This window comes from Ammospiza nelsoni, chromosome 5 (genome assembly GCF_027579445.1).
Source record: "Ammospiza nelsoni isolate bAmmNel1 chromosome 5, bAmmNel1.pri, whole genome shotgun sequence".
Classification (NCBI taxonomy): Eukaryota; Metazoa; Chordata; class Aves; order Passeriformes; family Passerellidae; genus Ammospiza; species Ammospiza nelsoni.
The window spans coordinates 35,634,805-35,762,806 of record NC_080637.1 but is presented as its reverse complement, the minus strand read 5'-3'; the positions used below and the strand labels follow the sequence as shown (position 1 = coordinate 35,762,806).

Genomic DNA, 128,002 nt, shown 5'->3' with positions numbered 1-128,002 from the left:
TCGCCAGCCTTTTGTCCATCCCCACCACCACCAAGGCTGAAGAGGCTGGAAACGTGCCTTCTGCCAGAATTCCTCAAATTTGCACAGGGAGTTTTCTCAAACTGTCCCTCTGAGCCTTTCAGAAAAGGGAGGACTCTGACCAGAAACTGTAGAGTGTTTCCCAGTGGCAGTGAGGCGCACTTGGGCACATGGTGGCACTAAAGCCTGGCAAAAAAGGGCTGATGTTCTCCATCCACCCTGACTGCCCACGGCCTCAGAGCTGCTGATGCAAGAGGCAAAAAGCTGAGTATTGCAGAGCAACACAAAGTGAGAAATCTAAGCTTCCAGTAGGATGTCTGGGAACACTCTCTTAGCAAGTGTCTTCCTCTGTCTGTCATCTGTCCTGCGAATTCTGCTTCTGGTCATATTACACCCTCAAATCCCCCGGGAAGCTTTTCCTGGAGTGTTTTCTCATGTCTCCCTTGCAAACAAAGCCAGGGCACATTTCTGCTACCTTAATAAAACATCTATGACATTTATTGAAAATCTCACTCACATTTTAAAAATACATTATTTTTAGAATGTGATGGCTTACTTTTTAGTCTGGATCTTTCTTCTGAATCTTTTAATGGCTGGTTAACATCACATTGGCAACCTAAACTTCTGAGCCATAAAAAGTTAAAGTTTAAAATTTTTTCCTTATGACAGAGGTATTTGGGGTAGAAGAACTGAATGACACAAAAGGAGAAATTTGCCAGGGAGCTCTAAGGGGGAAATAGAGCTGAACAATCTTTTTCTAATTATTGTAATAAGAGTGCCATTATCAGAAATGCTCTGTGCTCTATTGGGAAAAAGAGCTGTGCTAATAGGAAACAAAGATATTTGATCCTTCATAGATCAAAGCACTTATAAGGTGCTGCTGTCATTATGAAAGGCTCTTGGTGTAAGAATGGTACTTAGTGAACAATAGCTCTATTGTTTGTCATTTAAGAAAAAATAATAAAAATCAGACCTAATGTTTTACTTATGAGGGCCCAGATTTGAAGAGAAGTGCTTCACTCTACCATAAAGCAACAGTTTTTAGGACTATGCTGTAATTCACTGCCTACAAACATGAGAAATTCCACTGTGCAAATAGGAATATTTGGTATGGGAATAAACACTTGCTGAAATCCACTGAAGTGAAGAAATCCCTTGGAAAGCTTCTGAATTCTATGCTGCAAAGGTCTGTGGGCTTTTTTATCCAATTTTCTTCTCTCTGTTTTTGCTCACTTGTGTTCAGGATATAGCTCTGAGAGCTTCCAACTAGGCTTTTGCTTTTTGTGTTTTTGCAGTGCTTAGAGCAGTCAGATTCTGGTCCGAAACCAAAACTCCAAAGGGCTCTCCTAACACACAGAATAATAAAAGAAGAGAGAAACTGATACTGAGAACTGATACTGAGTTCATCTATGGCTCACAAAATGGATTTCTCACTGTTAAATCCTCTGGGGGTTGAGGGGAAATTACTTAAAGACCTGGAAAGTCCTACATTCACCCATAGTCAACATACACCCACAGTCTTGCATGAAGAATGGGAAAAATGAAGAATGAAGAATGTCAAGAGAATGGGAAAAAGAGAGATTTTTTTTGAAGGGAAAGCAAATCAGTTTTAGTAGGTAGAAAAGCAGTATTCAGGGATAGAAACAAAATGATAAATACTGATATTTTACTTTGACCTGCATTTAATTTCTGTCCAAACTGGTATTACCTATTCCTATTTAAGTGGAGTGAATAGAAGTGTAAAGCTATTTGAATTTTGAATAGTCTGTCAGTTCACCAAACTTAACACTTGATGAACCCAATAAAACACAATTATTTATTGTTTTGTTTGTTTTGTACTGTTTCTGTAATACAAATAAAATGTGTAGTACAACCCCCCCCTGTGTCCAGCACATGGGGCCATACACAGTCTGCCCACTGTCATTTTGGTTTCTCTTTGCTGCTTTTTTGAATGAGAAATTTGATGATTATGAGATTTTCTTAAGTGCTTTTGCTCCAGCATCTTCAAAGCTCTTTTCTTGTGTTTTTTTTTCCCCACAGAAAGAAACTCAATCTCTATACAACCTCTCTATGTTTGCTCACCTAGAGATGGGCAAACTTATGTTAAATGCTTTGCTTGTGGTACTTTTAAGCCCAGAGCAAGGAGGGCTCATGACTTTCAGTTGCAGAGCAGCTTGTTTTGTTTCAGGAAGCCACATAGGCTGCTTTCAGTTCCAGAGGTGGCATTTCCTGAGGCAGATATTTTGGCACCACTCACTGCACAGACAGAAACCTCTACTGGAGAGCTTGGGCTGCAGAGCTGGGGCACTTTCTCTGAAGAAAACTCCGAAAGAATATTTTTCTGATATGAAGTCTCTATTTTTGTAAGGTAATTGCACGAGCTTTCTGACCCATGGTGATCCTCCAGAGTTTCCAGTCTGCTCTGACTTTACCTCCTGCCAAGTGAAAGTGTATTTTTCTCTGAGAGAGCACATTGACTCCTTGTCTTTGTGGCAATGAACACATGCCAAACCCTGCTGTCAGTGTTCCTAGCTTCCATCCTGTGTGCTTTATTGCCTTATTTCAGCTCAGCAAGAATGTCACTGTCTCCTAGAGACATATGTCTCAGGTCTTGGTGTCTTTAGCTCTCCAAGTCCTGCAGAACAGGATGGAGAAGGTCTCCTGGGTGGCCAGGTTGAGCAGGACTGTGTGTCCAGGGGAGTACAGGCTTTTCCATAATATGTCCTGTTGTCCAAACCTACCAAAAAACACAGAAAGAACACAAACTCCAGCAAAACTCCTCTAACAAAAAACCCATGGGAAATTCCAACAATTTGAAAAATTTGGAGGATTATCTGCACACTGGGACAAATATATATCAAATAAAGCAAATTTCCTCATACTTTGCATTCACAGTAAGGCATTCTGTTATGTCAGGAAACTGTTTTCCCACTTTATGCATTAAAATGTTGTTCTACAATCCATTCCATGGGTTTAGGGGAATGTTGTTGGATTCACTCTGGATGGTGCACAGAAGAAGCAACAAAATTCTCAGGAGGCTGAATAATAAGCATTTGCTTGAAAACTTTAGAACATTAAGGCAGACTAAGGTACTTGACACATTTTAAAACCAGATCCAGACAAAGTAATGAATTTCACAAGATTTAGCTTCGAAAACTTAAGTGTAGCCACCTTTAACTTACCTGGACATAATAAGACACTTACTGAGGCACTGACTACAAGTTTTTAGTCCGGCTTACAATATATTTTGAGAAGAAGAAGTTGGGAGAAGAAAGGGAGAAAAAGAGAAAGAAGAGAAGAAGAAAAGGGAAGGAGAAAGGTATACAGTCACCATCCTTGGATGCAGTGATGAGGTTTGATTCTTGCAATTTAGATGCCTGCTGGTCGAGGTGATGGTGGCAGCCTTGATCTGCCTGGGGGAAGCCCATGAAGCACAAAGTCCAGAGTGTTAATATATGCTCAGGCTCAGTGGGAACGCCCAGGCACCTCCTCTGACAGGGCAGTTTTACACTGTCTGATGCAACACTGTGGATCATGTGGCACTTCAGGGGTCTGTGATGGTTTATGGCACCTTCTAAGATATGACACCTGCCTCTCACATCAGCACAGTTGAGCCAATTATACCCCATCACAAGGGATGAACCCTCAGACCTACCTGTAAATGTCCCAGTGTCTCCCTTAGAGGAAAGTTTTACACCTGAGCCAGTTATGTAATGTAGGATTCTAGGATGATAAAAAACACTATCCCATCTCCCAAGATCTGCTTCTTCTCTTCCCTTATCTGGTTCAAGCCCCTGTTTGTAGCCTCTGGCAGAGAGTGTGCACCCCCTCTGCACCTGGGCTCTCCTCTTGCATGTCTTTGTCAGGAAAGCACCTGCTGCTGTTGCAAATGGCCAATTGTTTGAGCCATTCACCACCAGCATTTCAGTGTCTCACTCTGAAGCACTGATTTCATATTCCAGAATTCATTCTTTGGCCACATAAAGCTCTCTGGAGTTCATTTCCATAGCCAACCAGTAAAGAGGCTTAGAAGGATGCCCCAGAGGGCTGTGGTACTTCCTATGAGAGATGAAACACCTGTTTTGAGTAGAACAGTCTCCCCTATTACTTTTTACTTAGAAGGCTGGGAGAGCTCCTTCCTCCAGGAATAGGTTAGTTCATGAATGGGAAATGCTGAGCATAACTGCAGTGACCTCTGTAGATAGTCCTGAGAAGCTGTTGCTATGTATGGAACTGAATTAATAACTGCAGACACCTGTCTAAACAGTGATTGCATATGACACCAGATGCAGAAGGAGATGTTTGAAACTTCCTTCAAGAATTAGTTTTGGAGTCCTGAGACTTTCAAGGCTGCCTGCAGAAGACTCTGGTATGTGCATGCATAAAACATAGTGGAAGTATTTAGATTCACAGATGAACAGTTTTCCTCTTGTAAACAAAGCATATTTTTTACTTGACAAGTGGAAGTAAAGGTGACAAGTTGCCACCTGTGAAAAAATTAAATAGGGATTTTAAGTGGACTCTTTGTCTGTGGCTAAGTTTTTCAGAAATCCTGGCTATGGGCCAGCTCTCAAGAGGAATATTCGTAATGTTTGTTTTCTCTTATGACTGAGATTGGATCTTTAGATAATTTTGAAAATGCCACAAAAATTTTTTTTATGAAGAGAACATAATCATGTTTCCTTTATCTCCAGAGTCACTGGAGCACAAGTCTGTGATTCTCATTATATGAACAAGATGTTCCTCATGTTGATACTGCCTTTTCTTTCCAGTATATTTGCCAGGGTTAGGTATAACACATGGAATCTCTTCTGCTTTATATATTAGCACGGGTAAATTTGCATTTTCCTTTAAAATTTCTAATCACATGTAGCTGGGATTCTGTTCAAGCAAAGACATATAAAGTGTTCAATCAGTTTTCTAGGCTTAGCTTCACATTATTTTTCACAATAACATTGTTGCAGAAGGACAGACTTATCCCTTGTTTGGCACATGTTAATGAAAGAGAACATGAGGTATTTATTATGGCTGGTGGAGGTCCTGGTCCCTCCCTTGCTGGTGGAAGCAGTACAGCTCTCCTGGATTGTGAGAGTTGTCCTCTGCAGCACCTGAGCATCTGCACAATTACTCTGCTCCATGGATCTGACACACTTGCTGCTGCTGTTGTGATCCTATTTCTGTTTTTATATTGTCAGCTTTTTGTATCCATGTTCTTTCTCTTCTGTCTCCAATACCTTGTCTTCCAGTGCCTTCCTAAGGAAAACATTACTTTTACTACATTTCAAATTATTTGAGCCCTTCTTAAGTGTTTGATCAATGAAATTTTCAATGGCTTACCTTTCATATAGCACCCTAAACTACTACAGAGAAATGTCTGATTATGATATTTTTATTACAGTTTTACACAACAATCAGAGGAAGACAGTGGTGCCCCCAATAAGCCAAAATTCCTGTTAGAGGTGATTTGGATAGGAGATAGTTTGGTACCTGACATGGTAGCAGCTTTCTCACTGCCTAGTATACATAGGTCACTACTACTGTCTAGTACATGAAGGTCACAGAGGGATGAAGCAAATATGGAGCAGCAGCAGCAGCAGCAAGGACTGCACAAGTGGCTGGTCTCCATTTGAGATCAGTTATGATCACCAGATTAGTCAGGGATATTCTCCCCTCCTTTGGGGGCAGAGACTGAAGCTGCATGCCCACCTGGTACAGCACTGCTTATGTGGGGTCACTCTCTGTGCTTCTCTGCTGGTGTCTGCTGAGGCTTGGCCTTTATCCCCAAACATTATTTTACAGGTGATCCCATCTTCTTTATGGCTTTCCCTGTATCTCTGACTGGCTCTTTTTTCTTGGCCATCTGCAACTTCTCTGGGGACTGAGTTCCCAAATAGAACCCGGTGATGTATCTAGTGAGCCTGAGTGGAGGCATGCTCTGCCTGGCCTCCCTAAATAACCCATTGCACAAGCCTGCAATACACTCTCCTTCAGCTGTTACTGCAGAGAACACTGCAGGGCTGTGGCTGAGTGCCTCCAGAGAGAAGTCCCCTGTGCATGTGTGCTAGCACATTGCTCAGAACACTGAAGCTGTGACCTCAGGCACTACTGCTCATTATTTGGTACATAGTTAATAAGTCCTTCTTCCACATATCAAGATGTATAACCACAGTTCCTGTTTTTCCCTTCTGCATCGAGGCTTTCACCAACCAGCTCATTCTTCCTTTGTGGGTATTCTCTTTCTCTTCATTACTCAAGCTGTACTATCTTCCTCCTAAAATAATGCAATTTCATTCTTCTTCCTTATGGTTCCTGTAGTGTTTATACTGCCTAGTGCACACTTGCATGTGAAATTGTCTTTACTTGCTTGTTTTCTCACCATTTCTATGTCCTTAGCCATCACAACACTTCCATCTTTTTGTACCCACTCTGAGCTCCTCATTCTTCACAAAAGTCCATCATGCTTCTTAATATCTCATAAATATTCATTAATATCTCATAAAATTCCACCCATTTGCATCCTGTCTCCTGAAGGCCTCTGTCCTCCCTGAGTTATGCATTCCCCTATGCTCTTTGTCATATTTCTGGTTTTTGCTCCTAAAGATAATTAATGACTTATTCCCATTCTCTGTTGGTCCTATCCTATCCCAATAAGACTATTGTAAAACTGACCCAACAAACTTCTTGTGCACAGGCCCTTCTGGCTGAAATGACCTTCCCCAATGTAGCCTCATCTATCCTGAAAACCTTCATGCTAATCTAAAATCCATTTAAATGTAGGAGAATTCTACTTTTTTTTTTTTTTTTTTTTTTAAATCTTTATAATTCATTACTTGCCATGTGAATTCCTGACTAAACAATTGCTTTCTGAGAGTTTTTGCTTCATTGGCATTTTACTTCCTTCTTCCAAGTACTTCACAGGAATGACCTACAATCACCATTTCCAAAAACCAAGCAGGTGTAACTGTTGCATGCTGCAGTCTCTCTTAACAAGAATGCATGCACTGTTCCACCTGTTCTTGTTGCCTACCAGGTGACAACAAGCTGTGCTCAGCTGCTGCCTGCCTTTAATTCAGCTGAGCGGGAAGTTCTGGTGCAGCCTGAGCAATCTCTCTTAAGCCCCACTTTTCATTTTCCCTCAGCACCTGCAGCCATTTCACACCTGATGGAGCTGCTGTCCCCTGTCACACATCAGATGAGCCCTGCAGCTCTTTGGTTATCCCCTCACTGGCTTCACCTGCCAGACTGGGAGCTGGAGAGAAAACAAGGAATGATGTGGGAGAATTCTCGTTAGAAGCAGCAGGATCAGAAGTGCAGCTGAATTGCACCTCTCTTGTGCAGGGTGTGCAGGTTGTGGGTCACTGGTGCCTGACCTGCTGCACACCCTTGTCACACAGCTGGAGGTGCTGGTGTCACCTGTGGCAATTGTGAGAGGTCCCAGCGAGGCACAGCAGCGTGCACAGGGAGTGGGATCTGCTCATAAGGGTCTGTGAGGGAAGTTTTGGTAAAAGATTTAGTCTGTGTTGAAATGAAACACTACTATTCTTTTTTACTTTTTTCTACACTATTCTTCTTTTTTTCTTTTTTTTTTTTAATGGCACACAACCTGTAACTTATATTTTGTCAAGAATTTCAGACACCTAGTGAGGTTAATGTAAGTATTGCAATAAATTGGAAAGGATTAATTGAGAAAGCACACCATTTTGTGAGGTGTTAGGTCACGATTAAATGCTCTTTACTGTGTAGTCACATTTTATTACAACTGACATATGTTCAGAACACTGATAGAAAAGAAAGCATGTCACCTATTTACAATCACTACACATTTACATTATATTATTTACAGATAATGAATCTAGTAACATATATGAGCAGAAAATATAGCAAATATCAATATGAAACTGTACAGGGTTTAATCTCATGTCCTTTACTGTACTTGCATTTCACTGTAATAATAAATACAGTTCTATATTTACACATTTTACTTTAAAAATCTGTTAAATGAATTTTAACAATTTCAAGTTAAAAATATCTGATCAAAATATTTCAAACATGCTTATAAAAATAAGTCACAAAGCCTTTAGGACCTTCTGCAAGCTAGAAAAGTTCTGATAAAAGAAGCTTTTTTTAACTAGCCTTCAGAATTACAACATTATTTTGCTTCTCAAATTTCTTTACAAACTTCTTAAATACAGCAAGCTGAAAGGAACCTTACTGACATTAAGCAGAGCAGCACAGATGGACCCCAGTTAAATTAAAGCTAAGTAAACATGGTAATAGGTACTGTGCAATGGTTGACTTATCCTCTGTTTAATCCAAAGTGGTTTCAGGCATCGTTTCTGCAGCTGTGTGCTGCACTGCTTCAAAAGCCACAACAGATAAAGGATTAAGATAAGTACCCAGCTGACTTTATCATACATAATTTCAGAATTGGTTCATTTTCTTTCCCTGAAGGATGAACATGTCAGCCAAAGTCAACTGATGCCATCTGTAACTGCAAAACTAAAAATATGCCAGTGTGAATGGACAAGAAAATTAAGGCATTTGCACTGTTGGCAGCAAATTCTTCATTGTGAAAATCCATCCTTGGAGTCACAGGAAGTTTTATATACAGGAACAGATGAACAACAGAGATCATCTGTAACAGATTACCTTAATTGCTGGGCCTAGCCTAACCTTCCTAATGTTAAAAAATCAGTCTCATTCACCTGGAGGCTGAGTGGCCATTAACTGAACAGTGAATACTGGGCTATTAAATGTTACTCCTCAGGGAGCTCTTTTTAACAACAACAAAAATAGGTAAATTTGTGCATTTTTCTGTCTCAAATGATCAGTTTACTTAAGCAAAAACTGCCAGCTCTGAGAAAACAATACTGGGATATCCCCTGCTGGCTTGGATGAGGTCAAAGAATTACATTCTAGGTGGCTCTGTTGTCTGAGATATTTTAACAGTAGACTTGGCAAGGACTGAAGTCTCTTCTTTCTAACTAGGATGCTTCTGATGTGTAAACATGCATGCCTTGATTCAGCAAAGTATTAACAGATTTGGAGTCAGAGAATTCTGTTAATCTAATCAAGCGTTTTCCTAAACTAAAGCCATCAGAAGTCCTTGGATTTCAACAGCTGCTCCAGTATCTTTTTTGGCAATACATCCACTATGAATTTAGAAATTTTTGGTGACAGTAATTTCACTAGCTAATGACCATCTCTATCAACAATTTTCACCTTTATTTCTATGCTGCATGTCCCTAATGTCAATTTCCAGTTAAGCATACCAGATTCTCCTCTCAGATGAGTAGTCCTCTGCCTTCAAACTTCTGTATCCCAGAAGCAGGTACTTATAAACGGTGATAAAATCACCTATTAAGTTCTTTTAAATTTATAATATTCATATCCTTTCCAATTTCACAATGTTCTTTACAACATGTGAATGCAATAAGTGTTTGAAATATCCCAGGAGTGCTTGCATCAGTGCTAAGAACACAGATCACACAACCTCATCACTCCTACTTGATATTGCCTTGGCTAAGGATATTGGCTATCCTTATCCAAAAGGACATGGTGGCCTCTAAACCTTCAACTGACTAGTGACTAAGAATTAGCAGCTTTCTAGAATCACTGTTTCATGAGACAGAGGTCATGCCATGAGCAGGATTACAGTTTTTGTTCCTAGACAAATTACCTTAAATTAACATTTCTGTCTGAGTGCCTTTGGTGTCCTTTAAAAATTCTCAGCATGCCAATTTTTTATATTGATGACTTTCTATGTAGTATTTTCCACCTTCTGATAAAACAAATAATCTGTCAATTTTATCATCAGTAATTCTGGGAGTAATTCTACTGGCATGAAGGCAATTTAGGACCGAACTGTGTAGAACCTCATTAGAAAAATACCCATGTGACAATGCGTTGCCATTTACAATTACATTTTAAATGCTTGACAGGATTTTGATTAACTTCTTTCACATCATGTTAATTTTTTAGCTTTTGCTGACAATTAAAAATGTTTTGTCAAGTTAGATGACTTCCAAAATCCAAACCCAGTGCCAGTTAAACCATTTAATCAACTTTATCAAACATGGAACTTCATTAAAGGGTATTCTGCAGAAACATCTATGACTTGAACAGGACTACTCTTCCATTTAGATACCTTGCTGAACAAATGCCATACACAAATGCTTAGAAAAAATCATGGTACTGAAAAGCTATTATTAAAACCAAATTGTAACAAACAGGAAAAAAATAACCTAACCCCTGAAAACATGAGGTGATGCTTTGAAAAAATATTACAACTTTAATATGCTATTTTTGTCCTTGACCAACTGATGCCCTTTCTGAGTAGTGCTACTTTAAAAGAGAGCAGCTGACATAACTGCACAAACTTTACCAGCTTTCATTTCCTTTCTTCATCCCAGCATTTCAGGAGCAGGCTGAGCAGGCTCAAGTATTGCATTTTCAGCCGGCCGCAAGTTTTGTCATTGTCTGTTTTCTGAGGTGTGTTGTAATAATTTAGAGGCACTCTACACTCGTATGCATACATTCACACTTACTTTTGGGATTAAAAATTTTGTCAACAGAGGTATTTTCTGTACTCTTTCTGCAACTAGCGACAGGGAACAAACGCGACTGACGAAAGACTGCAGCCTTCTGTCATTTGATAAGAGGGTGGCATTAGGGAACTGCTGGTGGGCATATCATATGATATGCTGGCACTTGTGAAGGTTACCAATGCCTGTGTTGAGTCACAAGATTGTTTTTCTATGTCTTCTGAATTCACAGAGATCAGACTGGCATGTTTTGATCTCCTCCATATCAAAGTTTGCTTTCGCAGACTTCCCAAATCCTCCTTAAAATGTGGATTGAAAAGTATATAAAGCAGTGGATTTAGGCATGCTGGCAGTGGGACAATCACTAGAAGTATTGACTTAATCACTTCTGGGCTGATAAAAGTGAGGTTCAGTAAGGAGGAAAAAGATAAGAAGGCCACAGGGCAATAAAGAATGCAATTAGTAAAAAGTAGCAGGGCTATATGTTTGACCATAGAGCAATCCCAAATGTTGTCTAGTTCCCCCTTTTCTAAACTACAGTAGAGCTTTGTATAAGCAACAGTCATTACCAGAAAGCAAAGGGAGTTCAGCAATACCAGTGCCACCATGAAGCCCATAGCAGTGGACTCTCCAAAGGGGAGTGGCAAACAAAGTGGAGAAACCCCATAATCACTTCCAGTGAGAAGGGGTATCACTGCAATGATTAGTGCCAACATGAAGCAGAAGGAAATGGCGATTTTTATGCTAGCAGTGGAGGATTTTGTTTCAAACTTTGTAGCATGCTTTGCAGAGAATGCACGTTCAAGGGCAGCTAGGGTAAGGAGGAATATGGAAGCCTCTGAAGCAAAAATGGAGAGAAGGCCAGTTATTTGGCAACCAATTCCACTTTCCCATTGTGCTCCATACTGAGCAAAGCTACCAAAAGTGGATGCATCCACGCCAGCCAGCACCCCGCTGGCCAGGCCCATCAGGGCATTCACAATGGCCATTAAACCAATCAAAAGTTTTATGGAGGACATATACAATGGAGACCTGAAAACTGTAGCAGACACCAGTGCATTGCAAATAAAGGTCAAACCCACGATGGTCCACACTCCAATTCTGATCAGCCAGCTACCAAACAGATGGTCACATGGTTTGAAGGGACCTGAAATGCCAAAATAAAAAGGGTAAGGGAAGCCCATGTAAACAAAAATACTCTTGTGCTTTCTAAGACCCTAAAGCTCATGCTTCTTGCAGATTCTCAGCCCAGCCAAAGAGTGAATTTTAGTATAAAAAGGGAGCTGGAAATTTGCTCCTTCTCTGGAGAAATCTGAGACCTTGATAACTTGCTGCTAAATGTGTGATGCATATTGCATTAGCGGTGCCCATGAGTCTTTGTCCTTCATCACAGTAGCTTTTGTGCCTGGCAGCGAATACTACATTACTACTGCAATGTGAATGTCAACTCTTGCAGTTTCAAGAAATGCTGTGATATTTGTCAGTGTGTGAAAAAAGCTGAAAATGTTACCTCTAACTAAATTAAAACAAGTTCCTGATGAGTCTTGGTGATGTAATGGATATGGACAGATGTACTTTGGCTACCTTATAACATGTCATTACACAGTCCAAGAAAATTGTGTCTCTCTTTGCATTTGGGAGTGCTGCCTTTTTGGATCTCCTGTGTCTGAAGTCAGGTCATTATGACTGAAGCTTGCTGAACACTTGAAGTATTCTCTATATACTGAGGTGCATGTGCTGTGCAGTTGAAGCTGAATGCTCTGCAGCCAGAGAAACATTACATGCCTTGGGATGAGCCAGCTAGGCAAACCCCTCACAGTGGCCTGTGCTTTTCCATGAAGACATAAACCCTGCAGCTGAAATGACCTCCCTATAACTACAGCTGTGGCCATTAAGTAAGCATAAGTATCTATTGCATCAGTTTGCAAATTTTTCTAAGATACTATTTGAAAAATCCGAACTAAAATTTCTCTCAGGTCTGGCCATAACTTACCTTGAAGACAGAAATGTTTTAATGAACTCAGAACTTATCTTAAGGCCATTGGAGAATATGTGACAGTCAAATAACTCTATTCTTTGACTTCCCACCTTTTCTATTCCTCCTTATATAACTTAAAAAAATTTACTATTAGTTGCTGTTGCAAACAAGAATCATGGCTTAAAATGAATGCTGAAGTACAAGTTGTCACTTGGGGTTTTTTGTTCATGTTTCACAGTGAAAGAATGGCTAGTGATATGGCTCAGTGTTTGCTGAATCAAACAATCAAAACTTATGACCATGGCTGGCTACATTCTACAAAGAACAATAACAGTGCTGGGTGTCCTTTGTGAGGGACTGTGCACACCAGTGCAGTAGTGATTGGTATTTCCTAGACATGGACCTAAACTGTGTGTTGTTCAAGTTGCTCATGTGTAAAATAACTCTGTGACGTTCAGAAGAATTACTTCAGCTTTGCAAAAGACTGAGAGAGCAAAGATTCTGCTGCCTTTATCATCTGTATCTTAGTAGAAGAGTCTTTCTCATTTTCTTGATTGGGTATCAAGTCTGGTGAAAAGGGGCCCACAGCTTGGTGACTGTGCAAAGCTTGCTACATTCATAGTGGCTGAATAGTTTTGTAGAATTCAATGCAAAACTGTATATTATAGTGCTATGTATTTGTATTACACTCATCAAATTACTGCACATCATGTGGCTGTCCTAGTATCTGATTCACAGTTTGTTCTGCATCTCAAACATCTACTAACACTGTCCTTGAATTCCTATCTGTCTGGCAGTTTCATACCTGGAGAAGGTGAGCATTGCACTGAATGATGAGATTTCAAATCTTCTTCAAAGTCAAGAAAAAAGTCCTCAAAATCACGTTCATCTATTGGGGAGAGAAAAACCCAGAATTGTTACTGCACTTTTCAGGAAAAGTTTTTTTAGTAAAAGTTGCAAAAATGCCTGTGGTATTTAAGGTCTGGTCTTCTCTCTTTCCCTACTGAACCATGAGCAGAAGCAGACATACGTCTACTTGGTTTTGAATTAATGTGCTCAGGATGGTTTTCTGTAAACATAATCATGTATAGGTACATTCTCTATTGCCTAATTTCAGTGTGATGACTGCTTAGGAAGGAGTTTAAAATATGAATTCTGCTGTTGCGCCACACTACTAAGAATTATCAAGCATTCTGTGTTTCTTTTGTCATCACTAGCACATATTCTTGGCTCTATCCCTGCTGAACTCTGACACTTACTGCTTTGCAGGGGCAGAGACAGCACAGAAAGCAACAGGGTGGTGTCAATGGATGTGTGCCCCTACATAACAGATCAAGTAACAGACCTGGTGCTGAAGGGGAAAAAAAATGCAGTAGTCTCGTGTTCTGCAGAACAAATGCCTTCTCTGGCAGTCCTGGTTACGTGCATAGACTGGGGAACAAGAGGCTTGAGAGCAGCCCTGCAGAAAGGGACCAGGGGCTAATGGACCATGGCAAGTTGAACATGAGCCAGCAGTGCCCTGGCAGCCAGGAGAGCCAGCCCTGTCCTGGGGTGCATCAGGCCCAGCATCACAGCCGGGCAAGGGAGGGGACTGTCCTGCTCTGCTCTGCACTGGGGTGGCCTCACCTCGAGTGCTGGGGGCAGGTTTGGGTGCCACAATATAAGAAAGATATAAAGCTGAAATTAGAGAGCTTCCAAAGGAGGGCCACGAGGATGGTGAAGGGCCTTGAGGGGAAGGTGTATGAGGAGCTGAGGTCACTTGGTCTGTTCAGCCTCAAGAAGAGAAGACTGAGGGGAGACCTCATTGAGTCTCATAAGGGGAGGCAGAGATGCAGGTACCAAACTCTTCTTCTCATGACCAGGGACAGGACTCAAGGAAATGACATGAAGCTGAGCCACGTGTAGGTTGGATATAAAGAAAAGGTTTTTCACTCAGAGGGTGATTGGGCACTGGAAGAGGCTCCAAAGGAAAGTAGTCACAGCGCCAAGCTTGCCAGAGATGAAGAAGTGTTTGAAGAATGCTCCCAGACAGATGGAGTGGTTACTGGGGCTGTCCTGCACATGGTCAGGAGCTGAACTGGGTGGTTTTTGTGGGTCCCTTCTAATTCAGCATATTCTAGGATTCTATAAGACAATATGCCAAAGTAGCCACATATTTTGGCTATTACTCATCCTGAAGTCTGTGGGTAAGCCTAGGATGTGTTCCATTTTGAGGCTTGCAAGAAACTACATCTTAGCTGGCCTGCTCTTGTATGGAGTTACATACCAGCTGAACTACCTTGTCTCTCATATAAAGGGAAGATTTAATTTACCACATCATTATAATAGCTATTATTTCGATGAAAAGATGAGTGCATAAGTAAGTGAGATTTTTGAATGGCAGACATAAATAATGAGTTTGCTAAGCACAGGAATACTTAAATAACATATTATTAAGCAAGAGACAGGGAGAGGCCACGCCTCTGACTGTAAAGACTTTTGGATTTATTTAAAAGCACAGGTTGCTCACAGGTAGACTTAAAAGCCTAAGATGATGGTTACCTTGAATTTGTAACAATCCAGAATCCTTTCTATGAAAGTCCTCAAGGCTGCTATTATCATCTTTATTCCACTGGCTGGAGATTCTGTAGTGGTTCTCACAAGCTCCAAAGGCACAGCACTGATAGGCATAAGGCATTTCCATGACCCTGCAGAGGAATTAGGCAGCATACCATGAGAGTGGTTAAGCACCAGAGTTACTGGATTGTACTGATCCTCCACAGTTAACACAAAGGAAATAGTTTAAATATCCACAACTGAAAGCAAAACCATCTCTGAGTAAAAATTAGTCACGATAATGCAAAATGAGAATTCACAAATAAAATTCCTCATTGGAAATGCAGATGGTTTCTAGGCTAATTTTAGAAAAAGCATACTGAAGTTTTCTCATGTGTTTTCATAGAAGATATGAAAGTGGGAGATCTGTGTCTTGCTGTTGAGTGAATGTTACTCAGAACTGTATTTCTGCTTTTATGAATTTCAATGATTTTACTGTGCACATCAACAATTCCTCCAACAGTTACTTTCTTAATGGTTTCTTTAAAAAAAACACATCCAAAGATCACAACCTGCCTACCAGGCAAAACCAAAACACTTCCAAAATTGAATTTCTCCACTTCAGGAAGAATGAGATCTTTTGGAAATCAAGCTTTATTCACCTCTCTCCACCTTCAACTCATTTCACAGTGAGATGGCAAAAAGGAGATTGTTTCTTGATCTTTGCACAAGAAACAGTGTTCTAAACCAAAAGGTGAGTGAATCAGGCACTGTGTGTGAAATGTCACTGAGAGCAAGGTTTTACTTTATTAATTATCTTAAAAATGAGAACAGTCATTGCAGGACACAGGATACTCATTCTTAATTATTTTAAGACCGTTTTTATTTCTAACACTAATACATGTCAGTGAATTCCAATGTTTATGAAGGCTCCTGTTGTCAGAAAAGTGCACATTTCTGCTATGCTGTGAATTTAATTCCTTTGCAGATGTGCAAATTCTGGGGAGCGTGGAAGAACTACTTTCTGAGTTCTTTAGACTACTTCTATTCCATAGATATACTTTATGCTTTGGAAGCAAAACTATTTAATTTGCACAGTTCACCAACAGCACATAGCAAAACCAAATAACTCACCTTAATTCCCAAAGCCCAATATAGCAAAAAGTTCAAAGATAAAGAGGTGATTAGATGTTATTCTGAAATAACGTAAAAGGAATAAAGTAGAACTAGATCCTCCTATCAGATTACTTTCAACAGGTTAATCATGTAAATTAACATAATGAGTGTAATAAGCAGCCTCTAACCCCCTGGGAAATCTGCAGAGAAATCAAGCTGAATCAGGCCCAGTGCCAACAGGACTTAGACTTGTGCACTGGCCAAAAGCTCGGTACAAAGGGGAACAAACGGAATCTTAAGTTCTAAAGGGATTTTTTAAATTAGTGCATTTGGGAACATTTAGGTTATATAACCTTACATTTCTGTTGGAAATTAACCACAATAATCTGTACTCTTGTACCCAATACAAAATTTTTAGGGTACTCAATAAAAGTTCAAGATAACCAAGATCCAACTGTCAAGCAACCACAGGCCAGCAGATTTAAATATTTAATTTCTAATGCATTCATCTGCATGCCATCCTTTAACATAAGGAGATTATCTTGATTAAACATTTTTGAACACATTTCCCACAAGCCCTTCTTAAATAAACTAGTATTGAACCCATTGATTACTAGACTAACCCATAGCTAATCATCTGGGATAAAAACAATCCCAATCCCCAAATAGAAATTCCTTTCTTTTGGAACAACCAAAACAATTATCAAAAGTAACGCTAATAGTTCTGCAAGGTGATCCCTGCAACTTGTGGCTTCAGACCTTTGGAAGGACATTGATAAAGCTGGGGGAATGAACAGTTAGTGGATATTTTAGGCACAAGAGACTGACAGAAATGTATTCTATTCTCAGATTATTCAAACAGCTCTATGACAGATTTCCAGATCTTGTGCTCCTCCCAGCCTGCTGGCCTGTCATACACTGGAAATGTGGACTTCCCACATTGTATTGGTCCACTACTTTGATCATGTAGCCAAAAATATCCATGGCTTTTAAATGATATTTAAAGACCAAGACTCCCATTTCTTATCCTCTCCAGGTATTTCTAACATCATTCTTAAATCTGGACAGTTTATGTTTGTTTTTCCCCCAACCTGTATTATTAGGATATACACATAATCCTTAAATTAGCAAATGCTGCTTAATCTGTGTGCAAAGCCCAACTGCACACAATGGCTGCAACCCAGAACACAGAGGACAAAACATAATTTACAAAGCAGGGAAACAAGTATGAGATCTTCTTGGTGACAGAGGAGTTGTTTTTCTCCTCACAAAAGCTACATTTAACACAAAAAAAAAAAAAAAAGAAAAAGAAAAAAGAAGGAACTTTCAGGTGTATAGTGCTGGAGGCAGTGCTTTTTATGGCTGGTGCTTATTTGATGTGGGTGATTAGATTTGGACTTTGTCAAATTAAACTCTTAGAAACACTGCCTAACTTTATTTTTATATACTCCTTATCTTACTAATGATATCTGTATCCTTGATAATTTTTTTCCTCTAGCGAGGAATGCCTCTTTTTTCTGTTTTTAGATTAAGCAGCAGAGAACACAAGGTCATTTTCTCCCTCACAAAGGTGTGGAGTTAATGGTGAACAGGAAGGCACAGTTGTGATGAATGGAGCAAAGCACTGGGTTCTTTTCAGCACTGAATCAAAGCATCAGATAAAGAAGGAAGGAGTGGCTGGCAGCTAGCTCTGCAAAACCTCTCTCCTTATTCTTTTTAGTATAACTATAATGTATAATATCATATATTAATAAATCAAGCCTTCTGATTCAAGAAACAAGATTCACCGTCTCTCTCTCACCAGCTGTGCCCCCTCAGGCGCGGTAATACTTTGATGTGTCTGTTTTGATGAATTTAGATGAGTAGGAAGTTTTTATACAGGAATTTGTCTTTAACGTAACCACTGGTTAGTTACAACAATTGCAAATGGTGAAATTCCATTTTGTTTTAGATCTCTGTTTAGGTTTGATGCTTGGTGCATTTTCTGTGCAGTGATCCTGTGTGAAATCTTGACCTCATTTTGATTTATGGTAAAAGTCACGCAGATTTTACCATAATTTTACCCTATTCTCTCCTGACTGGGTATAATTTGTTCTTATGGATGTTAATTAACTCTAGATATCATACTTTAAATACATTTAAAAAAAGAATTAAGTTAGTTGGACACATCCTTGTTAACAGTTTGCCCAGATGAAATACACTGTACTTTCATTGAGTAATGTACACAATTTTGCTGAAGGGAAATTCATATAGAGTATAATTTTGAGAAAAGAATTTTAAAGAATCTTGGATTATTCTAGGACTACTTATGCCTCTAGGTAAAGGTATATGCATCACTATATATTTGCCAGGTTGGAGTAATCACTTTTCTTGTGTTTACATTCTTTTAAAGAAATTTCAATTATTTTAGAATTGTCACCTGCCTCAGCATTTGGGCAAAGCCAATGAGAGAAGAAAAAGCATGACATAAGCTCAGTCATGATTTTTATGGTCCTTGCTCCTTGGCCTCTGAGACCTGTCTCAAGATCTGTAATGTAAAAGAGGTTTAAGGCCTCTAGTACTTTGAATGCTAATGTTATAGTTTCATGCTCATGATGAAGTGACTGCCTGATTTCCCCTGTGACAAACTACCATTTTTGGGTTTACTAAGACCTTTAAGGCATTGTTTCCTGACTTTGGAATAATTTTTTGCAGCTCTTATCTCAGTTTGTGTTAACATATCATCACAGAAATGTTCTAGGGTGGATCCCTCCAGTGCTGCACACAGAGCCTTAATCAGCTCCACACTTCTATTCATCATTCCCTTCCTGAGAAGTCCAAACACTTCAGCCCCTTTCATTAATGCTCACATCTTGAGCTGTCTGCCTGCTCAGACTCTTGGGCCTTTTCCAGTGCAAAAGGCAAATCTAGTGAAAACCTAAGGATGAGCTCTCCATCTTCAGAGATACTCCAAAGCTCTCTGGGTGTGGTCTTGGGCAACAGGCTCCAGGTGCTCCTGCCTGAGCAGATGGCTAGACAAGACAGCCTCAAAGGTCCCTTGCAACCTCAACCACTCTGTGATTTTCTAACTATGTGCATACTGTTTAGCTGCTTCTTATTTTCTGATACCAAACTTTTTGCAGGAAAACACGATAAAGTATAAGCTGCACTTGGCATCTTTTAATTAAAATATAAAAATGAAAGGAGAGTTAGGGGAAACTCCCAAATACTCTGAAGTCAGAGACAAAATGCCCTTTGCTGTGACCCTGAAATTAGTTTAGCTGGTTCTAGCATTGTGCTAATAATGCCAAGGTCACGGGTTCAAGCTCCATACAGGCCATGGTCATCCAGTGAGTGGAAGAGCTGCAAATGATCTTTAGAGGACACTTCCTTCCTGTAGCACAGAGGATCCACAGAAATTATTAGTATCAAAGGGTGTTAGTAATACTGGGAAAACATTATCTGAATCTTAATCAAAAGATACATTATCTGAATCATAATCAAAAATAATGTTCAAACATAAGAGGTGAAATCTTTTGGTCTTTCAGCAGTATATTCTTCCCTTGTATTTGCTGTGTTCTCATGATGTTTAATGGGGGTTCTGTGAGCACAGTCCCATAGAAGAAGGACATATCACTAAGCTGCCAGCGAATTTGTTTTAACAGCTTTTGAAACATATCACCAGGAAGCAGATGTGGCTCGTACTAAGCAAGTACTGGGGTTAATATTTCAAAACCTTCATAGTTTCTTCAGTTGAAAGTGAGCATAATAAAAGAAGTCTATCATTTTTATCATATTTGCTTTAGTTTTAATGGCATAGATCAAAGACTGACAATACGAAGTAACATGCGTTACACACTGACACACCTTCCATTGCACATGAACACAAATGTGGCTTATTAGTTTTAATGATATACTCACTTGAGTTCTGGAAAATTTTCAGATGTTATCAAACTTTGTAGGGCATGATTTCCTGTTAATTTTAAATGAGTTAAACCATGTAGCCCCGTCACAGGAAAAGAGGACAAAAGGTTGGATGACACATCCCTGCGTAACAGCAAATAAAAATCAGCTTATGGTTTTCATTTTTTTTTTCAACACTAGAAGTGTCACATTGAAAAAATAGGTTAAAGTTTTCTAACTCAATAAAAAATGACTGTATTAAACAGAGGCCCCCAGTGAATGCAGCAAAACTGCAGCGCTGCTCAGGAGTACTCACCTTTATGTCTAGCAGAAACCTAACAGTAACATCTAGCAGTCAGTTGGGTCTCTGTTCCCAAATTTTGACTCAAAGCATTCATAGTGACAGTTTTGAGACTAGCAAATGAATTTAAAACCTTCTCCCTAGACTGTTTGAATTCAAAGGAGCTGAAGAGCTTCCCACATTTGAAAAGATTCAGTGGGATGCTACAGGGCATTTTCAGGCATAGCTGCCCTGAAAGCTGCCCAAGGAGCAGGTCAGGTGTGTGGGGAAGATGTGCATTTCAGGAAGGGACAGGTCTGGGCTGGAGCAGAGGGAGATGACATTTCCAAGATGGTTTGTCTGAGTGGCTGAGGAAAGACAGAACAGTGCAGATGAACACAGACAGGTAACTTGGGGAAGACAAAACAGGTGAATAAAAAAGTGGTAAGTGATCAAGGCAATACAGCAAAGTAGTGAAAGAGGGGGAGTCCAGAGGTACTGTTTTCTATTTTGCTCTCTCTGTCTCCCATTTATTCAATGAGTTTCAGTCCTTCTCACAATTATCTACTCTCTATACTTCAGATGGGCAACAGCCAAAGAGGAAGAAGCAAAGTCTGACACAGTTGAAATGCTTTTATGTATAGGAAAGTCTGGATTATACACTGAAATCTAAGGCCTAGGCATAAAATAAGGTATGTTGATGGACTGGGCTTCTACCTTTCTGGTTTAGTGTGTGTCTTCTTGCACACAGCACCCTTACAGACCAAAGGTGAAATTCAGGTCCTACTGCAATGCTAAAAGTGACCACTGACTTGAGGGGGACCAAGTTTCCATTTCAGGAAACACTGGTACACTGTGTTACTGTTTGTGTTCAAGGGCTTTTTTCTTTAACCCCCTCTGACTGCTGTATGTCATTGTCCAAAGGTGCAATTTACTGCTCACCTCACAGAGTAGGTAAGTTCTGAGAAGGGCCCCAAAAGGGATATTACAGACAAAATTGTCCGTGTGGGCATTTGTCAGTGCACCATGCAGAGGACTTTGCACATCAACAGAAATGAATACCTCTCCAAATTTAGGTTTAGTAGCTACTGGATTATCTGTGAGCAAATGCCCAGCATCGTATTTTTGTGTCAACCATGTAGCAAGACGACTCCAGAGGAATTTTTTATCATATCTTCCCCATACAGCCAACGCCTCAGTGATTCGTATCAAAAGAGCATTACTGTGACAGTTGGAAGTAGGAAAAAAAAATTAGTAGGCACTGAGAAGTGCTTGTGAACAAGGCCTGCAAAACTGACTGCTGATGTTTTGACCACTAACTGCTCTGGCTGAACTTACTAAAGAGGAAAAACTATTTCATCAAATGAGGAACAATGAAATAGAGATAAATTCTTGAAAAAAGTTTCTTATTTAATTTGTAATCCAATTCCTGAGGCCTGAAGCACAAAGAACAGAAAATCTTTACCACTGCTACAACAAATTAACTGCTAATAAATTGAATGATAAGAGACGGATGCACTGATAATCTTCATGGACCTCATTTGATTACACAGTGTTGTATGCAGCTTTGCTGTAATACCTATGTCAATTGGAGAAGTACAAGAAAGCAGGCATTTAGAAAAGGATTCAACAGACCAGATGATTAGAATAGAGAAACCCTCAATTTCTGCTGGGGCACCAAGTTATTAAACTTTTGCATGTTCTTGGAAGAAAAATTGAATGTATAAGATATTCAAATACTTACAGTTTGATCAGAGATGGTAAAGAGGAGAAGGCATTGGGGTGAATAGTTTTAATTTTGTTCCAAGCTAAATCCCTACAAGAAAAGTGAGTAGAAAATTACATACCCACTGAGTGGATATGGAAGCTTTCAAACACTTGATTAGAAGGCCTAAATATAAAAAATGTATCAATTACATGCCAATATTTTCAATAAGCTCCTGTATATCTCATAGTGCAAAGTATTTTTAAACTTTTTATTAGTCAGTTGTGGTGTTATTAAACTGGCAGCTTAAAATGTCTCAATTCCTGCCACAGCCCAAGGCATTTTAGTCTGCTTCACAGCCTCCTAATGCAGCAGAAAAAAAGGTGGGTTATATGGACTAAGTCTTCTAAAACATTCTCATGTGACTAAGAGCAGCAACCCATGGTCAATAGGCTTAACTTCATAATCTCAATTTTCACCACCCCTAAAAAGTCAAAGAGATTGAAAGCAACTCTTAAAGAAATTCTGCAAAAAATTCCAACCATGAGTAATTTCTTGACAAAATCACTTCTCTAGCACATAGTCTGTGTGAAAACTGGAAACCTGCACATGACTGGACTCCACATCTTAAGATGCTGCTCTCTGTAAAAAGACTTCCCACTCCCTAGAGCTGATTATAACGTGAACCTGCCAGCAGATACCAGCTCTGGCCCAGTCAGTCTCTCTAATTCCACCAGAAACATTTAGAAATGACAGTTTCTATGGCCATAAGCTTAAATATTTTAATTCATTGCTGCAGGTGCTAAACCTCCCAAAGTTTGCTCTCCTTTCCCAGTTATGAACTCACGGTGAAAGACCATAGTGAGGAAAAACTGAAATAAGGATCTTTTGGGGTACATCATGAGCAGACATGATGCAGCCCATGTTTTTGAGAACCTGTGTGAATGTCTGTCAGGGGGTACTCACAGAGAGCGAAGAGCAGCCAGCTGCTGAAACGTGTCTGCTTTGATTTCAGCAATTTCGTTGTGATGCAAGTCACTGAAATAGCAATAAGGATCTCCTCAGTTTCAAAGACACTTGGAAGGCACTTTGGGGTGTTTTGGATTGTGCTTATGATCCACTTCAATAAAGTGTATCTGGGGTATGTCAAATCAGCCAGCAATAACCAAGTTAATTATAATCAAACACACATAGATGATTCTTTTTAAGCTTTTCACGGTGGTTTAGCACTTACATTTTTTGGAGTTTTTTACATGCAGTAAAACAGGGTAAATCTTCCAGTAGGTTATAAGACAGATCCCTGAATTATAAAGAAACAAATAGATTAACATCAAAAGAATGTTAAAAGAAAAAATAGCTTTCATTGTATACCTTCATGCTCAATTAAAAATAATTCCTTTCTATCCACAGTCACAGAAGTGTACAAACTCACTTATTTCTCATCTGTCACATTTCGATTTCTAACTGAAGAGGAGAGAGGAGGAGAAAAGGCAAGATTTATTAACTTCATATTCACATTTGCAAATTCCTTTCATTGTCTGAAGATTTCCTGCTTGAAGTGTAGACTTCTGTTGAGTGTTTTAAAGCAATGATATTGTTGACTTCTGTTTGAGTTTTACAGCAATGATATTGGCCATCTGGATTTATACCACAGATTTCATATTTATCATGTTTAAATTCTGATAAATACTTAAAAAAATTTAAATAATCTACTAAGCATATATACTCATATTTTTTTTAGAGAAGGTCCTGTATTTTTCTGATGAGAGTCACAATCATCTTCCCGTTCTACACTTTTAATTAAGCAGTATTGCCTCTGATCCTTAGACTGCTACATCTTATAACTGAAGGAAATGGTCAAAAAATATTGGAACTAACTTTGAAGTCAATCACTACATGGGAAGAAAAAAAAATCTTAAAAAGACTTGAGCCAAAACTCAACAAATTACAGAATAACTGAAACATCTGGACTGATTTACAGTATAATATAACTAATCAAAACCAAGCCCAGGCAATTTGCAGAAACTGAAGGGGAAAAAAAAGCAACCAGACACCAGCCCCCACCACCCAAGAGTCACATCCAATATATATATATGTGTGTGTGTGTGTGTGTGTGTGTGTGCGTGTGTGTGTCGTTCAGGGAAAACAAAATGGGAAATTTGCATGTGAAATTTGAATAGAGAAAAAAGCTTATGCCTAGAATTAGAAAAAATGTCCTTTTTCACAGTTATCCAGTATTATCACATTAAAGAGATTCACTTTCCACTATCTGAAATTCTTCTCACTTCTCAAATTTCCTAAAACTGGTTCACCTCCACCTATTTAATCCCTTGGTAAAACTGTAGTTTCACTGTTATTTTTCCAAGAGGGGCACTTGGACTATTTTATATTTGATTAGAGGAAGTAGTGCAAGTAATGACTGTGTGTGTCTTTAAGGTATTCTACTCTGATTTTACTCTGTAGAAAGGCAAATATCAGTATGTTTGGGGTGTGGGGTTTTTTGTTTGGTTGGTTGGTTGGTTGGTTTTTGTTTGTTTTGGTTTGATGTGTGTACAAATCAGACAATACAGAGTAGGGTTCAAGTGAGCTAGAGACTTTTAGGCCAAGGTAAAGGATGTTTTGTATGTCTGGCAGACACTGGCTATTCTGTCATCCACAGGTTTATCACTTAGGTCTTCTTAAAAATATGTTACCAGCTTGAATTTTGTACATACTGACATCCCCTCCTCACACATGGAAAAAAACCCTGAACTTGACACCCTTCAGTTTCTGTCAGAACTCCAGGAAATATTTTACTTGTTTATTTTTAAGGTCTTTTTTCCCACTTTCTTAATACATGAAGCTCTTGGCAGCAGGAGAGGGCAAGTGGCTTTGTTCCCTATGCCCAGCTGTGCTGAGGGAGCCTTTCCAGGCTGCTGGGATTGTGCTCTCACAGACACCTTTCCTGCAGGTGAGCACACATCCAGGGAACCTCGAGCACATTCACCTCAGCAGGATGCACAAACTGCCTTCCAAAGCCCTTGGATGTGAGTTGAGTGGATTTGTTTGTGTGTGTGAGCCAGGGAGCCCCTGCAAGGTCGCACACAAGGCATGGGTGGTGGGTTCAGTGCACCAATGTCCTCCATGGCACAGCCAGAACTGATGTGCAAGGCAAAATGGGAACTCAGCAGGCTCATTCCAGTCTGGCAGCAATGGGGAAAGAGCAGCTCTTGAGTACCTGAAATGCTGATAAATCAGTTCCCTCCTCTTTTAAGTATCAGCTTGAATTATATATGGTAATACTCAAAAATAAAAAATGGGCATTTCCAATGGACAGTCCTACTCTACTATGAACTCTGTAAGCTATTGATTGCTGTATTATTTGTTTGCACTCTGTTCTGGGATTGTTTATTGTTTTTGAATGTTGCAGGACATATTTAAACTTCATTCTGTGTGTAGACTTTTTTTCTGGCAGGAGACTGTCTTTTTTCATTCTGGAAATGGTTATATTGAGTCCATTAACTAAAACTTAATTTTTTCTGGAAATGCTCTTGACATTCACTCTGGTATTCAAATAATGCATTATAATTAGTGCTATTTCAATGTTGGCCAGAGAATTAATATCAAATAGATTCTTAGTGATGTAATACATAGAGGAAAGTGCTTTTGGCTCATTCTCAAAGAAGTGGACACAATGATTACTTTCATTAGTGATTAAGCAAACTCCAAGGAAATTTCCAAGCTAAAATAATATTGTGTATTTAGTATACCAATATGGCCAGCTATGTCAAAGAATAGTCTATTAAAACTTCAGTCAGCTACTTATGTCTGGTTGGGAAAGAAACTAAAAGAGGAACATAGCAAGTACTCAAAACTGCTCTCCTTACTTATATTTTCTATTTACTTGAATGAATTATTTGCCTTAGTGAGAAAAAAATCCCAAACTACTGTAAGAGAGACAGAATGAATGAAAATAAGGTAGGTGTGTCTTTTTTTAAACAAAATCAAGAATCTTTTTATCTTTTCCTAAAAATATACCAAGTAAATATCTTTCTCAGCAATGTGTGAGCAATCCTAATTGGTAAGTAGGTTATAAACTTTTTAAATAACACAGGGGCCAACTCCCTGAGCTGAATTCCTAAGAAGTAATGTGATACACAGAAATAGTAGTAATTGGAAATTTTGAAATCATAATAGTTTCATTTGTCTATTAATCTCTTGCATTAATGTCATGTTAATAATCTTACTGAAACGTACAGCACTTGGAGATTAGGTAACTGGTCACAAGCTGATTTGGGGAGAGAGGTGATCTGTGCTCCTGTGAGTGTCCTGTAGAAAGAATTTATGAAAAACAATTATTTTTTGAAGACTGAAAACCAAAATTTTTTTAGCACATGCTTTACAATAGGTCAGTATACAAGAAAATAAAACAAAGCAGAAATACTTCTCTAGCACTTACAAACTCTCCAGACTTGTAGTCCCTGTCAGATCAGGAAACTCTGTTAACTGTGAAGCACCATTTAAAGTCCTAAAATTAAAAAAAACAATTTTAATAAAATTAGAGTGATGGAAATGTGGGACAACTCTAGTATTACAGCACAAACAGAAAACTAAAATAAAAAGTAAACACATACAGAGTTCTTAGTTCTGGTAAGTGTTGAAAAGCAGATTTTCCAACAAGCTGGATAGGGTTATCATAAAAATGTCTGAAAAAAAGGATAAAAAGACATTTAATGAAAAATATTTTAAAATATTCTAAATATATTATTATACTATAATCAAATGAGTAAACTCTCTATGATGAACCACAGACTGTGCCCTCTGGTTGTAGCAGAGGTCACTTCTGAGCTTTTCTCACTCTCTAATCTATATTTACCAGCCACATGTCACATTTTGAACATTCAATTAGTTGTTGTTTTCCTGTTTTAATGCCAGAAGCCAGTCAACAAAATATTCTCTCTTCCTCCCAGGTTTGCGAAGATAAAATTTCACATATGAAGAATTTTTTTATGACCTGAGACGAATGTGAGGATAGCACTTGCAGAAGTCAGAACTTCCCCTGTTGAGAAGAGATTCCCTTGCCCTCTTGAAGTCATGCTGCTTTTGGTCATGGAATATTACTCGAGATGATCATTATTTTTCTTACACTTATTTTGCAATTTCTTAATTTGAAGTTGTCCATTAAGTTTATTTTCATGTAAGACGATGGGAATTCAGAATGGAGTCCATCAAGAGTAATTTTTACCAGCTTTTATGTTGCCAATAATGCTAAGAGATTTAGAAGTAACCATTCAAATAAAAGGTCAAAGGCCAGAGACCACTACTTGCTTTCCTTAATCAGTGCTTGAAAACTGCCAAGAAAGATACGAGCTTGTTTGCTTGTATGGTGACGTGCTACAAAGTGTACTCACAAAAAAAGCTATTGACAATTAGCCACAAATATGATACTTAGTTCCACAGTCTCCAATACAAAGAGTCATTGAAAAGATTCTTATCACTTACATTGTAATAAGTGAAGGATTACCCACAAATGCACGCTCAGGTATTGACTTGATGTTATTGCTATGAAATCCCCTACAGAGAAAAAAACGTTTATATATCAAGGAAAAAAAAAGTGAAGACTCAGTCTGCAATCACAATGCACAGTGATGGTTTTCTGTTTGTAGAAAGAAAAGTGTTTATATGTAAAGGTAAATCCTTGTTTTCTGGAATACTACAGAACTGAAAAAAACAAAAGCAAAGGAAAAAGAGAAAAGAGAAGAGAAGAGAAGAGAAGAGAAGAGAAGAGAAGAGAAGAGAAGAGAAGAGAAGAGAAGAGAAGAGAAGAGAAGAGAAGAGAAGAGAGAAGAGACAGCAAAATTGCTGAAATTCTGCACTTCTCTAAATGAACAAAACTATTCAGATGAAGAAAACTTCAAAATGGCATTTTAAAATTCAGGGTATATGCATGTCTGTATATTGATATAATGTAAATATATACAAGTATATGAACTAAGAACATCAATATTTAGATATTAATAATTAAATAGATAACAATATATTTCACCCTGTGCTTGTTAAATTTCAACATTCTTTTGCTGGATGGCACAAGTTTACGAAGGAAATTATTTTATACACTATATTGTAATGTCAATCCTCCCACAACCACCTTTTTGTTGAGATATTTTAAATGTGGACACAAACAAAATGTAATTGTGCCTGCTGGATAGAGAGCCAAATCTTTGTCTCATCATTAATTACTGGATTTCATTCATATGAGTAATTCTCCATTGTGAAAAACAAAAGGAACAACTAAGATTTCAAAAGAACAATGATGATTTGTGTGGGAAACTCCCATTAGTTCAGTCGGGTATGAAGAAGGCTTCCCAGCTTAAATTTATGCATTACTAAGCCTCCAATTGTTCACTGAGGCAAGCACTCTTGGCCATTACTTGAACAGGTCCCACATTATTGGTTTTAGCTGTTTAGGCATTGTGCTACTGGTGATGAGCTGCAGAGCAAGGCTTTACATCCCTGCTTGCTTTGCATACTCTAAGCAGAATGAGCACCTCATCTAGAACCAGTAATCAGATTGGTTTTGAATGGGATCCCTTGCATGGCAGAAAAAACCCAAGGAAATGGCATGACTACCTCCCAGAGCAATATCTGCTACTAGCTGTACACAAACAGGTCACAGTTTGTGTTTCCAGCACAAACTGTGAGAGAGACACGAGGTCCCAGCCAGAACCAGCCTTACAAGGGTGGCCCTGCGAGGAGCTGAGCCTTGGTGGGGCTGCGCTCCCACGAGGGTCTGTGGAACACATCCCTTCCTTACAGGACCAGCTCCTAGGGCCACACAAAGCACAGAACCACATGGTCTCATGTCTGGGCTGCATTTGGCATGGCAGGTGGCAATTTCAGACCCCAAATGTTTCTTGCACATAGTTGATACCCAGAGGCGAAATCCTGTGGGGGCCATGGTAACCTCAGGCACATCAGGCAGTTTGCATTTGGTGTAAACTGAGTTATCCATTTTTGGCTGCTGACTCCAGAGGTCATCAAAAAGGCAATCCTTTGAGGTCACTGGAATTCATACCAATTATTTTATGGCATATACAGCAGCTGAGAACATTTGAGCTGGGAAACTCATAGCCCTGCTGCCTCTTGCAGAGCTGCATTCTGGCAACACTGGAGATGCTAAGCAGGAGTCTACAGCATCTGGAGGTACCTGCTCTGGAAAAAAATCTCAGGTGGCTACTTAAAGTTGGCTTTTAGATCAGTTTGTGATGCAGCAGGGGTAAAACCATGTCCAAGTAGTATGTGATGACTTATTTTTGTTAAAAATCTATGCTGATAGTACCATTAACATGGTAAATAAGTCAAAGGAAAGAGTTCTGAGCATATGCAATAATGTGTACATTGTGTGTATGATGTATGAACAAAATTTAATTACTTTCAGTTTTTTATAATTCATCTGTTTTTCAAAATAAATTTGAATAATTTAATTTCATTGTTGATTTTCCTGATGCAAACTATGCTAGTGCATACAAAAGTGTTTTATTCACAACATGACAAAGAAATGACTATATATATAGAAAATAAATTGCTTTTAATTTAATAGAGGTGAGGGAGGGAAGTTGGTAAAATTTAATTAAACCTGATGGACTAATAAGGTTGTCATGCCTTCATAGCTAGAAGACTAATACACTGGATGGTTTGCAAAATCTAACTCTTGTGTTAAGGATTAAAAGTGAATTAATAATGTTTGTTGTTTACTGTATTCCAGAAAGGAATTTCCTGGAAAAGACCCACTGCACAAGGCAACATAAAAGTTGTCAGAATCTGAATGGCCTAAACTGAACATTGAAAATTATTTTTTATGTATGTTGGCATGCTTATTAGTTTTTCCTAGGATATCAGTTTTAAAGAATTACTGATAAAATCACCAGCATTAAAAAAAGAAATAAAGAAATCACATACTAGACAAAACATCCTTCTTCCTAATATGAGCTCTGTACTTACAGCTCTTTTAGGTTTGTTAGTGTCCTGATAGCTGTGGGGAACTCGTCCAGACTGTTGTAATTTAAATCTCTGTGTGAAAATAGATATTATTATTTTGGTTATGCACTGCATAACAGATAACATAATATTGTTGGCATTTGTAATGAACTATCATCTTTATGCGTTGAATAAATATATACAGTAAAAAGACAGGAAATCCTCAAAAGTGTATGGATATTTTCCAACAAAGTCTATTTAGAGCACATTATCGTTCCTATTTTTATCAGCACTCTATTTTTAGTTACATTTTAGCTACTCTGTAATAAGAAAAGAAAGTAAATTCAAGTACTACTAAGGGATTTGTTGTTTTATAAATTGCCCACCCTTAGCATTACATTAACAGGGAAAAAAGTCTTTCAAAATAATATTCAACGGTTTTGGTGATCTGTACTTTACATGCCTAATACATTTCTCTATAAATATTTCTAGATGTATTGTTAATTTTAAGACTTGATAACAGTCAAGAGAATAGTTCTAACCACACAAATTGTAAAAAAGATAGTGTAGCTACCATAGTGACCTCTGCTTTAAGAAATGCTCATGCTGTAGCAGTAATTCGACTTTATTCTGGTAGGCTGAATGGATTATAACCCTACTTCTGCCCTCAGCATGACCTATGTATGCTTTAGCATTTAGGAGATGGCTGAAACTAAAATTGAGATATGCCAGTTTACTGTGTTGCTCTCTGGCAACACTTTGTGAGGAAAACAGTCTGAAAAACTGGAGCAAAAGCCTTTTTAAACAGGCAGGCAAAACCCAAGCCACAGTTTACAATAGATTGAAATTGAAATAGTATCAGGCTGAAGTAATGCAGGCAGGAAACTGCTGTCTGAACTCAACAAGGCTTTCCTTCCTGCTTGTAAATCTCTCCTGCTTATTGACAAAAAGAGATTACAGGCATGTACGGTTTGGTTTTGCCCTCTAGTGATATGTGATTTCCAGACCTACACCTCAATGCAAACAAATGATCTTAAGGCTGGCGTCCATCATTTACACCAAGATCTCTTCAGATTATCTTGAGACTATCTGGGAACTGCTCTGTACATTATGCAATTACTGTGCTTGAGGCAAGTGCCACACTGTCCTGTTGCAGGGAAGTGGCTGCACCTACATTTATTCCAGGGTTTGTGATTGTCCTCTGTGTTTTCATCTCTCTCATGCCAGGTGGCTGGGACTGAGTTTGCAATTACTTCTTCCATTGTTCTGTTTTTCCCCATTTGTGACCAAGTGCCATGTGAATATCAGTTAAATAAACAAAACAAACCATTACATTTTCCCTCTTCCTTTCCCGTCCCCCTTTCCGGTGCTACACTAAGGGACTTCCTCTCAACTCACAGGCGGCCAAAAGTCCAAATTGTAAAACTGCAATTCAGTGGCAAGGGATCAATGCAATCAAACTGGTGATAAAAAACCCCAAGAAGCCCAAACCTCCTTGCTTCCTAATCTCAATGACAGATGAAAGTGGGCAGTAAACAGGTTTGTGGATGGGAAAGCAAATAGTCACCTTTAGACTAGCAATATCCATGTCTAAAACAATTTGTTTCTCGTAACTGGGTTTTTAACCTCTGTCCTGGTTGGATATAACATCCAAAATCACTGAAAATGATGCAGCTGACTGCAGCAGCTGCGAGAAGAAGCACATGCAAAGTTTTACTGTCCCTGTGGCATTTCTGGGGTCTGGATGACTCCAACAGATAACATCTGTATTTGACTAACTGTAGCAAAATAATTTCTGCTAACCATTAGCACCGCATTCCTGTTTGGTATTTTACGTAGATTATGTTTTTGCTGGAAAGCTCAACAATTTTTGAATTGATCTAAACAGAATTACAGTGGAAAGTTGAGGAAGTTTCAGTCTTTACCAGTGCTATTCTTTATCAGAGCTCTCTAAAGATGAAAACTTGGATACAATTGAAACATTTCTCCCACTTGTAAAGCACATGCATAATTTCACTACCTAGAACTTTTGCTTTTTACAGGTATTAAAAAATAAACCCATCTAATTTTATAACTCTCCTCTGTGGTAAGATAGTTTCTTAGTGTTAAAGCTTTTCACTGTGACAATTTCCAATCTAACTATTAGCTTTATTGATTGAACAAGACAAATAAATAGTACTAAACTAGGCAACCATAAGTTCATGAACAGTCATTCCTTTTTATATGCTCAACACAGTTTTCAGCTGTCTTTCAAACAATTTATCAATTGACAATGCTTATTAAAAAGGCAAACTAATTTTATAGTCAAAAATAGGACTTAGTACACAGAGTCATTGTGAACTATCACTTAGATCACTTAGATCCTGTAGCGATTAGGCAAGCCAAAACCCACATTTGGCTTTTGGGCTATTTTTATTCTTTCAGAATACTAATGAAAACACTCTAAAAAAAAAAAAAGAAACAAATAAGAGGTCAACTCACAATGTCTCTAGGCTGTGGAGCCCATCAAAGCATTTCTTTCCCAGGGAATAGATTCTATTGTTATGGAGATGTCTGCAGGGGAACATTAAGCACACAGTCAGGAAAGTACACTGCACACAGTGGACTAAAGCAAAACATTTTGATAGTTAAATCAAAATTAACTTATTTTCAGGCATGCATTGATCATGTGCAATCATGCTTTTGCAGGAGCATGTATAGGTGACACCTCTACCGCCCACCACCCATTCTCCCAATAGCTCTCAATTCGGTTTCACAGAAGGGATCTGTTTTAAAACCACCTAGACTGTTCAAAAGTGTTGTATCCTGTAGTTCCAGGCTGGGGTTTGCATAATGAATAGACATATTCTCAATGATTGCTAATTAGTTAGGTAACATGCCTGAAAAACTGTATGTGGGGTGTGAGATGTATATTTGAAAGATTTGTATTCAGAGAGTGTTAGAGAGTATGGCCCAAAAGAACAGCCATTGAGGAGATGGATAACACAGCAGACAGGTAAGGGGCATTAGGCTTGCAGAATGCAAAAAGGCACAAAGCAATAACACAAAAAGTTGTAGCTTCCCTTAAATGAGTAAGCCAAGTAATCTTAGAAGTGCTGTAACTTGCCTTTCTTTGAAATTATGAAAATCAGTAGCTACTTCCTAAAATATTTAGCACTTGAAAGTAATTTTTATATTTTTAACCAATTCTAATCCCTTCTCCCTGCCACCCATCTCAAGTCTCTGAGTTCTACCTATTTCTGTCTTTCAGAGTGACATGGAAAAAAACCCCACTCTGAGTGAAGCTCATTAATGTGAGTAGATTCAACTTGTAGCCACTTCAGGTCATTTAATTTAAAAAGAATGCCTTTTCCTCAGATTTTTCCTTTTATTTTGTCCTCAAAATCCTATCCCTGTCGTAGAGGGAAACTAAGGGAGAAGGGCACTAAGAGAAAAGAAAGGATGTGAATGAGTAGCTGCCAGGGCCTTAATTATATTCTGAAAATATTGTTAAAGATCAGAGGCTCTCTGAATGTTCTACAGAACCTAGAGAAATTGAGTTTACCTGTCTATCAAAGGCAGGGATTCTGACAGCAAAATAAAAATGTTCTGTGAGTTTTTTCTTTTCTAGGAAGAAACCCAATCAGCTCTATATTTTTAATGACTACTCTGACCTTTAATGCTTTAGTTAGCATGAAGAGTGCATCTTCAAATTCCAATTATGTTTGGATCTTTAATTATAAAGGTTTTGACTTGCTCCAATTGACCATGCACTTTTCCTCTGTGTAGAAAGTTTGCCACACTGTATAGAGTAGTAACCCAATGAAAGCAGAACCACACACAAAGATTTTGATGAGCCAAAAAGATCAGCTATTGTAGGTTGTGAGAAATGATTCAATTATTAACCACTTCAAAGCCCAGTTGATTAGAAATAAGCAAGGCAGAGCTTAAATAAGGAAACCTAACTGAGCAGAAGCAAGCATGGCATGAAAAGAAATTATTTTCTCCTGCATTTCTTAACTGTCCTCTTACCACTACATTTCTGGTAGGGGTCTAGAGAACAATGTTCAAGACAGCCTCTTGTCTTTTCCATTGCTGACGTAAGTCTAGAAGGTCAATCAATCACAAGTCCATCCATTCTTTAACTTGAAAGGGATTGATGCTTAATGTAAAGAGAAGGCAAAGGCTTTGCAGCACAAGTCAGGTGTTTATACCCAATTTTGGGGCCCCATGGAGGCAGAGATAGTGACTATAGCTGCCAATGAAGAACCCTGATGTGTGCCAGGTTCAATGCTTACACTGGGGCTAGAGTATGCTACCACATGCTAAGTGTCTTACATGGTTTCTGACAGCCTCTATAGCTTGATTATATAATTCTCTCTTTAATAATGTTAATGTTTTCCAAAGCATCCTGAAATTACTTCTCTATTAAGTTTCTCCAGCCAGTCTAGATTTTTTCCATTTGGTACATTCCCAGAAGGTAAGAAGCTGAAACCATGATTCATATTACACCTTCCTGATTTTGGTGCCAGCCGTGCATGTTTCAGTTAGTGGAACCGGTATGCAAATGTAACCGAATACACAACTACATATACTTTCTATGACAGGAAATGCTTATTTTTTCTATTGGATGGCATTCTTTCCAAGTTCCCGAGAAAGATTTCCGTTCATTTCCTGTTTCTAATCTTCCCTCTTTCAATCTTAGACAACACACAATGCGCCCCTTCCTGTTTGTTTTGCTGACCAGATAGGGAGATTTTTAATTCCTTTGAATATTTTATTGAGATGGAAACTTTGAAGCTAGATCAAAACAAGTGGTTTAGCAAATGCTAGTCAAACTGTACCAAGATGCAAAAAAAATCTGTTTCTCCAAGAGGCCACAGCCCTTCAAGAAGACACTGTGTATAAAAAGAAATCAATAAAGCTTACAGAACTACCAAGCTGGAGAGGTTTCCAAAGGCATAGTCCGGTATGTAATGAATTTTATTCAGTGCCAATGTCATTGCCTGAAGTGCTGGTAAACTTCTAAAAGCTTGGACAGGAATTTCTGTCAAGGAATTATCATCTAGCCACAGGTGTCTAAGGGAGACCAAGCCATTGAAGCAGTTGGGGGGTACATAGTTGATGTGGTTGGCATCCAGACGCCTAGGAGAAGAAGAAACAGAGAAAATTGGCATCAAGAAAAGAAAAGTGTCTTTGCACAACAGCTATAAGAAGTTGTTACCATGAACATAACCCCAAAGGATGGGCATGGATTACCACTTCCAGTTTTCATTTTCTGGAGATTCTACATTCCCATCTTGCTGGCAGCCTCATTCTTGAGATCTAAAATCATGTTTAAATGTCTGCTTGTCATCTGGCTCTGCAGAGACAACAGGTCTCCTTTGGAGCAATCAACTCACTGAGAGCACACACTGATCATTTTTGAGCAGAGTCTCTCTAAAGACCGGGTATGACTTTGTTTCCTTTTCCAATTGTTTGAAACCATAGAACAAAAAAGCGCACGAAAATCATCCAGAGACTCTCTTCCAGAATCTACAAATCACCGAGCTGCAAGATGTTTTGGATTTCCAAATGCTAAACACCCATTCCAAAACCCATAAATAGAACTCACTTCTGAGTCTCTGGAGGTTCCTGCTTTACCTTTCCTTTAATATTACGGAGTTATAGAATCACAGAATGAGCTGTGTCCGAAGGGACCCACAAGGATCATTGAGTCCCACTTGTGGCCCTGCACAGGACCCTCCCCAAGAGTCACATCATGTGTCCAAGAGCATTGTCCAAACACTTCTTGAACTCTGTTAGCCTTGCTGCTGTGAACACTTCCCTTGGGAGCCTGTTTCACTGCAAATATTGTTTATCCTAATAATTCTAATGAGAACTGAAGTTCACATTTTTTTAGTAGCAGCATAATGTTTTTTTACCTAGAGATTCGTATTGCCAATGTGATGTATTTGTGTTGAAAAAGTAGTTGCTAAATGCACTTCAGCTGCTGCAGAGCCAACAGAGGGAGCTCAACTGCACCTTGTAGTTCTGCAGAGTCTGCAGGTGACGCTTTGTTCTTACACTTGTGTAATTAAGGATTAAAGCTAGCAAACCTTTTCAGATGTGGTGCTGCAAATACAACGTCATCTATTCACTGGCTTTTGTTTTTGCTGTGTTTTGCTTTTTCATTGTGCATCTTTCAGGGAAAGATTTAAAAGTGCACTTCAGATTTCTGAAAATCTGTGAAACACCCAGCTGGGAATGTGGGCCCTGATAAACTTTTTCTACTTTTAATGTTTTGCAGTGACTTTACCTTTTCCATAACATGAAAGCTGTGCTCTAAAAATTTTCATGAAATGTTTAGAGAAGAGTAATTAAGTGAATGGTAAAACAGAAATGAATTTAAATAGATGTTTGAAAATAGTACAGAACAAACAGCCACACCTGGGGTACAAAGAAGTAATTCTGTACAACCTAAATTTGGTCTCTTTGAGAGAAATGCAATACTCTTTGTGGTGGGCATACTAATCTCTTTATTTAAAGCTGCTTCCTCATTTACAGTCATGTAAAATGTCAGGTCCATTCTATCTCCTGTTCCATGCTGGCCCTACCTACTTCATGAGAACAAATAATGACTGCTAAGGCTCCGTGCCAGGCTGGCAAATAACTGAGACAAGGTCAGTTGGAACAAATTTATAAGGTTCAGTGTCAAAGCCCTTGTACAATTAAATTTTCAATATAATAACTGACATGTCAGGCAGCAGAGACAGAGCTTCCAAAATAACTCATTGGTCTGTCAACAAATGGGTAAGGCTGGAAATGTTTAGAAATACTCGTGTTTTTCTTCCTCCTTTCCTCAGGCAACACCATGTTATGCCTGTGTTTTCAAATAAGGTATAATTTGAATGAGTAGATGAGATTTCTTTGTGTTCAGTCAGAAGTAAATTTCTTCCCTGGGTGATGCTGGTATGTAAACTAAGAAGTTACAGTTGCCTTAGATTGACAGTTTCCCTGATTAAAGAATGGAGGCTTTATTCAAACTCCATGTGCTGCAGTATTGCAGTTAGCATCTCAGTGTTCAATAGGAAGGCTGCCTGGGCAGCCCTGGTGTCCCTGCTCACTCCATGGGAGTCACTCCCAGCATAGCTGGCTGTGTGGAGAAGCCAACAGTTACTTGTTTGTATGTGACCCTGTGGCTGAAATGGCAATATTTCTGCTGTTGTCAGTGAGACCAGGATTTTTATCTTACCAATATTTCGTAGCAAATCAAGGAACAGATTTTTTTTTTAATAGCTGAAGTTTCCAAATATAAACCCACCACTGGCTATAACCCACAGAACAGAAAGAAAAACAGAACTGCTGTACTGTAAATGAAATTCCAGATAGTTGAATTATTGTTTAAATAAAGCTTGGAAGAAACAAAAAAGCTGCAATGATTTGTGCTTCAGGTTCTGTAACTGGGTTACATATCCTGCAAGTACTTATAAGAAGTACTGCCTCAAGTGCTCTTTCGTTATCTAATCTTTTTTAAATTTCCAAGCACCGTTTTCCCTCTTGCAGATATTAAAAGGTTTCAGTAGTGGTTATGTTTCCTGTCATACTGTAGGTAATGCACATTGATGTATAAAGGACTGATCAAAATCACCCTTTTCAGCCAATTGTTTTACATGTGTTGATCAAAGTTTTGGCACTTTCAGAACTAAACCCATTAACTCACAAACATGACCCTATTTATAACTGAAAAATATATGTAGATAACATGTGGTGAGTTTGAAAGCTGCTATTATATTCCAGAGAGAGCTAATTTAGGGAAACAGAAATACTTGATCTCTTCTGATAGGCAGCATGTAAATAAAGCAGCCACTATGAAATTCACCATGAGCCCACTTAAAATGTCTAAACCCTTCAAAGCAAAAGCCTGAGATATGTGGACTGTAACCCACTAATGTTTCCTGTGACACACTGTGAATTCTGCGACCATGCTCACAAATCATGAAAAGATATTGTCCATGTAAAATGAAAACCTCATTTACTGGTACAGACAAAGGCAGTTGTTTGAAAAAGACTTGATTTGCATTTCTTAATCAATTTAATATGAATGGATGCTAAGTTTCATAGAAGTGGTAGGTTTCTAAGGGAATATATATTTTTTTCCCCATTTTCTGTATCTTTTCTCAAAAACTGCTACAACCTGGGTATATTCCACAACCAAGAAATTCCTTAATATCTTGTTGGAGTGCCTTGCTTATTCATTTAGGTTTAAATCAAATGCTAGATAGGAGATCAGGAAGGAGATTTCTTCCAAGCCATTTTTCCCTCTGAAATGAACAGCTATTACATGGATTGCCTCATTTTGAATGGATGAGGGCCAGAACACAATGAAAGGTCTGCAGAAGAGGGAAGCCACAAAGAAGTCAAGGATAAAGTGCTTCTTTTGATGTTTAAGTTTAAAGTAGGAGAGGTAAGACCAAAGGAAAAGGGACTGTACCTAAGAGGTAGGGGAGGCAGAGAAGTGGGAGCACAGGAAACTGATGTTGGTCATGGTAGATTAAAGAAGGTGGCACTTGTCCCTCTTGTATCACCTTCCTCTTCTCCTGACTCAGCTCTGTAATGCAGGGAGCCTTAGTCAAGTTTCTCCATGAAGTATGGAGCAGTGATGGACAGGGCCTGTCTGGGGAGGGCACAAAGGCCAGGAGAGGGTCACTTGCAGCCCACCTTCTTTGTTAGTGTGTTGGCACACAGACTCTCTCAGGGGTTTGTTCACAGGATTGACTAAAGTACCACTTAGGTAATGGCAAGTGACATCTAAACTAGCTTTGAAAAGTGGATGTAATAAAAATAGAGCTGGCTGTTGTGAGCCATGTTTTTCAAACCTGATCTTTTAAGCAGGATATCCCCTTTGGTCCACAGGGGAAAATGCTAGGACTGTAAAAAGCTTAATTACAACACAACAGTCCAGCAGTTCTCATATCTCAGTTTTACAGGACTGATACAAAGAACCCTGCATGGCAACAAGAAGACCAAAACGGACAAATAACAAGTCACAGTTTAGGAGCATTTGTTTCTGTCCCACTGCTCAGCCTTACATGAGGAGGTTGCTGCAGCCCTGGGAGTTTCTCAATCCATAGTGTTTCACTTCACATTCAGATGTGCTGCTCAGGGGTGTTGGTAAACCTGCATTCAAGATGATGGATGCTGTCTTGCTGCATACAGACAAGAGGCCAACTGCATTGCTACGTTTATACAAAGATAAAAACCTTGGCTCTGATACTGGGTACTTTCAATCACCACAACTGAGGAAAAGTGGGGGCTAGCAGCTGTTGGGTTATCCCAGGAACCTGGCTACAGACTCAGATCATGACCCCACAGACAGACAGACATGTTTGATGTGTCTGGGAGCACCCTCAAGTCCTCAGCCAAATGGCTCGGAGTGACCTTTCCTAGCCTCCCAAGCAAGCTGTCACCTGTTGAGGACAGTCCCAGGGGCATGTGATCTACCAGATGAACCCCAGGAATACATTCCCCAGTTCAGGGGAATGTTCTTTGCATGGGTCAAAAGCATGCCAAGGACTCTGTTAAGAGTGCAGCTGGGCAGGGGGCCACAGCCAGAGCCTGGGAGTGCTCTGAAGCACTGCCTGCCCTGCTTGTGATTACCACAGTGGCCACTGCATGACCCCAGGACCTGACTGGAAACCTGCTCTAAGTCCCTGTGCTGCCAAACACTCCAACAGCAGCCTCTTGCCTCCCACATACCCTGGCGGGCTTCAGCCATGCAGGATGAGTTCTGGCTAGCAGTTCTGAGGTTGAGAAATTTGTCTGTCTTAGAGATGTGATAAATCTCCACTCTTTTGAGATTACTCATAAGACAGGAAAGAGTCAGATGCCTGGTGGCTCCTATTGGATGAAAGAATACATCACCAGCTGGCCTGGAACTGCTGACACAGTCTCTTTGCACCTCACTTTGAGAGCAACTGACTGGTTGAGTTAGAGGCTGCACATTAAAAAAAACCAGTAGCAAATGCATTTTAGGAAACCTTGCACCTCTACCTTCCTCTCCTTGGTTATCAGTCCAGAAAAATGTCTGTGACTGAGAGGAGTGGTCTGATACTCTACTACTGCTTGGTGTTTCAGTCCCTCTTCTGTTGCCCACTGCCTGGGACTGCAGCAGATGGATGGTGAAGGTGTGCAATAAACCAAGGAGACTGCAACAGAGAATTCTGAGACATCTTTGTGTATGTGTAGACATCTGCATGGGTACAAACAACCTCAATTTCAAATGTGGGAAATTCCTCCTCTGGCAGTTTGTTGGTACCAGTTGAGGTACCAGCTTTCTTGAGAAGGATAATACCTTCTGTAGCCTTCATTATTATGGGGTGTGACATGGAAAACCACAACTAAGGCTCCTGTCTTTTCATGAAAACAGTTCTTGTGAGAGAATGCAGCTTCACCACAGTTGTTTGGTCTTTCAATTAAAAAGCAGGATTATTAACAGATGCATCAAAGTGGAAAATAATTGTTCAAATTTAACATTTCTGGGGGAAAAAAGTGCTGAGTTTTAATTTTAAGCCTGAACTGGAAGTGTTGCAGAACTATGTGCCCTCAAAGTCTTCCAGTGCTTTTTCAGGCTAGGCATGGAAACTTCTCTTGAAATGTCAAATATTTGGGAGAGTAGGGGGACATTGAAAAATCCATTTGCTGACCTGTTCCAGACAGGCAACTACTGAGAACATCTGAGATGAATTCTAGATAATATTTTGCATCAAACCTAGTGTCAGCATCAGGTGGTCTATAAATGCCGAAATACCCAATAAATAAAATATAAGAAATCTACAAATTATGTTGGAAAATGCTAAAAAATTTCATTGACACTACTTTGCTGTTACTTGTAAAGTTGAATCACTACTTCACTAAATTGTAGCTTTGCAGGTTGTTAAGGGAGAAAAGATGATTTATTTTTTCCATCTGTCAACTGTTTAAAGTGCTTTGTATGCTCTTCTGCCCTATTTTCCACTATCAAAGCAAAAGTCCTTTAAATGTCACAGGAATGAAAGTGATACAGTAAATAATACTGCTTTGAAATGTTCTGCATGACTGGTGTGGCATGGGCAGTGAGATAGCACCCGACCTGTTCTTAATTTTGACTATTTGTGTGTCTGATAATGCAGCAGTTAGAGCTGTTTAGACATCATTAACAATGATATCTAAACAAGAAAATAAATAGAATGGAAGTTTCATCTATAGGATTCACTGCAAAGGGTTGTGTTACAATAATCCAAATAAAAGAATAGCAAAAGCTTTTCCATATGCAATGACAATTACCCTTTCCTCCTTTATGTGGGAACATTTGAAAATGAAGATCTGCAGCTTTTCAAGTGGCTAGTAATATCAAAGATTAACATATTTGGGAAAAATCAAATATTAACATATTTAGGAAAAAAGTAAAAAAATATTAATGATATGTCATAGCCAGTTTTTGACCATGCCATGCTTGTTCAAACATACTGAAATTATATGTAAATTCCATTATATAAAGGGTGAAATTAAAAATAAGGTGATTGTACTAGAGAAACAAAGATACCTATTTAAACAAATACCTGCGTTAAATGAAAAAAAGTTTGAAAATAAGCTGCTAATTAAAAATGACACTTGAAAACCACACAATAAACATATGTGAGAAGTTATTGAACTATACATATATATTAAAAATCACTAAAAGTTTTCTTGATTTAAACACATAATGGAGATATTGATGATGTGTGAAACACAAAATCAAGAGATTTCCTTCTTATAGTCTGTTCTAAAGAAATAAATTTGCTCAAGGTGACTAATAGAGATGAGAGCATTCAAGTGACTCTTTGAACCCTGCTGCCACGTACTAAGTTGTGACACATCAGTGGTTGTGTGTTCCTCCCTTTCAATCAAGGTAACTGCACACTCTGTTGTGCTTGGCATAAAATAAATGCCATTTCAATTGTTAGGACCAGCAACCAGGATAATTTGTGTTCACACTAGATTTCTGAGGAAAAATTATGGATTATCCAATAATACAGAAACCCTTCTGCTCAAAACTACGTCTCAAAATCAGCATGTACTCATTACTTCCTTGATCCTCCTGCCACACAGAGAACCAGAGTCCTATGCAAACATTGCCCAAGCTCTGGTAGCTGAACTCATTTATTAACCAAAGCAGCACATTGCTGGTTTTGACTACTGAACTACAAAGACTTTTATAAAACTAGAGAATATTTTAATATTGTTTCAATCTTATTTTTTTGCTTCAGTGACAGAAAAAAATTGTTATTAATTTATTTAGGTTTTCTCATGGATTTTTCTTGTCAAAGGTGAAATTCACAAACCTTGCGTGTTTTGGGTTAACTTTTGTGCCTATTTCTCATTTTATAGTAATTATTGAGTAATATCGGCTGTCTGAATAAGAGTGATCTGTTCTAGAGGTAAGTCAAGCCTTAAGAAATTTATGAATATTTGTCACTCAAACTTGTCATATCATTCTACATTCTGGCAATGCAACTTGGACAATGAAGTGGAAGAAATTGTTGCTTGTTCCTGCAACACATCAGCTCTTATTCTCCGTACCACAGGTGATTTAACATCAACTAATGGTTCTATCAATATTGACATCTATACTGTCATTTTTTAGGCTGTAACTGGATAACAGGGAGAGGATATCATCCAGAAATACCCTGGATGCAAAAATTTGTGACAAATTTGCATTATGAGTGAATGTGGAATATTATTGTGTGCATATGTACATATTGTGCACACATGCACAATTAAACATGGATACTTCTATAAAAAGGATTTTAACATAATCCTCTTCACATTTATTAAGGTATCAAGGCAGTTGCTATGGTTTGCCCCTTTGCATGACTGCCTTTCTTGAGGAAAAACCACAAAAGGAAGATATTTGAGTCCCAACACCGGCTATTTTTCCTCCCCACATATATGCTAACTAAAGCAAAGGGTTAGTGAGGCTTTGAGAAATCATGCCACCTGCAGACCTAAACATAATAAAGAGAAGAAGTTGTTATCTTATAGAAACTGCTCTTGAGAAGGCTTTTAACCTCTTAATTACACTCTTGAAAAGACTCCTGCTATTTCAAAGGCTTCAAGAAATAATTCCTATTGTAAATCAGAAACCAATGCAAAACAACCTTGTGAACAGAAAATTCCTAGACTATATGAAACAAGAAACTGAATCTGTGCACACCTTTATCTGGCAGGCACAACCCCTTTTAAGCAAACAAAAGAATAATAGTTTTCTTTTCCTCAAAGAGGTCTCTTTTGCCTAGCAAAAGATCGTTTTTCAGGTGATAGTAGTTTTTCTGTACAAACCCCTATCATTCCATCTTGGGTCTGCTAGGCAGCTGTCTAAAAGTTTCTACTGACCATTCCTTTTCTCCCTCTGTTTAATTCAGTCCTTTAAATAGACTGCACAAATTCCAGTTTAGTTCTTCAACTTCTTCACCCAAGGAAAAAAAATATCTGCAACAAAGCCTGAGTGAGACTGTCATTTTGTTTAGCAAGTGTACTGAAAATTCAACAATCTCTTTCAGAGCAACAAAGGAACTCTTGTTGGCTTGGCTTATCATGTTTTGGTCCAGAATGTGTATAGAGTGATGTGATCTCAGCAAGATTTTTTTGTTTGTTTAGCAGAAACAAAACCTAATATAGTCACTAGACCAGCATTTTCTCATGACTTTTTCAAAGATCAAAGGAAAGAACTGTAACCTCAAAAGTATATGGCTGAGATATTTCTGTCTGTGTCTGGTCAATAAAGAAAAAAAGCACTGACCAAATAACAATTATAAGATAATTAATTCTTAGGGCTGTTTCACCTTTAGAAACCTTAACAAATGCTTTGTTTATTAAGGAGGCAAATGTAGTTCAAGACAGGCATAAGAACATGGGAACTATTACAGTATAATGTGTGTCTGTGTAGTGCTAAGTTATACACAGATGACATGATTTTTTTGTAAATAAACTAATTTCATTAATTTTGATCTTCAGATTTTGGTTGAACAATATGTATATAAAATATATTAACCTTCTGGTGGAGCTTCTTTACCTACACAAAAAAAAAAAAAATTAGTTTGTTCGACACAGCACATTTCTCAACCAACACAACTCTAACCAGATTGGTACAGATGCTCATTCTATCCCTGCCAATGTCAGACTTTGACTTGTGATGTTGGTGATCAGTGCACAATGTAGCAACATTTCTTGTGAAAGCTATTTGAACTTCCAGATTGAATTCTCTATTTGGATCTTGTAACATTTTAGGAAAATAGTTTTATTTGAAAGTAATTCCGTGACAATATAAGGTGGTCAGCTAAAGCATAGAGAAGAGTAATTTGACATTTTCCTCTGAGCAAAGAAATGCTTTTCTGTTTTCAATCATCTAGATATGTCATGCTGCAGATTCAAAATCAGTAGCTTCTTTAGAAAATTTTGTGATTTATTTTTGTATCAGGTGACAATACAATTTTGTGGATAGTTCAGTAACTGACTCAATTTACTGCATCCTCTGTTTAGATAGCAAAAACATCTTAGTGGTTTCAAAAAATGAAGTGCAAATGCAGCAGAAGAAACTCTTGATGCCCAAGTGCACGAACAGGAACATGGCAGATGAAGTCCAGTATAGACAGGTGTCAAGAGCGGTGCTGAGGGAAAAGGCAATTCCAACTTTACAGGACAAGTTCTTGAGTAGCTACTAACATGCTAGAAAGAAGTCCTGCAGTTGCAATAAGAATGAAAATAACAGCTTAGCATTCAGTAAAGGTTAAAAAAATTACACAAAACAAAGTTTTAAATTAGTAGGAAAGCAAGCAAAAACTCGTCAATTTTTGCCCTCCATAACCCCATGGTGCCAAGCTCTTTAAGCATTCTGTACAGGGCTTATCTCTCCTTCACTCATCTCAGATCAAATACATGAGAACTGAAAAAGAGTTCAGCAACACGACAAGGATGACAGAGGAATGGAAAAGCTTCCACATGACAGACAATCCTAACAGATTGCATCTGAAAAATTGACTAATAGAGATACAAGAGAGGTATATAAATGTGGTGTACATGAATACCAAACTGCTGTTTCCACCTTCTCCTGATGCTGCAGAGAACATCAAATGTGGTGAAAAGTTCCAAGTACATATCAGAAGGTACCTCACCATGCTAGCTCATCAGCAGACATGCAGACACAAAAAATCATGAGTGTTTCACTGGCTCAAACTACAATTGTACAAACCCATAGAAGAAAACCCTTTATCTATCAAAGCCACAACAGACTCAGTGAGTCCCTGAGTGCAAACCTCTGGCTGCTGGAACAGTATACCAAAGCAGTATTGCACTCTTTGCTGGACCTTCCTGTTTTCCTTTGGCACCTGTTATTGCAGGCTGGATGCTGGGCTAGGTCAGCTTTTAGCTCAGCTTGATACAACCATTTTTATACGGCAGAAGCACACCAAAATAATTTCATTCATACCACGAAGCAGCCAATGGTCTGCACTTCACTCTTGGTCCAGGACTTCTTGCAGTAGTTCTGTTAAAACTGGAGCTTGTGGACTGAGTCAGCATGGACAGTCAAGAGCTATAAATACAGAGGCCTGCCTGAAGCACAGAATATAATTAAGTATCCTCTAGTACATTTTGTTTCATGAGTTATTAGTGTTTTCCATAGTGCTTAAAAAAAATTACACCAAATGAAAAAAAGAGGGGAGTAATTTGGGATTCCTTCTCTCCCCTGGTAAAGAATACTAACAAAAAGTCATGTTTTTGACAGAAAGCATTGCAAGCCAGTGAGTGTCTTCTCAGATGTTGAACCAGTCTATAATGCTGCAAAGAGGCTGCCAGTGTAATGAAATTACTGGATTGAAATCAATTGCTTTTGATGTTTAATTGACAGTACAATTCTCTTGAATAGCAGCTCAAAGAGAATTAAAAGAAAAAGTTGATTCAGCGCATTACAAAGCAATATTAACAGATAATTATTGGGTAATTGTACATTACAGCTCATGCAAGGTTGGAAATTGATTACCCAGGGATACTCACAGGGACTGCAGGCTGCGCAGGTTCTGGAGCGCCTCGGTAGGAACCTGCCGGAGCTGGTTATTCTGCAGCATCCTGCATTGGGAGTAGCACAACAGCCACAATCAACACAGTAAAGATCATTTCTTTCTACTGCAAATTTCCTTCCAAGCTTACCTTCATTGTACTGGTCTTATTTCAAGATTACAAAGAAAGTCACACAAACAGTTCATTCCCCTGCCCCTGTCAAAGGCCTGCTCTCTTCAAGGCAAACAAATACCTGTAGCGTATTAGCTTTGCTAACAGCTAGACATCAGCTCTGAACAGGATTTTCAAAGCAGCTAAGGAAGCTAAAAGAATAAATCTGATTTGCTTTCAGTAGGGCTTGTAACTTCCTAATTGCCTCCAGTGATTCTGAAATTTTCATTCTCATGCACTGATATTGTTCCCCTTCTGAAGTGATTCCATTCTGATAAAGCTGTGGAGGACTGACTCTTGAAATCCTTACTTAGGAAAATGCAACCATGGCAAATCAACTCTTAACTGTGTGAGACATTTATGATTTAGTTTGAATAAAATTTTATCTCTATAATTAAACTGCTAATTTTTTTTCACTTAAATAAATTTTCCCAAACCAAAGGTTGCTAGCAATGACTTGACAAATCTTTTTTCTCAAATATCACATCATTTACCTTGCAAAGATTGAAAAATCACTTTCCACTCCTAAAGAATATTCCTTCTTTTGAATATGGTTTCATTCATACTACCTAACACCCTTGTTTGGACCAACTCCTACATATATAAATATTCTATGTGGATAAGTCCAAAGTAGTACATGCTGCCTTCAAAAGGAGGCATATTCAATGGGACATTGTAAATGAAATAATTTCTGGCAGGCCTAAATCTGCTTGGGCCAATAAGAACTAGAGCTTGCCAACTTAGAAGTAGGTGGAGCAGGAATCTCTTCATACTTCTTTTCCTGCTAAGTGTTTTTTCAGTAGAGATTTGTACAGTAGCACCAGGCCGGGCTTGACACTGCTAAAGAGGCTGGTGCTCTTGCTAATAATACAGTTTCTGTGAACTTTACATGGGCAAAGATCCCCTCTAGTGTAAACACTGTGAGATGGAGCCTCCTAGTAGTTTTAGTAACTGCATGTACTGTCTTATTACTCCAAATGATATAATTTTGTAATATTTTTAATAATTTATATAATAGTCATTACAATGCAAAGAAAAATATATGAAATGTGAACTGTTTTAAATTACATTGTGTTGTATACAATAACGTTTTCCCCCCCATGTCTCTCAAGAAAAGGAAACCCCCAGATTTTTGTGATGATGAAAAATTCAGCTCAAATCAGGACTTTTGAGATAATTAAAGAAACTATTAACTGAATCAATTTTTACCTTTGATATTGTACAGAGACATCTACAACTTGATGAGCAAGTTGTTTTTAGAAGGCTATTAATGTTTTCCAACTTTTGTTTAGGATACTTTCTATGTGAAAAAGATTTAATGATGTTCATATGTATCTTCAATTGAATTGTTGAAAATGAGATGATCAAAATATGTAATTTACTTGATCAAAACTTCACTGGTTAATTAGTTCCCTAGAGCATTTAGGAAATCAGAAATATATCAAACAACACACAGTTTACTTACAGCACTTTAAGACTGAAAAGGCCAGCAAACGCTCCCTTAGGAATGTATGTCAAGCCATTTCCTGCAAGACGTCTGCAAAGTTTGAAAAAGGAAAAGAGTGAATAGCTTTTCTCTTCATGTGGAATTAATTTGGTTGCTAAAAAGTGCAACACAGCTATGTTTGAGCAACTGATGCCAGAGGCAGTAGTTTAAGAGCCTAGTTTTTTCATTAATACACTTTAAAAAAACCCCAACAAACCCCCCTCACCGCAAACAACAAAGCAAAAACAAAACAAATCCCCAAAAAGACAACAACAAAAAAAGAGAAGTCTGTAACTGCATTGTTGATTTACTGAGAGCTGGACTGCAGCAAAAAAATTCAATTTCATTGCAAATTTATGATTGAATTATTCATATTCTTTTCAGGGTTTAGAACAACCCCAGCAACTACAATAGAGACATAGTGACAACCATTAGCATCATAGGATTTACAGGCATGAACTTTTGGAATTGTGCATGTATGATTTCTGTGAACATTTCACTCATTTGCACAAATATAAAAATATATCCACGCAGCAATGATTAGAGTTCATTCTGAAATAACTACATGTAAAACTACTGTACTGGTGGAATAACAGGTTTCTCTGTGAGCGCATGTGTAATAGGTTGGCAAAAAGTGTATTTGTTAAAATTTGTAGGGCTTTTCCCCCCTATTTCTACTGCATCTTGCTCTCAGATTGCCTGAAGATATTTTACAGACCTGGGTAAACAGAGCTAGGTTACACCAAATAACTCTGTAAAGCATATTACTGACTGCATCGTTCTGCTGTAAGGTTTGTGTCTAAGAAAGAGAATCTATTTGAAATGAAATAACGGCATTTCCATGTCCAGTTCCCCATCAGTGCAACTCAAGAGGATCCTGGAAATTACTCAAAGCCAGGTTGGATGGAGTTTTGAGCAACATGGTATAGTGGAAGGTATCCCTGCCCATGGCAAGGAGTTAAAATTAGATGGTCTTTAAAGCCCCTTCCAACCCAACCCACTCTATGATCTTGCATTCAGCCTTCTGACATCACAACTCAGCCTGAGTTTGCTGTGATACCTGTACCCTACCTGGAGATCTCACTGGTGAGGGACAACTTCCTAGTAAAGTTCCTTTGAGTCAGTAGGGCCCCAGTGTGTACTCCTGGCTGACAAAACCCACAAACTGATATGATGTAACCCCTTTGCAGAACAAGTTAAGCCAAGTGGAATTGTATGCTCCATCAGCCAAGATACTGCACACCAGGATTGCAGAGCCCAGCTGATGTGATACCAGAGCTGACATTTGATTCAGCCTCTGGCCCCTCAGGAAAGAACTCAGGACTAGTTCCAGGAATTTCCTTAGGTACCAAGCTGCAAGAGAGGAACCTACAGTGCTGAAATAGGCACCAGATTTGCTAATACTGTTCATGGAGAAGGCCAAGTACTTTTGACTGGAGTCCCAAAGATCCAGCACTGACTGGCCTTTAAATGCTGTTTTCTTTTGGGATTGAGTTTTCCTGGAGCTAATCACAGGGTCCTGTGCACACCTTGTTTTTAGCCACTGCTTTCATACAGAAAATAAACAGATACATTTGGCTACATGGTGAAAAATAAAAAGAAAGAAAAAAAAAAAAAAAAAAGAAAGGAAAAGAAAAATAAAAGATCTAGATCTTAGCTCCAGAGATAGATTTTTCAGGAATTTTCAGTCAGTGGAAGAGGTTCTTTCCTGTACAGACATCCCTGCTGAACTACATAACCTGCAATGTTGAGCTAGCTCTCTCTGTTGAACAAAGGTGATTGTGCTCTGCAATGACAATCAGCATCAGGCAGAGCTGCTGGGCTTGTCTCTCACTGCAGACTGTAGGGGAGTCTGATCTCCACGCATCTGAGAACTTTGCACATGCAGCTGAATTCCTGCAGGCAGATGTGTAAACCAACCTGGTTTGCTCTTGCTCCAAGATGAGGCACTCACACATTTTTTCAGATGTGTGAGGGCCCTCTGCAAGCTTCAGCTTTCATTCTGAACACAAATGGCAATGACTTTTGGGTTGTTCTTGGATCAAGCAGGCATGCATTAGGTTAGGAACAGCAGATTGTGCTCCTGGAAGTAAATGCCTTTTGTGGATCACTAACCAGTAGAGGCAGAGACCTATCTAATTCTGATTTCAGTTCTTGTGATATGATTGTTTAAAAGAAAACCTAAAGAGTACTTCATCCCTACAGCACATTTTTGCTCTGCCATTTTGACAACATGATTGGACACAATTCTGGACTTGAGCTCAGCATGAGCCAGAAAGTTATGGGTTTCCAAAACCTTATTGGAAAAAAAAAGAAGGTGCAGGTATTGAGATTTTCGCTTGGGTTACTGTTGTGAGTGTCATATGGAAAACTTGGTAAAGAGCAGAGAACTAAACCCACCTGTCTGAAGACTCAAGAGCATGCTCCTTCAGGCCTCCACCCCTTCTTCACTCACAATTGAGGCAAAGCAAACTGCCCAATGTACTACATGTTAATACCCCCTGTTTGGACTTAATACTCTTCACAAAGAGGGCTAGCTGAGAAAATCAGACCTATTTAAGAGCTCCTGGAGGAGGGCTGTGCCAATTACCAAGCATGCATCACCTGACTGTAAATGCAGGACTGTGGCAATGACAACTGTGCAGCTTTAAATTTTCATTTCAATGGCTAAATACTCGTTTTTCCCAGCTTTGGAGCATTTTAGTGGCTCTCCACAGCAAGCCTTAGTGTTCGGTGTTTTTTGAAAATGTACAGCTGTGCTCCTGAGCTGTTCTGAGTGGTAGTTACCCAAACTGTTAAACCAAAATGTAATTTTTGATACTTGGGGTTTTTTTCCAGACTCCAACCCTTTTAAAAATTTTTGCTTCTTTTCCTTTTAGATCACTATCTAATTATTCAAAATGTCTTACAAACAATTTAGATAGATGTAGAAAAAACATGTTAAACTCTTTGGTAGGCACAACTTCCGTATTTACTCCTTGTGAGTGTTTTTCAACCTCAAGGTCGTTCTTGAAGTTCTGCTTTGAATATTTTTCAATTTGAAAAGAGCTCTGACTAATTTTACAGACAGTAATTAGTGCTATCTTATATGATATTCCTCTGCTGATGCAGCAGCAGATGATGCTCTTCATGTACAACCCCACGTACTTCAGCACAGGGTTACACATCAAGTATATCACAAATGCCATGTATGGATATGTATGTCCTTGTAGTTGTCTCACCAAACAGCCTGACAGCGTCAGGAAATGCAGACATCTGGCAACAATTACTTTTGATGTAACAATGTTGTCTGGACTCATTTACCATGCTAAACCCTTTTCCATTATGCACTTTTCATGATTGTCTCTGGAACAAGTTCAGCAAAAGCACCTATCTATCCCCAAGACACACTGTGAAACCACTTCTGGCACAATAGTAGCATCTTCCCAGCCTATTAGAATTCCTCATTGCCGCAGTATTTGGTAAAAATCAGCAAAAATTATTCATTTGGATGGTTGTCTAATTCTTTTAGTATTCTTGGATAAAAGTTAGCATATCAGTCCTTTATGGCATGCCTCAAAGCTCAGGAAATTTGGTTTATTTGTTCCTGATAATATTTAATGTCTTCCTTTAAGCATTTTCTTGCTATTACTGTGTTTCTATTCTCATCCTTGGAATAAGGGAAATTTCATCCCATTGTTGACACTACAGTATGTATCAAGTGTCTACACTCTCCTCCACTTCAGCTATTTTGTTTTCTATTACCTAAATTACTTCAGGGAAGCTGCTCAGTATTTTACTGAATTTTGTATGTGCTTCAGATAGTAATTTTAGTCTGAATGGGTAAGCATAATTTTCCCTGAATGAATGAAAATGGACGCAGTATGTGTTTCTACAGCTGAATATTTAGTTAATAACTTCTGAGAGCAAGAATGAAATCAGTTTTGTTTATAACTTACATAACCAAATGGTTTACTCTTTTTGTTTGAAAAATTTTGAATATCCATTTTAAAAAGTTCTTTTATTTTAAGCACATCGGACATTAGTTTAAAAATCTCTCATATTAGAGATATCTCATTAAGCACACTCAGGCTTAAATATATCACATCTCTTCAATGAAAAAGTAATCCAAAAGGATCCTATTTTTTACATTATGTTGTTTCAGGTTTAGATTTTACTTGCACTGCTTTGAATAATCTTGCAAATTAATGGAGTCTGGAAAAGTTTACAGAGAAGAGCCACCACATATCTCCTTCAGTACCTGTTACTTGCTACGCTTCAAGTCAGAATACTTTTGTCTTATGCATAGTTTTTATACTACTGCAAGTTTCTTTCTAAAAGATGTAAAATAAGTGAGCTGTGATACTTGTACCCTGACAGGTACACAGAAAAGCAAGTGACCTCTGTACTTTTAAATGACAGTAGTTTATAAAATATCTTCAGTGCCACAGAGCTGCCACTGGCAATCAGTGCTCACTGTTGGAATAGTTGTAGTGCTGGAGGTCACGTTCATGGCCTATGGGCCGATCTAAGAAAAGATGTGTCTGGCTCTCCTTTGAGTGCTCCCCATCTGCTGACCCCTTTGACATATTCTGACCTCTTCTGCAGTGTCATAGTTCTGAGAAATGGTGGTCATCCAGTCAAAAGAATATTCCCAGACAAGAGAACTAAAGCTCCAAAAATTATCAGAAACTTTGTTCTCATTTTCCTTTGATTGTCTGAAAAGAAAAAAACTTCATTCATCAGAAGGAAGCAAATAAATATGAGTTGTGACTGAGAACAGTCAACTTTACATTTCTAGTACAATAATTTTTCTTTGCCAGCTCTAAACAGCTTTTTGTGTGGATGTTTTCTGCACCAGGACAAACTTTACCTGGTACCAAGCATCTCCTCTATAACTGCTGGGATGAAGGTGAACTTGAAACACTACAAAATCTTCTCTACAGATAAAAAACTGTGGAATTTAATAAAGACAACACATTTCCACCAACTGTAGGAAGAACCTGTGGGAAATCTAACCCACCTACTTCTCAGTCTGCAGAAGACATTGACACTACAATATTGGTAGTGGCCGCTTTCCTTCTCTGCTTAAGTAAGATCTAGTCCAGCAAATGCTGATCAAGCATCTGTGGACTGTATTTCCAAATCTAGTAGTATCAAAACTCAAGAAAAGACATGAAAGGGAGGCAACTGTCTCCTTGGGAAAAAGCATATATTTACATTGGTCAATATTCATGTGTTCTAAGAGGATTAGCACAATGGAGTTTTCTGGGACAAGTTACTTATCAAATATTGCAAGGTGTTGAAACAGGAGAATAGATGACACTGGATCTCAGTGTGACTCAACATGTAATGGTAATAAAAAATGTAAAAATTCACTATTGCAAAGTGAAACTGTTGTATTTCAGAACAGATAAAATTATGTAGAAATTAATCACACTCAAATTTCTGATAAATATATTTGACTCATAGTATTTGCCAGTAAACTATGATATGAATACCAGACTGACTCAGAGTTTCTAGACTAATGCCAGTGCATGCCCTTTAATACAGATTAGGTTATATGTCATTGCATCACTTGTTGCATTATATTTAATCAGTTCCCATGTAGTGCAATATCTTATACAAAATGGAATAGTGAGTGCAATCTGAAATCTTCAACTGTGTGAAGATACAGAGGCATTTCTACAAGAATAATTCTGTGAACTAAAATCTTTCTATATGTCTCTGACTCTGCATTTTACTTCTGTTCACTAATTGGTTTGCTGATTTTATTTAAGAAATAAGAACAAAGACTGCACATGCTAAGACAATGTTATCATGGATAGGTCTACATCCATATATGTATTTCTGTACCTATATCTATACGACTAGGTTAATATCAACAGAGTCACAATCCAGTCAGCTTTATGTGTTTTTTTGGAAAACAGATGTTCCACTCATCACTTACTCCATTATATGCTCCAGCTAAAAACCTCTCCAGACAGAAAATTGAAAAGAAATTACATAGAAGAATCTTCTTTTTGTGAATATAAATTGAAAATTCAGAAGGCCTGAGACAGTGAAAAACCCCAAAAGATGGGCCTGTTCTGCTGTATGTGGTACCTTCCTGAATTTGGTGCTAAAATGCTAGTATGTAGAAAATTCCATTAAAATTAATGTAATCATGGACTGTGTCTTTTATACCTTGTGTACAGACAAGAAACTCTCTTTTGTAATTTGAAACTTCTTTCTTAAAAGCCTGCTCTGCCTCCTCCAACTGCCATAATTGTTCTGAATACCTGATAAAGATCCATGGTGAAATATCAGTCTCATTGAAGTCAGGGGAAAAATTTGTGCTGACACAAGTAGAAGTGGGGCTCTCATTTGCATCCTGCCACAGTATCATATTTGCCAGTAATTTACTTCTCTTTGAGGAGCTGCAGCAATAACACTTCTATCAATCCTTAACCTACAACCCAATTTCTAATGGAGGAAATGGCGACTTGGGGAGGAACAACATGGAAGTATAACAAGAAAATATAAATGTCGAAATATTTTTCTAGAAAAACTTGTTCCAGTATAAAAAATTGGCTTTATTCAAGGAAGAATTTACCAATCTTGAGTCTTGCCTCAATCTTGTTTCCTATTGAATTTTGTTAGAGGTACACAATCACACGACTACACAAATATTTACTCCACTTATATAAATATATAGCCAATATGTAATTTATGTATTTTTATTTCTAATTTTCTTCAGCTTACATATACGTCGATAAATAGGTAATGTGAAACGTTTCTGCTGCTTACATCAAAAAACCTTTGGCAATACGGATATTCATATAGCACTTAACCAAAGTCAACTAAAACGTTAAGAGTTTGATTTTAAATGTATTAATGATTATTCTCAGACCAATGCAATAGAAATGTATTAATTAATAGATGATTAATTGCAGTGTTACTAATTCACAGATGATATCAACACTTATTTCAAAATGTTTTTTAAGAGTTACTTTGCTAGCCTATGAATTTAAATGTTAGTGTGTATTTTAATTATCTTTTTATATTTCTGTCATGTTAATTAAAACTATAAAATTACAGTAATATAAAAAGAAATGTGAGTCAAATGATCTATTAAGAACTGAATGGTCAGAGAGATCAAAGAAGAAAATGTAAAAATATTCTCCTTTCTTTAAATAAGGGGAGAAGAGTGTGCAAGTCATAATTGTGCTGCATGTTACGTTTATTGCTACTTAGAATTTAGTTGGAAATTCAAATACAACACAGTCTGCTCTTGCTTTAGGGCCTAATTGCCTTTTAAAATGCATGTGCCAAATTCTCATAGGGTGTAAACTGGAATAACTCCAACAGACCTAAAGCAGTTGGAATGAAATCAGTGTGTATTTGATCTTGAACTGCCTTTGATGAAACAGATCATAGATTTTTGTCAGTTAAGAATATGGTTCAAAACATACAGTTTCTTTCTCCACTTAAAAAAGGCACAGACTCTTTCTGCATCCAGCATGGTTGTGATCCAATCACTGCTAAAGAAAACTGATCTGTTCCTTTGTGAAGCTGTCCCCAGCCAGCACTGACAGCAGCAGCTCCTTCTGCTGAGCAGGTATCCAAGCACCTGCCTTCCAATCACAGCAAGGACAACTGTCAGGAGGGACTCCAGCATGGCCAGGACATCCCACACTGCTCCCAGCTGTGGAACTCATGGATACAATCATTACGAGGCAGTACCTCTATGGTTGAAGAAAGTTGTCATCAAATCACAACCCTCAGAACGATCTTAAAATTTCTTTCTCAGTATTTAAATGCTACAGCAAGATGGAGCAATAAATGGTGGATCATACACAAAATATTTCCTAGGCTGGGTCTCCCAAGTGTCATTTACACTTCTGATGCTGGTTTTGGTTTTATCCCAGTAGTGTCAGTATCATCAGAAAAGGCAGGAAATAATAATCATTAATAGCAGGAACTGGCTGAAGTGTACTGCAGCACCCTGCAGTATGATCAAACTGAAAATAATGAAAAATGTATTAGCTGTTTAGTCATTTCAGTGTGATAGGCAAAGAACACAAATTGTGTAGATCCAGGTTTTGAGATTGCTGCTTTTTTCTGAGTGGTTCAATGAGGCAACAGCAATTAATTACTGGAGGAATTCCATCTACTCCTCTTTGAAAATTCAAATAAACAACTTAGAGGGAAGAATTTGGTTCTACTGTGCTCAAGAACCTATTAGATATAAATGTGATGTGGTCTGAACTCCTTACCCATCATCCTAAGCAAGTGAAAAAAATTGACCCATGTGGGTACCAAAAGTTCTCACTGCACTGAAATGAAGCAGTCTACAAACAGGCTGAACTTCCACTGACAAAAAGAAGGAAATTATTTCTGCATACCTGCTACTGCAGCACACACAGCATTTGTAAGACTTAAATTAAAATCCTGCCTCAGGATCTACAGATATATAGCACGCTTCACCCTAGTTTAATTAAGCGTAATGTCACTATCTGTATTGATCACAAAACACAATAAGCACTTCCAATGACTCTTTTTGATGTTCTAAACTAGTTCCTAATGAACATTGCTGGATAATAAATTACAAGTACCAGAAAGCATTTATAAGCTACAAGCCAAAACCAAACTTCAACAGACACTCAATAAGGGTAATGCAGCAGCACTGACAAGGTTTCTTGGATTTCAACCTAGAACATTTATTGCTTCTGCTTGCAAGCATATCTGAATGTTTTTGGTTTTCTTTTATCTTTTCCCTATCCCACCATCTCCCCTTCTTCCCCTTTACCCCACAGATGAAGAGCAGTTTCAGTGTCAAGGTTGCTCTGTGCAATTTGCATTAACATTTCCAGAATAATTATCTGTCAGCACAAGCTATATAATAACCAATGCAAGCAGCTCTGATTTAGTAAGGCATTTGCTCTGTTGTTTTTCTCTCTCCCTCTTTTTTTTCCCTGTTCATCATCTTGTTATTCTTGATAAGAGGGCAAAAAGGGCAGTTTGGAGGATGTCAGGCTGACACATCCACATGGGCGAGTTCTTTGCTGCTACTTGCTTTGGTGGCATCAAAGGGATGGCATCAAAAGCAGTGAGAGCTCCAGAACACCAGGGCCCTTGCTTTGTGGATGTAAATGTTACAAGTTGTTAGCTCATACAGTAGGAATCCTCTGTGCTTGGCTTTGTTCTTTTTTAGTAAACCTAAACTGTGCATGCAAAAACTAGGGGAGAAAACTTGTAATTCTTTCCAACTGATTAACTAGGTAAACATCTCCTTACGGTTTTTACCAACTTATTTCAAGACAACTGGCACACTTCCCTCTGTCAAGACTTTGGGTGCAGCTCTATATTAAAGCAAAGTTGGGAAACCACAGTCCTCAGGTATGAGCAAAATTTGTCTTGCAGCAACAGAATTTACAGTGTGCCATGGGCCATTTGCTGGGCTGGTGACAGATATTTCTCACTGACAAACACCATGAATTGAACACAGTGACACAGTCTGATCTGCATGATGCACACATGAAGTGAAGAAACCAAATTTGCAATTTGTGTGAAGAAGCTGAATTCACAACTTAGGTGTTAGATTGTGAATGGCTCTGAAATTATCTGGGGGATCACAAGTCACTTAGCAGTAACAGTTTTTGAAACTTTAGCTGATGGAGGTGACACAAACCAATTTCCACCAGGACCAGCTCTGCTAAACCCTGCTGTGCAAGAACTGTAAAACTGGTATTGAAGTGACATTGGAATGTGTGGATAGTTTGAGACCACTAGATGATACTCTCTTTTTATTTTAGCTCTGCATGTCAGTTGCCAGCATTTTTACTCTTGCCTTAGGGGCTTTTAAATGTATGCAGATTAACCTTTAGGAAATATTTTAGTATTTAATGTTAATGTTCCAAGATTGTTGAAGTAAATTACATGATTCTCCCACTTTCTGAAAAAAGTTTTGGACTATGGCTGCAGCACTTTCATCATGTTTTCTACCAGCTTATGTTATAGTTTAAAGTACAGAATCTGTTTTCAATGCTAGTCCTAATATGCCTACACCAGTACAAAACAAAAGACTGCACAGGACTCCAAGAGCAAATGCTTTCAGCCTTCAAAAATGTACATGACCAGAGATCTCAGTCCCACATCTCAGAGTCAGTGGGGAAAAGAACACCTGGTTCCCATTAACCCTTTGAAAACCTCTTTGCAGCAAGAAAGAGTGAATGGAGGGAGAAGTGAAAAGAAAAAAACAAAAACCAACCAGCTCATAACAGATCATGCCTGGTAATTTAGGACTTTTTCACAAATACAGTGGCTTCTTGACCACTTTTGGAGTGTAAAGGGATTTCAACAGAAATCATGGTGAGATTCACATAATACATCTCTTATGTACTGTATCTGCAGTTTTGTACTTCTGTATTAGAGTAAATTGTGCTTTTAAAGACACTTGTGCCTGAAAGATCACTATAATAATGCCAAGATCAATCTAAGAACTTTGTAGATATATTAATTTGTTTTCAAGATTATTTTAAAATAACCATATGTGTCAGAAAACATTCTTGCAGTGCAGGTAGATTGCAAATTATTTGGGGTGACTTCATTACTTGATTTTGTAGAAAAGAGGGTTTTTGGGACTGTACTGCTCTGTAGTAAAATAACTGTAATACAACAGCCTTTTGTTGCTCTTTTACTAAAACACCTAATTGAAGTTGCTGAAAAATAGCAATTTACTAAATATCACTTGAAGGTTTGCTTATCTGTGGAATGTTTCTGGGTTTAAAATTAAAATTAAAGCTTTATATATGTGCATGTGTGGGTGTCTGTGCATATATTTATGCATATACATTTATATGTGGATATATATCTAGTTGGAGAGATTTTGTAGGTAGGTCTGATTCAAATAGTTTTAAATCATTATTGGCTTTCTTCCTCATGTTTCATTGAGACATTAATTTCTAAAATAAAATAGTTTCAGGCACTGCTTTGAAGTGCAAGTAATCACAAAATATTAGGTCTCCACTCAGATGTAGTTGCCTCTAAAACTGTTGAGTCCCACCCTTTAGATTTTTTTAAAAATCTTTTTTCCATTCATTACTCTAATTCACCACTCTATTAGAACAGGCATTCTACACATCCTGTATAATGACATATGTCTAGAAATAATCCACATGAGAGTGAGTCTTGGATTCGTTCAGACTGATAAATATCTGCAGTTATTTTGAATTTATAATGAAGAATTTGACTTAATAGTGTTGTACAAGTTCATGCAGAGCAACTTGCTGATAATCAAGCAGCTGAAACATACTTCTTTCTTGGTGGGAGTTCTGTCATACATGTTTTAAGAGAAAATTAAATCTGAAAGGCCCATCATTTTCACAAATAGAAGATTTGCTCAGAATTCATTATTTTGAGAGTTAGAAAGTCTCAAGTACTTCAACGTTTTCCAAAATTTTTGGAGGAACATGCACCCAAAAAACACTTTCAATATGTTTTACTTTAGTGATCATAGTCTTTGATTAAGAATAAGTACCAGTCATGATCATCAGGTTTGCAAGAATGCTGCATGGAGAGGTGTCTAACCTTGGCTGTAAAAGTGGACCAGACTTAGCCTGGAAGGTCAGAACTGGCTAAACAGATCTGTCTTATATGCCACTGTTTTGGAATCAAAACAATTAGTTTAACTGCTTTAACAAAACCTCAGTTCTTTCAGGATAATCACTTAATAGTATTGCCAAACCAGGCAGTAAGGATGTAACATCTAAGCTAAAATTCAGCATTCAGTCATGAGCTTTGAACCAGATCAGATATTTGAACCAGATCTCTAATAAAGGGATTAATGAGACTTTTCTCAGCACTAGAAAAACCCTAAAAGCTGCATTTCAAGCTCCTGCTGTTATGTACTTCAAAGAACAGATGAACATTTCTAAGATGGATTTTAATTTTATGAAAGATTGCTTTAGTAAAGATCATATAAAATCTTACTTCAACAATGCCTGAATTGTGGGCTAAGTTTTTTTTCAAGAGTACCTTTTAACTGAGCCACACAAACAAAGCACAGATTTCTCAGGTAAACTGGAAAAAAAAATCACATGGATGGCAAAAAAAATTCATATGTATAATCACTGCTCAAAAATCAATATAAGGGAGCATGAGAACTACAATGGTTGTTCTCCCTCACTTCAAAACTGAATAAAATCAAAAATTCCCTTTCTATTGTCTATACATTTTTCTATATAATACTAGGCTGAATTGCCTTGCATGCCTCTGAATACCAAACAATCTCAGCACAATGAGAAGTTGCCTCACATCAGTTGCCTTCCATCTTCCAAGGCTTCCATTTTTTAAGCTTATTTTAAAAGTGAATACAAACTAGAAGGAATTAATGAAACAGCACTAAACTAATGAGAAATAGAAGTGATTGTCTGGTGTGAAACAAATGGAAGAGTTGAATATGTATATGTAGAACAAAACACAGTAAAAATATAAATACCTTGCTGGTATTACCAGCAGGTGAAAGACTGGAATTACTTAATTTGGAGCAGAGGCTTGTAAGAATAAAGGTTTAATATTTCCAGTGAAAAAGGTAGGCCCAGCACAAGGAGAAAGCAAGAACACTTTCAAAGGTCTTGATTAGGAAGCTGATATACGCCACACAAGAGTTCCCAAGCAGTGACTTAACTCTTACAATTTGGGCCATTTACCTGCCCAGGGAGGTGGAGTCACCATCTCTGGAGGTGTTTAAAAAAAATAATGCATGTGGCACTCAGTGGTTGCTAAGGTGGTGTTAGGTCGTAGGTTGGACTTGATGATCTCAAAAGTCTTTTCCAATCCTGCTGATTCTGTGATTCTGTGATCTAATCATTAAATTAAATAGTGAAGGTAACCTGGATGTATTAGAATTTCCAGAAAAAGCCCAAACTTTCATTTAATTTCTTTCCTTTAATGGCCAGAAAGCAATTGGGTTGGCTGGTTTAGTAAGGTTATTACAACTGACAGGAGATTGGACAAGCAAACAAGAACATGATGAAGAACTCCACAAGCAGGGGCTTTGAGGCACGATTCATTCCATATGCAACTAATATTGTTAACACTTGGCGTGTGACATCCCTCTCTGTTTTGTTCCTGTTTGTTACATTATTTGAAAGTTGCACTAATGGCAAGACAGATATTGATAACCAAAGAAAAGGAGTAAGTAAAGGAAGAGAGACAGAATAAAATGAAATAAAGCTTTCCAAATAGAAGTACTGAGAGTAATAGAAATGAGACAGGAAAGGAAAACCCGCTTGCAAATAGGGTATTGTCTGAAGTTAGCATACAAAATGGTTTCGATTTTTTTGTTTGGTTTGATCAGTTGTTGCTTTTTTTTGGTTTTTTTTGTTTTTTTTTGGTAGATTCTGACTGGAAAGACCAAGTGGGAAAATTCAATTGAGAGTAAGCTAGGACACTGAAAATTGTCAGTGCAATACCCACCTAAATTGCAGAGGACTGTACACATTTCATAGCTTAAAACAGATAACATCTTTGCAAGAAGGGTAGCACCATGACTTCGCACACATCTTATATGGATTTTATGGCATGTTAGCAGCTAAGTGCGCTAAAAAAAAGGTTTTCAGTTCTAAAAACTTAAAAGCCACATTTAATAAAAGGCTTTTAATCAATATTTAGAGGTACTCAGACAAATACAGGTGCCAGCTTTTTTCACAAGATCTATGGTGCATCATTTATGGAGTCTCCATCACTCCTCAGAAACCTAAATTTTCTTTCAAGCTCCGGCCATTATAACTAGAGTCACTGGCAAATCCAGGTCTCATGAATGCACAATACTTTTCACTTTTGGTTAGTCACAATCACTTCAAGCCAACATTCCTCTTTTGATGTTGTGCTTGATCAGCCAGTTTTCCCAATGCACTTTTTTCCCCACGGTGAATGTAGTAGATAGCGTAACTAAGCTCTTTGCAGGATTCTGTACTCCACAGTCAGCCTTCAGGGATGCTAAGTTTAAGAGTAAGGAAACAGTAATTAAAAGTGATTAGGACAAGAAGCCTCCATACTATGAAATGTGGACTCAATTGTCCTTGACACCGGCAGAACAAGGCAGCAGGTTTTGGTTTTGATTACAGCTTTACTTGGGATTTTAATAAACATGAGCCAGTATTCAAACTTTTAATATCCTGCTGCTTAACTATTTCCAAAAAGCAATCCAGCTCTTTTAAACAGTCCTTGTTTAAAAATTTTAATTTGTTTGGCTCTGTCTCTGCTTAGAGAAGTTGTAGCCTCATGGTAACTCTTTTATAAGTTCATTTCCAGAATCACAGCAATTGTTTTTTTTTCAACTAAGTGTTTCCGCATGTGCCAAAAGTGTCAGGCTGACAGCTTTCCTGCACCGTTTTATCTGGTTCCCACAGTAAGCAGGAGTGACAAACACAGGAATGTGTCTAGCGCTGACTGGGCCCATCAAGGATACAATGATACTTACAGCTCTTCCAGGAAGCGTAGATTGTGCACAGGGTTTGAGGGCAGCTTAGTAATGTTGTTCATACTGAGATCACTGTAGGGGAAAACAGACAGAGACTTAATATGGCAAGCCACAACTGTGGCATCCAGCTGTTCATTCCACACATTTTTAAGTACTGCATTAATAAAAATTAGTTCCTCTGCCAGAATTGATGAATAATTATCTGCTTAGCACATTAAACACTCCTTTTTCATATGTCAGACCAATACAGGCTGTAGCATGTTCCTCATTTCCAGAGATTTTGGAATGTTTTATCATGCTCTATAAATCAGCTAGAACACTACACAACACTTTCAGTTGACATAATTTTAATAAACCACTGTACTATATTAAAATGTACTTGGAGTAGTAAGGGAAAATTACGATGTTTTTTGTTGTTGTAGCACTGTAGTACACTTGGTTTACTACAGTAGACAGACAAAAGCAAATATATACAAAGGAACTGCATCATCCTTAAAATTTCATTAATATGGAAACACTTTGCTTTTGCCATACAGCCTGTTGCATGGTCATACTGATCTGCCTTGCCTCACACAGGCACATCAAGTGTCCCCAAAACCCAACTTGACTTACAGAAATGACATATTTCCAAATAATAAACATTCCCTTTTTGAGTGCTCTTTTGTTACAGGTACTCAAATTGCATTAAATAAGTGAAACGAACCATAAAACAAGGGTGTAATGTGATCCTGCTCTGTAACACACTTCCTGGTGGGGTTCTATGGTAGTTCCTGGTACAGGAAACTACCAGCAATATCAGCTCTGTCAGAGCTCATTCAAGCTATCTTTTAGACTAAATTTCATATAATACCCTTTTATTCTTAACTTGCCTATTCACTGTTTTCCACTGTCTTCCCCATGCCCTACAGTATCATTAAAATTGCCTTTCAGTGAGCCCCAAGACTGTAAACAAATTGCATAATAAAATTCTGTGTGGACGACACAACTTACACAACTGTATCAAAATTTTTGTAGATTCTTAAAACAAAATTAGGAGACCTGCATATTTTATGCAAGCATTATACAGTAATTTAAAACTCCCCACTATTTAAACATATCTACACATTTGTAGCAGTGCTTATAGTTTCCAGCTACTTTGGGTACTATTTACATAACTTTATTTCTTCCAGCTGTTGAGAGCTTACAAGGTAAATAAGTTATCTGTACTTTGGTGGGTAGGCATCCTATTCCTACTCCATCTAGTTCTTATTACTCACAGTCTGTTTCACATTACAGAATATATGCTTTTAGTCAGCACAGTTAATTTAGATGTTTGATCTTTTGGTGAATTTTAAAATGTATAATTTAAAAACATACTTCACATAGAGATTTTAAAATAAAGGAAATGTGTTAATACTTTACAACAATTATCAAATCAATGTTGAGTAAGGTTTCTGCATTCACTTCAAAAATCAAAGTATAATTTGAGAAACGTGTACTTATTAAATTCATTTTTTATTGTAACACTTTATCACCTAATTCTTTCGTACTGTGTAGCAGGTTATTGCCCTTTCACTTTGATAAAGGCTCAAAGGATTTATTCTGGCAAAGGAACAAAAACATGGATTTATTTGGCAAAAGAAAAACTCATCCAGGTAGTGAATTATATACTACTGAATATTAAGATAAACCCAATATTTTAACAAGATCATTTTGATTATGATATTTTCAACACATGTCTTAATGGGTTTTTGAAAACATGCCAAATCACATTTTAGACTTAAAAAGCCAGCCCTGGTGGAAGATGGGAATGATTCATCTTCAGACACACACATATGTAGGGCATTCTACAAACCCAGCATTAACCAGTGCTCTGGCTGATGAGACAAACCTGAAGCCTGCTTTTCTAGCATTTTAACTTCTATTACTAGCAGGCAGTACTTGTCTGCTTGTATCACCCACAGGACCCCATGATGAACCAGTCAGAAGCAGCCTACCCAGACCCTAATATCTTAAGAGGATTAGAACAAGAGATGGTGGTTTTCATTATGTGCTTTGATGACCAAAGAGAAAATCAACAATAAGTGCATTTTCCTTAATAACATCTTTAGACCCCAGAGTGGATTTGCCAACAGTGAACTGCTAGGTCCTATTCTCCTTTTTGAACTCCACTCATGTGGTAAAGGATGTGTACCACATCATATGATGGAGGACAACCTCTCCTTTTTCCCAGTGTACGCTGCAGCAATTTCTAACTCTTTTTAAACCTACCAGTTAAATAATTTCCTTCTGTTAGATTGGTTAATTTTTTTGCCCCACATGATTCTTTTCTTGGAACATAACATACAAAGGTGTTTTTGTGCAACTGAACTACTAAACACTACCTATGCATATTTCATAGAATCATGGAATTGTTTGGGTTGGAAAAGACCCTTCAGGTCATCCAGTCCAATCTTCAACCCAGCACTGCCATGTGTTTATTACTAAACCATGTCCCTAAGTGCCACGTCTACGTATCTCTTAAATATTTCCACGGATGGTGGAGTGAACAGGAATTACCTCCCAAGCTAACTCAGTAACCTCTTTTTAAAGTAGTTTTTAAGATACCAGCAACTAATACACAGGGCATTACAGTCTGTGTTGGCAATGTGCTATTCTTGTAGCTGTAATGGTTTAAGAATATAAGGCAGACTATGGTAGTGAGAGGTAATATATTTGATGAGGCTAGCTGACACAGTTGGAAAAACTGAGAAACTTTCAGGCACAGAAATCAAAGTTCTCTACTTCCAGCTGTACTGGTTAGCTAAATAGGTGACATTATTTCTCCCAAAAAACTCACACATTCCTTACACTGGCAAAGGAGTAGTTCGTCTGTGCTCACAGTTCTTAGATTCAGAATATTCTTTTGTTTCAGAATTACCATGAATGCATTTAATCACATTTTTGTTCACTGGAATGAGTGAGAGAAGAGAGAGAAGTGCCATAGCACAAAGTTACATCTGGCGGGATGCTTTGAGAGGTGAGACAAACAAAGAGGTAATGCAATGCAATCAGTCACTAGGTCTTGTGTGAACAATGCTGTAAAATTTGGGCTTCTGAACAGAAATTCCTCACAGTGCTCTAGAGACAAATAAAGGAGGTTCTCAGAATTTTGGTTTGCTAGCATTTTACACCTGCCAAGAAGACATGGTTAGGATGAGATTTACAGCCATTAGCTAGATCAAGCACAGCTAACAGCCAGAAACAGCTAGGTGGTAAACTCTAGGGTTACATATCATCACTGTGAAAACCAATAACAATTGCAGAAAATATGTCTTATGTCCTGCACATATGATGGTTTCTTTCCTTCAAATGGGTTTTCTGATTTCTCTTTTCAGTGCTGGCCTGTAAAAACTAGCAATTTGCTCTCTCTAGTAAAGAGAAGGGCATGAAAGCTGGCTTGCACATCAGCATTTGCAACTAAGTGCTTAAAAATATTAAAATCAAGGTATTGGAACTTTAACTATCCTCAATGGAATGGTTGTGATTCTCTATCAAATCTTGGTAGTCTCTTACAAACTACAGTGATGAAAAACTTAGAAATATTTGAATATGCAAAGCCTTTAAATAACTCAGTGTAACAGAACTACACCCATCTTCCAGCATCACAGCACATACAAATTCCACTGATGACAGTAGGAGCAAAATGGTAAGAAGATACCGTAAATTTACAAGTACTCTGAACAGAGACAGCCATAGCCCCACCTTGGTGAAAACCACCATGAGCTGCCATATCATACTGAAAAGGTAATATGCTATTTTGAACAGTGACATGAATGCATTGTCCCTTCTCTCATCAGCATTCCTGCAGCCTGATTCCAGCTGCTGGCTATAAAGGCAACACACCTTCAAATGAAACTTTCACCTTTTCAAAAGATAAGGAGCTTTGCTTTAGTGACTGCTTTGGCAACATGGCTCACTACAATGATATCTTATTTATACTCTGTACCAATCAATCACCATGCAGTGTCTCTGGTGACTTGTTAAAGGAATCCTAGCTCTGATTAAATCTTTGAAGACCAGAAAATATTGAAAACTGCACCATGCATCTACCTGTTTTTTTTTCTGGGTGAATGGATGAGTAAATGAGTATCTGCAAAACAGCATCCAAGAAGGCAAATACGGCAGGTCTTTGTTTTCCCCAGTTTTATTGTCCATGAACAAACACACTGAAAAAACATCCAGTTACCATCTTAAAAGTGAGTAGTTCACAATGAATTCCAGAAAGCCAGTAAAACAAGTTAAGTGAATTAGTTCTTAACATATAATAGATGAGTCTGCAGGCCACATTACTAAGCTTTTATTAACTGTTATTACAAGAGATGTTTCAGTGACTATTCATCATAGAAGATTGGTTTTTCACATTATATTTATGTCTTTTAAAGGAGAACAAAAGTATGCCTAGGGATACATGCTAAACTTCTAGTAAGCTAAATGTCTATTATACTGAATGGTACTTGTCTATCTATTCCAGGTCTAAGACAAAAATTCAATATTAAAGATAATTAATTTTGTAGCCAAATTATTTAAACAGTTGCAACCTGTTTGATTAATAAAAATCAACACTTATTATTGATTTTGATTCTTCTAAGCTTGCCTCATCCAACATGTATTAACAATTCTTTTTATGCAAGTCTTTGAAAGATAAAGCACTCTCATAAAATATTGTCAATAGACTGAATGTTGTCCCTTAGTTGTTACCAGTTGAGAACAGTTTCTAAACTAAGACAATTTCCTTAATTTGTTTAGAACAAAATTTGACACTAGCTTACATGTAGTGACACAAAATAATGAAAACAGGTGAATCCTACATCTGCTCTTCCCTTGCTCTGCCTATCCTTCCAACACAGCACTCCTGTCTCTAGCACCGGCAGGATATAGGCAGCATTAGCTCCACGGTACGATGGAAGAACATGTTGGCCATTGACTGCATGGCATCTACTAATGCAAATGTTTCATCCTGCATGGAAAATATCCTCATATGCTACAGCTACATTAAGGACATAAACCTATTTGCCAACAGTGCTGTAATAGAAGCTCCTGTTTCTTACAAATAAATTGCTATAGATGTTTTCATTTGAGAATATCAATAAAAAAATAGAATAATAATTACTATCATTTTAAAGAAAGGAAACTAAGACATCTAATGCTAAGTGACATGTTCACAGTCAAACAGATGTTTATACAACATAGAGGAAAATGACACTGATGATGAGTTGTCCAGCACTGTTTTCATTAGATCACACTGTGCAATCATGGCATTTACACCAATTTCCCAAAGTTCAATGCATAAGCTGTCAATAGACTAAGAAAAAAAGACCATATTTTCATATTAATGTTCCTAGATTACATTATCTTTCAAAGTCAACATGAAAATTGCTAGTTATGCATTTCCATGTGTAATACACCCATGCAGAGCAGCACAGGACAGAGTATGAGCATGCATAAATAAGCACTGTAAGTCTTTTCTGACATTAAACCATAGCACTTTTCATAATTAGCTTCAAATTTCATCTGTGATTCTTTGAAGGATACTATAGCAAACTATGATTAAGATACGAATTTCCACTAAATGATTCACATTTGAAGAGTACATCTTTGCATTTGGAAAAATCTTCTGGAAGAAGAAGTAGTACATTAGTAGGAAGAAGCAGTAGAGAGAGCCATTATGGACATTACACAGAATAGGAAATCTCACAATCAAGGTATTCAAGGTAAATAACAAGTGACAATAGCATGGATATTTCTGCCCTTCTGCATATTGATAATGACAAATGCTATTATTAAAGAATCCATTACCCTGTGTAATATTATTTGCAATAGCAAATTAACAGCTACAGATCCCACGCCACAGGTTTATATGGAAGGGGTGTAAGGCCAAAAGAGGATTGATTGCTTGTCACACATTTATTACAGAAAATTTTGTTACTTGACATTGAAGCTCACTCCTTCCAGAGACCCAACTCCTTTGTATTAAAACATGCCCTGCAACCAGCAAACAATGCTGTGTGGTCACATGCAGTGAGCCTGTGTGCCTGCACACCTCGCAGGGTTTCAAGCCAGTAAAGGGACAGTACTCCATCTGTCCATCTCACACCCTTCCTAGTCACACCTATGGTGCTGATTCCAGCCACCACAATTGTAAATGGATATATATGGTAAGGATCAAGCACCTTGAATTTAGGGAAACCTCAAAGGTGATTCAGTAAGGTCAGGAGGGCTCTGTCTACATCTCTTCTGTGCTGCCGTGTACTGGCTCATAAAATACTGGATCCTGGCAAACAGGCTGATAGGTCACATCTGGATTCAACACAAAGTAACAAAATGCTCTGGCCAGACTTTTGCATTCCCAACACCTGTCACTGAGTTCCTCTGATGTCACAGACAGCAAAATTTGGCTTATTACCGCAGAAGCTCTGTAACACAGTGATTTTAAACACCATGCATTATTCCTGAACACAGGCAATTCTTCCATATAAGCAACCATCAAAGTCTTATTTATATCTGGACTGCAGAACATTTGTAAAGCAAACAGTATGTGCATGATTAATCTTTTCAGGAAACAATTTTGCCATTCAGTTTATCCAAGACTCCAGCAGAGGGAGCAGGTCAGAGCAAACAATTAGGGTCAAAAAAAGAAAGTAAAGATCAAAGATACACACCCAGTGCTGAATTAATCTGACAAGTGCCTGACATATCATTTTAGGTAAAAAGATTCTGGCTCTCTGTTTTTTTTTTTTCTAATATCAAATTCATTATGCCCACTAGATAAAATTAACCATTTCATTTCAAAGCTGATTCATGGCTGTTCAAATGAGGTTGAAGACTCAGTTTGCTAAAGAATAATTACCAGGGTAATTTACAAAAACTTTCCAAAATGCCAATCATTTGCTGTACTTAGCTCACATATTAAAAAACTTGAATAACTAAAGGAGTATTTTATAATACAGAAGCCAGCAGAGGCAGTTAAAAGAGGACTGGATGGAATTTGTCTTCCACCCATGCCCACAGATTGTATTAGTACATTTTTACTTTGTGAGTTACTGCTTGTTTCTGCTGCACTAGGTCAAACACATTATATGAGTACTGCATACATGATTAATCTTGTTCAAACACTGAAACAATATACAACAGGAAAATAATATCAGTTTTCATTGCAATTTATGAAGACAACTACTGGCATGTTTATTGTGTTTTTCATTACTTGTTTGTTTTTCAAGTACTGTTTATCTTTTTGATGAAGAATAGCACAATTAAATTGACAAGAGATATGTATTAGATGTAACTAAGTCTGGGGAAAAAAATCCTTGGTTTCAGAATATTTTCTGCCACTCCAGATGTTGCTTATTTTTACAACTATTTGTTACATAAATTACAAAAATACATTTTTTTTTCTTTTTATTATCTTTGGCTTTTTTCCTTCTCCTGAATGATTGGACACATTCATCCATTTTAGAAACAGGGTGTCCAGTTTTCTTCTAATTCCCGGTCTATAATTTCATCCTTCTGGTTTCAATGAGACTGTTTCTAAATTATGGTTATTTATATGAGAAGAGAACATGTACAAAAAGCACAGCATAGTTTGATTATTGACATGCTGTACCTTGTCTACAGCAGAAACTAATTCAAAATATATCTGGGTGTAAACAAAGATTCAAAATATAACCCAAAAGTTATAAAGTGCAAATTTCTAAATTAACTATTACGGCTCACCAGTAGTGAATTGGTCTGAATAGCTAACCATAAATTATGTACATCACAGATTATATGTTATTTAAACCAATTTTAAAACTCATCTTCACCAAAATACTCAAGATAACTTCTGTGAGCCTGCCAAGAGTGAAAATTAATTATTATTAGCCTGATTTCATTTGTAATAAGATAGTGTAAGTAATTTATTTTGTGCATCCTAACTTGCCTCAACTCAATTTCACAGCACGAATTTGAAGAATTTAAACCCAAAGAGCTTTGAGAGCATCTACTATAAACACATTTCAACAGTGATGATGTAAGCATGAGTATATGAAGATCTGTGCACAACAGATCTGTGCATTCAGGGCAGGAAATACATCTACATTGCATGGTGCAAAGGTCCCCAAGGTCCAGCTGAGTGAGCTGGGTCCAGAGCTGGAAGATGCATTATCACGTTAGGTGTCATCAGAGAGACAAATTATCCCAGGTACAGCAGGATGATGCTATGGCTGTTCCAATTGTACAGCACCAGATCTCTGCACAATGTCACTCTGTGTGACATAATGTAGCAGGTGTCATGGATATATACACACTAGGTATTCCCAAAACAGCTCACTGCAAAATACACACACTCTGGGTGAAATTCTGGTTTAGTAAAGGAGATAGCAAAAATAAAAGCCAGCATGACTCCATGCCTTTAATCTCAACTGCTCTTTTTTTTTTCTTTTTTCAGATGATTTAGCAGTAAAATGCTGGTAAGGTTCTTTGCTACTCTTATCCTACAAGTTTCCATTTTCATATGCATTGGTGCTGAATCACAGACTCAGAATCATCGAACTGTTTAGGTTGGAGAACACCATTAATATTATGATGTCCAATCATTTTAGCTTTTATTATGGCTTAGTTGTACCTTGTGTTGTTGAACAGTAATTGAAGAGTTCCAGCAAAGGAACTGATGCTATGCTACGTTACACCTACCAGAGTTCTATTTTGAAGTACTGATTTGATCATTTTTATGCTGTTGCTTAGCTGAAATAATTATCTACAGAATCTTCTCTTTATTGCATGGACAAACCAATGGATGTCATATCATTAACATATTTGGTTTCATTCAATGTTGCTACCAAAATAATTTCTCCTGATCTCTCCCCTAATCTAGAACTGCTCATTCTTTGTAAAGATGCTGTTTAACCAGAGTTGGCAACTGACCTATATTTAAAAAAATATCCAGCAGGAAAAAAAATTTGTTTTAATTGAAATCAGTTTCCTGAATTGGTTAACTATGTTGGTGTTTGTGCCTCCACAAGTGCAAATACCGAGAAGAAACACAAGAAAGGTGAAGCAGAACTGGTTTATTTCAGTTTGAAGTTTTGGCTTGAACTAATGCAAACTGATCTTATACCTAGGATGTAAATATTATAAACATTCCTCAGACATAGGAAGTTGTGGATTTTTTTTATATGCACATCTTCCCTTTATGTCTCTGACAGAGCTTGTTTGCTGAAACACAAAAAGCATTTACATGTGCCAGCTCCTGACAGTCTCTTCCAACACTTCCTATAGAGCTCAGAGGAATGACAAAGCTGTCAGATCTTTCCCTGACTGGTTGAACATCCACATTTCTGCAACAGTAAGTGCCAAGAAATACGTAGCTTGATTCTCACAAAGATAATGCACATAAAACCACTGTATTTCTCCATCAGGTAATGATTTATTTTTTCTTAAGTAATAAAAATTCATTTTCATCATGAGATACCTTCACATGGACTGGTATAAAGCAGTCTTAATATAAATAAATACCAGATCCTTAATCTTATACTGACATTACTTGTATCTAGTCTCCACACATTTTCTTTGCTCGTAACTGATCAGCTGCCCTTCAGATAGGCAGACTACCGAAATACCTGAGCTAGCTTTAAACAATGAGGTCAAGGAGCAGGGTTGATATGTTTTAAGCCACCCTAACAAGGAGAAATCTCCAGTAGAGAGACTTCATGTTTTGTATTGGGCTGGCACATATTTTTCATGTGCTTATACCAGCATAATCATACTGGAAAGAGCTGTACTCTTTCTAGTATAAAAATGTGTTCTCTTTTGAGAAATTATTTCCTTTTACAACTTAAATTAATGGGATCAGAGCTTTACAATTAATATATGGAGGTAAAATACTTCAGAACTATTTCTATTGAGCTCAGTTTGGCTCTTCAGGGTATAAGCCAGTATTTAGTATGAGCAGAGGCAGCACCTTGATCCAGAAAAAGTGATCCCTGTTTCCTTCCTTTTATTCACAGAGCTTACATAGTCGACTGTTTGGCAACCTTCATTTTGAGGGCAATGACCCACACTTCTTGTGATTGTTACGATGATCAACAGAAAATCTTTTTAGGGCAAGCAACTAACTGGTGCTGTTCAGCCTAATCCTCTGCCCTGTCTCTGATTCAGGCTTCAAATATGAGTTTTGGATCTTCCTGGAGACAATATCAAATCATCACTAGCCAAAACAAACCTTTACAAAATGTAAACTGTTGCTGCCAACTGTATTGCACCTGTGTGCACATGTGAAATAGTGTGTCCTTACTGCACTTGTTTGGTCTGCCCATTTTTCTCACAAAATGAACTTTCCAAGATCTCTTTTTCTATTCAAAATTATAAAAATGTTGAAAACAGTTGCCCTGTTATTTACAAGTCTTAATACCTCTAATACAGCAAGTCAATGTCAGCACTAGAACAGTGCCTGGGGGTAAACACCTGGCTCCACTGGCAGCAAAACTCCCAGTGACTCCCATGGATGGGAGACATCCTCCCAGGCCTACCAGTTCCTAATGCCAGGTTCTACCCAATAGGCAGTATTTCATGGTTGTGGAAATTATCCAACAGCATACTGGCTTGCCTGAAATAATGCATGTAGTACTCATAGGTTCACGGGGAATTTTTCAATGTATTTTTTTTTAGCCATTTTATAATTTCTAAAATCTGTTGAAGGCAAGATGTCATGTAGGTCACTAAGGAGTGGAAAGTGTAGCATTTTCAGCTGTTACAGCCTTTCTTTGTTTTCTGTTTGGTTGTCATGTGTGATCCAATTTTTTTTGATACTTAACTTTTCATTCCTGGTGTTTTTTCAAAGTGATGAGCTGATTCTGGTCAATATTCCTTTCTCACCCTCTCTTTTCCATAGTCTTTGCTCAATTTTTCTTTAACATCAAGTTCAGGTTTCCAATCAGCTCCATCAAGAAACCAGTAGGATTATTCAGAATTATGTACATTGTGATGGAGTGAGAGACTGAAATGTTGATGCTTAAAGGCTCAAACAATTGGCCATTTGCAAAAAGCAGTGGGTGTTTTGCTGACAGTGTGCAAGGTAACAGCCCAGGTGCAGTGGGTGTGAGCACCAGAGGATGACCACCACAAATCAACCTTTGTTAGCAAGAAGCTGGGATTTGAGCCAGGAAGAGGCTGATAAGCAGCAGATCCTGGGAGGTGGGGTAGTGCTTTTTATCATGTCCTTTATGCAACTGGCTCATGTGTAAACCTTCCCTCGAGGGGAGAGATACTGGGATATTCACATGTAGGTCTGAAGGTGTTTATCTCCTCTGATGGGCATAATTGGCTCAACTACTCTACCAAGAGGCAATTGTCATGCCTGAGGTGTCATAAACCATCAAAGACCCCCAAAGCACCCCCAGACTCATTTCTAGGTCCTGCCACCAGAAGACTTCATGTGATCCACAGTGTTGCATCCGACAGTGTAAAATTCCATTCCCGCCTCCCCCCTCTCAGAGGAAGTACCTGGGCATTCCCACTTGAACCTCACCATTTCTTAACCCATTGAACTTTGTGTTTCATGGGCTTCCCCCATCCCTGGCAGACCAAGACTGTGACGATCACTTTGATCAGTAGACATCTAAATTGCAACAATCAAGTTTTGTTGCTGGATCCATGCATGGTGATATCCTTACCCTTTCTTTCTCTCTTTTTTCTAACTTCTCAAAATATATTGTACGCTAGACAAAAAAATTCCATTCAATGCCTTGTAATTGCCTCTTATCCATATCTGGATAAGTTCAAGTTGCGTAAGTTTTTTTAAAATTTGCCAAGTACATTATTCTATCTTAATGTTCTAAAGTTTGCAAGTAAAAGTTTGGTACTGAATGTCTGGAGAATTGTTTTCTCCTGTGCATCACGTAAAGTGACACAAACAACATCCCCCTTAACCTGTGGAGAGGAGTGGGATGTAACAGATGGTTCTTTCTGGGTGAAGATGCACCATTCTTTTTTAAGAACTAGAAGCCTTAGACAATCTGGGAGTTCTTCTATAGGTTTCATTTACTTTGCAATGAACAAGTAGCACAGATGAACACCACAACACCCAATTGCTACGTGATATTGGCTTCTTATGACACTGACCACCTCACATGAGATAGTACCTGCCACACGCTGCTACTGCTGCTCTCCTTCCCCAGATGGTGGCAAAATGGATGCCAGCATCAAAATGGTGGAGATAGAAATGAAATATGGGACAGAAATCAAAGCACTAAGCAGAAGCAGGTCTTCTGCTGAGATGTATTGTCCTGTTTTCCACATTCTGCAGAATCTAGTCAGTTTCCTTTCCCTTCATGAGGAGTTTGGAGTTGGTGGGATGCACAATGATGTTCTTCACACTACACACTGGGTATAAAGAGACTATAGCAGGTCACATCCTGGCTTTGCTCTCCTGTCCTGTGTGGGGAGTGATGTCAAGATTAGAGGTGAAGAATGCCCCCTCAGTCATGGCCTTGGCATTTCAATCTCAATTTTCACATACTTGTGACAGACTGGAAGATAGCACCACAGTTTTACACGCATAAATACTGTTGCTATTAAAAGGAACACAGGGGATTTTGTGGGCATTTGTTCTGACTGAAAACCACAAATCTCTCAGGAACCTAATGGATAAAGCCCCAGCATATCCTGCATAATCCACGAGAGATTCTGAGATCCCTTTTTCCAGAACTGTGCAGCAGGTTCTGCCACTTTTCATTTGTACAATTTCATTAAGATCTTCAGAATTTTCATCTTGAATCCTGCTGATTCTGAACAGCACAGGCAAAAGCAAGGACTTCAAGCCATGCTGATCTTAAATTACAAATCCTTTAACTAAAAGATGATCATCTAAGGTTCATCATCTTTTTTTCCTAACTCAATCCCATAATGGATATTTTTAAAAATAAAAACATATGGTTTGAAAATGAATTTTTAAATAACCAAAGAAAAGAAATAACATAGAAACAGGTTTTAGAATTTCTGTGGATTAAAGGACATTATTTAAAAAAATTAAACTCAGGTGATTTGTCTTGTCACATGTATAATGTATGAAGTTCCTTTTCTTTGAAGGCCACTATTAGAGAAGGATATGGTTGCATGGTTAACAAATGCTACGGGGCAGAGAGACTTTCTTGGGCAATTTTTCAATTCACTAGAATTTTCAAACTCGTATTTCACCATTTCCAGCTCCCATATTAAAAATCTATTAGCAGAAAGCCCATTGAAAAACTGACCATGAGCACAAGAGACTTTTTCTGGAAACACTTCTATTCAGTTCTCATGCCTGAACAAAAGCAGATTGGCACATTCAGTTACATACAAACGCCTTTCAAAGGGGCCACCCCCCCTTTCCCATAGCCACGTGTTTCAGGGCTCTATATGCTGAGGAAGCCAGTGAAAGGTTTGAAGGGGTGGGGAGACCAAGGGCTTCCACCGAGATCCTTCAAAGTCCTCGTTCTCTATAGTGGGAGGATTTCCCTCTAAATCCCTTTCAATAGCATATTGATGGCTTTGAAAGCTTAAATGGCATTTGTAAACCATCAGTAAATCTTGAAAACTGTTTCTGCAAATAGCCCAACTCCAAGTCTCAGATTTTCTCATTAATCTGTACGTAAGGCCACTGAAGACTTTTTCAGAGCCTAGATAATGCCTGGATTAAAAGGTCCATTCAGAAGGGAAAACTTTAGCATTCACCTTGTGTACATAGCCATTTCACCAGTGGTATTCATGGGTTGTTATTTCAACTCCGCATTTGTCCTGCAAACAAGACATTTTGCCACAAAGACTTGGTAGAGACATTCTTCAGTGAATTACTGAAACCTAGCCCCACCATTTGTCATGGTTTGTTATTTTTATCAAGTGTAATCAGTTCAAACAGAAACCGTAGACTGACAACTTTACAATTATGTTACTATTTTAAGACTGGAATGTATGTTTCTTCGAATTCAACAAAGAAATTGATTAAAGCACAACTTGATTGCTTTATCCAAAGAAACAGTCTAAAATTTCCCTTAAGCAGAAGTTTTTTTTTGTTGTATATTTAAAGTACAGACAAGAAATTTATATTAATCCTTATTAAGCATTCATAATTTATGATATTTTCCAAAAACTTTATATAATTAAAAGGTTTAATAATTTCTAACATGTTACATACTGCTTTGTGTTTCTCTAGGACAATGCAGTTTTAATGTAACTTTCTTCAACTAAAGCTAAGGGACAGGCTTTAAACCCTCAAAACCTGTGCTGTTTTCACACACAAACATTTTTTAAGCTGCTCTTACATCCCAGGGAATTTTTTTTCTTTTTTTGCATTTTGTATCCAATAGCTTAAACCAGAGCCAAGGTATGACCTACTTTGACAGGCCCAAGGCTTATTATTATTGTTATTATTATCATCGTCATTATTATTGCTATTGAAATAGTATGGTCAAAATGTTTAGGCACCAAAGAAAAGAGAAAAACAGAACAACATCACACATTGGTGACCCTAGGCATAGTTTGAGATACCAGTAATGTAATGCTAGTCAATTTTTTTTATATTAAAGGAAAAAAATTTCAGACCCCTGTCAAATTTCCCCCAATCCAGACAGATCTCATTGTTTGAACAAATAGACTTGTCTGCTGTATTAGAAAATTTACTGTGAATGTCAAGAACACATAGACTGGGGATCACTGGATTACCCTCACCAGGATACACAAAGATTATCCTTCCCACTAGTGGTTTTGGAAAGGTCTTCCCTTCCCTTCCCTTCCCTTCCCTTCCCTTCCCTTCCCTTCCCTTCCCTTCCCTTCCCTTCCCTTCCCTTCCCTTCCCTTCCCTTCCCTTCCCTTCCCTTCCCTTCCCTTCCCTTCCCTTCCCTTCCCTTCCCTTCCCTTCCCTTCCCTTCCCTTCCCTTCCCTTCCCTTCCCTTCCCTTCCCTTCCCTTCCCTTCCCTTCCCTTCCCTTCCCTTCCCTTCCCTTCCCTTCCCTTCCCTTCCCTTCCCTTCCCTTCCCTTCCTTTCCCTTCCCTGTCACAATGTCCCACACTTTTTTCACTATCAAAGGAAGAAACCTTGTAATTTAAATTTGAAAACTCTCTGCAACATGGATATGGCATCACAGATCATCCACCCTCAGTCCAGCTCACTCTAAACCTCATTTGAAGCCTGTCACACAAATTAAAAAAGGTCTTTTCTACTCCAAATCTCCTCCTTCACACAGGTTGCTGTGTTAATAATACTGCAATTCTCTGTGTGTCTTTAAGATTTCTGGGGGAGCCATGCCATGGCTCTGGGCTAACTAAAAGTAAACTAAACTGCCAGATTGTTTTAGCTGTGGTTCATCACTTGGGATCGCTTGCCTGGCTCCCAACGAACGCTGCTTGCACAGCAGAGGATGCCCTTCCTGTAGAGCCCATATCACGTGTATCCCATGGAGACATCCCAGATAACCTGGAGTGCCTTAAATGGCTTAAGGCAGGTACGGGTGACCAATTAAATTAGAAGAAAAAATGTATGCACAATATTTATACTAGTGGTAGAACAAGGAAAATAAATGAAGAAACATGATTCCTAATTTGCACCAATACAAGTTTTCTGACATCAGAAGTATACTGTAATGCCTGGTTGGTTATTCAAGCTTTTCTTTTAGTGAAAGAAACTAGTTTTCTTCACATGGAAAAGTGAGAAGCTGTCTTTACTTTTGTCAGGACAAAGTAAAGACTTCTAAGACTTGTGACTTGATTGTTGGGCTTTCTTTTATAAAATATAAATAGCTAGATCTTTCTAGAAATACAGAAAACAGTAAGGAGGACTTAATAAAAATTAGTAAAACCCTAATGAAAGTGAATGTGATTTAGGCTGTAAGAACAATTGAAACAGTTTTGAAATCTTTGATCTCTGTAAATCAGAATGTGTTTCCTGAAAGCAGAGCTTAGAGAGTCCAGTTTCATATAGGTTTCAATCCTGTATTCAGACTCCTTTAGGCTCAATGAGGTGGAACAAGTTTTTCTCCCATGCAGTTTCTTAGGTGTCTCCAGATAAAAACCATCCTTTTTGGTAAGGTTAGTGCTCAGGTAGGGTCAGGCTCAGTGCTTTGCTGATGGTTTCCAGATGGCTCAGAACAAGGGCAGAGCTCACACATATCTTCCTAAAAAAGTCTACATAGATCTGACTTCATGTGTGTGTGGAGCTCTTTAGGACTAGGAGTGATATTGCAAAATTGTGAAACTTGTGAAACTGTTTTTCTGCACCATTTTGACAATAGTCTATTTCCATATTAGTACAAGAAAGTGGTAACAGCTCAGCCTCACAATGAACAGAACACTATGGAAAAAAGAAATTCATAATTAGAGTCAGTGTTTTCCTCCTGTAAGAGCTACAAATAATCTGATTTCCTCATGCTTTTCATGTCAAAAAACTCTAAGGATTTAGGAAACTCATTTCTGTGCATCTCAAAAAGAGGCACAAAAGCAGTCTCCAGTCCTTCCTCAGGTTTAAGAATAACAGCTGTAGGAATCTAAACTCTAGCTCACATCCTACAGAAAACGTGATGTAATTCAAAAGCCTGAAACAGAATTGCTATGTCTTCTCTTGAGAGGGCCAGGGGAACAACTTCTGCCCACCCATATGCAAGAAGGACGTTTATTGCCAACAGGTGGGGGGAATTACATGCTTGCTGTCTTTTCCCTGCTGCACTTTTTGTACAACAATATTGAATTATGCAATACTTTGCAAGGAACAGCCCAAAGAGTTAACTGCTAAGTAGGAGTTGAGGAGATTGTAGAGTGGGAGACAATTTTGCTGTGACACTAAGCAATGCAATAAGGAAATGAAAATATAGGTTTGAATATCAAGTCAATGCTTTATCTGTGATGCAGTGCTGCCTCCTTAAGCAAAACAAATAAATATTCCGAGGCTAAACACAACTCTCAGTGCTATTTCAATGAATACTTCTACTTTTTAATAATTCTTACATCAGTTTTAATTTTTTGTTACCATGTTTTCACATGGAAACTAACATAGCTTTTGCCATCATATGTTGGAATACGAACACTGCAGATTATTACAATGTCAACCTATTACAGGATGTAGAAAGACAACTGAAAAATTTGTTGTATACTTCAGTTTAAGCCTGCTATCATATGGGAACAGAGCTTTTATTTTTCCTCCAAATACTATTCAATGCATCTTACTGGCAGGGGAAATTAATTTTCCAAACTCCGTCTTTAAAGGATATTATTTTTTTAATAGGAGTGTCTTTGAGATAGAACACATGCCCCTGTTTCTCTATCCACACCATAAAATGTTTTTCCCATTCATCACCAATAGCTGCTTTTCTTTTTTTTTTCCTATGAAAGCTTTTATAGAGCCTGCCCCTATACTTTAGCTGTTCCTCACATAGCGGATCCACAATCCCAATTATGGTTGTGGACTGCAATATAACAGTAACATAAATGATAAGTAGAGTCCTTAAGCTTATCTGACTTTTTAAATAAAACTTTGAAAATACAGAGAGGTAGGTGGACAGAATTACTAAGCAAGCTGGTTGTTGAACTAATCAATTCATATAAAGATGAGGAAATGTAGGGGAAGACAGATATTAAAAATGAGAGATTCTGCAGCCTATGGAATTCAGTAAGATCTGAATGAGCCGTTTGCCATTGTGTCTGCATATTAAGGGGTTTACTGTGAAACTTTTGCAAGACATCTTGATTTATACTGAAGTAGAATGGCCAAAGCCAAGGAGGAGTGACAGCTCCCAGGAAACTCAGCTGAGGCATACTACAGCACAGCACATTTGTCAGGCTGCCAGTCACAGCTCAGGTCCACAGAACCATGCAAATGTTACCTAACAGGAAAAGGAGACTGGGATATTCAGTAATTTGACTTTGGCTATGGTTACAGAGCTTTTGATTTCACTATTATGGCCTCAGAAACCCTCATCTTGAAGTCTTATGGCAGTCAGCAGATCTAGACATTAATAAACCACTGAATTATTCTAATGTAATTGTGGAAAAAGACATTAAAATGCCTTGTGAAATCAAACACCATCCTCTCAGAATGGCAGATGTACTGTTTATATGGAATATGCTTTCTCCATAAAAGAGAACAGAAGCTAAATATACTAAAAGTCATGTGAAATTAGTCTTCAGAAATACGCAGCTGTGTAACATTATAGATCCTGTTGAACAATGATATCCCAGCCCAAAAAGGCACCTTAATCAGGGCCTCTCTCCTATGGCACCATCCTATTTTCAGTTAACAATGTTTTCAGATGAGCCGAAAAGGGGTACTTTGCTCCCACCATTATAATTTCTGCTATTCTTTTCTTTACCCTTTACAAAAGCATGAAAGCATTGGATTGCTAATTACTTCTATCTAGCCTATAGGAAAATTAGTTTATCTTCCTGATCAAAGCAAATTAGGCAGATCATGGCTGATTAGAATGCAACAGTAAAATCTCCATACTTTCTATTCCACCCCCTTTTCTCTCAGAAATGTGGCCTGTGTCAAATATGTAGGTATTTCCCACGACCAGTCTGGACTCGGTTTCCAACGGGCTCTGGGGCTGGGACAATGGTTCTTACACAGACACTGAAGTTCTTTAGTTCAGTCATTGTGCAAGGAAAGAACTGGTAACCCCTTAGCTAGCATTAGATGAAACATCTAGATTTACATATTTCTCTAATTGCTTTTTTTGAATGTGAGTGAGATTTATCTGACGAGAGTTAAACATCTCCTTCATTATACTACTGAAAATACAAGCCTATGCTTTTCAGGCAGAGCTGCACTTGGTTCTAACCCCGGCATTAAAACACTGGTTTCCTCTACACTGGGACAAAGGGATGTCTACCTTTACTTCTCAAAGCACTATCTAAAGAAGGCTTGAATACGTGTTTCCAAGGTGGCTGCTGCATCACATTGCAAAACGGAATACCCTTGCTCCTTTTAAGTAACTGCATTTTTCATTACTCTACTATTTTACTCTTTACTTTTTACCCTTCATAACTGATTCCCCTTCAGCTTGTGTTCTATGGCTTTCTTAGATGAAAGCCAAGCTATATGGCCACTTTATTTATAACCAATTACTATAAATTAACAGTAAATCTCACATTTAGCTCCATTTAAACATCACTATGCAGCTGCCCATTTGAAAATAAAATGGTTGCCTTCTTTCACTTCAGTGGGCACAATACAAAACATCCATTGAGCTTCTCCTTTATTGCAGCTGCCAATGCCCAGCCGACTTTTAACAAACCAACCAAGCGGAATAACAATGCAGCTGCAACATTTTATGGTATTTCTGTTAGTTCTCTTTTGAGACTGAAGGTGTTAATTAGGAATCAAAGAATACAACCCTGCTGGCTTTCTTTCACAAACTATACTCTGGCCATTTCAGTTTTCAGAAGGAAAATAAATCTAATAAAAGGACAAAAATGTTGTTTGTCACACCAGTAACGTGTATTTAAGATCCTTTGATCACAAGCTTTTTATGTAGTCTTGTCAGACAGGCTGAAAATATTTTTTCCTCTCTTTTCTCCTTTCTTCAAGCTTTTCTGAATACTGATTTCGGGATTGTCTGAAAAACGACAGAAACTGGAATGCTTAATGGGTTAAAATGGGTTTGCTGAGAAAGCCAGCTTTAGATCAAATAAAATAATTTCTCACTTTTCTGATTCAGGTGTAAGTTGTTTTGAAATACAAATGAGCTGTTCCTGTTACAGAGTTTAGTAATTCCTTAATTAAAAAGTATCATTTAATATTTCAAGCCATTAGATATTATGCAGATGCTTTAATATTAGTACATCAATTATTTTGTGGAATCTCACTTTAAACCACAAAATATTAAAAAATATCTGAAACATGCATATAGTCACACGTACCATACAATACATATTTGATGTTTTAGTTACACTGATTAACCATAATCATGTTAGATGCATCTAAAGGTAGAAGTATGTGTCACTATCTTTAATCTTTTGTCAAAATTAAAACCTTAAAATAGGTTTATGAAGTTAGCACAACTGAGAATTATTCAAGCTTGCTAGCTTACCCAGCAAGAGCTTTCACTGTTAAATAGACAAATCATGCCAAAATCCATTAATCCTGCTAGGGAATGGCAGAAAGAAGATCTGGTTGTTGATTTAATGATAATGAATTGAGCAGGCTCTTAAGGTTACCTGTAGAGTTTGCTAAACTGTAAAACAAAGTCAATTTTAATAAACACTTTTTACAGAAGCATATATAAGGTTTTTTTTCCTTAAACACCACATAAGAGAAACATCCAGCTGTACTTACCTGGTTAAACATTTAATATAGTTTCTTATAATGTTAAGTATATATAGAGGGTCGTGATTCTAAAACATATCTGAGGGCTTTGATATTTGATAATCCAGAAATACAGAACTTCCTTAAAAATGTTAAAATACAAATCTTAGCAAGAAAAATAAGTTCTGATGAATGCTGTATGTCTCATGTAAAGTGCAGTTTCTAGCTACTGTGAGAGAGTCATATTGACATGATTCAGTTATAAAGGTACATGTTCTTTAGTGTCCCAAGAGTACCATTTCTTGCATTCTGGAATTTCAGAAAAGCAAAACATAAAATTGGAAGATTTAGGGGATTTTTGTAAAAAAGAAATACGTTTGCCTTTTTTTTTTTTAAGGGATAATATAAGATGATAGCCTATTAATTTGGTTGGTTGCTGTAATTTTATCTGTTTTACTTGTTGAGCATTGGTTGTGGATGTAGAATTTGGTTGATTTTCACAGCAAGCAATGGCAGCTGGAAGACAGAAGAGAATATTGTCTTTCTGCATATAGAATTTGGTAAAACAAGCAAATATATTTGAAATTGGCTGCTGCAATCACTTCTTACAATGCTTTTGTTCTGTTGTTGCAGGATAATAGTGCTATGGTAGCCAAAGGAATGGAATTAGTTTTTTAGCGAGATATCAAGTATCTATACATAAGCCATACTTCTTTCTATAGAGTTAATAATTATTATCAATGTTAATAATTTGTTCTGGATGATATATTTAATGTCTTTTTCAGAGTGAGGTGACATTTTCAATGGAAAGGTCATATCTAATGAATCTCTCACTTTCTTAAATGTGGCCTTGTGTGCTCTACAAGCTTTTTACCCAGTCATTATTTTGAAATTATCTGTGTATATATATCTGAAATTTGGTGTATATACTTCACATTTAGTAGACTCACAAATTCAAGAACTGTGAGTATTCAAGACTTTTAGAGACATGTCTGGATGAAAATTTTTCTCTCGGTTGACTACTAAATTGAGGCACTGTAAATGAACTCAGTTTCTCTGAGAATGTTTAGGTGCTCAGTTTTGCTAAATTCTAGATTTATCTGGAATACTCTGAAGAATTTATATTGTGTCTGTTATAAGCATCGCCAATGAAATTTTTACAAAATATTGTTCATCAACTATACCAAATTAATCAAAGGAAAAGACTTTTTGTCAAAGAGCACATGACTACAACTAAAGCAAAGATAAGAAAATCCTGTCCTTATGGTTTTCTGTAGGGTGATTTTTGCATAGGAACCTGGAATGGTGCAAGGGCACTTGAAAAGTTTTCTGATCCCTTACATCAGCTCACTGAGCTCCCAATCTGTTGTCTCTGTCCATTTAGCTCCGCTGGTCTGGCTGTTTCTGTGGCCACATTCTAAAGTGCATCAGTGAAATGAGATATATACTTTTCAACCAGAAATGTGTTTCTTTTTAAACTAGATTTCACAGAACTGGTTAGGAGCACAGTCCAACAAACAGCTGAGTCAGCACAGCTGAAAGAGATGAAGCCTAGAGCAGGAGTGGGGGAACAACTGGCTCCAAGGGGAGGGGAAGCCAATATAAATGTCTAAACAAATCTCTTTTTCAGAGAGACTATTAATATGGAAGCACATTTTTTCCTGAGTTTCCTCTTCCAACTCCAATCTTCCAGAAAACTTTGAGCACTGTCTTCTTCCATTTCTGTGAATGCAGAAACTTAACTAGCAAAGACAAGTAACTCCTACACAGGGAATTCTGCTGCAGAAAGCAAGTTCTTTTCCCAGTGCCCTGCCCTGCTAAGCAAAATCATCAACGGCACTTGAGCCAGGACTCAGGAGTCAGCACACATGCTGGCACCTTGGAAGTTCACTTTTGGTGGTCTACATTTTCAAAGTTTTTTCTCCTCACAGATCTAGCCAGTCCTAAATCTGTTTCCTTTCACAGCTTGGAGAAAGAGCCCATTTTGGTTTCTTCTGTTTTTGAAAGATGAAATTCTGTGCTTGTGGGACCAAAAGTGAAAGCATATAGATTAAACATATCAGAAAATAAAGCATACAAATCACCCTTTTCCTGCCCTCCTTCTCATATCTTTCACTAAAGCACTAATACGGCAAGATTTCATTACATACCCTCAAGTGCAATCTTTGGACTGAACCCTACATGTCCTCAACATCTTCATTGTTCTTTCAGGCAGAGTAGTTAGAGTTGTTGTTCTTTCAGGCAGAGTAGTTAGAGTAAAGAACAAATTGTCTCTCAAAGGTAGCGTCTGCAATGATGGCACTGATTTCAATTACTCTGTATTTTTTTTCCTTTTGGTAAGTAAATAACTTTTTAAAAAATATATTTGCTAGACACTCACTATCTATTTTGAGAACTTTAATTTAAAGGAATTTAAAAAATCCCAAACAATTCACTGTAAGAGCATACAACAAAATAAATATTATAAGGCTCAAACATATGCCAAGAAGCTCTTTCCAAGCCTGTATACAGGCACACACAAGATCTCTATGTATTCCATCAAGTGCAACTTAGAAAAGAAATAGTGTTTATTTTCTCAGGTAATTTCTAAAAAATAAGACGTCTAATTCAGATTCAGATACAAAAATCTTTGGAAAAGTCTCTTCACAGATCTGAAGTAGTAATCTGAGAAGCTTGAAAAAGCTTTGTTGTCTGGCATAAGGCATTAAAGATTGTAAGGATAAAGGTCATAAAATCTGTGTAGGCACTTTGAGATGCAAAGGGCAAACAGACATACTAGGAAGGGAGGAGAAGGTATGGGGGTAATTGTCTCACAGCTGACTGCCTGATGTCACCCCAGTCACAGCACAATCCATCTTTCCTTCCAGACACAAACCAGCTAGGTCAACAGCTGTATCCAAAATAATGTCACTGTCAGACTCCCCTGAACTCAGGATATCTTTGTATCCAAGGAAAAATTTAATGTACAGCTAGCTGAGCAGTATTTCCACTTTGACAGAATGAAGGATTCAGATACTGAGGAAAAAATACCTTAATTTTTGTATCTTAACATATTTTACACTTGAAAGATAGGACTTAAAGTGTGTGTGGAGGCACTGCACTATAGAGAAGCACTGCAACTGAAACCATTATCCAGAAGATGCACACACTGGCATTAGCCTACACTTATGTCTCCAGAAAACATAGTATGTATAAAAAATCAAATAATTTTACTGGTGAGATATACATAGAGCTAGCAAAGCTTGTAGTTATATTGTCATGTCTTCTGCATGTGATAGTTAAGAACATAGAGTAATTTTTTTTAAGATCCAAGAACAGCCAAGGACTCAAACAGCTGAACTAAACTCATAGTCCTGACAGACTGTCATTTTTAACAGAACTGAGGAGGACTGGATCAGTCTGAACAGCCCTCACCCACCTCCAGTCCCCTTGGGACAATACAGTGGTATATGGCAAACCTCCTAAGAAGCCAGACAAAGACATTTTAAATTCTCTGTTCGACAGTTCTGATTAGTGGAACAATTCCCTATCTATACATGAGCTGACTGCTTTTCTAAGAAGCAGTGTAAGGCCTTTCTTTGTGAGATGTGTCGCTGTCTTAAGTAACCTATGGAGAAAGATATTTTAAAATAGTGAAATATACCTCAAGCCACCTCTTCCCTGAATTTTAGAAGCAGCATAAACTCTACTCCAATATCCCTTGCTGAATTCTTCTTTGTAAGTAGCAGAGCCAACAGCATTACATGCCCTGTGAAGTACTGATAGAGTAGCATGAGGGACAGAGCAGGTATTCAAACTGGTAATCAGCCTTTTATTCATTTAATATCACTCAGCCTTATGTATATACTTACCCAGTGACATCCCAGACTGGTTTCGCTACAGCAGGAATCTTGTGTTTTATTAATTTATTCACAGAAAACTGCACATTTATTTAATGTCATATGTTTGAAGATATTATTCCATTGGTATAACATGCACTTTCATTTGTCCAGTGTTGCAGTGTGATATTCCAATAGCCCAGTTTGAATATTTCTCCATCAATATTGTGTCTCATGTTAATTAATATGTTACTACTCAAAATAGTATGTTAATTTATTTTCTTAGTGCTTGAAAATAATTTTAAAGTTAGTTTATGTCATGCTAGCAGTAAATAAAACAATTATCTTCTTATCAAAACATCTAATTGCATATTTTTTACTAAAACTGGCAGTCAGAGACAACTGCATGAACAAGACTATTATGAAAAAAGAAATAAAACCAATATTCACAGGAAATAAAACTTGATTTCACATGTTCTGTATTATCTATTTTGGTGGATGATACAAAAGAAAACATAAATTAATGTTGCTGGGGTTTCTTTCTGTACTTTTAAAACTGTTACTGAAATCAATCCCGAGTTCTTTCTTTATACTTCCCCCGACACAGAACAAAACATTCAATATGTCTTTTTTAACTACAAGTGAAGAGATACATAGAGTATATAATTAAAATACAAGCTCAAGAATCATATGCTCTGAAGCAGCACTGCAGAATCATCTTATGATGCAACTTCAAAGCTTCTATCTCCTACTCAAACTACTGAAAAATTCCACCTCATATTTCATCTTCATCAATAACTGTGCCATAGCGTATAAAGAAAAAAATTGAACTCCCTTTGTCCTCTGTCATTCTTCCACTTGATGCAGCCCTGTTTGTTTTGGGTCAGCTTGCACAGCCTTGGACCGTGCATTCCCAAAGTGCACCCAGGGTCCCTGCAGGAGCAACAGGCCTGCTCTAATTGCACCTGAGGGGACTGACTTGGGCATTTGCTTGTCACTCTGCTTGAAGATTTCAGTTTGCCCAATGATCCAGGAGCAGCTCTGAGAGTTAAACAGCGTACAGATACACCAGCTGCTTCGTCCACTCCTTAGACCCATCTTCTGAAGTGTCCCATTGGTTAGTGCTGGCCCAAGGCATTTCACTGTAAACAGACTCAGCAGCATAGAAGAACACTCAGTTAATGTCTGAACCTCCTAATAAATGTAAAATTACTAAGTCCTTTAATTTCTGGAATTCTTTCTGATAAGCTATTTACAGGTAGAGAAAAAACATTTATTTATAACACTAGCAGTGATATTACTAACTGACAAAACATAGACATAATCCTTTGCTGATAAGGTGTATTTTTTTCCTGTATGTCTTTCTGTTAAAATTCTCCTGCAGCTGGGACATCCATTCATTTACCAAAATCATATTGTTAAATGTCAATTCACAGATTTCTTATTTTCATTTGGTCATAATTGAACAACCATCTTAATACTGCTCTATAAAAAATGTGAATACAACTTAATGGAAGCTCTCCATGCCAAGATAATCCAAACCACTAATGAATGTCATTAACAATTAATTACTATCATTGATACTTTGGTAATTACTCATTCACTAAATACTAAAAAAAACTGCTTGTCTACTCAACATATGGAGATATTTGGATAAAGAGTGAGTAATTTCCCTTAGATTAGACTCATCACGTCCCAGCAGAATCCTCTACAATAAACTAACTGTGACATACCAGGGGTTCCATCCACATCATTGAAAGAAGCTTCAGTTCTAGCTTCATTGGAGACCAAACTGGCTCATAATTAGTTTTCATAAATCCTTATCAGAAGGGATTAAACCAGCAGCACATTGAGAGCAGGGAACATTTCCTTATAGACTTCCCACACAGAGATACAACACTGCAAATAATACCATCCAGTAAATCTGGATATTACAAATTCCTTGTGAAATCTGATGCTCTTCCAGCACTGCATTATGGAAAGACAGGCAGGAACATAGAGCTGCATGACTACAAGACACCATATCCATGATTGATGACAAATGTAGAAAACAGACCACATCTGGATTCAGGTTTATGGGATTCTTCACAAATTGACCAGAGACAGCCATTGAAGGCAGAACAGCTGAGGCACCAATATGTACAGAAATGTGATTCTGATAACTCTATTTGGTATGACAGTTGTTTCTAACTATGAGTGTAATGAATGTACTACAGCACTGTGTAAGCATCCTCCAAAAAACCCTGTTGCTCTGTTCACTTAATGCTACCAACAATGGCCGCAAAATAACTGAAAAACAAAAGAAATTCCTGCCTTCCTGAAACTCCTGCAAAATTTGTACAGTTGACACAACTCCCTGACACAACACAACTCACATGCCAGAGTCTGCACCCTGATGCAAACAAGGCAATAAGGATGATCACTCAATGGTATGCCAAAAATCTTTTTTTCAAAAGAAAAAACTGACTTTTGTTTATTTAAAAAAGATGGACAGTGTGCATACTAATGATACAACAGAAGCTTTTCCATCAAGAGTTGGTACTTTAAAACCAAAGCAAGTGCCTAAATTTAATTATATTAATTAATACTTTTCAAAATCTTTAAAATTTTCAAATTCAATTTATTTTAGCAGTACCAATTCCACACAATTAAGTTAGTTCCATTAGTATAAGCATAGCAGAAGCTACATGAAGTCTTCCTTGGCATAAATCTACTAATTTACCTACATGGAATGGCACACAGAAATCTGTGTCATGAATGGGTGTCTTAGGTTGTTCAAAGAATCACTAGCAAAAGCAGGTTTAACATTAAAGTGAAAGCATGACAAAGCTCATTGGCAAGGCTCACTCTACTCCTAACTAGATGGTTAAAGCACGCAGAGAAAAATCAGACTAAAACCTAAAAATCAACAAAAATTATCTCTGTGGAGGCTGAAGATGAAAAAAAGGGTAAGGATTAAAAGGAGTAACAGAGACTCTTCCTCTTAGTCCCAAAGTTTAGAGCAAATCTGCCTGCCAAACTTAGCCCTAGACTTGACCAATGGCTTGCACCTGAAGATTTTAACCACATTTAAATTTAGCAGCACTTAATAGCCTAATTTAAACAATTTGTCAAAAGATTCAATAGAATTTGCTATGACCACAATACCAACTCATTTATAGAGGTACCTTATGAATTTAACCCACTTAAAAATCTAAGGGAGAAACATTCACAACACATTTGCTATAGCATAGGCACACTCACACAAACACCTAAAGGATTATGGACAAGGCATAGATCTGTGAAAAATTCCTGTTTAAGTGCAGTACTCATATCAGATGCCTTTGCATCTTGTCTACAGGTGAAGGTTTGAGCCTCAAGGAGTGGGGATATTGACCCGGGTTCTAAGGGAGGCACTTAGCAGCGATCCTCCAAGTATAGCAAACTTGGGAGTTTGCTGGCTCTGAGAGGTGTCCCACACAGAGGGAATTTCCTGATCAGAGCCTGCTGTGAACATGGAGAGCTCAGAGGGTCTTACTTAGGACTGCTGTTTATGGGTCGTAAGGGAGCTGGCTTTAGTCACTTTAGTAATTGCTTTAGTTGGATTTAGTAATTTTCTGTTGTGGTCAAAATGTGGGTCGGTAACTTTCTTTAAAAGTTTGATAGCAAAAATGTTGTTCCACTTGAATTGTCATTCAAGCAAGAAAAATAAATTTCCATGGCTGTTCATTAAAAAACAGGAGCTCATTAGACAGAACTAGTTCCTGGGAGTAGACAGGGTTTCTGATAAGAAAAAAAAAGGCTAGCCCGGGTGCTGTTCATCAAGGCTGTGAGCTAAGAAGCATCTCTGAGATCATAGTGCATATTCAATAAACATTTTTTTATTCTAAAAACACGTACCTCAAGATTCCAAGAATGTGTTTAACTATGTTCTGTACTGTCTCTGGCCTTCAGGTAGTTAGCATGTTCCAAAGGGGTTGTCCTGGTCTTTCTTTTCACATCTTCTGTCTTGGCCAGAAGGAAGTAAAGTTCTGGCACTTGACAGTTCACACTACTTTATATGTGCAGGTATGAGACACAGTGAAGCCTCCATATGCTGAGGAGCTTACAGTCTTCCCAGATGCTATTCTTTGATCAAGAGCTTTCACATTTTCCCTTTTCAGTGTTAGGCCTTTAAAAGACCACGAGACCCATTTCCTGCTACCAATTACTCTTCCACAGTGCCTCACACTCAAGTTTTAAAAACACCTACCAGCAGCACTGCACACCTTTACTCTTCCCCCCACCACAACTATATCCTCAGGTCTTATCTCTACTAAGGAAACAAACATTTCTGATAATAACTCTGTCACAGTAACTGTACACTACAAAGTCTTACTGCATACACATGGCACAAATGTGAATTGTGAATTTAGAATTTAGTGCTAGACTAGAGTGCCACTTCTCCTGAGGGTTCAAAATGTTTAGAATTGGTTGAGCTGCCTGATGAGAGGTACAAGTCACTACTCTATGGCACCGATACAGGCAGATTCCCAAGCAACCTGCTGTTTTTCTTCTCCATCTACTTTCTGTTGCTCTATTAATCTTCCTGTAATTGTGTGTGCCTGTTGCAGGTTACAGCCAATACAGTGAGGCTTTATGCAGGGACACTCTAGGACAGGAATGTACTCCCTGAGACCCTTGTCAGGTCACAAAGTTGAACCTGCACCTCTTTTGGATTGCTTCCAGTTCCTTGTCTTTGCACAACTTCAGCACAACTGCAGGCAATACTTTCATATTGCACCACATTTATGGATCCTGTATTTCCTTGTCAGCAGGTCAAATATTACTCTCAGATGCCTGCACAGACTTTACTTATTCCAATAAGAAACTTATATATCACAGAATTCAGGTCACATAGATAGCCAGGAGCAAAACTGAAAGGCAAGCATATACCCTTTTGAAGAGAAGAAATTTTCTTGGGATCTCCCTTATTTTGCCATGTCATACTCACAATTAGCTTATAATTAAGTGTTCTTAATCTACAGCTTTTTTCAGCGACCACCAAATTAGTCAAATTCAGATGTAGGTAATTGTCCCAGCCATCGCATATAAGGAGTAAGACTAGAGAAAAGCTGTGTGATTTACTTGAATCCATAAATTACTATATCCACGAGGAGAAGGACTTAAAGGTCTCTTTACCTGAATCCCAGTTATAGCTAACTGATTATAGTCCTTGTTCCCAGAAGCAGTTTCTGTCTTTTTCTCATGCTCCCAAAATGACAATCTCTTGAAGTAGGGTGCTTAAGAAACTTTGGTTGCCGGGTTTTCATAAGGATAAATCTTATTTCTGGACACTGGACAACTTGGAGGGTCTCACCCTCTACTACAAACATAAATGCAGCCTCATCATATGTGAGACCAACAGGAGAAATATTTAATTTCTGAGGCAGCCTCCACACCAAGCTGATTAAGGATCAAGCTCAAAGGCAAGTTACTCATCAAGGTGGTTCAGAACATATAACTTTCAATCATGGATGAGAGAGAACCTTGTCTTATCTTACTTGCTTCCTTTGCCAGCTGTGACCTTCTCCCCTCAGGGTACACAGAGACTCATTTACAAACTCAGTGAATGCCAAATCAGTGCAGCTACACTTCCCTTGATGCTGACATCATCTCACATCTGTTCTTTCATTCACTTACACTAGCATTTTTATTATCACAGGATCCAGAAGGCATGGTACAACTGGCATTGTAAGATGCCTACTGCTGCAGAAATGAGGGCTAGGAAAGTCTTATTTCTGTGTAATATCAGTGCTCTAACTGTTCTATCCTCAAACAAAACTGGCTGAAGTGTTAGGTGAAGAAACTAACAGAATAAAAAAAGAAAGACAAGTAGTAGTACTGAACACCAGCTTTACTTTTCTACCTCCTACCTCCCTGTCATAAATAACAGCATCAAATTATTGTACACTTTTCATGGGAAAATCTGTATGACACAAGCACAAGAAAAGGGTTAAGTTTATTCACAATCATTATGCACATGAAGTCTCAATCCAAAAAATACTTCTGCATTACTTAAGTCATTAGTACGCAAGTTTAGTAATTTCACTAAGCATGGTTACTGTCAACAAAATAGAAAACATTTAATCAAGTGTTTTTAATCGAAAGCAGGGAGAGATTTTGTACAGCGGGAATTATAGTTGTTTGTGCTGCTTTAGACTGATAGATATTTTTAAAAATTTGTCTGACATCTGTCTATGCACAGACATCACCATGCACACAATACTATATCACCTGTACAAAGCCAACTATACTTCTGAAGTATAATGCAAAAGGTTTCAGCAGTTTTTAATCAAAATATATCCTTAAAATTATTTCACTGCAACTACATAATTTAATGCTGTTGGAGAATGGTGCATTCCAGATAAAAATAAATATTCAAATCAGTCAATTTTTGAAAACAATGGTATTAAATTATTTATGATATGCATAATGCTTTAGGCTGTGCAATGAGACAGTGGTGGAGAACAGCTTAATGAAACTATTCCCCACAAACGAGCTGACATGTGGGAAAGGGATGATTGTTTTAGAATTATTAAAGGCCTTGATCAACAAACATTTACACATGTGATTTCAGTGGAACCATTCCTGACACTGAAGTTAAGTATCTGGATAAGTATTTGCAGGACTGAAGCCAAATCATACAATTGGACCCAAACTAAGAGCCCATTTGTTACCAATAAAATCCCAGTTTGGGAGTGGCTGATTATTATAATTATCATTGTTGGATAACACTACACTTCAGATTAATTCTTTTTTTCAGCAGTGACTAGACATGAAAATATAGCTTGTCCTTTCAGGGCATGACCTCAGTGCTGTGGCCACAGCCCCTAAAACCCAAAGCTCATAGCGAAAAATCAGTAAAACACAGCAAAATAATAAATCTAGAAGGTTATACAGAACGTACTGTCTGAGCAAAGCTGGATAAAAGGCACCAGTTCCTGGGAACTTGCTTTGCAATCCCATTTCATTACTGCTTAGAGATCCGGGGATTGCTGGTGCTTAGTATAATAAGAGCTGGCTGGGGGTCTTTTCCACCTAAATGGCAAAGACATTCCAGGACAGTATTTCTACTTGGGTGCTGCTGCTTCTTTAATACTCATTCTAAGGTCTCTAATTCAAAAATTACCAGATATTGCCTGTAGACTTCCAGGAAATAAAAAAGCACTAGGACTAAGTCAGGGGTACCATGAGCTGCCGCCCTATACAGCTGAAACAGTTCACTATCTTTGCACGTTTTTTTTGTTTAAATCTCAATTCTGAGAGACAGAAAAAGGTAGCAGTCCTTCAGCAAGTGTCAGCAACATCATTTCAGGCCCTATGTCTCCCCAACCATATTAATGTCTCTTATGGTTCTCCAGGTGATAAATTTCTCACATCTGATCAGTAAAATTGTACAGAAGATTCTCAGGTTTTCTCAGCAAACATTACAGAGAATAAAGCATATGGATTTGCCACATGAATTGCTAAATCTCTGAGGAGTAAGCATGCTTTGATCATATTTTTTTTTTTTTTAAGATGTTAGGGTATTTTCTTCTAACCAAAGTCTAAAGCTGTTCTGGTATATCAAAAACACCACATCATGTTCTGCCTTCAATCAGCTTACTTGGAGCCAAAGGAACCACACCTTATTTACCATGATTCTTCCTGGGAAAAGAAGCAGATCTGCTGGACAGTTCAAGTACAGAAATCAGGGACAACACCATAAATTGTATTAATCATGATTATTTAAATAGCCAACAGAGAATTAAGAAAGCAGTGCATGCAGATGAAATATTATCTTGGCCAACACAGAGAATAAAAGAAAGTGATCTGCGCTACTGCAAGATTGGTAGCAATTTGAAGCATTTGAAAGACAAATGACATTGCAGAAAAAGCTGGGTTAACAAGGGAGCACTTGAGGGAAGCCTAATCTCTGCTGGCATGCTGGCTGGGAAGGTCAGCCCAGTGCACGCGTTCTCAGCTGGAGTCAGGCTCCCTCTGCCCGGCCAATTGTCCGCTGCGCTTCAGACACCAACCCAAGCAAAGGTGCCTTCACTCTGTTAGCGCCTTGTGCTCTCCCAGCTTCAAAACAGCTTCCTTTCCCCTTCAATTTATGCAGTGTTTCCACAGAGCAAATGCAAAAGGAGAGAGGTAATGTGTGAGAGCCTTTTTATCTTTCAGAGCAGCAAAAGGCTCTTTAGGAAGCAGTGTAAAGAGTTATTTTTAACACAGTATTCTCAAGTGAGAAGAATGATAGTTCAAAAAACATTTTTGATTGAAATGTTTCTCAAAGAAACTGACTTTGACTTGACACACCATGTTTTGAAATTTAAAGCAAATCTCTTGAAAACTGGCAAACATGATACTTTGCATAGTTTGTTACTTCAGTTTTTGTTTACCTCTAATTTATTGTCAGGTATATTTCACCTTTGCATATGTGCTATTGCCATGAGTAGAGAGGAAATGTTATGTTTCCTTTTCAAAAGGGAGATTTAGCACCAAATTCTAAATCCAGAACTGGATTCACCTTCATCTTCAATCAGGACAAGATTCAGATTACTAACTGAAACCACATGACAATTAATTAATTTAAGGACTATAAAGTTTGTAGCTGTGTAAAGAAGTACTTCCTAAGAAAAGACAGACATTTTATGAAATATCTAACTCCTAACTCTTGTCAAGGGATCTGGAAGGTGTAAGAGACTTTATAACTCATGCTGCTGTTTGATCTCTTTGAAAAACCATGGTCATTCCCAAAATACCTCTGATGAAGACACAGACAAGACCTGAATTTGCACTGAGAGATCAGAATGACTAAAAGGATGCAAATTTACCCCAAAGGATTGTTCTTAATCATTTGGGGTATTCCTGACACAAATTTTGCTATATTTCTTATTTTAGAAGCATTGTCAATTTCTGGGAATATACTTCATTACCTTCAAAACAGTAAGCAACCTTTTCATTCAGGTTCATTAAAATTTTTTTTTCCTTTTCATTTTTTTATGTTTAGTCATCTTAAACACTTTCAGAGTCTTTTTTGACTGTGCTCTACAGGAACAGTTATCATCAAATACAATAGCATAGAAATGAATGAAGTAGAAGGACAAAATTTATTTGAAGATGGAGAGATTTGAAACCTTATAACAGGCATTGATATCTTCTTCATAGGTTCTACTGTAATAATATCAATGTTATCAATGTTTTGAGAAATTTTTTCTTAATAAATTATTTCTATGAAAATTTAAAAATTATATTAATCGTATTTCACCAAGTGTTAGCACACATATTTACAATACACCTAAATTAAGACTTTTAAAGTAAACTATAATGTAAAAGGCAACATGCTGCAATATTTATATTCATGCCTATCTCTGTCAATCCATGATGCTAATATTTTGCAAACATTCTGCTTATCATTGACAGGTTTTGATCACAAGCACAGTATACAAATTGTTAGACAGCCCTGGCAATTAAAATAAATTTACTTTTTTGTATTATCCAGGCCCAAAACAACCTAAAACTCTGTAAGTGTTGTCTTCTATATTGTCATCAGAAGAGATTGGAAAGAAAATCTGTTTTCATTACTTGTCATACTAAATATTCTTGAATAGAAATTTCAAAATTTCACACAATTTTAAAGGAGTAATAAATAATTAGGGTTATTCTAGGGTTATATAAGTAAAGTAGGACAAGCCTGTGGTTAAACAGGTTAGAATTTCTTTAACGGCTGGCTTGTCATAAACTTTACCTCTAACTTTGAGCAAGCCCTTCTCCACTTCAATTTTCCACATCACAGCAAATGGTAACAATATTTCACTAACTCATGGGTTTGGTTTGAGAATTAATGAGGGTCCCATGCGCAAAAGACCCGTAGATTCTGTCTTCTTCTTTCCACTGTGAGCTGATAGGAAAGTGACCTGTTCTTAATTTGAAACAGAGACTCAGTCCTGCCCTTCATCAGCACATGGAATTCTCATTTATGTCAACAGGAGTTGCATTGAATACACCAAATACATTACTTAGCCTAAAAGTAAATGAAGAAAAAGGAATGGAAAGAAACTCATGGATTCTCCTTGCCTGCTCTTAAAAAGTCTAACAGTTCATGGCAGCAGACACATAATCATAAATAAAAATATTTTTGATGGGAGGAAAGAATTGCTGCCTGGGATTATAAATGAGAATGGAGAAAATTGTAGCAGGTCCATCTGTAGAGTACATTTAGCTCTGCTGTAAGAGCACCATCATAAAAAAAATGATGGTACATGTAAAATTCAGTCACCATAATACATCATGCTCTATAGACATTTGTCTCAAAATAAAACAAATCTTTAATGGCCTCAGCATTTCAGCTTAGCTTTTTCCACTATCTCCAGTGCACACCAAGAAAACCTTTTTCTCATATGTGAGTGTTAAACTCAGATAAAAATTCAGAAATAAAGAAAAAAAAAAAAAAAACACCAAAACCCAAAACTTTTAAACCCAAAGCTTTAAAAACTCAAACTTAATCCAAGGTAGTACTAAACACTGGTTTTGATCAGATGTATCTCTGGTGCAAGAACATAATTGACTGAAGAAGATTATTTTTTTCTTGAAAGAGATTAACTGTGAGTACACAATTTTAATCTCTTGGTTTTATCTGAGGTAAACATTGTCACAGCATAAAAAGATATTTTTGAGTTTTTTGGGAGGAAAACAAAAAAAACAAACCAGAAAGGAGAATAATCAAGAAACAGCTGATTGGCCATTACCAAGCTCAGGGAGGCAAACATGCCTATAACAAGCAGCCTTGTTTTAAAATTTGCCATTGCTTAGCCATCTACAGACAATGAGACCTGACAGTTCTTTACGGAAGGCAGGCAGGAGCCATAGTTCTGCATAATTAGGCAATAATTAATCAATCCAAGGATAGCAGCCTTGTAAATTTGGAAAATGGAAAGTGTAGCTGCCTATGTGTATAAATTGGTCATTTATCCTTTATACTGCCTGCATGCAGTCCTGGTCATTTAAAAGTCTGCCTATCCAAATAACTTTTTTTTCACTTCAGGGTGTATGTTACTGAACAACAGAGGATTTTTGACTGGAGAGAGACATTCCTTCTGAAGGACAGAAGGATTTAGAAACAAAAGGGCAGACTAGATCATAATCCTCCCATGAAGCAGGTTACCAGAGGAAGAAGAACCCCAGCAATGGTATTTTGACATTGCCACACATATGCTCTCTTTTTTTTTGCATAAAACAGTCAAACAGTCTCATGTTTTTCTGGTTTTAGCATTCCTCCAAGCAGTGAGGAATTTAGGGTCTCTACTTCTCAACACAGGATGCGTACAGCTTAAGTATGCCTTTATACCATCCCTGTCTACCCTTCTGCTTATGGCTTTCCAAAGCACCAGAAAACATTGTATCTTATCTACACCCAAAATCAGGACCTGCTGCTTCTGGAACTAGTGACAGACCTTGTACGTGTCTTAGGACTGCATCTTTATCACACATAGCCAAAGTTTTGCTCTACTGTGAGTGGTCGTTCAGTAATGCTGACTGCTGACTCCTGTCTCCTAACATTATCAATAGCTTTGTTTTGAAATGTTTCTGATAACATAAGCTAAAAATAGTCTTAAGAAAAATTTCAGAACAGTATTTACATGCATAGTATATATAAAAAAGGTCTTTCAGCTGCTCACCTTCGTTGTAAATGTATGTTATTTTCTTTAAATTAGGTTTTCCCCTAATATATACTTAGATTTGGTTGATTGCACTTAATTTCCACCTTGTCCACGTTGCCATGTTTATACTTTGCATAGAAATCAATTTCTAGCTTACTTTTTTCTGTCTTTCAGATGTAAGATATGTTTTATGTCCTTTGAAGCATGGTACTAACAGAGAAGTGTGCTCAGAATGATTACCTTAGTATGCCATACACACAATGCTGTGAAAGCATCTTCACAGTAACTATAGTAGCAAGCATGTTTACAGCATGTCAAAATATGGAGACTGGAAAAACACGTTCAAAACCAGACACACTTTATGCTGGGCACGAACAATAAGCTGTAAATGAACAACCACAAAAACTATGCAATCGGTAAGGAGAACAGCAAAGGAACACTTAGAGCACCAGCACTTTCAAGACACGACACCCCGAGAAGCTAAATGACGAACACTGAGCCCCAAAAAAGCGCAAGCAAACAAAGTTTCACCACGGTTCTGGATTTTTTTGGTAATGCAGAGTTTCTCGGTTCTCGCCGGCTGCGTCCCTACACGCTGCAGCTCAGCGCGCCCGGGATGCAGCGCAGCCCGTGCCGGCGGGGATGCCCTGTCGGGCGGGCGTTGCGAGGCCCGGGGAGCCTCCCGAGGGGCGGGGTGCGCCGGCCGGAGCCCGGATCTGGACACCGGCACCTGTGTCCGGACACCGGCACTGCGGTCCCCGAGCGCTGTCCGCCCCCCGGGAGCGCGCTTTATTCCCTCACTGCCTTCGCTCCACCCGAGGGGAGATCTGTTAACGATTAAATCGGCAGCGGCCGCAGTTCAAAGCCCTGTCCCGGGAAGCAAAGGTGAAGATAACGTCCCGGAGGATCGCATCGAGTTTCTGCTGTTGCAATCGCTTTTAATTACCCTCCAAACGGCACATCACACAGCGATCCTCCGGGCGCCGGAGCGGGCACAGCGATAGCCAGACAACTATAAACGCTTTACAGCGCGCCCGCTGATTAAAAAGCGATTAGAAACTTATTTGAAGTCGGGTGTTCTCTCCGGGCACGGAGCGCCTCCTGTCAGCGCCGGAGGCCGGCCCGAGCCCTCCCGCCGCCGCCGCCGGTGCGCCCTGGCCGGCCGGCCCGCACTTACAGGTAGGAGGTGAAGACGCTGAGGTTGGCGGGCACGGCGGTGAGCCCGCGGTCGGAGCAGTCGGCGCGGAGCAGCACTCCGTCCAGCTCGCAGCGGCACGGCGCCGGACAGCCCCGCGGGCGCTGCCCGCCGCCCCGCGCCCCCCGCCGCAGCCCCGGCGGGCACAGCAGCAGCAGCAGCAGCAGTAGCAGGGCGCGGGGAGCGCGGGTCGTCGCCATGGGGCCCGGGGGGTACCTAGAGCCGCGGGGCGGCCGCTCTCATGCCCCGGGGCGCGGCGGGGGCGAAAGGAGGGCGCCCGTCTGGGCTGGAGGAGCTCCTGCGGCCGCCGCCGCCGCGCCGCTGTCTGTGGTAGCATCTCAGCTTACACGCTGCTTTAAAGCCCTGGAGCCGGCACCGCGCGCCCGCTGACGCCGCCCCAGCCTTGCCCGCCGTAGCGCAGCGGGCCCTGCCCGCGCCGCCGTGCGAGAGAGCGGGCGGGCGGGGGCGGCCGCGGGCCCGGCGGGCGGGCGGGAGGAGGGAGCGGGGGAACGCCGCCCTCAGCCTGCCCTCCGTGCGGGCCGCGCCTCGGCGCTCGCCCCGGGCCCTCATCTCACATTCGCGGAGCGGGTCAGGCTGCGGGGCACCGCCGTGGGTCACCCTGCCCAGGCAGGTATCCCAGAGCGCATGGCACAGGATTGCACCCCGGCAGTTCCTGAGTACCTCCAGTGAGGGACACTCCACAACCTGTTCCAATGAGTGATCCCCTGCTCGGTAAAGTTCTTCCTCATAATCATGTGGAACTTCCTGTGCATCATACAGTCATATAACCGTACAATAACTGAGTTGGAAGGGACCCCTTGGGAGCATCGAGGGCTATTTCTGGGCTTGCACAAGGCACCACAAGAATCACACTTCTGCCCATTGCCTTGTATCCTAGTGGTTGGCCCCAGTGAGAAAAGCCTGCCTTCACTTTCTTGGCACTCCCTCCTGCCCACTGGGTATTTATACACATTTATGCAGTGCCCTCTCAGTCCTTTCTTCTTGAGGGGGAATCCTCCCTCAGAGCAGGGATGCACGTGGTGGACATTTCTAGAAGGTGGGAGGCCAGGCGGTTGTGGAAGTGGGGGTATGGTCCTGAGGCCATGGGGTGAGGGGTGGGTCTCTGGGGCAATGGGACTAAGGATTGGATATTCTAGTGGGCTAGATCTAGTAGGGAGATCTCATCTTTCAAGACCTTATTTAGTTGGTGGTCCCATGCAGACCATGGTCATGGTCAATGATGGGGATCCACTCTCTTCCCTCACCACATGGTTCAGTCACAGGCTTGCCAAGAGGCAACAATTTTCTAAAGGACACTGGCTGCTGAGGAAAACTGAGTTCACAGTGAGGCTGCCATTGAAAGCTCTTGAGATGTCCCTCACCCAGCTTCTTGCCAGAGGTTCTCCTCAGGTAGTGCACAAACTTGCCTTTGTGCTATGTGTCTGTGAATGAGTGAGGAAAAGATGAGGATAGCAAGGTTTTTAAAACCTTTTTCCTCCAAATCACTTTTCAGTATGAACAAAGTTGGCCACAAACTCCAAATTTGAGACTAGCTGTGAGTGCTAGAACCCAGTCCCACCACAATTCCTGTTTAGACTGGTAACTAAATTGTTGGGCAGGCTACTCAATATGCTTTGGTTAGCATTTGTTAAAGGTTTTCTGCTACACTCTCTTTGAATCTGCAATTAAGTCTGAAATGAGAGCCTAATGAAAAGGCCAGCAAAATACATGCTTTTATATTTTACCCAATTTATAACACCTGTTTTCACCTCTGGACTATAATTTGGTATAATCTGAGCTGAAGAATGACCTGGTACTGGAACTCAAGTGTTTTATTTGAAATAGTAAAAAAGGAATCTGCTGTATGGCTAGTTAGACAGACCACAAGGTTTTGGTCTATGGGGCTACTGTGAAACTTTTCCCCAAGCATCACCTTGTCCTAAAGATAATCAAAACAGTGGTTGAAAGCCTAAAGTTCCTGTGAGAAGTGCCCAAAGAGAAAAATTCTCCAGGAAGAGGATTTTTCATTCTGTGTCATGATATGTGTCCAGGAGACTTCTTTCCCCAAAAACATTTGCCCATGTCTATAAGTTTATATTTTTCATAAGTGTAGTGAAACAGTATTTATGTAACTTGAGGCTTTTATAACTTTTTGCTGTTGTTGTTGTTGTTGTTGTTCTAGAAAGCCAAGAGTATATTCTTTCTTCATTTTCTGTTGTGGATTTATCAGCTTGTACAAGATACCTGAAGTTAGACAGACATACATTAATAAGTAGTGAGGGTTCAACTGCAGCAGTCATCCTCTGCATGTTATTTTGCATAAATACATTTGTTGAGCCAGTAGCTTTCTTTAAAATACTTCATGTACTTCTATACACTTTTACTTAAGGATTCTTTGAAAGTAAAGTAACTTGAAGATTAAAAGGAGGATTTTGTAGGAACATATATGGATAATTCCTACCTTTGTACAGACAAACTAGGCTGTACAGTTTTTTTACTTTTCATGTTTCTCACAGGTCTCTGGTTCTCCATGAAGGGAAAAAGGAAAACAAGAGCCTGTTTGGTGACATCTCTGGGAGGTGCTGTTACTGTTCCAAAGGGCCAGTGGGACTGTAAGATTTTCCTGCAGGCTCCAACATCTCACCAAAATGTCCTGGTCACTTGAAGTGGCATCCATGCTACAGCCATCAATGGTCTTCGCTTTCATCAGGCAATAATCAAAATCCCTCAGGGATCTCAGCAGAATGTTTTCTTGAACCTGCCTTCCTGATACTCAGGCAAAACCCCCGATCTTTTGAATATGATGATGCTCTAGCCTAAGGTTTACCAATATAAAAAGTATCTTAATGAAATATTACCTACAAGTAAACAAAATTATGTGTTGTGTTATATATTCTTAGCACACAAAAAGTGTAACAATTCATATGTTAAGAATGCACAGCAGACATATATTTTTATATATATATTTTTTTATTTGTATATGTATATTTAACATCATTACTTACAGCATGACATATTTTAGACTTATGTGAAATTTGGGTTTAAAATACAGGACTGCAAAAAGAAAACAGCCCATCTAAACTGATCCCTGCTACTTCCATATTGTAAAATTAATAAAATAATTTTAAAAAAATTATTTTGGCTAAAACATTTGACCATGGAAAATTATGCTTAATCCTGAAATGATTGGCTGTCCCAGCCAAAATGGAGTTTATATCAGAAGTGTTAACAGATCTTGCACTAGCAAAGGAGCAGCTAGTTTAAATATTAAGGCAAGTCCAATACAGAGCCAAAGTAAAAAGCACAGCAGCAAAGAAAACAGTAGTTGATAGCTGACTGTAGCATGTTTTTTCCTTTCCTGACTATGGATGAAGGGTAGGTTCCTAGAAGGCAGTAAGTACAATTGTGTGTTTAGACTGTGGAGAAAACAAAGGTCCTGTGCGAGGTGGGAATCCTTTTTCTGCCTACTGGGCTAAGAAATTATTCATCGAATGTATTGAGGTCCTTACATTGAAAGGGTCCAGTGGGCAAGTGTGCAGCTCCACAGCCCTGAGGCTGTTTTGCTGGTGAACAGTGCAGCAACTGCTCAGTGATCTGAGCAGAAGGATCCTTTCCTCCTTGCAGAACACCTTCTTTGTCCTTTTATGCCAGCTAGCCTTGGAGAATGGTGCCTTAAGTTTTATTGCTATAGAGGCTTTTTATACATTCAGCAGAAGGGTATTTATGTGCTGTGTTCAGTTGGTCCCATATTTACCTATTGGTGTATGTTCCTGTTCATTTGCATCCCATTATCCGTCCCATTTCATGGAGGACGTTGAACTAACACAAGTATTTACATCCCTTTATTAAGCCATACAGTGCTCTTCACACCAAGGCAGATGGCACTGTTTCTGTTTTACATAGTGATAAGAGCTGGTACCTGAAATGTAGGGTGGTTAGGGTAGAGTCGCTCTTTGACACAGAATGAAATACAGGAATTTTAGTTGCCCTGGCTCAGTATACCACCTGGCTACAGCTTTTCAGTCACAATAATATTGTGAACAGTTTTATTTTTTCATTACGGATTTGATTTTTTTAGGTTTTCATGCTATTTAAAACATACTATATCATGCCTTATTAGAAATAGTCAATTTCATAATGATTCTTTAATTTGGCACACTGCCATCTAGCTGCACACTTTCCTCAGCAGTTCTGTACTCAGTGTGGTGGAAGAACTGTGGTGAAACATCTGACAGCAAAGATTCACTTGGATTCATCTGAAATATGCTTCAAGAGTTGAATTTCTAATGGGAAGAAGGGACAAAACTAGAAAAAAGGTATTTTTACTGTTGCAATTCATATGGTGACAGCTGTCTTATATGTATAAATTTGAAGCAAACACTGGCATGAACATTAGTCTGAAAATATCTGATAGCAAAGTTGGCAATGTTAGTGCAAAAGTCGGGATTACCCAGACACATTTTAATAGTTAGAAATTCAAGAAAGAAACAAGGGGAAAATGTAAATATGCAGGCTGAAGATTAAGTGAAGGTTTTTTGGAGGAAATGAAAGCTAATTGTTGCAGTAATTCTCTGTTTAGCAAATAAAATATGTGTGTTAAGGTGAAAATGTGAAAATAAGGTATATGAAAAGAACCTCCTATTATTTTGAGTTGGAGTGGATGTGACATCATTCAAAGAATCACAGCCAGGCTGAAAAGGCATTAAGTGAGTATTTCACCAACACAGAAACTATGTGCTTTAAACTTTACTTTAAATGAAGCTTTTAAACTCTAGCACTTACTGGTCTGTTACCTTGTCCTTGTATGTCTCAAGTAAAGCCAGAAGAAGGAGGAGAACAACATGGTAGTTGTGTCTAAAGATGCATGAAGAACGGCGGGCATTAAGTAAGATTTTTTACCAGAACAACTAATCTTTGAAAACAAACAAGAGCTCCCTTTTTGGCTCACTAAATCTTATTTTATCAAAATATATCTAACTGCCCATTCAAAGATTGTCTCACTTGTAGCCCCAGACAATCTCTGTTTCCTGAATTGCATAGCCTTGGGTCTCTAGTTTCTCACCCCATAAAAGTAAAAGTAATCAATAACTACCTCTTCCTTATAATAGCAATTGTCAGAACCAAACATTTAGAAACACACTACTGTGCATTTTAGCACTGTAGTTTAAGTTCAGAGAGCTCTGCATTCTGTGGTGTTTATCAGCGGGCTTTGAGGGATGTCTTTAAAGTATTGCTCACTTAATGCAGCAGAAGTTCATCCCATGGAAAGTCAATCCCTCCACTTCTGTGAGGAAGTTGACTCCAGTTCACAGAGGGTTGCAGGATTGTTTTTGTTTTCCTTAAATGCTTGTAAAATGTCAAACCTTTGAATATGTGTGAGTGTGGAGAGGCATGATGTATTACTGTGTGCTGTGTGTGCTGTGTTCATCTGCACTCTCCTCTGGGTGAAAGACAAGAGTACATGTGCATGAATAATTTTTTAATTTAGCAGCACCTATAGAAATTCTGTCCAATTCTTTCCTCCTTCTCCCTCTGTGTCTGTGTGGCAAACACCCTGGGGTTCCTGTGGTTTTGACGTGTATTTGCATGATACTGTATAATGAGTGATTACATTGTTTTGTAGTTGTTTGAAGGAGGTCACAATAATATTTTTTGTACTTCTTTTTCTTTTTTGTGGTGGTTGTAATAGCTTTAGTCATTCTGGGATCAGCTGCCTTGCAAAAGGAAGAAATGTATGTAGGAAAGAATCACCTAATTGTGACAAATTGTCAGAAGGCTTTAGATGTGGTGTAGTATTGTGTTTTCCTGTAAATTTCTCTGCAGAAGGAGGGAGACGCCTGTATTTTTATTTCTTTCTCTTTGTCATCTGAGGTGTAAGCACAGAAAAAGCAAATTTTTTTTCAGAGAGGGAAGTCAAGACTTTTTTTTGATGAGTAAGACCGAAAGATTTCAAACATCTCTGTCCTCTTGACAGCAGAAATTTTTCTGTCATTGACTGGAACTCTGGAATCAATCAGATGGAAAGCCTAATGGGACTCCATTTTTCAAGAAGATTTTGGAAACTATTTGCATACTTCCCAGTGCAAAATTAATTCCCAAAGCTTTATAGTTAATCAGAACAGTTGTTGAAGCGTCCTTGTTTCTGTGGCTCACGTGCTTCATCCACTTTGTACCATGGTGATAAACTGTCAGGATACTTTGTCAACCTCTGCTGAGTCTCTGAAGTTGATCCAGTCCCATCTGCAATTGTGTAAAATGACATAAAGGGGGGGGGGGGGGGAAGGAGTAAACTACAAAAATACAAATCTGTGACCTTCAACACGTCCACAAAGCCTCCACCAGTGCCTGCCAGAGTTACATGGATGTACAAGGAATGCTATTTTTTCTGCATGGCTGGTAATCATGCAAAGCCTTTACTGTAGGTGGAGGAAGGGAGCTGGTTAAGGATCTGAATAGACCAAAAATCAGAAAGGAAAAGTGGAATTTCTACAGCTGCCAAGAAGCTGAAGAGAGAAGGACCCTTATGAAGGGGGGAATGAAGCAAAGGGAAGAAGAATGATTGCAGCGCAGATGTTGATAGGAAGATGAGAGTGAGTGCAATGAACCCTTGTATTTGGAAAAAAGAAAATGGGGACACTCGGAGCAAATGGGAGTTTTAGAGCAGGGGTATGACAGGGAGGTCTTTACAGAGAAGAGGAGGGAAGGTGCAAGAAAAAGAGGCAAAAGACTTTGTTATCTGAAGTAAATTCAGTCAGCTGAAATACACAACTCTCAAGTTTCTATAATCTACAAAACTACCCCAATAGTGTTACTACTCTATGAATTGCTATGTGTTTGGGCTAAACTTTTTTGAAAGACATAGAGATATATTTCTGGACTGAATGTCAGAATCAGGGCCTTACACAACATCAACATGTTTATAACATGCTTTGCATTACACTGCTCTTCTTTTCCTTGGCAAGGTTGGTTAGCTGACTTCAGGGCACGCACATTTGTTTTGGGATGACTTTGTCTTTGAAGTAAGCTACTTATTTGAGAGAGCTTGATATTTATGAATCCCATGTCAACAGAGAGCCAGCACAGACCCATGACACTAACATCTCCACAAAACAGAGAACAGGATGTGGCTTCATTTGTCCTCATCTGTGATCATTGAAGACAAAGAGGTACCTGCTCAAGGCAGTTTCTGGCTTCTGGCTTCAAGCTGGGAGAACTCTTTTCTCTGTCCACTGAGATCTCCCAAGGAACCTTACAGGCTCTTCAAGGCTATTACAGTGTCCCATGCTTGGATGGTTTGGATATCCCTCCAATCGCTGTCATGAGAATTGAAATTTCCTAATACCTAGTTGGTGCAGGAGTTTTGTTTTAAAAGACTGCCTGGAAGAAATCCAAGTTTATATGGACCTGGACCACGGAAGCCAGAGTATTTATTTCTGTTAACAACTTGGGCCTCTGAGGGTTTGGCTACATTTCTTTAGCAATTAATGGAGACAGTAGGATATGAGAAAATGTTTGTACCACCCAAGTTTAATCTCCCAGGCATCTTTCTGAAACTGATTAAGTGTAACAGACTCCTCCAGAAAGTGGTTCAAAGCACCTACATTAATGATTTCATGTATTTGTGGATAGTTAAATCACCATGCAAAAGTATCCTGGCATTGGTTACAATTAGTGTTACTGCTGCAATAGGATCAGAACCCTGAGAAGTTACATGCATGAAACACCGACAAACAAGGACTAATGTGAAAAGCTTAGGTTTAGTATCTTCTGTTTATGCATATTTTTTGATCTGCATTTGCATTTTGAACTGCATCAGGCCATACTCTATTATGCTAATTTTAATTTACATCTGTGGAAATTTTAACTCATGAGCCCCTGAGACTGGTGAAACAAAAGATTGAAAGTAAATCAGTACTTATCATTTTGGTCTTATGCCACTTGGAATCTGGCAGGAGCAGCAGTGCTATAGAAAGGAGCAGTTGGTCAGGTTTAATTTTTCTCTGAAATATTTCTGTGAACTATGGTAAAAACAGATGAGATTGAGAATTGAAAAAGAGAAAGAAAATGACAAAAGAAGAGAACAATGCATGGTATTGAAAAGTAATTACTTTTCATTTTGGCCCCTTGGAATGGATTTTGAATCCAACAAGTCAAAAACAATGTATTTGTATGTTTCCACTTTCATTTTCACTCTAAGTTTTCCTTTTCAGGAAACACATCTTTATGTGTAAAACAAACACATACTCGATGCACTAATGATAATAATGATAACAACAACAACTATCACTACTACTACTAGTACACATCCAGATTTTCAGTAAATTTTATTACAGAAAAAGTAGGAATTGTCAGGTCTGTTGGCTAATGATCTTAGGAATTATTTTTTTGGGCATGGGCACTTATTACAGTTTAAATGATTTGGGAGGAGAGGAAGACTGCAGGAGGGGTGCTGTGTTGCTTGTGGCCATGCAACAGAATTCAACTATCCTATTATTTTCCTTCAGACTTCTATTCCCTCAACAGTTTACAGGTTGATGCATTTGTAACAGAGAGCAAAATTTGCCCCTTCTATACAGTGTCAGAGTCAAGGATAAATGGTCCAATTATGCATTATAATATGTATATATATTAACATTGACATTGTGTTAAACTTTATTTCGGGTTGAAGCATATTATTTACAGGTGAATTTAGAGGTGAATACAAGTTTCAAATCAGACACTGCTCATTTGTGCTCAGAAATCTTCTGAGGGTGGTATTTCTATTTATTTGGACTTTTAAAATCTAACTGCTAATTTTGACACAAGCAGTTTTTGCTTTCTAACTCTGAACAACTTAATTAAAAATTGAGAACAACTTCAAAAGAGTTTCAAAAGTTAGACTAAGTAAAGGTATTTTGAAATCCTAAATTCAGATTTACTGCACTGATTGAATTAGATTATTTATGATATATTTTTTTTGGACCTTTAATATTTAGAATTTCCTCCTGTTTTACAGTTGTCCAGCAGTATATCTGCAAACTTTTTCCTAAAGCATTTTTAAAGAGAAGCTTTTTCCATGCAGTAAGAACTGTTAATTTATATTTTTTGAGAATATGTATCTAAGGGACTGCATTACATTTAACACTAAGTTAATTCTATCATAAAATTATTTTGATGTGCAGGAGTTTGGAGTAATGTGACTTATTTCGTCTCTTACAGCTGCTTTGAGCTGACAGATACAAAGAAAATGTTATAACAGGTAGGTAGATATTTCTCAAATACAACTTACTATTTATTGCAGTCTGTCTAAATTAAAGAGGCTTTTGTGGTAGTGCCATAAGATTTTATGTGCCAAGCTAATCTTTCTGTCTCAGTACCTTGCCAGAGTAAAACCTAGCAAGTTTAGAATTGTGTTTAAGTGAATTGACACTGTTCAGATAAATCTCTGTAAAAGTATACCCACAATACATGATACATAATACAAGTATGTTTATTGTTGCTTTCACACAAAGACTGTGTTGCAAAAGGGGTATTTGAAAAAAAACCCAACCAACTTAAAACCAAACAGCACAAGCAATTAGATTTCAGTAACACATTACAAGGATGAACTAGTTTTTGGGAAAGTCACAGATATTATAAATCTGTTTCTTGGACATTGCATGGCTTCTTTGGGAATCCTCATATGGACAATATAAGTGCACAGATTTGTTTGCAGCACTAGAGTCTAAAGCTGTGGTTGAACTGAAGAAGTTGAAGCAGTAGCTGAAGTCATTAGTTTGACTTTTGAAAAAAAAGTGACAGATGAAAAGGCATATGAGGCCAAGGGCTAATAAATAGATTCCAACCATATCCCCAAGCTTATCCACGAAGAAGTTGAATGGTTTCCCATATGTTTGTGTATTCATACAAATTAATTTTTTAAACTGCTTATAACTGGAAGCTGTGGATTTTATTTATTGTTTTGCCAAAATCACACACACCCAAGACACAGCTACTCCTGATTGAATTAAAAAGCAATTTAGCTACCATCTTTTATACAAACTTAAGTTTATCTGTACGGAATTTGTACGCTTGATGTTGCCTTCGCACTGCTCCCGCCTTCAGCGAGACAAGACCAAGCCAAAAGCTTGAGCTCCCTCTCCTGGTTGCTGCTGGAGCTCTGAGGCCCTCGCCTCCAGGCGTTCCGGGCAGTAGAATTAAGATTCGAATTGCAGCTTATTTCAACCAATTACACTTTGAAGCAAAAATACAAGTGTCTATTAAAATCCATTTGATATAATCTTCAAAATGCATCAGAAATATAAAACTTGCATTTGAAATGCTCAGGCACTCTGAAGTAACAGTAGTGTTATGGTGAAAGAGCATCAGATAGACCAGAAAAGAAAATACTAGATAGAAACAAGTTTTTACTTTCTGTGATTTCAGGTAATCACTAAAAGAGAGGAGCGAGAAGTGGAGAAGTGAGGATGCAGATTAACTAATCCTAGTTCTTTTGTAAAACTCAGCTGTAAACTAATATTCCTCTCTCACTTCTTTTTAGCCACCCTCAAATTTCAGGCATAATTTATCTCATGATGCATTGATTCATTGATTTTTTTTAGATCTCAACTGAATAATCTATGAGAAACCTAATCCAAATTTGGTCCTTGAGCTGGAGATTAAACAAGGTAACCTCTTTAAGTCCTTCCAGGCTACGTTGCTCTGTGTTTCTGTTCTATATGTGAGATAAAGATTAAACTTTTGAAAATGAGTTTGTATAATATAGCTTTTAACCCCATGTTCATCTTGAAAGGCCTTTCAGATTCCAGGGTAAAAAGTGGTATTCTGCTTGTGTAAAGAGAAAGCCTGGGTTCCCCTTCTGCTCTTTGACCCTTTACATACCAGCAGGCCTTTCCTAGAGGAGAGGTGTGATACAAGTGCAGAGGACAAGGCTGCAGACTGGGCACCTCCCTGGGCATTAAAGAAAATGGCTGCATGTCCCCTGTACTAACTACTATCTATTAATAAATCTGTGGAAAACCACATACAGGGCATTTTAAAATCAATCTTACACATCATCTCTAAGACAGAGTGGTAGTGGTCTCTGACATGCTTCTACACTGAGCAAAGGCATCACAGTCAAGATGACAAGGAATGGTTTTAACACCCTTCATTGTGACCAACAGTTATCACAGAGCTGCTTGACACAACTGTTCACTGCATGGGAGAGAGAGCAGACCCTTACTCTCCCAAAATTGTGAACAGAAGTACATAATTTGTTTGAAAGAGAAGTTTTCAGTGTCAGAGGAAAGCAGGGCAACATAGAATACACCAAGAGTGAGAAGATGGCACAGAGTAGAAGCTGTTATCTAGGCATTCTTGATATTTCCCTCCAGTACAGCTCACCTACTTCTATTAACAATGGAATTAGTTTGAAAGTCTGGTCTTTGAAGGCTAAACTTAACCTTTGTGAATGTTTCCTTCCCTTCTCTCACTCCAGTGTCCATTGTGATTTCCTCATTTCTTTAGGCCATGAGTGGACATGGAGTTTGTTTTTCACCTGATGAGTTTGAATGACATGTGAAAAAGCACTGAGATCATCTTGACCCAATAGATTCATATTATTCTGCCATGGACATGTCAGGTTGCAGGTATGTTTGGGCCTGTACTGTGATTTCCATTAAGGGTAACTGTCAAAGAAAGGACATGCTTTTTAAACTAATCTTCTGGAAAACTTCTTTTACAAACATGATGCCAGAGTTATTATGAGATGTATTTCAAGATGGGTTTTTTGGGGAGTTACTAAAGCCCAGTCTACAAGAGGCAATTCTGAAGGAACCCTCTGAATTTTTTAAGAAACTGGGTGACTAAATCTGTCACATATTAGCAGTGATGAACCCAGCTACAACATAAGCAGATATGAGAAGGAAGGTTAGAAAACACCCTGGTAGTTCTATGATGACAGTCCTGATGAGAACACTGTATTCTCAGATAGCCTGGTCACAATACCTTTGATTTACTGGATGGTTTTTCAGAAAATAGGAAAAAATCACAATCAGAAGATACAGAGGTAATTTGGAGAAACCTCATGAGATTATTTTTCCAAGTTACCCCTCTATTTACCTGGAGGAACTGGCATTGCAAATATCATTTGTAAGGCTGGCTTTGAAGTCAGTGTATGTTTTACAGGTTGCTTTGTTCAGGGATACTTGTTGAAAATGCAGAACCTACAATGTAGTCCACAGGATTTATGGTAGTTCTGGCCCCAAATGGAACCTGTCAGAAGAGTGAAGAAAGGTGTGCAGCTGATATTACCATTTCCAGATGCTGTTGTAACACCTGCCACAACAGTTCTTGGATTGACTTTGTAGTATAATGTAAATGCACTAAAAATCATTTTAGTTATAATAGCACATCTGTATTTTTTTTTATCCTTTAGATACTTAAATTGGCATGATAGCAGTTGATAGTACACAGAAACCAGAGAATACTGCTTCAGGTTTACAAACCACCTGCATCTTCAATATCTCAGCAGGCACTCAGATGTTGCCAGGACAACAGAATTATAGATATAGTTAGTCTGCATATTTCTTATATGTATATATGGATTTAGTAAACTGGATATTTTTAGAACTCATTGCTGCTTAGAAGCTTCCCACATAAACAGCATTTATTAGATAGCTGTGCATGATTCACTTACATTCAAACCCTTAAGGCACCATTTACCACTCTAAGTTCTATGCAGGCAATGAATGGAGAAAAAAATCTGCTTTGAAAGCACCCTCACCTCAGGTACTTCTCTGCCATTATACCTGACTTCGAGACACATGGTGGAAAATACTGGAATTTGAAGGGTGTGGTTTCAAGGTTTTGTTTTTCTGTCACCAAAGGGAAAAAATGTAATAATTGAGGCGGGTTGTAGTTATGAATGGTAGAGCTCACATTGAGAAAAATGCAAGTTCAGGGAATCATTTCCTTCCATAGTTTTCTTAACTCTAAAACTGTAGGTGTCAGTCTTTCAGGCCATACTCTATTATGCTAATTTTAATTTACATTTGTGGGAATTTTAACTCACAAGGGCTGTATTATGACACAGAATAGAGGTGTTTACATGCCCCTATATTTCTATATTGAAATATCTGAGCTGGCTTTGAGCAGACAAATGCAAAACTGAGCTAACTCATACCATAGAATCGTAGAATCATTTAGATTGCAAAACACTCTTAAAATCATTAAGTCTAACTATTAACCTAACACTGCCAAGTCCCACTAAATGATGTCCCTAAGCACCACATCCACAAGTTCTGCAAATTGCCAAGTGGCTGCATTGAATAGTTCTGCAGAGTGGAGACGCACTTGAAAAATCAAAGACATTGCTTTCTGAAACAAGAAAAGGAGCACAGTTTTAGCCATTAGATTTATTTGGCTTTTTATTTTCTGGCACATTTTTGATGTACTGCAGAACACCATACTCTGTTGACATGAATCCTGGGTTTTCAAGATGTGTTGTAAAAATATGAATATTATTACCCTACTCTCAGTTCTATCTGTGTTTTAGCGTATTTGATCCTACCACAAAATGCAAAAAGAAGAAGTATTCCATATGCTGCCTGAAAAAAAATCCTGTGAGAAGCATGCACTGTTCATTAAAATACAGTCTACATTCTATGAAATCTAGGTTTTTTCTAGCTTCATTTTATATTAGGTGTATCTGCTTTGCCATCGTAAATTCTTTTGAAATAATTTCTTTTGCACATTGTGTTTGTCGGCTGTAATAATAACATGGGATAATGTTTGCTGAAATATACTGAATCCCAGCCAGTAGCTTGTGCCTTTACAGTCATCAAGTAGGTGTTCCAAATTATGAATAATAGGTTTTATGGAAGAAGGCAGGTGAACCAACACCACTGGCTTTCCTAAGTAACTTTTTTCAGAAGAGAAAGAAAGACCACATTTGGAGGTTGAAAGTGTGCACTGCATCCTTCAGCCAAGACATGGAGAACCAGCCAGCTTCTCAGAGATACCTTACTCAAATTATTTAAATAGAAATACAAATAAAATGTTCTTTAAGTTGTAAGTAGCATGGATAGAGTTACTTACAAAGTTGCTTTATTATTGTTTCCAGATGTAAATTTTTAAATTCAGAAAGGGCAGTTAGCATTTGAGTTCATTAAAAGTGATGTAGTTCAGGACTCATGCAGCCTCATGCTCTCTTTTGGATGAGAAAGGGAAAGCAGGAATGAGACTTTAGTACAGTTGAAGGCTCTAGGCATGGATGGAGTCTTAATATGGAGCTTGGGTAGGATGTGTTACTTGAAAAGCAGCATCTGGACACATACACACACAGCAAAAGTAATCGACAGTAATCTACGGCCAAAAAGAAATTGTAAAAAAAAGTTCTTTCAAGCTGACTTTTTTCCTTGCTGCATCAAAACTAATGTACAGAGAGCCATTTTCAAAGGAGGCAAAGGGAGACACAGCTTCTAATTTCCCACTGAAATTCAGAGCCTACTTCTCTGCATGTAAGCAATTCTGAGGAAAATGACTGTGAAAAAACTCAAATTCTCAGTAATTGTGCACTAAAACTGATTCATTTTTCCTCCGATTGTTTGCCTCTGTTATCTGCTGAGCTTTGCCAGCTTGCTGTCCTGATGTTGAGTGTGGTCCCTAGAGGGTCATTCTCATGTAAGCCAGAGGGCCACAACAGTCGTGCTCTATAGTTATGGGCTTCTTCAGGGTTTGTGAAGGCATGGAAGCACCGATTAAAGAGCCCTGCAGCCCAAAATGACACACAAAGCAAGCCAGAGCAGGGCAGAATACAAGCTGAGGCACCACCAGGCAGGCCCTGGTAAGCAGCCTGCAGCAGATCTTTCTGCAGCCATTTGTGAGCAGTGGTGCTTGCAGCTGTTAGCTGTTCCAAAGATAGCGCAGCCCTTGCCAGTACCTTTTAGGTGCTTTTTTTTTTTTTTTTTTTTTTTTCTTCTTTCTGAAGACACAACAAACTTAGTGAGACGGATTTGATTTATTTTCAGTCTTGCTGACTAGCATTTCTAATGGAGCATCAGCTGTGAAGCATCTTCTACTGGTGATACTGATGAGTATAAACTTAAGAAGTATATTCTGACTTTTACATTTCAGGCCTAGTTTAGAGGGGTGCCATTTACAAAAGGAAGCAAAAACATATTTAACTTGTAAACTGAATAAAATTGGTACAAAATCTACAAGGTCTTTGTGAAATAAAAACACTCAAAGACCAGAGTTTTACAGGGAGCATTTTAGTAAAGGACTGCATAGTGAGATATGTTTTATCCTGTGAATTCCTTCAGGACACTGGCTGTTTATATCTCTATCACTAAGGAATATATGCAATATTCCTAATTCTGTGACTGTAGACTCACAATTGCTGTAGTTGTCAAGGGGGTGCCACATGTGGAATTGAGTAACTCAAATTATAGGATTGTTATAAAAAGATCTCTATTGAAGAGTTCCAGCTTTTAAAGCTTGTCCCTTGTTTCAGCATATAAATTTCTATGAAGGCAGATTTTGTCTGTAAATGGATGCAGCCAAATGTGTAGCATGTGTACATATATATACGTTACTTAACCAAAATAAAATTTTCATGAGTAGAATTTACTTTGGCTTTTCTTTATCCTGATAATGTTACTGGTTTAAAAATATTTAACCAAAATGCACAAACTGCACTTCACATGAAACCCTCAGAAAATGCAATAATGCACCACAGGAAAAAGAAAATGAAAATAATAAATTAATAATTTATAACGTTTAGGTTGCTAAAGCCATATCTGCTATGAAATTAATAGAACAACTGACTCTACAAAAAACATAACAAAAATGTTATGCCAGCACTGCCTCTCCTGAAATCATTCTTGGATGACCTTCAGTGTAGGATTTTCACAAAGCAAGCCAGACATCCTGACATATCTGACTCCATCTTTTTGTTGTTTGTTTTATGCAAGTGTCTACAGAAATCTTTCATTTCTTAATAAAAATATGATTTTACTGTTGACATTAATCCTACTGAAGTTGGTGGAAATGTTCATACTGAGTTCAATAAGACCTCACTAGTCCTTCAGTCACACAAATATCCATGTGTTTTCTCAAAGTAAAGCTGTGTTTAAGTATGCAATTGTAGCGTTTTCTGATGCAAAAGTTAGGCTCATAAAATATATGGCTATCAAGCTTCACCTTGTGAAAATCTGGCCTGCAGTGCAAAGGGATAGGGAAACTTAAAGGCACTAAATACTTAAAGGCGCTTCTGGTTTAAAGATGACCATGCATTACTCATTTGTGGCTTTACTTCATTCAACACCCTGCCCTTTTATGCATAAAGTCATCCAAGAGTCACAGCTAAAAGGGACATATTCTAGGGGCCACAATTCCTTTGACACATCTTTAAAATGATACGATAAATATAAATTGCAACTGAGAGGATCTGGTAAACCTGAAGCAAAAATATCTAGACTTCCACACTCTCCTAAGTACCTTCAGATGGCAATAGGCATTTCTGGAACTAAGTATTTCTAAACTAAGCTATTTTGCATTACCACCACTTAGTTCCCTAAGCTGAAGATTGCTGAAACTGCATTAAATGAGGTGTCTAGTTCCTGAAGAAGCAGCCAAAAAAGCTATTTTGCACCATCACCACCATTACATCTCATGCTGCTTAATATTTTTCAGTGTGATCCTGATTGCCTTGAAGTTGCCACCAGGCCCATGCAGAAGTGCCCCCCAGTGTGGGTGGGAGTTTGCCCCATCTGAGTTCTGCTGGATTGCAGGGCTTTGGAATTCCTGCCTCATACAAAGCCACCCTTCCATTGACACTCAGTGGTTGCACCCTGCCCTCTTGTCCTCTAGAGCAACACCAGTGCTACTGTCCTGTTTGCTCACAGTATTCTGCCAGGAGGGGAGAAAGAGGAGCTGCAGGCTCTCTGGAGTCACTGGCTGTCACTTCCCCTGGGAGGGCTCCTGTGCTCCTGCAGATGCGAGAGATTGCATCCAAGGGGAACCATAACCATCACTTTGCAGCTTGCCAAGCTGGGGAGACCAGGTCTCCTCGATCAGGAGAGCACACACCGATTAATGCTAGCTTGGAATAACTGCTTTGTCTGATGGAGGCAGCAAATTGTCAGATTATACAAGAGCTGCATATCCTTTGTTTGGCAAAGACATATTTAGCAAGAGAAATAAGAATACTTCTGTACCGTATGCTTTCAACTATTTTGTTAATTCAGATTATGTTTGGATTTAAGAGAACAAATAGTCTCTCCTTTTAGAGAATGATTGATATGATATGACATGATATGATATGAAAATTAACATAATTGTTTCATATAACTTAAAATTATTTTCCATCCTGGGAAGACTTTCAAGATGGTGATGGTTCTGTTCATCCATTATTAGGGCACTATGTTGAAATTTCAGAATGGTTGTGAACTTAACTATTACTGTGACATGAATTGTTCTTTTTGATTGTTTCTAAATATATAATTCCATTTTAAAGACAGTATTTCAGCTATTGCTGTCATACATTTTAAGATGATAATTTAGAAAGGAAGACTGAACTAACAGAAAATGAGTTAGAAAATAGTCTATATAACTATTCTCAATACTTTTGAAATGCTTTCATTTTTTAATAAGAAATTCAGTGCCTTTGGCTCATCTACCCCAGACAATTTCAGTTTAAATAATTTTGTATCTTGTGGTAAAAGCAGCTTTCTTAAATTTTCCATTCAGCAGCATTCCTAGTCCTGGAGGAGTAGGAGCTCATTATTATTTCTTCCGATGTGATGATGGATAGGCAGTCTACTTTTGTACTTTTAAAATGTTATCTGATGGTTAGAAACATCAACATAATACAATATCTTGAAACCCACAAATGCCTTTGTTATTTAATAGAAGAATGAAACAAAAATATGGTTTGTTTTCTTTTTCCAGCATTGAGACCATGCATGTCACATTATAGAGATTACATAGTATTTACACTAGTGATATCACATAAGTATCTGTATCAATATTAATTTCCAAAGTAATTGATTTTTAGGTCTCTTTTAAACATCAGAGATCTGTTAATCTCAGTCTTATAATAAAAACGTTAAAAAATCCACTAGGTGAAAAAAAAAAACTTATAATGAGATGAAACATGCTCAGTTTTTCAGTTTGTAGAGAATGCTTCAAGCATTTTATGTTTTACAAACATTGTTAAAATCCCATCTGGTGTTTGTGAAGCATTTTACTATCTCCTGCTGGGCCAGGCAGACATTGGTTTTCATGTCTGTATGTTTCCAAAACATGAGGAAAAAAAATTGAATGGACCTGGACCAAGCACAGCATAATGATAGAATACTATATTTCCATTCTTCTGCATTTGGGAATAGAGACAAATATCCTTGATTCCAGAAAAGATCCATCAGTTCCAATAACGCAACTTCATATGAAAAATGCAAAGGAGTAAATTTCTCTAAGTAGTTCAACATTCAACATCTTGCACATGATATATTTTTGTGAGCAATAAATATATAATTTCTGTTTCAATTATGTATTTCTTTTTCAAGGGAATCAATTTAGAAAACATAAAACCCAGATTAAAATGTGTTCCATTTTTATTAATGCATTTTTTCTTTATGTAGCTGATTTTACTAGTGTATTTTGTGTGAAAAATAAATAAATATGAAAGCAGAAATGCAAAGTCCTTCTTATTTTTTATTCCTGGAGCCAGCATCATGCATACTGATGTTCCATTTTCTCTAAAGTCAATGGGAATAGATCCATTTCTTGTCTTACACTGCCTCTAAAACTGGTATAGCTTTTAATTATTTCAATTTGGTTACTGAAGCAGTAAGAGAGGAGAAAAGAGAATTAGTTCAGAAGGGAGAGGGGTCAATGGGTCTGCACTAGCTGTTATTTGTAGAAAGAAGATAATTATCTAAAATGACATGGAAGTGATAGCATAGCTACTGCTTACAACTGCATTTTAATGGCTTAAGAAATATAATTATTTCCAAACACATTTGTTGCACTGAAGGTCTTAGAAAGCCTTTACCACATTCACTGATAATTCATAGAAAATGTAGACACATTGCCAAAACAAATAAAAAAAATCTTAGGCGAACAGAAGTACAAAAATAGACTGATTGCTTTTTAAGATGCAGCAGTCATAACATTGGAATACCAGATGGAATTTTCCATAGACACTTTTGTGGCTTTTACCTGATAAATGGCTGGCATTGTATCAGAAAACCTTTTCTCTGTGTGCTTTTGATTGTATATTTGCTATTTTCTCAAAAGACAGACTGTTGGTAGGAGTGTAATTCTTTCTGCATTTGTTCATCCTTCATTCCTCCACACAGAATTTGCACACACTGGGCCCATCTTCCTGCCAGGAAATGTGGGGAGCAGGTCTACATGCAGACACACATTTCATATAAACTTGATGTGTGAACAGCCCAAGGGATTGATTGTGTGTGCAGATAGTCAGTAGGCACATCCCCCCTTAGCTGCAGTCCTGACACTTGTGAAGAACATTGTCCCTCTCATTCCAAGTCCTCTGGTCTCCCTCTTTGCAGTTATATCCGCTCTTACAGCCAAAGACTGTGTGCAAGAGAAAGACATCTTCTGATGTGTGCATAAAAAACTTGGAAATTAGATTGTTCTCTGCTTCTCACTCTTGCTGACCAGTGTAGAAACCCACTTCCGTTGCTATTTAAAATGGCATTTTCAAGTTGTTACAGCAATTGTAAATGTCGTGATAATCAGAATTTGGGATACACGGTGTGAGATAGCAGCTTTATGCTTAGCCACAAATCTGCACTGTTAACACTCTGGGAAACAGGATGGAGGAGAGGACACGCTCAGCCAAGCTAGTTGCTGTCTCCTCCATAAGGCAGATGTGCAATATAGGCATTTGTTCCACAAAGATCTGAATCTCTGATAAAATGGAACTGAAGGAAGAATTGGAGAAAGGTAAAAAGCTGACAGTAAGAATTGCTTAAGTCTGTATCAGCAAGGAATCAATTGTCTCTTCCAGCCCCTTTACTCTCTTTTGGGGGGATATGGTGGTCAGTGGCGAGCTGGTGACCAGCTGTGGAGGTGGAGGTGGGGGTGGGAGGAGTGAGGGGAGGAGTGATGGTAGAAAGCAGGCCAACTGCAGCTTCCCAGCAGGTGGGAATGATTACGGAAAGAATGACGACCTGTACTGTACAAATTATTGATGGTACTTCCCAGAGGAGCTGAGTTAATAAAGCTGCAGCCAAAATAAACCACATCCCTTGCATCTTGTCTTTCTTCCTGCAAGTCCGGAACAAAGCAATGAGAGACTATTGCCTCCTCTTCTCCCCATGCCTTCTCCAACATGATCTTCTACTCCGTTCCACACAGCTGTATCATGAAGGGATTTAACTCTTGTTTTCTTTTAAAAGAACAGAAATATGAAGACTGAATAGATTCTAGTTCTACTTCTTTAAAAGGCAGTATGTGCTCAAAGTGAGAAAAGGAGTAGAAAGCAAATAAGAAGAAATACTACCTGCCTAATGTAACAGTGTGTTGGTGTTGCCTTTAGCATCTATTCCTAGATCTGTGCTGAGCTGCATTTCTCAAGACTGGATGAAAATGACAGTGTTTGCATGGTATGATCTGTGAGTGGAGCTGACATCCAGCCTCCAGGTGATGGTCTTTGGGAGCCATTGTGCTTTTTAATAGTATGGACGTGTAGAAAAGGAGTTGTTCTGAACAAGAATAGTTGTAGAATGGAACTCATTGAAGGGCTGAATACAAATCCAAATTCCAGCCTTCTCAGTGTTTCCGGTTGATTTATAGCTATTTTTTTTAGTGTCTTTCTTGTAAAAGTTTATATACTGTCCATTTTATAGACAAAGTTACTTTTGAAATATTTTCCACAACAAACAGCACGTGACAATCCCAATTCTACATCACATATTTCCATTTGCTTTTACAGCTCCAGTCTCAATTTTCCTTATTTCCACCACTGATGCTAATTGGCTTTGTTTGCTATAACTGGGGTTCCAAGACCCATCAGTATGGAAGAACATTTGAACTAGTGAGTACTGAATGACTGGCTTCAACACCATGTTTGTATTTAATAGGTTTGGCTTGCTATTCCTTTAAAATTTGGTTTGTCTCCTTCCAAGCCCATCACAGGAGCTGCACATGCCAGAATACTGTTTTATTTAGACATCAAACCCTGATGCTGTTGCCCTGGATATGATTTTTTTTTCACAATTCTTTCTACAGTCCATCTAGCCCACTACTGAAGTATCGAAGTTCTTTATGAGTATTTAGAAATAAAAATATCTGTGACAATATAAGCTTCTCCTTTTTTGCTTTTACTTGGTCCAGGATGTAGGAAAAGGATCTTTATTTTATAGATTGGTCAAATGAACATTTGAGTATCTGCATATGAAGTTATGTGTGTCTGTATTTATGCTGAGAACTCAAAGTGAAAGGTATATTGACTATACACCTATTTCTATACACCTATTTCTGAAGGTGGTGACACTTCTGCTCATTCTTCTATAAGTCTTACAATCAAGGTTAGTGTTTCCCAGACAGGGAAGCTGTATCATTCATGGGGAGTGATCTGCCAGAATTTGGTTTATTGTCCTGAAATTAGGTGTGCTGAAAAAGAAAGCTTGGGAGTCACTTATATGGGTCAAACTATGGTTAAACAACATTTGAATGGAAGATAATATTTATAGGAAGGTTTATTGGTTTATTAGTAAAGAATTTTCTTTTAAGCTCAGGAGGCAAGGAGTTGAAAATTGAGAGCTGAAAATAATAGGCAAGGGCTGCACAGCTGTTTACTTGCAAGTCAGGAGTTTTGTATGTAGGCCTTTGTTGCTATTTGGGCATGTGTTGTTACTGTAAAATCTTTACATCTTCCTGTAACAGTACTTAGTCTTTTAAAAGCTGAGCTCATTTCCAAAGTGAAATCAATCGATCTCATTGCTTTTTCATGAACTTTTTACTTCAAACACCTTAGCATATGTATATTCTGTTTTTTCCTTATTATATGCCATTTTCTACTGTTTACACTCAGAATCACTGGGTTAGGAATTCCTTCTAAGGTACTTTTTCATTTTTACTTGCATTAGTAGTGAAATAGTGAGCAGTACTGGCATTAGAATCTCTTGCATTTGGTGGATTTAGTGCATGTCTAGGAATAAGAGCTGCAGGTACATCCTTCTGACCCAATTGCTCCCCTTTTTTGCAGGCACCTATCACAACCACAAGAGTTAGAGCTTTGATTTTTAATAATGTCTTCTTAGACTCTGTTAGGAGAGTTGCCCACCAAAGTTAGTCTATTTCCTAAGGAATGGTCTGCATAATGAGAAATGTTCTGTAATTACTGACTTAATGGTAAGCAAGTGAAAAATTCTTTTCACAGATAAGAACTAGAGCTTTTAGAAAGATAAAACATTTTGCAGACTGCAGAAGTTTTGCAGTCTTGATGATGATCTTGGATAAAGTTAAAAGGAGTTCTATTGATTGAATTCCAACATTTATTTAGACCTAATTGTACATAGCTCTAAATATCTTGATCTCTATTTCCCAGTAAGGGGTGCAAAATTTCCTTTAAGCCCCTCTTGTTACCCTGGGTTTTACCTGATGTGCAAATGTAGGAGTCTATGATAAGAAAGCCTTTAGGGAGGGGGTCACATCTATGTTCTGTGATGAGTGATTGGATAACTGAAGCTTTAGTTATCAAAAGTTTTGAATTTGTTGTTGCCCAGTTTTTCCTACCAGCTACTGATCCTCACCATGTAGGAAGTTTGGCTAGTGGATCAGTGGCTGGGGATAAGAGAGCAGGCCCGATGTGGATCCTTGCTACCTCGTCTCAATCTCCAAATTTTCTTAGGAAATAATAAAAAAACACAGCATGGATGTGTACCAGTGAAGGATCTGTTGCTGTCTGTATACAGCAAGATCTTTCCCAGCATTAATAACCACAGTAGAGACCAACATTCATTTCAGCAATTGTTTTTAAGCAACCGGGTCAATGATATTTTTGACAATGTGAATGGCAAGCATTAAAATTGCTTTCACAAAAGCGGTTAGCACATTGTACCACTAATTATATGATTACAGGGGAGCTATTTATCAATTTACTTTTACAGGAACTGTTTATTTTGGACTTAGTCTTTGAGTTTTGCTGTAGTTTGAACCAGAGCCTTTCACAGAAGGAAGCTGTTAGTAGTGACTAGTTTATAGAGTTTGGGGCCCAACAAAAATACCTCAGAATCATCCAAGGCCAGACGAGGTTTTATGAAAGTCTCCTAATTCCTCACATGAAACTTGAGTTTAGTTCCAGTTAAAAAGTGAGCAGATTTTTTATTTCTATTAATTTTTTCATTTCTATCTTAAATTTACATTTCAGATCATGCAAGCATAGGGTGACAACTGGTGACACATAGAAGAGCATGTGTCCTTTGCTATATCCACCTTAGTTCCCTTCTCATATAGCCACCTATTCTTTGGTGAAATAAAGACTGTCCACTTTGTGCCTGCTTTCTGGCACATAATGGCTTTCAGTGTAAAGACTTTGATAGGGACAGGGCAATAAACCAAGCTGCCCTTCATTAGGACTATGAATCAGGGCCATAATACCTCCAGATCTCCTGGTAGGCCTGCTAGTGATGGCAGGGGCAATTCTGCACCATACGTGAAATATGAATGTTGCACCAAAACCGAGCATGCCCAGTGCTCAAGTGAATTAAGAGTGCAGAGCAATGAGGGATTAGAGGGAACAGCATGTACTAAACCCATAGCCAGAATGGCATTAACCAACACTGGCTGGCCTTTTTGCGAGCCAATTTGGGATTATATGGAATGGACTGTTCTCAAACCTGGGATCTTATGCCCCGTGATCCCTTTGGAGAAGTCTGTATGCAGAATAAATGCAGGGCAGTGTGCCCTGTGCTTGTAGAAACAAGTTGCATTGGTTTAACTTAAATTTTAAAATAGATTTCAGATAAGAACTTTGTGAGGATATTTCCCTTAGTTTAAGTATTAGATAGGTTCCTGACTGTCACCTGAAATAGCAAGGTTTTCAAAGCTTTTTGTATAAGAAGTCTCACAGAGTACTGTGAACACTACCTAGTTAAGCCAAAACAAAAGAGCATTGAATTTATCCACAGATTCTTATTTAAAGAGCATCTTTGAACACACTTATACTTTCATGAGAAGTAATAATTGGTTCTGCCCAGAGACTAAGGGCTAGCCCTTTGTTGCTTAAAAATTAGGCACTTTTAAATTAGGCACTCTAGACTGTATCCCACATCCTGTGCTAAGTGCTAAGGTTAGCTAAGTGTGGGGAGAAGTGATAAACCAAAAAAAAAACATCTGCAAGAGACCTGTACAGGCAGCTTTCTGCAGAGGGCCAGAAAGAAACATTAGAAATCTTGGTTTTCTTCTGAAGGAACAAGTCTGACTTACAGCTTCAAAGGGTTTATATTTGTAACCCTGGATGCCTGTCTAGAACCCTTTTCATAAAAGACTCTCAAATTTCAGCATATTTGATTACTTATTTATTGATAGTGTGACAGCCATCTGCTTATCTTAATTGGCTGACAGCTTAAGGACTAACAATCTGAGGACTTGAAAGAGTTGAGATCACAGCCGTTGTCTTTTGAACATTCAAAAAACATCACAGCCACTGTCATTTGTCAGAGGGGCAAATCTGCATGCAGGCAAGTGGATTCTGAAATGAACATTGCACTCTTGGTCTCTTTGTGATCTCATCAGGGACTTGGCCATAACACACAGAGGTTTGACTTCAGGCTGTCCTCATCAGTTTTGTTGTGCCAGGCAGACATGGAGGTGATGGTGTAGAGCTGCAGTTTGTTCCACTTTGGGTTGTTGATGTGGGAGGGCATTTACAGAGCCAGGAGTTCCATATAACCAAGGGCAGGAAACGATAATTTCGTACTTCCCACAAAATACATTTAAACTACCCTGCCTATACTACTGAAGTTGTGACACCATCCAGAAGAGTACTCAAATATTTGATCCAAAAAAGCCAAGAAGAAACTTGTTTGTGTGCTTCCTCTTTACATACCTCACAGTGATAATTCTGGATTTTTGTCCTTATTCCAACGTCAGGAGCAAATACCAGAAAAAATAAGCATGATGTCTCACAACTCCTGTGTCTAGAAAGCTCATTTCCATGAATATGTGTTAAATGTCTCTCTGAATGTCTGTTGCATTTAGTTACTTAGAGGTTTTAAGCTAGTGGAACACATTTTTCCTGGATCCTGACCATAAATAGGCTGGAAATACCAGAAAAAGCACTGGATCAGTCATATATATACATATATATATATACACACTGAGTAAATTCAGGCAACTTCAAGATTAGGCAACAGTTGAAAGAATTGATGAGTCTTATTTGGACTCCAATTTTAGTCTCAGGGTCTCAGGTCCAACTTCAGCCTTGCTTTAAATGTCTGCATCCTTTCTGAATATAACACAAAGGCTTTAGAGAACACTAGTGCCTCTGTTCAAGTGTGCTTTTGCATGAGGAAAAGATGATATTCTTTAGTGTCCCTCAGGCTCTGTACTATGGTGTGTGTTGTGTCTTTTTCACTTTTGACTAAAAAAGCCTGATAAGTTTATGGTGGTCTGTACAGATCTCAAATGTAATCAGTTTTCTCCCTCTATGCTTAGAGATCAGCTACTCTGAAGAAAATGTTTGGAGGTCTTTGGTTTCTCCAATGTGATTTTGTTCAGGTCTCATTATTGCTTTTGTGAAGTAAGGTATCAGTTAGAAGAGTGCATAATATGTGTTTCTGTGTATGTAAATTTTATTTGTCCAAGATAATTAATCTAATTTCAAATACCACAAAATCCTCAACTCTTAGCATTTACTAACCTGAGATTTGTAGAGTGAATGAAGTGAAAATAAAGGGCAGTTGTTACAAAAATACACAGGGACCTTCTTTTGAGTAATGTTGACCTAGAATCTGTGTACACATATTTCTTTTGTTAGAAGAAATGTTCTAAAAGGTGAATACAATAGTTCTGTACTTTCTCAGGGGAAACTTCAAGTAACAATTATATTACTACTATTCAAAATTATCTGTATATATATTAAATGGAAAATGTGTTACATTCAGTAACTTGAAAAGAATATTCTTGCTCCTAAAACTTCCCTTAAATCTCTCCCACCTTTCAAAGCAGAGAACCCGCAGTTAATCTGTGAGGAACAATAAAGCTTTAGACAGCTATCATCAACCTTTAGGTTGCTCTCAAACTCTAAACACTGAAATGGTGAAAGTAGCTGATTTGGGTCTAAGAGATTACAGCTCAGGGTCATTTTATAAAACACAGAAAATAAAAAGGTAGCTGTTGCCTGTTGGCAATTATTCAATGAGAAATTTCAGCCTGTAAAATACAAGTAATAAAAGAACAGACATTTGAGTCATAGAAAAGACTGCAAAAAGATAGGTACCTATTTTCAATCACCCATTCTGAGGGAGAGTGTCTGATACTTATGTTAGTTTACATCCATTCATTTCCAACCCAAAATTAAAATTCACTTTAATGTGATTTAAGTACTCTGTCAAGAGGACTTGCCTGTTGTATATCCATAAAAACCTGTGCCAAAGAATTCATCTCTGACATGGCTTTCCAGCAGCTCACAGGGGTGATAAGGCAGAAATCTGTGACTGGCAACCTTTTGCTGGAAGCACTGCCTAGCTTGCAGCACTGAGGGCAGAGAAGCTGCTGTTGATTGCCGTGCTGCTTCTCACAGTCTGGCTGGTGGTGCTGAGAGCAGCTGGGGGCATTGCATTCCCAGGCCCACAGCAGCATCAAGCATAGTGATGTGATGCTTTCCTTCATTTGGAGGGAGGAAAAGGGAGAGTTAATTTTGGTCTAACATGCAAAACTTGTCTTTTTGTGTAGTGCGTGAAGCATAAACTCAGTGGGAGGTCCATGAAACAGAGCCTGGCTCTGCCCCATTAGCATTCTGGTCATACTTTAGAACAGCATAAGCAGACTTACAGCTTTTAAAAATGCTGTTTTGCCCTCATCTGCCCCACAGCTGAATTCTCTGTAGAGAAGGGGTGTTGTGCCATGCTAAGGCTGAGGGTATTTAAATTTCTTAGCTGTGTATTTTCTAGTAATTATTGCCTTCTTCCCCCCCGCCCCCTGTGCCTTCCCCCCAGCTTTTAGAAATCAATAAGAAAAATTAAAGGCCATAAATTCATTTCAGGATTGACTTCTACCAAGTAATTTCCCAGCCTATGTTCATGTTTACAATTTTTTTTTAAATAAATACAATTTATAGTAGCTTGAAAAAATTGTGAGTTTAGTGTCTGCTCATGAACATGGTCATAGGAAACTTCACTGACGTCCCTGGCTTCCTCTGCAAAGGGGGAAAAAGAGTTGTGCCTGTTACTTCCATCCTCACAAGCTGAAACAGGCTGTGATGAGCCCAGCCATCTGCCCAGGTGAAGTCTGTATCTGGCAAAGCCAGGGTCCCTAAGCAGGACAGGGCATGTTTTAAAGAAACCCTTGTAATGGAAGCCAGCTCAATCCAAATGACCCCTACTGCATGTTCTTTTAAAATTATGAATTATTTCTCTTCTGTAGTGATGACACTTCTGTATTTTTTAGTTTCTGAATGTTGCAGGAAATGTATCACATTGACTGAATTGATTGATTGATTGACTGAAGGAACTGAAATGGTTTTCTGCTGTTTTGATTAGAAGGCATGGAGTAATGTGTTTCATAGTAACAGTTTATTTTGTTTAATTCTTTCTGCAGGCAACTTGAAGTTAGTTTTCAAATTCCTTAGATAGTTTTTTTTTTTCTTTCAGGCAAAACTATTCATGCAATTGGGTTTGCACTAAGCAGAAAATAAAATATTCCAACCTATTTTGGGCTTATGCCCTCTAGTACCACAATTATGTCTCTAAACGAAGTTGATTTTGAAATAAGCTGCAGGTTTTAATAATTCTCAATGTTCCCTTCAGGTTCCCATTCTTTGTAGGGAGTGTTGTAACTAATCACATCTCTCAGATCAAGGCAGAAGTACATTAAATATGGATCAGAAATGGATCTGGCTGTAAAGGCTGGCTCTACACTCTCACAAAGCTCTGGAGGGTTTAGATCTTGGAACCTGATTTTGGTCAGGATTGTTCTTTGATATCCTCAGATGAAAGGGAGACTATAAATGTGAAGAGCAAATTCTTCTGCCTTGGTTACACCAGTGTTACTGAGTTAGTGCCAGTGTGGTCACATGCTGCAGCAGGGTGGAAAATTTAGCCAAGAGTGTTTATTGTAAGTAGCAACAAGGAAAAGAAACCTTTTGAAGAGAAAAAAACACAAAATGTAAATGGCCAGGCAAAAGGCCTCATGCTAACTTTATTTGCCAAACTGGTGGTTTACTCCAACATTAACATTTTATGCAACTAAGCCAAATTCGCTGTGTTAAACATTTTATTGCCTCTCCTGCCCTTTGCCTTTTCTAAGAGATTGAAGGGCACACATAAACTGCTAAAAGACCCAAAGTTGTTTAGCTCCCTGTATCCGGTATCCCTACAGGCTTAGTTACTACACAGAGAGCAAAGAAAACCAGCTAAATATTTTAAAAGGATAGAGAAGTTTTAATTGAAAAATATCCAGGGGCTTTATTGTAGTCTTGAGTCTGCCCTATAGATTTCTAATAGCAAACAATAGAAGTGAAAAATAAGAGGGTTTAATGCATTAGTTATGGGTTGGCAATGGACAAATATGTGGTGCTTATTCTCTGCCTAGCATGGCATGGCATCAGCCCTGGGTCCCCACTAAAACAAAAAAGCGGAAAGTCAAACAACAGTCATGTCAAATTAAACCTCTTTTTGTTTAATTTTTCAAAGTGATTCATTTAGCTGGTTGGCAGAGAGTCAAACTGATAGCTAACAATAGTTCATTTATTTAATGC

The 128,002-nt window shown here is 38.2% G+C and overlaps 1 protein-coding gene across 1 annotated transcript; it reads right to left on the bottom strand.

The window, feature by feature from the left end:
- Positions 1–10,534: 10,534 nt before the first annotated feature.
- LGR5 (leucine rich repeat containing G protein-coupled receptor 5) lies at positions 10,535–99,284 on the bottom strand. Its single transcript, XM_059472334.1, has 18 exons — positions 99,067–99,284; positions 62,150–62,221; positions 47,683–47,754; positions 46,044–46,115; positions 34,923–35,138; positions 32,496–32,567; positions 30,039–30,107; positions 27,540–27,611; positions 26,672–26,743; positions 26,497–26,565; positions 26,295–26,366; positions 23,293–23,358; positions 23,025–23,096; positions 22,098–22,169; positions 20,092–20,217; positions 15,082–15,227; positions 13,346–13,429; positions 10,535–11,709 (listed from the first exon to the last, which is right to left on the bottom strand). Exons 1-18 carry the CDS (start codon positions 99,282–99,284, stop codon positions 10,619–10,621), a joined length of 2,733 nt encoding a protein of 910 aa, XP_059328317.1. The 3' UTR covers positions 10,535–10,618.
- Between the last annotated feature and the right edge of the window lie 28,718 nt (positions 99,285–128,002).

Bases quoted from the DNA above. Each gene is read 5' to 3' on its own strand.
- LGR5 (XM_059472334.1), bottom strand. From the start codon at position 99,284: ATGGCGACGACCCGCGCTCCCCGCGCCCTGCTACTGCTGCTGCTGCTG. The intron at 22,170-23,024 runs GTGAGTACCCCC...CTTTTCTTGTAG, and splicing joins CTGGCTGCTCTTCGCTCTCT to GGATTTAGCTTGGAACAAAA. The intron at 13,430-15,081 runs GTAACCATCATC...TCTCCCCAATAG, and splicing joins TGGATTGTTACAAATTCAAG to ATGAACGTGATTTTGAGGAC.